Genomic DNA, 144,179 nt, shown 5'->3' on the forward strand with positions numbered 1-144,179 from the left:
GCTGACGTTCGAGGTTCGATTCCCGTAAGGGAGTGCAGTGAGTGTGTATGCCTGATGAGCCCACAATTACGGCGAAACACGTGTCGTGTACTATGCATCTTCAAAGCACGGTGTAAACCGAAAGTTTAAATTTAGTTTATAGAAACGCTCCCGCTGCCGTTTGCAATACCATATTCACGAGATACAAGTTTAATGAGAAGACACGAGGTATAAACGAGACTTTGGATGACTTTGTAACAGAGTTAAAATTGCTTGAGCGAGAAACTTTTAACTGCCGGGTCATGTCGCGTGTTCTCGGGTAGGTACACCAAAAAATGTATACATTTATGCATGTAATGGGCAAACAAAAAATGTACTATACCCAAAAGCACTGCAGTAGTACTCAATGTATCTTTACTTCTTAAATGTTAATGCTTTACTGTTTAATAATTTATACGCTTCTTATATGTTGTTCAAATTCTTTTATCAAAATACCAGTAACAGCGCACTGCACGATAACGTGGAGTGAATACACTTGACATGACCATTCATGTTATTTATCCTCTTTCTCTGTACGTTTACCATTCGTTTGCTCAGAGGTTGATGCGCTTGCTGCTTAATGAGCAGCTCTTCACCCTAGCGTCCCACTGCTTCTCTTCTTTCGTCGGCATCTTTTCCCATTAAAACTGATTAAGTTAGTTTTTGTGTTGCGATAACTTAGTATGTTTTCTTTAATTTTTCAGTTAAGCTGGCACTTAAGTCTTCAATCTGCCTCAAGAATGATTAGCGAAGGTGGTAGGGAATGAAAACGGCACCCGTACGCATCCGCCACAGCCGCACTGGTGTGTGCAGCTGTGAGTTGATTCTACAATAAAATAAAATAAAGATAAAAAGAGTAATAAAATTATCACCCTGAAAGCGAATAGTAGACGTGACGTAGTATATGTGTACCAAATTTCAAGTCAATAGGTGAAACGGTTTGCGAGCTACAGGTGATTTAAAATACTGGACAGACAAATGAATAGCCACGGTAGCGTATTATAGAAGAAGATTTTACTGTTTAATAATTTATATTTATATGCAATGTGCTTCTTATATATTACTTCATATTCTCATATGATAATGATGTTAATGTTGTTTATATTGATTTCTATGTTATTGTAAGTGCTCTTTATTTGTGAAAAAATAAATTTGGCAATTAACAAACTTATTTTATACATACTACATTTTATTTTTTTCTCTTGCACTCAGTGAGTGAATCCACTGGATAATCAGCTATATATATATATATATATATATGTAGATATGTATATATATATATGTGTATATATATGTAGATATCTAGATATGTATATATATACAGTGTATATATGTAGATATGTAAATATATATGTGTATATATGTGTCTGTGTATATATATGTGTGTATGTATGTATGTATGTATGTGTGTATATATATATGTATGTGTATGTATGTATGTGTATATGTATATATGTATATGTGTGTGTGTATGTATGTGTGCATATGTATGTGTATATATATGTTGATATGTGTATATATATATATGTGGATGTGTATATGTATATATATATATATATATATATACAGTGATCCCTCGCTATATCGCGCTTCGCCTTTCGCGGCTTCACTCCATCGCGGATTTTATATGTAAGCATATTTAAATATATATCGCGGATTTTTCGCTGCTTCGCGGGTTTCTGCGGACAATGGGTCTTTTAATTTCCGGTACTTGCTTCCTCAGTTGGTTTGCCCAGTTGATTTCATACAAGGGACGCTATTGGCAGATGGCTGAGAAGCTACCCAGCTTACTTTCTCTCTCTCTCTCTCTCTCTCTTGCTGACCTGGGGGGTGTGAGCAGGGGGGCTGTGTGCAGCTGCTTCCTGAAGGACATGCTGCACGGAGCTTCGCATACTTAAAAGCTCAAAGGGCACGTATTGATTTTTGACTTTATTTGTTTTTCTGTGGCTCTCTCTCTCTTCCTGCTCCTGATAGAGGGGGGTGTGAGCTGCCGCCTTCAACAGCTTTGTACCGGCGGTGCTTCGCATACTTAAAAGCCAAAAAGCCCTATTGATTTTTTTTTTGACTGCTTGCTTTGCACTCCTTTGAAAAGGAAGATATGTTTGCATTCTTTTAATTGTGAGACAGAACTGTCATCTCTGTCTTGTCATGGAGCACAGTTTAAACTTTTGAAAAAGAGACAAATGTTTGTTTGTAGTGTTTGAATAACGTTCCTGTCTCTCTACAACCTCCTGTGTTTCTGCGCAAATCTGTGACCCAAGCATGACATTCTAAAAATAACCATATAAACATATGGTTTCTACTTCGCGGATTTTCTTATTTCGCGGGTGGCTCTGGAACGCAACCCCCGCGATGGAGGAGGGATTACTGTATATATATATATATATATATATATATATATATATATATATATATATATATATATATATATATATATATATATGTAGATATGTAGATATGTGTATATGTAGATATGTATATATATGTTTATGTGTGTGTGTGTGTGTGTATATATATATATATATATATATATGAAAGCAACACTCATAGCAATGACAACACAATTACATTGACAATCATGTTACGTTATTTTTAAAGTGTTTCCTTTTCTTTTTAATAACCTCTTTAACACACTACTTCTCCGCTGCGATTAAAGTGTTTCCTTTTCTTTTTAATAACCTCTTTAACACACTACTTCTCCGCTGCGAAGCGCGGGTATTTTGCTATATATATATATATATATATATATATATATATATATATATATAGATAGATAGATAGATAGATAGATAGATAGATAGATAGATAGATAGATAGATAGATAGATAGATAGATGTGTATGTATTTAGATATATGTGTATATTTTATATATATATATGTATATATGTTTATATGTATATTTTATATATATGTGTATGTATTTAGATATGTAAATATGTATATGTATATACAGTGGCGTGAAAAACTATTTGCCCCCTTCCTGATTTCTTATTCTTTTGCATGTTTGTCACACAAAATGTTTCTGATCATCAAACACATTTAACCATTAGTCAAATATAACACAAGTAAACACAAAATGCAGTTTTTAAATGATGGTTTTTATTATTTAGGGAGAAAAAAAAATCCAAACCTACATGGCCCTGTGTGAAAAAGTAATTGCCCCCCTTGTTAAAAAATAACCTAACTGTGGTGTATCACACCTGAGTTCAATTTCCGTAGCCACCCCCAGGCCTGATTACTGCCACACCTGTTTCAATCAAGAAATCACTTAAATAGGAGCTGCCTGACACAGAGAAGTAGACCAAAAGCACCTCAAAAGCTAGACATCATGCCAAGATCCAAAGAAATTCAGGAACAAATGAGAACAGAAGTAATTGAGATCTATCAGTCTGGTAAAGGTTATAAAGCCATTTCTAAAGCTTTGGGACTCCAGTGAACCACAGTGAGAGCCATTATCCACAAATGGCAAAAACATGGAACAGTGGTGAACCTTCCCAGGAGTGGCCGGCCGACCAAAATTACCCCAAGAGCGCAGAGACGACTCATCTGAGAGGTCACAAAAGACCCCAGGACAACGTCTAAAGAACTGCACTCCTCACTTGCCTCAATTAAGGTCAGTGTTCATGACTCCACCATAAAAAAGAGACTGGGCAAAAACGGCCTGCATTGCAGATTTCCAAGACGCAAACCACTGTTAAGCAAAAAGAACATTAGGGCTCGTCTCAATTTTGCTAAGAAACATCTCAATGATTGCCAAGACTTTTGGGAAAATACCTTGTGGACTGATGAGACAAAAGTTGAACTTTTTGGAAGGCAAATGTCCCGTTACATCTGGCGTAAAAGGAACACAGCATTTCAGAAAAAGAACATCATACCAACAGTAAAATATGGTGGTGGTAGTGTGATGGTCTGGGGTTGTTTTGCTGCTTCAGGACCTGGAAGGCTTGCTGTGATAGATGGAACCATGAATTCTACTGTCTACCAAAAAATCCTGAAGGAGAATGTCCGGCCATCTGTTCGTCAACTCAAGCTGAAGCGATCTTGGGTGCTGCAACAGGACAATGACCCAAAACACACCAGCAAATCCACCTCTGAATGGCTGAAGAAAAACAAAATGAAGACTTTGGAGTGGCCTAGTCAAAGTCCTGACCTGAATCCAATTGAGATGCTATGGCATGACCTTAAAAAGGCGGTTCATGCTAGAAAACCCTCAAATAAAGCTGAATTACAACAATTTTGCAAAGATGAGTGGGCCAAAATTCCTCCAGAGCGCTGTAAAAGACTCATTGCAAGTTATCGCAAACGCTTGATTGCAGTTATTGCTGCTAAGGGTGGCCCAACCAGTTATTAGGTTCAGGGGGCAATTACTTTTTCACATAGGGCCATGTAGGTTTGGATTTTTTTTTCTCCCTAAATAATAAAAACCACCATTTACAAACTGCATTTTGTGTTTACTTGTGTTATATTTGACTAATGGTTAAATGTGTTTGATGATCAGAAACATTTTGTGTGGCAAACATGCAAAAGAATAAGAAATCAGGAAGGGGGCAAATAGTTTTTCACACCACTGTATATGTGTCTGTATATATATATATATATATATATATATATATATATGTATGTATGTATGTATGTGTGTATATATATATATATATATATATATATATATATATATATATATATATATATATATATATATGTATGTATGTGTGTATACGTATATATATATATATATATATATATATGTATGTATGTATGTATGTGTGTATATATATATATATATATATATATATATATATATATGTATGTATGTGTGTATACGTATATATATATATATATATATATATATATATATATGTATGTATGTGTGTGTATATATATATATATATATATGCATGTATGTATGTATGTATGTGTGTGTGTATATATATATATATGTATGTATGTATGTATGTATGTATGTGTGTATATATATATATATGTATGTGTGTGTCTATGTATGTGTGTATATATATATATGTTGATATGTGTATATATATATGTATATATATATATATGTATATGTAGATATGTGTATATGTAGATATGTATATATATGTATATATGTTTATGTATATATATGTTTACATAACCTCTTTAACACACTACTTCTCCACTGCGAAGTGCGGGTATTTTGCTAGTATAGACTAAATAGCAGGCTACACACTGAAGCAATTAACATTAAGTGTATTCTTTACTGTTATTACCAACATTGAACACAACTATTAACTGAGATATAATTAGTTCAGGAACATCAGAATGTGACTGACATGTCATTGAAATGCTCAATGAAATGAGCTTTTCTGTCCAGTTCTTTGTCCTGTCATCTGGACTCATTAAAATGTCAACACCAAAAACATCTGCATCAAACTTGCAGATGGTCAAAATTTGCCATACCATTAAGCCAATTTTAAGGACAAGTTTGTGTTTTATAAATTCTGTTTTTTCCCAAGAAATGGCTTATGCACATTTCTGAGTATAAACTTATGTTGTGCATGAGGCACTTGATCTAGGACCTAACTGCCAATATTCTGTTTGCAATCAGAAATGTTTGGCATGACATTTACTTTAGAAATCAAAAGCTGAATTTCCTAGTTTGTGATTATACTGTAATTATCTTTCTTGATAAATAACAGTTTGTTCTTAAAATGCTAAAATATCTGAACTGATTTTTAAAATTTTATTCATACGGCGTGTAGTAGAACATAAAAAATATAAAATAAGTGTACTAATTTTGGAGAGAATTTTACTTGGCATTTGTTATTTATTTATGCTTTAATTTATTAATCTTTGGTAAGCACAGTGGGTACCATTCCAGCACCCAGTTACTGTCTTTGTGAAGCTCACAATTCCATTTTTCCTGTGTCAGCAAGGGATTTTCTAAGATTTTTCTCTCATATCTAAAATATGTGTGTTAGCTAAACTGGCAATGTGAGGTAAGGATTCAGTGTTTGTGCAAGTAGGCCCTGTGTTCGTCTGGTGTTCCATCCAGGATTGGTAACTTACCTAGCGGCAAGTGCTGCCCTGAATTAGATATGTCCGGTTTGTGAATGCCATTTTATTTCATATCTGTTATTTTGTCTTTGTATTTCTGATTAAGAACGTTCTTCCACTTTTCCACACTGTTAGTAAATTATGCTTTTAAAAGCCTATAATTTAGCTTTCCTTTATTCATGCTCAGGTTTTTGCATTCCTGTTGTAATTTATGAACCCATGTTAGTGTTAGCCAGTGAGTTAAATTTTAAGTTTTTTTTTTATGTTTTTACTTTTATTTTGAGGAGAGCTATTTTATGTAAAGTTTGCTTATGAGACATGAGAAAGTCTTTTCCAAGACAAGGTATGGTATTTTTCAGGGGGCACTCTGTCCTTGAAAAAAGATTGTTTTATCTTACAGCCTGGCTTATTTGTCTAATCCTTTCACAGACAGCTCAAAATAAGCAAAAGAAGGACAACACATTTAAACATTCAACAAAATTAGTACTTAGCTTAAATTTGAATGTTTGTTCAGTTACTTGAAGCTAAGAACTGTTAAAGTACATCATCAGGTCAAGTGCCTTTGGTGTGGAGTCTGATGTTTATAGTACAAGCAAAATAGTTCACGTGAATATTGAAAAATAAATCCACTGTATGTTTAAAAAAACAGCAAAAATAAACCATACGACATCATCCTTCATAATCTGATTCTAATCTGTTCCCAAATACAGGTCAGAAAATGAAAAGTTCAATATTGAAAAGCTGATTTACTATTTGTTAAATGGGATAAATAATAATGCATCAAATCTAATCTGAAAACAATATGAACTCTAAAATATATACCCATTAACCACTGATTTCTCCATGACATAAAACAGTTAATTCAAGTCAATTATCTAATTCACATGTGTTGAACTCCAGTCCTGGAGGGCCGCAGTGGCTGCAGGTTTTCATTCTATCCTTCTTCTTCATTTGTGACATGTTTTTGCTGCTAATTAACTTCTTTTGCCTTAGTTTTAATTAACTTGACTCAGACTCCTTTGTTGTCTCTTTTTCCTTAATTAGCAGCCAAACAATAATGAGACACAAAACAAGCCGCCACATGACCAGCTCACCTGTGCCCAGCACATAATATCTGAAAATAACGAAAGGTGAAGGTCTCAGTAAGGATGATCGCTTAGGTCACCAAAACATTTTGACGATGTTCTTAGAAAAAACAGAAAATCAACAGTTTTGGAAATGTCTGCCATGGCAGAATGAGAGCAGCAACAAGCTGTGGAATTAAATAACGAGTTTAATTAACAGCAAGAATCAGCTTTTCATTAAGAGACTGGTTGGAGGGAAATTGGTTGGAGTTTAAAATCCCAGTTTGGCTGGTCATCTGTCGGCTTGTTTCACATCTCATTTCTGTTTGGCTCTCATTTAATGAAGAAAGGAATAAATTCAGAGGACTGAATCCTTACAAACAGGGCTATTAAAATGAAGGGAAAATGAGTTAATTAGCAATGAAAACTGGTCAATGATTAGGAAAAGGGTTAGAATGAAAATATGCAGCCACTGCCGCCATCCAGGCATTGGAGTTCGACACCCCTGATCTAATTAATAAACTTGTAACGAGGCCAACAATGTGATTTTTTTCTTCATATTAGCCTACCTTCAGGATACTAGAGAAATACCAATGCAGACCAGCACAGAAAAATGTACTTTATGAAAATTATGTTTAAAAGTAAAAAAGAAACTACACTGCCGATTAAACCATTTTCCACCTATTTTGGAGCTTTTTTCCATGATTACACAACTATTTAGAAATAAATGCAGCCTCTGTACAAGTGCACTTGAGCAAAGCAAATAAAGGCACAAGACTAGCTAGAGCACCCCAGCAAATGTAAGAGCAGGTGAGAGAGAGAGAAAGAGAGAGGAGAGGGAGAGGTGACGTGACCATATCAGTGGTGACGTGACCGTATAAGAAGGCTAAGCGGCCATAGTATGGCGTGACTTTCAAAAGTTACTCAGACGTACATAAGATAAAATGTTATTTATAGTGAAAAAATGGTCCAGGTATTGAATACTCCTAACTCAATAAGTTGTTGATGGTCTTTGTATCTTATATTTTGGTCTGTCCACTAATAAGGCAAACTACAAGGAGAAAAGGAGTACAAGATCACTGGTTTCAAGCAAAAAGTTATCTTGACCAACCAACCAAATGAAAAAACTCCTGAAGAAACAATGATGCCATAGCAGGTAAGTTACTTCATACTTCAAAGAGCCTGCAAGAAAAGCAACACCTCCCTCCACTGACCAGGTACTCTGTCTCTCCAAAACTGACGTGAAGACGACTCTGTCCAGAGTCAATCCACGCAAGGCTGCAGGACCTGACAACGTACCTGGTCGTGTGCTCAAAGAATGTGCCAGTCAACTGGCTGGTGTCCTCACAGACATCTTCAACACATTTCCGAGCCAGTCATCAGTCCCAGCATGCTTCAAGTCGACCACCATCATAAGAGTGCCGAAGAAGTCATCATTGACATGCTTGAATGACTACCGACCAGTTGCACTCATGCCAATCATCATGAAGTGCTTTGAAAGATTAGTCATGTCACAAATATAGACTAATTTCCCTGCCTCCCTTGACCCTCTTCAATTTGCATACCACTCAAACAGGTCAACTGAGGATGCCATATGCTCTGCCCTTCACCTCTCCCTGACACATCTGGATAACAAAGACACATATGTCAGGATGCTATTCATAGACTTTAGCTCTGCCTTCAACACAATCATCCTTCAAAAGCTGGTGGTAAAACTGAGCAGGTTGTGCCTGAACACCACCTTCTGCAATTGGATCCTGGACTTCTTGACAGAGAGACCCCAGTCAGTTTGGATGGGCTGCAACACTTCCAGCATCATCACACTGAGTACTGGAGTGGGCTGCATGCTTAGTCCACTGCTTTTCACCCTGCTGACTCACGACTGCACAGCCACGCACAACACCAACCACATCATCAAATTTACGGATGATACAAAGGTGCTGGGACTGATAAGCAGGGATGATGAAACAGCATACAGAGATGAGGTGGAACGGCTGTCTGCATGGTGTGAAGACAACAATCTTTCAATGTCAACAAGACAAAAGAGATAATTGTGGACTTCAGAAAATCACTTCCTGCCCACATCCCACTCAGCAGCAACGGTTTAGATGTGGAGACTGTTAGGAGTACCAAGTTCCTTGGTGTGCACATAACTGAGGAACTTACGTGGATGCATAACACCTAATCACTAATCAAGAAAGCCCAGCAGAGACTACACTTCCTGAGGCGACTGAAGCGAGCAAGTCTTCCCCCTTCCATCCTCACCATGTTCTACAGAGGCACCATTGAGAGTGTTCTGACCAGCTGCATCATTGTCTGGTATGGCAACTGCAACTTATCCAACCACAAGTGCCTGCAAAGGATAGTGAAGACAGCAGAGAACATTATTAGGGTGCCTCTCCATTCACTACAGGACATACTTTACAAACGCAGTGTCTGCAAGGCCTGCAGCATTGTACAGGACCACTTATACCCCTCACATGGACTTTTCACACTTTTGCCATTGAAGAGAAGATACTGCAGCATCAGAGCCAGATTTGCCAGTTTTTACCCCCAAGCTGTCAGACTCCTTAACACCATGCTGCCCCCTGGGATCTTCCACACTGCCTCAACCTTCTCTAAAAACAGATCTTTTATACATGCAAGTCACTTTCCTGCAAAGACGAGTGTGCATGTAAAAAAAGAACTGAAAATCTCATACTGACCTTTAAGTATTTTGACATTCTTGATATCCTTCTGCTGTGAAACATTCTGATCTGTCATTGTTTACACATGTCTTGAACAACTATTATCATACAACGATAATTTCTGTATTATCTATATCTATTATTTATTTATTTATTTATTTATTTATTATATTACATATCTATTGACTATATTTATGTATCTAGATTGCAAATATCATACATTGCATCAATGTTCATATTGCTTACTACACATCAATATTGCTGCTACTTCTTTGTCTTGTCTTTGCACAATGTCTTGTCTTGTTTGTGTTTTAATTTTAATTTTAAATTTAAATTTTAATTCTATTTTTAATTTATTATTTGCACTTCATGTTGTTACACTGTGGATCCTGAGCTTCGCAATTTCGTCTATCTGTATACTTGTATATGGTTGAGATGACAATAAAGTTCACTTTGACTTTTGACTTTGACTTATGCATGTGAATTGTAATCTTAAATTTACCTCCAACTTATTATAGATTAGATAATGACAACACAAGAATCAGCTGCTTCTCATCCAAACCACCTGAATTCTAATTAATTTTTCTTGGATGCTTTTTGATTTTTTAAATATTTAAGAAATAGTATATATTTAAATATTTTCTTTAATGTTTCTAAGGTGTAAGTGAAGATATAAGTGGCATAACTGTCATTTTATGTGTATCCATTTATTTTTAAAAGGTTAAAAATAGCGAGATGCCAATAAACTTGAACATAACAGTATATGAGTATAAAAATATAGTGAGAATGGTAAAGCAAGAGAGATTTTAAGTGTATCTGAATAACATTAACTTTTTGTTCATAGGTGTTAACTTAAAAACACATTTTTAGAGCACCACATACCAGTAGAGGTAGTAAAACAAAGACAGTAAATAAAAAGCCAACTTGCACCAGGCTTCTTTTTGGCAATAGTTCAGAGTGTCTCCATTCATCACAGATGCAGGATCATACATTAATTCACTGCTGTCTGTAGGACTATGGAAGTATCTGCAAATGTAAAGTGAAAACAAAATAATCAGCTGCAAAAAAAGTTATTCATATCTTAAACAATTTATATTAAAAGAAACAAACAATATTGCATTCATCCAGGGCTATTCAAATCTTTTTTCCTCCTTGTACAAATGTAACCATTTTAGCAGCAATGAGCACAAAGCAGACAATTTCCAGTATGTAATGCCAGTGTACCTGAGATAACGTTCATATCAAAACCATACATTCATCACAGAGCCCTGAACAATTGTAGCTAAAAATGATTGATGTGCTAATGTTTTGTTTCTAATGTTTTTCCAGAAAACACAAGTATCACATAGTGTTTCCTAGTATAAAGCCTGCATTCTTCACAACCATAAACAAGTTGAACAGAGCTTTAAAATTTTGTGATTAAAAAGTATACATGATACACACACACACACACACAAAGAAAGCAAACAATTAGCAATGAAGGGAAAAAAAAATCGCAATTTTAAACGTGATATTTTTTATAACTATCACCCAACTAGACATTTTGTCTGCACATCCTTTCACAACTTAGCATCAATTTTTATACTGGACAGACTTGGCTTGTGATGTTAAGTTCAAATGGCCATTATTGGATCACTCAATAAACAGGATATTTGTCCATTAATTTTATTTACTTTATTTCATTGAGGGAATGTGAAGCTATTTACTTCAGTTACAAAATGTGGCAAGCTTGCAAAATAGTTTAGGAAGTGGAACAGAACATAAAGATCAAAAGCATCTCTAAGGTCACTGTTATAAAATGCATTTCATAGCCATACCGATCTGTATGTATACCAGTATGTCTTTTCACAAGTGTTCAAAAACGCCTATCAAAGAAAAGCAACACAACACAACCTAAACTCATTTGCAATTTCAGTTCTCAAATCCACTATCTGTGAAAACCAAATAACCTTTATATCACACTCATAATCTTTCAAAAGGCCATTTTCAAAGACACTGTAACCTTTAATCCTTTTCATCTCACTTTGCTGGCTTTCTTTCCTTCTCTTTTCTATCTTCTCTGAACTTTATTTTGTCTATTAGTTTCTCTCTCTGAAATAACTGAAATAACTGTAGAAGTCGCAACCAAAACAATGTGATTCTAATACATTTTTTAAAATTTGGGTTAAATAAATAATGTTTACTTATTATTTTAAAATATACCAGAAGGTAATGTACTAAAATGGGGTATCACAAGTATTCTGATACAATAAACGCTACTGAAACTATTCAATACATATTCCATCCATCCATTTACCAACCCGCTGAATCCGAACACAGGGTCACGGGGGTCTGCTGGAGCCAATCCCAGCCAACACAGGGCACAAGGCAGGAAACAATCCTGGGCAGGGTGCCAACCCACCGCAGGACACACACAAACACACCCACACATCAAGCACACACTAGGGCCAATTTAGAATCGCCAATCCACCTAACCTGCATGTCTTTGGACTGTGGGTGGAAACCGGATCGCCCGGAGGAAACCCACGCAGACACGGGGAGAACATGCAAACTCCACGCAGGGAGGACCCGGGAATCGAACCCAGGTCCTCAGATCTCCCAACTGCGAGGCAGCAGCGCTACCCACTGCGCCACCGTGCCGCCCCTCAATACATATTAATAACTAATAATAAAATAAAAATGTAGATGAGAACAGGCTACCAAGCTGAACAAATCTTGCCTATTCCCATGGGCCTGTTTTTTTTTTTTTGACCATTTATTTGAAATATTTCAAACTTTTATGCAAAATTTGCTTCTAACCACCTGGCCAAAGAACAGATTGAAAATTAATATCCAGCATTCATTATTTTTTACTTATTTCTTCAACAATCAAAAATGTTTCATCATATGTCAAATGTTTTATTTATGTTGCAGTGAGAAAAGACAAGAAGCACCTTGAGCATGGGAAAGGTGCTATATAAATAAAATGTATTATTATTATTATTATTATTATTATTATTATTATTATTAATAAATAATAATAATAATAATAATAGACAAATCAGAAGACACAAGAGACTACTAATCTTCAGAAGTCAGGAAGTAGATATTGAAAAATTCATTATGTAGCACTTTTAGGGACATATTCAAGAAGCTCAAAACAGTTTTAAAAAGTGGTTGAGTTAAAAGAAGAAAGCCCTAAGTGCACTGTGACCCCATAATTACTGAGAAAGATGATGATAGAACTAAATACAGATTTACAATTGGAGAAGCATAGTGACACATTCTTTCTTAGGTTAACCAAGCCTCCAAATCAACCATTAGTGCACTCATGTCATGAGTTTACCAAACACTATTGTAACTTTGAGTGGAACTCAGTTCTGTTCTCAAAGAAGACTCAATTTGAATACTTTGGCCACCCTCAGTGTCAGTTGTTTAGGGTAAAAAAAAGAGAGATGCATACAATATAAAGAAAAGAAACACACCTACCAAGAAAAATGCAGGTGGATTGTTGAAGTTTTATCATTGTTTTTCTGCCATTTTCTGTTTAGTCTTTGTTAAGAATTTAAAATGACGTCTGAATCCTGAATGCTCTCTTTAAGGCCTCACATTCAACATGATGATGAACAACTGAATGAATAAGTTAAAACGTTTTCAAGTTGGACTACTTTTTCACATTTCTAGTGTGCTTTCCTTTGTTCCAGACTCTTGTTATTATAAGTAAAGTTACATTTATTAATTCAATTTATAAAGAAAAAAGTGCCTTCCTGAGAAGTATGCATTTGCAGATAATTGGGCACAAGGCCAAATGTCAAACAAAAACTTTAAAAAGTACTGAATAGTCACTTGAAAATGGTAAAGAATATGAAAACAAAGAGAAATTAGTGTATGTCTAATGTACATGCTTTTTGCATGCTATGCCACAGTTGTTGTGCACATTTGCCCAGAAAAGCAGGTTTATGACCATATTAACCAAGGGAAGATGTATGTACTACTGCCATTTCTACTACTATACAAATTCAATATTTCTGATGGTTATGCATTTTTTATTTCCTTATTTTTTAATTTTGTTAATTTTTATACATGTTTCACAGATATTTTACTTTGCATTTTTCTTGGCAGATGTAAAACTGCAATGTTGTCTTGATTGGCGCCGTTATGTTTTGTTGCAAGACATGTTACATAATCAAAAGTGGGTTGTATATTAAGTCTTGGGAACACTGTATTTTGTATTCATATACTTTACTTTCGTACATACATATTTCATTATAATTTAGTTGTCTGTTGTGTTTTATATGTATGCTGTGCCTTTTTAATAAGCTTCCTTATTATAGTGTGTTATTCCTTTATTATTAACTATGCAAAAATTTAATTAGATAGACTGATTTATGTCTCAAATTACTGTGCATTTGCTAGGTTCTGCTTACCTTTCTGTGTAATTGTACTCTTTATAAGCAGGTTATTATTACTTTTTTGCATTTTTTATGGTTCCTTTGGTTTATTTTGAAACAGAACTTGACAATACCTTACATTTTTAAACAAAGTGTGCAATGTGCCAAGTCATGCAAAGACATCATGAAAAATTATACTTTCACAAGACTGTGCATATGTAACAATCACACCCTCTACAAATCAATTTAGAAGTTTTTTTTTAATAACTAGGAGGAATTATTCTCATTATGAAAAATAAAGGTCAGTGACAAAGTTCAGTGAAATAGTCATTGAGGTAGCCTGGATGACACAGAGCTCTAATGGGTTGAGGAGAACACAACAGGTGGTTGCTCTGGTAAGGCTGAAGGAGGTGAGCAAACTTCCTCTAGGTAGTGCAGATCTCAGTTGGTTTCTGTATCAGCAATGATAGGTGGGGACATCTTGTGGAGGTGGTTTGCATGCCACTGAGACCCATCAGAAAGACAGAAAGTATCAGGCCCAAGTAGCTCAAGAACTTATCGTGGTTCCACCAGAAAAAGAAAAACTGTGACTTGTTATCACAAGGAAAAGGCAAACTCTCACAGATTGAAGGCACTTGAAATTTGGAACCTTTATCCTACATATCCGATGAAAATGTGATTTCTTTTGTGCTACTATATGGATACTAAAAATAATAATAATAATGCATAATAATTTACTTTCAACAAAAAAGATAACAGTGGTATGTCTTTCATTTCCTAGGAACATCTGAGTACTGGGGTGTTTTCCGAACAAAGATTTTTAGTGAAGCATTAGTTAGTTGTATGAAATTAAATCAAAAACTGGCTGTGCAAAAATGTGGGTCCCCTTATAATTTTGCTGCTTTGAATGCATGTAACTGCTCAATACTGATTACCTGCAACACCAAATTGGTTGGATTAGCTTGTTAAGCCTTGAACTTCATAGAGAGGTGTGTCCAATCATGAGAAAAGGTATTTAAGGTGGTCAATTGAAAGTTGTGCTTCCCTTTGACTCTCCTCTGAAGAGTGACAGCATGGGATCCTCAAAGCAACTCTCAAAAGATATGAAAACAAAGATTGTTCAGTATCATGGTTTAGGGGAAGGCTACAAAAAGCTATCTCAGAGGTTTAAACTATCACAGCTGTCCTCACAGGTGGCACAATGGTAGTGCTGCTGCTTTGCAGTAAGGAGACTGTGGAAGAGTGTGGGTTTGCTTCTCAGTTCCTCCCAGTGTAGATAGCACTTTGAGTACTGAGAAAAGTGCTATATAAATGTAATGAATTATTATTATCAGTTTCAACTGTAAGGAATGTAATCAGGAAATGGAAGGCCACAGGCACAGTTGCTGTTTAACCCACATCTGGCAGGCCAAGAAAAATACAGGAGCGGCATATGTGCAGGATTGTGAGAATGGTTACAGACAACCCACAGATCACCTCCAAAGACCTGCAAGAACATCTTGCTGCTGATGGTATATCTGTACATCGTTCTACAATTCAGCGCAATTTGCAGAAAGAACATCTGTATGGTAGAGTGATGAGAAAGAAGCCCTTTCTGCACTAACGCCACAAACAAAGGTAGTCCACCGTTGGCCGACTTTTTGTGCTTGCCGGCGGCTCTGTGTGAGCTGGAGGAGTGCCTTCAGCCCGCAGAGTCACTTTCACAGGCGATACGTGCCCTCCGTGAGGAATTGCAGAAGCTGGAGAGGAAGGCAGTCGCGTCCTTGAAGTCATTGCGTAAGTGGGTGGAACGACGAGATGCTGGATCCTTTGGCCGGAGCGGTACGGCGGGGAAGGTAAGTAGAACCGACCCCGTAAACAATAAGGGAGACCCCACCGAAAAGACCCGTGATGTGAATGATCAGAATCGAGTAGGGGGGGCTTCGATAATAGACGCAACGGTGAGAGCCGAGCGCGCGGTGAGGGAGGAGAGAGCAAGAGGGCAAGCAGGACACCGGCTGATGAGTGCCGTGGGTCTTAGCATCCTGGCAGCCTTTTCAGCAGCTCCATGTACGACTTCATTTTTCTACCTTTTATTTTTCTCTTTATTATTTTTTATTGATCACTCCTATCACTTTCTTTTATGTGTACTCTTTAATATTGTTTTTTTTGTATCAGTATGCTGCTGCTGGAGTATGTGAATTTCCCCTTGGGATTAATAAAGTATCTATCTATCTATCTATCTATCTATCTATCTATCTATCTATCTATCTATCTATCTATCTATCTATCTATCTATCTATCTATCTATCTATCTATCTATCTATCTATCTATCTATCTATCTATCTATCTATCTATCTATCTATCTATCTATCTATCTATCACAACAGAGAATATTTAGACATGTACAAAGCAACAGACACTCAAATAAGAAGAGCTACTGCCATACCCAGAGACAACCTTCTGGAATATAAAAACAAAGACAACAAGAACCGCATCCCCCTTGTTGTCACCTACAACCCACATCTTGAAACACTTTGAAAAATTATAAAAGAACTTCAGCCAATGCTAAACAATGACCAAACACTGAAAAATGTATTTCCTGAAACTCCCCTCCTGGCATACAGACAACCACCAAACCTTCAGCAACTAATTGTCCGAAGCTCCCTAAGTGAACCAACAGAAAATGGCACATCTCCATGCCTACAGAAAAGATGCAAAACGTGCCCACATTTATGATACAGACCGTATAGTTATACCACACTGCTGACTTGAACATCACATAAAGGGATAATTTTCCTGCAGATCATCTAATGTAGTCTACCTAATTCCCTGCATAAAATGTCCTGACACTGCACTCTATGTGGGAGAAACTGGACAAACACTCCACCAGAGAATGAAGTTACACAGGTTCCACATTAAACGTGGCAACACAGAAGTTCCTGTAGCGGCCCACTTCAACAGCCATGGACACTGTGAGAGGGACTTTAAAGTCACAGTGCTTATGGGCAACTTCAAAACACAGAAAGAGATAAAAGAATGGTGTATTATCGTAGTATTTCCCTCTACTTACCCTTTACCTGTTTTCTCAAGGGTAAATGTTCTCGTCAGGTTCGTTATCGGGTTGGTCTACTGTTGCACTTTAAAATGAACACACACACACACATAGATAAACACACACACACAGACCCTAACCACAACAGTGCCCCATGAATGACACACACACGCTGATTAACACTTAGCACTTTAAACCACACATCAGCCTGTCACTCAGCACCTCAAGAGACTTACTTATTATCGGTCCGAACAACATACGATGTTTTAGTGATATCTCAGACCTAAATATTACTTTTGGTCTACAAGAATACATTTAAACATACAAAGACTCAGCACTCTTGACTATAGGCCATTTATCAGCCAAGAATACCTTCTTCTTATCGTACTGTCCCTTCTTTTGAGTGGCGCCCTCACTCTCAGCCTTACAAACCTCGCAGCACAGAAATAATGGCAAAAAATCTGGCTGTCACCAGGTGCTCAAAGAAATCTAACTTATTAATTCAATCACTCTAGACATTAAGACAAAGCATAGAAAGTTAAAAGCAGCATGGTATTTATTACAAGAATAATAATAACACCACTGGAACAAAGAATAATAGAAAATAGATACTGATAGGAAAGTCTGAATACAGTAATCCCTCGCTATATCGCGCTTCGCCTTTCGCGGCTTCACTCCATCGCGGATTTTATATGTAAGCATATTTAAATATATATCACGGATTTTTTCGCTGCTTCGCGGATTTCTGCGGACAATGGGTCTTTTAATTTCTGGTACATGCTTCCTCAGTTGGTTTGCCCAGTTGATTTCATACAAGGGAAGCTATTGGCAGATGGCTGAGAAGCTACCCAACTTACTTTTCTTTCTCTCTCTCTTGCACTGACTATCTGTGATCCTGACGTAGGGGGTGTGAGCAGGGGGGCTGTTCGCACACCTAGACGATATGGACGCTCGTCTAAAAATGCTGAAAGATTATCTTCACGTTGCTACCTTCTGTGTGCAGCTTTTAAGTATGCTGCACGGTGCTTCGCATACTTAAAAGCTCAAAGGGCACGTATTGATTTTTTTATCTGTCTCTCTCTATCTCTCTCTAACTCTCTCTCTCTCTGCTCCTGACGGAGGGGGTGTGAGCTGCCGCCTTCAACAGCTTTGTGCCGCGGTGCTTCGCATACTTACAAGCCAAACAGCCCTATTGAATTGTTTGCTCCTTTGAAGAGGAAGATATGTTTGCATTCTTTTAATTGTGAGACTGAACTGTCATCTCTGTCTTGTCATGGAGCACAGTTTAAACTTTTGAAAAACAGACAAATGTTTGTTTGCAGTGTTTGAATAACGTTCCTGTCTCTCTACAACCTCCTGTGTTTCTGCGCAAATCTGTGACCCAAGCATGACAATATAAAAATAACCATATAAACATATGGTTTCTACTTCGCAGATTTTCTTATTTCGCGGGTGGCTCTGGAACGCAACCCCCATGATGGAGGAGGGATTACTGTATATATAGTCTTTAGGAAAAGCTTACGAAAAAGTTACAGATGACAAAGATGAATGTCCCAGGGAGGCGTTTGATTTAGCAATCAATGTTCATGATGCCTTTCTGACGACCAATGACGTCTTCGTCTGTTCCTCTTCTACTCCTCCTTCTCTTTGCTTCTTCTCCTTCTCCTCCTCTTCTCTCCTTCCTCTTTCAAACCAAGGCATATTTATTATGAAATGTCATGCTTTGGTTTCACAACACATGCACCTGATTGGCTGGCTGTCAATATGATTGATGAATTTTGCTCAAACTCATTCCCAGATAATAAAGTTCTTTGATATTGCCTCAGTTTCCCTTTTCCCAGGCTGTAAACCATATTCTTATCCCAAATGTCCATCCATAAAGTAATCAATAGCCTGGGGTGTCAGCACAACATCCTTTCCCAGGTTATAAAGTAATTGAACCACCAGAAATGTCTTCCTTTCAATGTTGGAAACAGCTGTTTTAAAAGTGAGGTGTAAGAAAACCTGCTTTGATTTGTCTTTAATGTAGTTCATCTGTTGTTTTATCTTGACCAAAAAATAATGGAAAATTAAACCAAAATGTACAGATTTTATACACCATAACAAATGGGAAGTTAAACTCATGCTAAAATTTAATACATTACAACATGGCTTGAATAAAGACAAGAGTTTTATGGCCAGATATGAGGATTGTTTACATCTCTCAGAATGACAGACAACCTGTCTACAGAACCACATTGTTTTGAAAAACTCATTACAAACTTCAAAAGACTTTGTTGGGCAGTTATCTTATCCAAAGATCTTGACCATATATCGATCTTCTCTCTCTTGTTAAATTAACCCTAGCCTGAATGAATCTATTATTTTTTTACATTTAAGATATCTCATTTAAAGATTTACCAATGTTTCTTCTTGTCCTAGAGTGTGTATATAAACACAGGCAACTTCAGTATCTGTATTACATCTTGCCTGAAGAAGGGGCCTGAGTTGCCTCGAAAGCTTGCATATTGTAATCTTTTTAGTTAGCCAATAAAAGGTGTCATTTTGCTTGGCTTTTCTCTACATTCATAATGGCTAACATGGTACAACACCCTAGTACTATAGACATGTACATTAAAACACATTTTCAAATTTCAAAAATCTGACAACTATTGTAAATATCTGCAATTTTTATGAACACCCTGAATTAAGGCATCTTATGCTAATATAAACATTTTTAAAGTAACCTCTGTAGAACTTTTTGAAAAAAAATTGTTTTTGAAATAATCTCTCATTAAGGAGAAGCTTGGAATGTCATGTAAAAACATTAACTGTGGATAATGTATTACTGTGCAAATGAAAATTTGACAAGAAGTTAAAATATATTGTAGATTTTTTGAAAACTTAAAAGGAAATTTTAAATTTTCATGTCTTTTTAATTGAACTTATAAAGTAAGATGAAGAAGTTTTAAAAATTGACAAGCAATTAAATATATTTAAACAATTTTCCATTTATTATTAGAATAAATATCATCCTTATATTTGCCAAATAATTTTAACGATTGTTTCAGAACAAATAATATTTTTATTATATAAGGAACGTTCAAAAAGTTTACGCACTTTTGTATTTTTGTTGGAAATGGTTAAGGTGGGAAGAGTAATAATTGGCCATTAAAAAGTTGGTACGATGCTGGGAAAATTGCATCACAAAGGATGGTGACTATGTAGAAAACTGATGGAATTTGTTTTTGAAACTCTTAATAAAAAGAGTTAAAAAAATGCGGAAACTTTTTGAACATCCCTTGTATTATGTGTAACCTTTTATTGTCCTTTTCATGAATATTCATTATTTTTCATAAAATTTTTGGACTGAAAAAAGACAGCATGAAACATGGCATTGTCACAAGGCTCTACAGACATAACATATTCAATAAAATAGTCACACAAACACTGGACTATATAAAATATTAATCTTACACTGTTTTACATCTCATTCACTAATTCTTTTCAGTTCAAACTAAATAATTACCCACTACCATTAGTCACATGATTCTCATTTATTTGATACAAAAACTGAATCAGCACCTGCATGTAAATCACACAATTCTTGTTCACTTACGATTCTCAAACATAGTCTTATTTAATTATGCATTTTCACTATGTTGTCATGCTTTGTGCTTTCAAAAAGTTACTTGTTAAGTATTATTTTAGAGTGCCTAATATATAACGCATGTTATTATGTGTTACTTATTTAATTATATATTTGTGCTTCAAGATGACCCAGGGGAATAGACATTTTGTAATTTTTTTTGTTTTACTTTAAAGTCTCTTTTTTGTTGTTTTTTCATTCCAGCACCTATTTCAAACGAATTGATAAACTATAACTGGTTAATTTGAAAGAATCAAATCAGTAAAGTAAATTGAAATGCCCATCAATCTTATTTCCTAAATAAGTTTCCTTTCACCACAGTGACTCCTCCTCTTTCCGTATTTGCCAACTCATTGGACCAAATAGGTCTAACTGACATTATTAATAATAAATGATATGTTCAGAGTGCTACTTATGAAAAGATAAAAAGTTGCTAATACTTTTACCTATTAATTTGAAAATGGGCTTTGTATAGGATGTTCATGTATTTTTTAAATACTTTCACTCTATTCAAAATGAAACCTCCAGTTTATGAAACATATATTGCTCCTAACTTCTCTCTCCATTCTCAGTAAAAAGTAACTCTTAGAGTTCCACTGAATATACTGTGTTCACACAAGGAAGATATTAATGTACAAAGAAATGAATAAAAAAATCTGACATATTCATAAGAATTATGCCCATTAAACCCTTTAAAACCCATCCTGGTGTTCCTTTGAGCTAAAGCCACAAAATCACTTTGGTGTTACGGGCAGCATTTGTGGGGTAAAGAAGTACCAGAGGAGAGCCCTTTCTACAGGCTTTATAGCTACCTAAATCCTCCTGTCCAGTTTAGCACTTCACTCAGTCATTCTTCCACCTACTTGACTTAAAAGGAGAACACAAACCCTTCCCTCTAATCAAGTACCCTGTGCTGCCACCTAACAGCCCCAAAGGCTTTATCCCACCTGTCGACAAGATATACTGTTTCCTAGTAGCCCCTGGCAAGCAGAAATATTCTGCTAGTGGCTTTGTTACTTTTTGTCTCTCAATGGCTTTTTATCTTTCTCAAGTAAGCAATCCATTGCTTTATAATATCTTGAAGGAGTCTTTCACACATAGAAACCATATTTCATTTGTGCACCTTGTTAAAAAACAAAAAGTACATAAATAGAGTAAAGTTGTCTTACCTCCAAAGGTTGTAGAATAGCAAGGGGACATTCAAACCAAGTGTTAGCCACTCTTGGGCACATACAAACATAATACAGAAAAGCCCATGGATGGAATACTCGGGTAGGACTAACTGTAACAAAAGAAAATTTTGAATAAGCTGACATGCAGAGTACATTTTTCACATGATATCTTGAAAATGAAAGTACTCTATTGCAATTCATGTTATCATTATTGTGTTCTCATATAAATATGTCACACACCTGAAATCTTGTGAAGCCAACCTTATTGCCATCCTGTATCTTGAATGATAAAGTATTTAATTCTGGTCTGTGAATGTGTATGCCTACACTAAAGTTTTTACTTGAAGTATCGTTAGTGAAACCCAAGCCATGCCAGAGTAATGCAATCTTTGCTTTGTGCTCTAAGATCCTAGCCAATGAATACATTTTTATCACTTTTTTTTTTGCTTTTTTTTTTTACTTTACTTTATAATTAAACCACTGGTTTTCTCAACATTCAGTCCACAGGGCACCCTGTTGCTACAGTTTTTTGTTCCAATGAGTTTCTCAATCAGTCAGTCACTCATTGTTACATTTAAATGATCTCATTGTTTAATAGATGATTGTTTAATTGTTTATTTAGCATTTTTTCTTTTATTTTGCATTTAGAAAAGTACAGTATTGTCAGGTTTACACTTAAAGCAAAATTTAAGACATCTTTGTATGTTTTTTGTATTTTTAAATGCTTACTTTTTTATTTGAGTTTTCTTAATTGTATCTGTATACATGTTATACCCTGTATACGTTGAGCAGATCAGACACCAGCACAAATGACTCCGAAAGGAGCAACTACAGTATATCAGTGTTACCCACTTGTGTGCTTATCAGTGTATAATTGTCTAAATAACCAGAACATTAAAACATAAAAAAATATTTAAAAGGAGAAATAAATACATTATTGCTTCATTAAGTACAAATATAGTATAACCAGTCCATAATTTCCAAATGGTTGTAAAAAAACATAGAAACTGTGAAATAACTGCTTGCTTAATTAAGGTTGAAGTCCAGTTAAGAGAAGAAGTGGGTTGGGAGAAAAACCGCCAGCCACAGTGGACTCTGAGGTCTGAACATTAAGAAGCACTGAGTTTCTCTACATGACATCAGACAATCGGCACAGCTGGCATTTACTTGTTAATAAAGTTAGGTATATACTGAACTTATTCATAGTCTGTTTCATTCTTTGTTACAAAATTTTTCCATAATTGTTTTCTAGGGCATCCTGTAAAATAAAGTTGCTATATGTCATAATATGATTTCTGTGAGCAATCTAAGAGGCATTCAGGTCAAATAATGCAATATGCATGTTTTGCTCTAAGCCAACATCCACAAAGCCATTTACTCAGGTATTAAGGATTCTTAGTTAAACTAACATCAAGATCATGTTAGGTGAAACCATTGATGCATATAAATAAGTGTCTAGAATGATATGCTGAAAAAAGATATAAAACAATAACTTAAAGGAACTTTTTCAGCCATGACATTTCTTCTAGTCCATCAGTCAATTAAGATTAATATTGGCTGTTTGTTCCACATGCAATGATACTGGTACCACTTTCATACATCCTATTTACTTCTCGGTCACTTTTTGTTTATGTTTTAATTACAATTACATGTGTATATGTATATACTGTATGTATGTGTACCTTTTTTTAACATCATACCCTTGGTTTATTGCATTAGGGCTTACTATATTTATCCAGGTCTACTGTTTAACATCATTCCTTGGGTTTACTCTCTCAAGAATTTTTAAGATTATATTTTATACTTATGCTTATAGTATTTGGACTGTATTGTTAATAGATATTTCTATTTTGCTCCTTATAAGCTGCTGCTGGGGGGGGGGGGGCTTGTTTTGGATGTGCTCTGTCTCTAGGTATGTCAGAGGACTGCTACTTTGTGAAGTCTGGTCTAGCCTCACGATGGGGGATATTAGGCTTCATGGCAATAACTCCTGAGAAAACTAGAAATTAAGGTCAAAGCTGTCTTATTTTAAGTTAAGACTGCAAGATGACAGTAAAAGCTCAGAAGCAAGACCTTCATGACCAAACAGTTAACCTTGTGAGATGGAATGTTAAAGGGCTGAATCATGAATTAAAGACAAAGAAAGTATTCTCTCACCTAACAGGTCTAAACTCCAAAATAGCATTTTTTACAGGAGACCCACTTATTAAGCAAGGTACAGGGACTGTACAATTTACAGGGACTTTAGGCTGCACAGGGACTGGACTGGCCAAATATTCTGTTCCAGCTTTACAAAGAAAACTAGAGGTGTGGAATTCTTATACATAGAACAATAACATTTGTAGTAACATATGTAGATATGTAGTATCTGATCCTGAAGGGACATACAGTATGTGATTGTCATAGGTAAATTATTTAACTGTAAAGTGATTTTGATAAATATCTACACAGTCTAGGGACTTTAATTGTGTTTTAAATCCATACCTAGATAAGTCTCCGGCTGCAGGGACAATGATGTCTAACACCGCAAAACCAATTACACAGTTTGTAACTGATCACAACTTATCAGACCCCTGAAGATTTTAAACCCAAACTCAAGAGCATATTCCTTCTACTCACCAGTGCATTACTACTACATAAGAATTGATTAATTTTTCAAACAATTTTTTATAGATAATAATTTCTTGCCTACGATTAAATCTTGTAAGTATGACGCTATTGTTATTTCTGACCATGCTCCTCTCATCATGGAGCTAAAATCACTATGCCCCACATACTGTACTTATCTTGCAGGTGGCATCTTAACCCACTCTTATTAGCAGAAGAGAACTGTACAGAATTTATAAGCAAATAGATTTTTTAAGAGACAAATACAACCTCGGAGGTTTCTGCAGGAATACTCTGGGAAACTGTGAAGGCTTTCTTAAGAGGACAAATTATCTGTTATCTTACCCAAAAAAATAAATTGGAAACCAAGAAGGTATCAGAGCTAATCAGTGAAATTTCTAGAATAGATCAAGAACATGCCAGGTGTCCAAATGAAGCATTTAACAGGAAAAGACATGCGCTGCATTCAGAACTCAACCTCTTGACAACTAAAGAAACAGAACAACTCATTTTTAAATCATGACATCATTACTATGAACATGGAGAGAATGCCAATAAGATGTTAGCTCAGCAAATCCACAAGCAGGAAGCTCGCAATGTAATCCCAGCAATTACCAACACAAATTGAGATAAAATCATTGATCATAAAAAAATCATGCACACATTTAGAGACTACTATAATTCCTTATATTCTACTGAGCTTAAAGAAGATAAGACACAACCTAATGCATCTCTGGATGCATTACAGATACCACAACTAGATACTCTCAGTGCAGAGGAACTGGATAAACCTCTGGCACTATCAGAATTACAAGATATATGCTATACACTCACTTCAGATTGGGAAAGCAGCAGGCCCTGATCGCTACCCTGCCAAATTTTATAAAAAATTCTCAATTAAGCTAGCTCCTCTTTTATTAGCAACATTTACAGAAGCTAGAGATAATAAAATTCTACCTCAAACTTTTCATCAAGCTCTAATTACCATCTTTCTTAGACAAAATAACGACTTATTACAATGTGCATCATACAGACCAATCTCACTTTTGAATAACGATGTAAAGATACTTTCCAAAGTCCTTGCGAGAAGGATTGAGAAAGTTCTTCCTTCGGTAATATCACAAGACCAAACTGGATTTATTGAAGACAGACACTTAGCTTCCAATCTTCGATGCCTGTTTAATGGTGATATATTCGCCCACAAAGTCAAACGCCCCAGAGATATTATTAGAATTGGATGCAGAAAAACCATTTGATATGGTTGAATGGAACTACCTTTTTACCATATTGGAGAAATATGGGCTTGGCCTGAACATCTGTGCATGGATCAAACTACTATATACTTGCCCAGAAGCTTCACTTTGTATTAACAACATTAATTCAAACTACTTTAAATTATAACGGTGTACTAGACAAGGATGTCCCTTGTCACCACTGGTGTTTGCAATCACCATTGAACCACTGGCTGCTCACTGTCAAAATGCTTATGAGATAAAGGGGATTATCAGAGAAAGAGTTGAACAGAAAACTTCTCTATATGCAGATGATATGGTACTGTATATATCTGAGCCACAAAATACTGTGCCTGCAGTGCTTATGGAATTTGAAAAGATTTCTGGTCTCAGAATTAATTTGAACAAAAGTGTGCTCTTTCCAGTGAATTCTCAAGCACACAAAATTAGATTGGACACTGTCCCTTTTATCATCGCAGATCAGTTTAAATACCTAGGGGTAAACATCACGAGTAGACATAAAGCTCTTTATCAACAAAATTTTGCTGTCTGCATGGAAAAAACTTAAGCAGGACTTGCATAGATGGTCTACCCTTCATCTCACTTTAGCTGGAAGAATTAACATTGTCAAGATGAATATCCTTCCTAAGCTTCTTTATCTATTTCAAAACATTCCAAAATATAAATTATTTTTAAAGAAATTAGAATCAACCATAACCTCATTTATTTGGAATTCAAAACGTCCAAATATCCAAAAGGCGACCCTACAAAGACCTAAGGAAAAAGGAGGCTTGGCTTTACGTAACTTTCTATTTTATTACTGGGCGGCTAATATACAAACTATAAAAACCTGGACATTGACACAAATAGGTGAGCAGACACAGGCTTGGTCCGCAATAGAAATTAAAATCCTGCAGTACTTCTTTATATTCCTTGTTTTGTACACCAATAAGTACAAGTCATCACCAATATACTAACAACCCAATAGTGCTTCACTCACACAGAATATGGAAAGAATGTAGGAAGTATTTTAAGATAGAGAAGCTTTTATCTGTGGCACCTCTGCATGATAACTACCATCTCATATGTACACAGTTTTTGTCCTTGGGTGTGTGGGAACTATTAACATTTGAATTTGATGATCGTATATAGCACGGAACTGACCTCTCTGTACTGTTCTGTCCTCTGCATCTCCTGGAGTACTAAAGAAACACCACCCTGCACCAAAATGTGGAGACTGGGCAAGATCGGGAAAAAAAAAAAACGCAGTCAATAGCTACAACCCCATGAAGGTATGTGAATGAATATAATGTTGCATTAGTGCAACAATGTTTTCCGTAATGTACTATACAGGTCATAAAATGAATTATTCCAAATGTCATATATACCTATGTCTCTCTTTTTTGTCAGTGCGGCTTTGACATCATAGACCAGAAGGTGCATACTAATTCAGCGTGAGCAGGAACATCTCAAGAATAAAACTGAATAAAAAAAAAAATTCACATCCACAATCATTCTCAGTCATGCACACCACTCACACACACGTCCACAGTTTTTCCAGTCCCAGTCTCGTTCACACACAAGATCTGACACTGTTTTCAAATAAAGAGGTGGGATAACAAAACAAGTTTGTTTGTTATTCCACGTCTTTATTTGAAAATGGCTCCAGATTGGGGTGTGGTCGGTTGTGGGAGCGTGAACGTGAGTGAGAGAATAAAACTGAAAAACACTAACTTTGACAAATACTATAAATTTGCATCAGCTGTTAAGACGCAAATCAAATGAATGTTTTTATTGTATATTATTAACAATAAGAGCTGTGCACTGCTCAAAGTGGTAAATTTGTGAAGGAGCTGATATCGAACCCACGACCTCCCCGTTGTTGCGGATTCTTTAGCTAAAACTCCCTAAACTGTTTCCCATTCATTCTCTATGGTAGTGCTATACCCATAACTGATGTGATCTATTTTCCACCACTTCCATTTTGGGGGGCACTGTTCTGAGCTTTTCGCCGCTCTGCCTGTCTGCCTGCCTGCCTGCAGCATCTGCCTTCATAGATGTGCTGGGCCGTTTTTCTTTTTTTTTTCTTAAGTAAATTACTTCTGTTGATTAATTCATGCTTTCATTAATTATAGCTAATACTGTGGTCTAGTGACTTCTCTGTCTGCCTATTATGTACTGCCTTCCCTATCTATCTATGGATCTATATAGTGCCTTTCACATCTATCTCCATGCTCACTGCCTGCTTGCCTGCGTGCAGCGTCTCTCAATTGATTTATGATTTATTTCTTTTTTACATAAATCATGAAATAAAACTACTATGTAGCTAATACTGTTATCTGTCTAATGCCATCTCTGTCAGTCATATACCGCCTTCCCTGTTTTTTCTGACAGTTTCATCTATCTATAGTGCCTTCCCGATGTATATGTCTATGTAGCGCCTTTTAAATCTATCTCTGCTCTCACTGACTACTTGAACATGGTCTAATTGAGGAAAACATTGCACGTGTTTTTGGGTGCAAGACACATCACAATATATTTTTTTGGTGGGGACCCCAGGAATGCACCCAGCCTTTGCCCGACTTTGCCACACTCACAAAGACACAGTTGAACGCAGATTAAATCAAAAATAATGTGGTAAATTAAATAAAATAAGAAAACAAACAACAGTTAAATGGTAAACCCTCCCTACACCTCTATGGCAATGACCAATAGTAGTACAATAACAAACACCTAACAATAAACATTCACGACAACGTCCAAAACACAGTCCAAAAGTAGCGGCAACATATGATGATGGATGGTGATGTGAAAATCCTGTGAAGATTCACTGTAAGCAATGTAAAACTTGTATTCTTGGTCTCCTGCTGCGACATGGGATAAGGTGATCAGGAGCACTTCCTCTGATGAAGACGTGTTCAATCTATATTCATACCAGGTGTACGAATATTTATTTCACTCACTGAAGATACAAATGCAAAGTACAGAAATGTAAAAACAACATGGTATTAATTAAAGCATAATAATACCAACAGAAGAAAATATAATAGAAAATAAGACAGCAAAAGTCTAGATATAGTGTTTGGAAATCTTGCTGAAAACTGTCAATGTCAAGGGTGAATGTTGTCTGAGGCTATTTAATTTAGCAATTGGCATGATGTTCAAATTATATGGTCTCTTTATCTCTCTTTTTTTAACTTATTTTGGTCTCTGATGTCGGTTCCTATGTCATCACTATGCTGTCCTGTCCATTATTTATGTTTAAATTCTATGTTGGACTCTGAGACGTGATGTTACATGCATTTGATTGGCTAGCTGTCCTTGTGATGGATAATTCTGCACATAGTCTTTGATCATGTGCATGAATTGCACTGCTTTACATTCTCAAGTTACAAACTGACTGAAACAACTTTGATCCTGTGGCATCCACACTTTTTTCTTCTCCCTCTACCATTAAGTTTGTAACGGTCGTCTGGAATATGTACAGGTAAGTGTGCCACTGTGAGTGTGCACCTTTCCTCACTGCTGTTATTGGTGCAATGGCTTAATTTGTAAGGCAGGCGAATGGTACATGGGGAGGGGAGCACCTGGCTTGGAGGGCCCAACAAACTGTAAGGGAATGAGGAGCCAACAGTATGTAGATGGGTGGCGGGAAAAAAGGAGAGAAGAAGCGCAGAGCCAAGAGAGAAGCGGACACCATAAAAGGAAAAGGCAAGAGGGAAAGAGATTGACACTGCATGGAAAACGTCAGGTGAACCGGCGTTCATTTTAGGACAAATTATTTTTCCTTTCTTCTGAAGGTATTTGGGAGTGGACCTGACGGCCAGCACAAGGGATTGTTGATCTGTACATTTTCCGAAACTGGAGGTATGGTTCGGCGCATCATTCCCCACCGCAGACTGAGATAGTCATCCCTTACAGAGTAATATTTAAAGGACTACGAATACATTATTTTTTTCTTTTTCTCTTTCTCAAATTTATGTATTAGTGGTGTATGTGTTTAAGTGTTTTGTGCCTTGATTTGTGTTGGGTGGGAAGTGCTGCAGCACGTCAATATGTATATAGGGGTTTTTGTTGCAGTAAGTGTGTGAAATTTCTTCCAATAATCATTTTTACCTTAACTCTGCATTCACTGGTATGTTTCTGTCTTTGGGGTGGTGTACTAGGAAAGTAGTGTTGGTCACTCGCACCCTGGATTATTATTTTTTTTTCTTTCTTTGCTGCCGCTCTAGGAGGGTAACGCATATTGTAATCATGCCGGCTCTAGGAGCGATACAAGTTATGAACTGACTAAAACATGCATTAAAGATAAAAAACACTGGTACAATATTGGAAGAATATATAACAGAGAATGCTTGCATGTACATTGCCATAGGGCTGTAAATTAGTTTATCATGGTTCATTTGAGAAAAATAAAAATCTAATATAAGAAGTCTGCATTTTCAAAATAGATGATTTTATACTCCAGGACAGTTGATAAGAAAACCATTCTACTTTAAAAAAAAATGATTAAGGTGTTTAAAATAGTTTTAACTAACTAATAACTATAAAACTAGGGCAAACATACATAAGATGATAAAAAAGTTTTCAAAAGATATTGTCTTAAACATTAAGAGTTCAAATGTGTGCTTAATAGAAACCAACACTAATAGTAAGTGACCAATACCAAAAAAAATCTCTACTTTTCATTATGAAAAGACCATAAGATAGCAGAAAAATGAACTGGAAATCTGGAGAAAAGTGACAGAGTTGTAGGGAGACAAAAAGACAAAAGTGTTGAATATACCAATAGAGGAGTTAAACAGAGACACAGGTATGGATCACTCAGTTTAAACATTTATTTAGAGTAAGACAAGGATTGTGTTTATGGGGTTCTACTTATCTGTAGAATGATGTGTGAAAATTATATGATTTTTCCTGATGCCTTGTTCATTTGCAAGTTACTGGATATTGCTTATTTTAAGATACATAAACTAAACTACATATCATGTGTAACTTTTGCTTCTATGAAGCTGGCACTGAAGCTCAGTTCTGTAAGGAAATATCAATTACTTCAATATTTGCTGTTACCCAAGAGAATCTGAAGTTATTTATTTTAAAGATTAAAAATGAAATTTGAATGTGTTACTAAAAGGAGTTTGTCTCTGATACAGAGATTTTTGTTGCTGAATCTTTGTAATCTGCATTTACAATTCTCAGTGGAGAAAAATATTGAATAGTTGCTGTACTTAAGTTACCTCAATCAAAAGAAAGTAGGTAAGCTATCTTTTTATTTTTTGCAGCCATTTTGTTTACAGTTTCCAGGGCTGTTGTCAATCATGTGACATGATGTTTTGTTTAGTTCCCTGCAATAAGAGACCAGATTCAGTATCCCAGCTTTTGAATAAATACTTAAAAAGTTTTGCTGAAATTTCTCATGATTTGTCATTTTTCTTTTGATTATAGAAATTCCTCCAACTGGGTCCTGACTTTTTTCCATCAGTTTGTGTTCCTTTTAACTTCTGATTTACCTCAATTTTTTGGTTCAGCTTGCTTGCTGCTTAAGGTGGGTTTTGCCTTTTCCTTTAACCCTTTATTTAACTGGTCATTTTCCACTCAGTAAATAAGTGTGAACCACACTAAGGCAAGTATAAAGTGCAGCTATCCGAAGCCAATACTTGCTATAGGATTATCATTGCCTTCAAAATATAATGATACTGTTGCTGTGGACCTAAACTTGATCTAAAAGCATTGGTTTTGCTCATAAAAAATTATAACTTCATGATGGCAAAGAAACTTACAGAAATTATGAAGCAGTTCATTTGATCATAACTCAAGGGTTGCCAAAGATATTTTATAGAAGTAATGGAGGGACATTTAACAATGAATAAAATACAGATGATTGAAAATGACAACATTGAAACAAAAACAACAGTACCAAACACTGTATGTAGTAATGGACTCCTACAAATTCACAATCAAACAGGGATGGAAATTCTATTGAAAGTAAAGAAAAGCACTGTAAGTGATCAGCAAGCCATCCTACACATTACATATTTATAGCTCATGGCAGCTTGTTTGGACAAAATCTAAACCTAAATTCTGTTTTGGTTGACAAGCCCCCAGTACTTAATTGGTACCACAGTCAGAGCCTGGGTTAGACATACTGTGCGGCCAATTCCATCTGATTATCAGAAAAGCATATAATAAACAACTACGAGTGCTATATCACAAGTTGCCTGCAACATTCATCCTTGACATCTTTACTTTCACATAAGCTTTTTCTAAAGACTATATATATCCAGACTTTGCTATCCATATTTTCTTTTATGCTTTTCTCTACTGTTATTATTATTATTCATGTAATAAATACCACACTTCTTTTAACTTTCTATACTTTGTCTTCATATTTAGAGTAATTGAAGTAATAAGGTAAATTTCTTTGAGCACCTGAAGCAGTGCGTAAGTGCCATATGATCCAAGCTGCAAGGTTTATCGAGCTGCGGACGAAGAGCTCTGTCCAGTAATGAACAGTGCGTTAAAGTAAAACATTCACTGGTTGATAAATGGCCTATAGCCAGGGTTGTTGAGTCTTTGTATGCTTGACTATATTCTTGGAGACCAAAGGTAATATTTAGGTCTGACATATATCTAAGACAATGCACGTTGTTCAAGCCTATGATAAGTAAGTCTCTTGAGTACTAGGGAAAGAGGACTATGCATGTATTATTCATATGGTACTTGTGTGGGTTAAAGTGCCTGGGAATAATGTGCATGTGTATAAGTCTTACGTACGGTACTTGTATGGTTAAGGTCTCTGTGTATGCATATATCTATGTATGTGTTTGTTAATCTTAAAGTGCAACAGTTGACCAACCCGGTAACGAATTTGATGAGTACACTTACCCTTAATGAAAATAGGTAAAGGGTAAGTAGAGGGAATTACCATGATAACACACCTATCAATCTCTTAGCAAAAGAAATCAATGCAAAGCCTAAAATAATGGAGGACAAATGCCCAACATAGGGATATAAATATAAAATTGCTCTTACAAACTCAGAAAGTTGCAAGAATAACAGGACTTGTGTTAGCATGCATTTTTTGAAGGATATGAAGTCTGAAATTTAAATGTATGTTATTATTTTTGTGAGAAATTGTGAGAACTTTTAAGAAATTACAGAAGTTATAAATTTTTATTTCTTTAATTTTCTAGCCCAGTTATGAATTCAGCGATAAATGACATGGTCGAAGCTTTCGATATGCATGGACTAAGAAATATGGCATTATTGACAGAAACAGCAAATCATTGTGCCTATTGTGTCAAGCATGAAATGTAACAAGACATTTTGAAATAAAATTTCAGTGACTTTTGGAGCAGCTACACCGCAATGAGTGTCAATCAAATAACTTCCTTAAATTTTTAAGAGGCCCTACAAATTTAAAATCAGCAAGTTTCAGCATTGCTCAGTCCATACTTCAACATAGAAAGGCCCTCAGTGAAGGAAAGGTTATTAAAAAACTCTTCTAAAATATACACAATTTTAATTTCAAAATATGTAAAATAAAGATGCTATTATTAAACGTATTTCTGATTTACTGCTCAGACAGAGTGATAACAATGGTCTCCAACGTATAAAATCAATTAAAAGGAAAACTTAAATAACTGTAAATATTTTTTGATTTGTCTTGATGAAACTACTGGTTTCACCTCATCAGCTCAGTTGACCATCATTGCTATATTTTTTCCAATGGTAACACAATGAGACAAGAGCTGTTAATGCTAGAAACAGTGCCAATAAGTACATCAGGGAACCAAACATGCAACATTGTTCTAAAAATGTCCTGTGACTTAAGCATTAATAAGTCTAAAGTTGTAACTGTGTTGACAGATGGGGCACACAATATGGTGGGAAAAAAGGTCGGATTTGTGAAACTGTTTATGGAAGCTATTGGATATCCACTTGTGCCCTTTCAATGCATTATCCACCAGGGGGTGTTGTGTGCCAAGGTAGGATTTGGAGAACTACATGATGTAATGACAGCTTTTAAGCCATTGCCTAAAACAACTAGCTTGTATCCAATGATTTTAAATAACTATTGACCAATTTCCAATCTTTCTTTTATGTCTAAATTACTTGAAAGGGCTGTCGCTGATCAACTAAATGCCTACTTGTGTAACAATAATCATTTTGACAAATTTCAATCCAGCTTTCGGTCCCTTCATTCTACAGAAACAGCTTTGACCAGAATAATCAATGATGTGCTGATCACTGTTGATTCATATCTGATGTCAGTGTTGCTGCTACTTGACTTAAGTGCTGCTTTTGACACCGTAGACCATGGCATACTTTTAAGCCGTTTGGAGAACTATATCGGCATCTAGAGGATGGTACTTTCATGGCTTCATTCTTATTTATCAAACAGAATTCAATATATAAGTGACAACAATGAAATTTCTGAATTTTCTGAAGTAAAGTTTGGTGTACCCCAGGGATCAGTTCTTGGCCCCATGCTTTTTCCATCTATATGCTTCCCCTTGGTGACATCATTTGTAAATATGCTGTTAATTTTCATTGTTACTCTAACGATACACAACTATATATGCCTGTAAAGCCAAATGACATTTCCTAACTGCTGAATTTAGAGGCATGTCTGTCAGAAATTAAAAAATGGATGAATATGCTCTTAAATGCTGATAAAACAGAATTATTGGTTGTTAGACAAGCCAAGTATGGACATCTGTGCGAGAACTTGAGTATTAATATTGATGGCTGCTCTATCTGTGAAAGTTCAGAATCTGATCCATTCTATCTCTGCTTGATGCTGAAACATTGATAGATGCATTTGTTTTATAGATGCGTTTGTTTTTTTCTAGACTTGATTCTTGTGTCTTCAGCTTGTTCAGAATTCTGAAGCTAGAATCTTGACAAAAACCAAACAATTTGAGCACATAGCACCTGTTCTAGCTTCCCTTCACTGGTTATCAGTTCAAGCAAGAGCTGATTTTAAAGTTTTTCTCTGGTATGTCCTCTTTGGTCTCTTAATGCTGGTCTATTGGTCATTCCCTCAGTTAAGAAAAAATCAGTTGGTTAAAGAGCACACTCTAGATTTCAGTCAGGTCTATCATCCTTGAAAGGTCCCTTATTATATTATTCCTTTGTTAAATACCATAACTTTTAATGTTATGTTATTTTATTCCAATTTTATTAGTCATTATTCATTTAACATTGATGCTGTTTTATTTTAATTTCTGTTTTATTTGCTTATTTTATATCATGTTTCATGTGTTCTTCTAACTTGTACAGTGTATTGGGACCATGCTGCATGGTGATTTTGCACTTTAAATAAAACTGATTGATTGATTGAGTTGTAACAAAAATAGCGAATGTAATACTGCTTGACCCCTTCACAAGCAAGAATTTTCTGTACTATTGTAGGAAGTTGAATTAACTTATAGTGGACTGTAGATTCACAGCAATGTGAGTTGGTTGAGCCGATGAAAAGTCTTTGAAAGATTTGTTATATGTTGAGAATAAAAATTTGGAATAGTTTTCCTCAGCTCGGTGATTGTACATGGGTCAACACACTGATGTTTTCTACAGATCACTTGATTCGTATGAATGAACTGAACTTAAAGTTACAAGAATTTGGCAAAACTATTGTCATTATATTTGAATACTTAAAAGGCTTTGAAGCTAAACTTCAAATTTTTAAATGAGATGTATTTTCCTTAACAAAAAAAAAATTTCGAGGAGATCAGCTGGGATGTGTAAAATCAAATGGAGTTCTTGCATATAAAGTAGCAGCACATTTTAAACTCAATAACTGATCAGTTTGGTAGAAGATTTAATCAGTTCAGAAGTTTTGCACAAGCAGCAAGAACCCTTCTATCCCATCTCCCACAAACGCAGCTCAAGTTGCAGAGAAGATTCTCAGAGCTAAAGTCTGTTTATCTGGGTGTGAGGTGCCTGGAATTGTAGAGGGTGTGACAGATAGAGGCACTGTCGACCTCTTGAACCCTCAGACCAGACTTCAGACATCGGATAAAAGTCCAAATAATGATTATTTATTATAATAATAGTGTGCACCAAGCACCACCACTCCACAATACTCCAATATAAATTGATAATCACAAATAAACAATCAATCCTCCACTCCCAGACGCTTAGCCACCCTGCCTCCCAACTCAGCTCGCCATCTGGGATCTCCCATCGTCCTTTTATAATCCCTGACCTGGAAGTGTTCTCAATCCTTCAGTCCATGTGACCTTGTATCAGTTCCGGGTCAGATAAAAAGTCCTTTTCTTCATCCCAGAAGCACGTCATTTCCTTTGTCGCCTTGCCTACGACGTACTTCTGGGTTATAGGGCACAAACAACTCTCTGGGCCTCCCTGCAGCATCATCTGTTGGCCCCTGTGGTATCCAGCAGGGCTGTAAAGGAAAACTCCATCGTCCATGATTCCCTGCTGGTATTTGGGGCACTTCCATGCCGCAGGGAGAGCTCCATCTGGCAGCCTGGGGGTGTTGGCTGGGGTGACAGGCCGGCCATATCCCTCAAGGGTAAATAATATATTGTCATTTGGAATGCATACATTTCATGTGTGTTACTTGTCTACAATGATCTATGTACGTAAATGTAGGATGGCAGGAATTATTGAACACATGACTAAAAATGAAGTGTTTTTCATATTTTAGTAATAGTTGATAAAATGTAGACATGAAGTGTATAATGTGTGAATACTTAATTTCAAATATCAAATAAACACTCTCACAAAAGGTACAAGTATAACAAAACAAGTGAGCTTTTATTCAAAAATACAACCAGAGAAAAAGAAATCAGGGTAGGGTACAATACCAACATGACCGCTTGGGTGGTACAGTGGTAAGAACTGCTGACTTATAATCAAGAGGTTCCTGGTTCGATTCCAGAAGCATCTGTTTTTTTGAGTAGTGAGCTGCTCTTATTATTACCATTATAGAATAAAAACATACATTTGATTTGAGTCTGAAACAGCCGGTATAAATTTATGGTACTTGCAAAAGTTAGCTTTTTTTTGTAATTCAATTTTATTTTCTCAGTCACGTTCATGCTCCCCCCCAACCTGACACTGCTAGTTTTCAAATAAAGATGTGCTATAAGATAGGTGAACTCAGATGAGGATGAGGATTCTACTTTGGAGAAAGAGAACAGAAGCCCTCCCCGTAAGAAATGTCCACTCACATATAAGAACAACGCAGCTCCACCAGGCGTAAAAGTGAAAGATTACACCATTTGGATGCAGCAACAGATTGGCAGTCATCCAGCCAGATGCATGTCCTTAAGTGAAACAGCAGGTCATACTGAGCTCGCCAAGGTATCGTGATTATGCTTTGTGATGGTCGTTTTATATAAAAAAAAATATATATATATTTTACTTATATAAAAGCCACATCAAATGTTATATACCTATTTACCTTGATTTATTTACGTATCTTCCTACAGTGTAAAGTCACAAGTAGACTGCAGAGTTTCCTATGTTTGATCGACACGGGCATGCTGACAAACTACATGTGCAATTCCACTCCTTATTTGGAAAAAATCCCTGTTGTCCCATGGGAGAAAGACTTTCTAAGACCGTGGTCATAAAGCATATGGAGCCGTTTCTGGACAATGGCAGAACTGTAACAACAGTTGTGTAAAGTGCGACAGGAGCTTCCATCTGCAACTAAAATCATTTCAGTACACATGTATGTTGTGTTTGTTAACCTGAAATCTAAACTTTAGGATCCAGAAAGAAATCGCCTGCAGAATGAAGAGTGCCACTACGAACAAGAAATTTTGAATGCTTGGAACCGAAATACTGGAAACATTTAGCATCCTTAAAAATCTAGCAATGGCTTTACTCGAAATTTCTTCATCTACACTTTTGCAAGACCTTATTCTCAGTGTTAAACGACTTTAAAATGGACAAAACAAACCGAATGAAAGATGAAGTTAGTGCTGATTGCTTGGGCTTGAAGCACACAAAGTTCCTACATTCAATTTGCCTATTAAAACTCAGCAATAAAAAAGTTTTTAATTAAGCCCAATTATCAGTGCACCTATCATTTTCTGTATTGCAAGTCTCTGATTTTTCTTTTACTTTAATAATACATAGCACCACACAAGACTGAGCTGTTGTTCCCTGAAAAAGCCCTATTTGAAATATTCTGATATTTCAATTTAAATTTAAACCCCTGCTTTCTTTTTCACTATTTTAGGTCATTCATTGCATTTGTACTGATTAAATTTGAAGAAAAACTGGAAAAACTCAGGTGCTCTAAAACTTTTCACAGGTAGTGTATGTACTCATTAACCTCCTTAAGAACTTGAGGGTAAATATTACCTGGTCCTGGCAATTTGTTTATTTGCTGGGATGTAATCTACTTCCTCACATATGAAAACCTCAGAAAAATGCAAGTTTAGAGCATCTGCTATTTCACTGGCTGTATTTTTAATTCCCCTTTACTATTCATGATGCACTTGTCCTCCTCCTTGAATGTTCTTTTACTACAATAAAACTGAAAGAATCTCTTTGGTTCATCTTTCACCTTATCTGCTATATTCATTTCTAACTGCCTTTTAGCTTCTGTAATATCCTTCTTAATCATTGCCCTCATGTTCTTATGATTCACATTGGAGTTATTAGTCTTTTACATTGCACACAGTTTTTTTTTCATCACTTTATTAACCCACAGTTTTTTTTAATTTCCTACTTAATCCAAATTTAGGTATGTACTTGTCCTGCATTTAATGTAAAACGCTTTTTAACCTGTTTCAGTGCTCCTTGACTGCCTCCACACTTAAAAGCTTATCCCTGTCTATTCTTCTTAGACTTTGCCACATCTGCTCAAAATTTGCCCTACCAAAGTTAAACATTGCATTTGAACTCTTCCAAAACACTGAGAACTGTATTATACTGTATTATGGTCACTTGATCTTAGAAGTTCAATAGCCTCTACACCCTCAATTCTATCTGGATAGTCACTAAATACTAAATCCAGGCAGGCTTCCACTTGGGTTAGTGCTTTAACATACTGTGTTAAAAAACAGTCACTGATTATTTCTGCTCTTGTGCATCGCTGTTTGCAAGGTTATCCCAGTTAATATCTGGGTAGTTAAAGTCCCCCATTACTATAATATACCCTGTAAACTTACCTTTTTAATAATTCTAAAAAGCTTTGAAATTATTGTCTGCATTGGACTGTCTATAACACACTCCTAAAATAAGGTTCTTACAACCCCCACAAGTTGAATTGAATTGGTATATTCTATTTCTAGCCTCTCTGACTATAGATTAGCCTCAGTTAGTGACCTGCCTTGCACTTGCACATGCTTTTAAACCGTGCCTTAACTGCCGTAACATGTACCTAACAGTATGAAATGCAACATGCTCTATTGAACCTGCAGTGCTGTACGTTTAGAGCATACTGAACGTGAAGTAAAGCATCTTAGAAACAACTAAAGTTTGACAACAAAAGCTAAGTTTAGAGAAGAGACATTTTTCCAGTTTTTTGCCTTTTAATCTATGTGTGTAACTAACTTTTATCTTTATTCTTATGTGGACTATTTGCTTTGAATTTTCACTAAATCTTTCAAAACAAACTTTTGGACTGAGAGATTTCTTTCGGCACACGTTTGACCCATGTTTGATCCTGTGTTACACACCACCAGCTACACTATTTTAAATGTGTTATTGATTTTATTTTTGCACTTAAATGTTTAGTTAGAATTTACAATATTGTTGAACTACTGTTCATACAACTCAAAATTTAGACTTTAAGATCTTTGAAATGTTCCATCATTAAAATTAGGATGTAATGGGTGGCAGGGTAGCAATGAATATATATGAATATATATATCATTATATATACAGCATATATATATTATCTACTCCAGGCATGTCAAACACGCGGCCCCCAGGCCGCATGCAGCCCACAACAGAAATCTGTGCGGCCCGCATGACAGGTCCTAGTTAGCACTGAACTTGTACAAAATGATTACTATCGTTTGTGATTGAATCATTCTGCATCTTCGGTGTTACTTATTGACTTTTCTTACTTCTGCCTTCTGACAAAAGCGCGTTTTCCCATGGCATTACGGTACCGGAAACGTCATCTGCTTGTATAGCGACGAGCCTTGACCAAAGTTAATGAGCCGCAGCGTCACAACTGAAGTGCTAGGTTGCAGCAGGGGTGGCCTTAGGCATGTGCAAACTGTGCACCTGCACAGTGCCGCCAAATCCCAGGGGCCGCCACGCCAATATATATTGAATATAAAACAGAAAGAGAAAATAACGACACAGCTGACGGCAATGTGGCCGAAAAACATTGTGTTTCTTGTTAATTAGTACACTGTATTTACTAATGTCGCTAGAGTTGGAGCAGTAAGCTATATGTAGTATTATAATGTTTTGCCGTAATGAGAATATCATGGGCCGCCACTTGGTTTTCAAGTTACTAACACGCGTATATAGAAGCGTGTCATGAGCACGAGGTGGCTATGCAGTGTCCGCAACGGATGTGGCCATCTGCCGTGCATAACATACCGTATTGACATTGCCAGTCGAAGGGGCCACCGATTCATTCTCTGCCCAGGGCCGCCACGAGCCTAGAGCCGCCCCTGCTAAGGCTACACTACTGACTGGGCTGCTGAGACTGGCCACTGGGCAGAACTGACCATCACGAGTAGTAATAACCCGCATATTGTCACGTTTTTTTGCTCTAGTTTCATGTAATTTTGTTCTAGTATTGTAACGAACAGTTAGTGCAGACTACAGCTGAAGATCTGAACTGGACGCGAGAAGTTGGTGAGTTGTTTATTAACATATTTTTGTGATTTTGAGTTTGTAAAATTATTGTAGGTCAGGTGGCTTTTTGCATATCGGCTTATTTTACAATATAAACTTTGAAGTAAACTTAGTAAAGTAAAATTAGATTTTTGGAAGATTGGTTTTCCAACTTGAATTACTGAGCAATGAATTCAGTGAGCATTTTTGTGATTTCAGTTCACACAAACGGCATTGCGCTGTTCTCTTACAACGTTGAGAATGCGCCTGGGAATATCCAAATGGAATTGATTGAAGTGCAGTCAGATTCTGTTCTGAAGGCAAAATACAACGAAGTTGGTGTGCCAGGCTTGCTTACCTGCCACCCTCGTATGTGCAGATCTGTAAGTTGGCATCGAGAGTACTGTCAATGTTCAGAAGCACTTACCTTTGTGAGCAATTGTTTTTGTTAATAAAAGCTACCAAAACCCCACATCACTCAAGACTTGCCATCGAGCACCTTTCATCCCTCATAAAAGTTGCAGCTGCACAAGATTTCAAGCCTGATATTGACAAACTGGTTACTAACAAGAGATACCAAGTGTCGGGACAAAAGAAATAAATCTCACAGTGTAAGGCTCCTATATAAGCAATGAATATAATATAATGAATATCAATCATCAAGACACTATATAAAAGCGGTCGGGATTGTCCTTCCGTCCTGTGAGTGCAAAGCGTAGCGGTATTCTGCTTATCACAGACTTACTACTTGCGGCTTGCGGTACGAAGCGATGTGAGCAGAGTTCTGGTGCTCCCATCATTCCCTTGCTTTTGTGCGCGATGCGCTGGAAAAATAGACAAAATTATGTCTCAGGAAATAATGTTGATGGAGTACAAATGCCTCACCGCGTAGTAAATATTAGGGGAGATGGTGCTTGCTTATTCTCAACTATAGCTTATTTAGTGCATGAAACTCCATCTTTAGCGGTACAGATTCGGGCTGACATTGCACAACATGTTTTAATTAATTGGTCAAGGTTTCAGCCATTTACAATGATGCCGTCAGGAATCTCTTATATAAATGAGCTTCAGTATCTCACTGAAATGTCAAAGTCTCAAACTTATGGTACCATTTCTGAGCTAATGGCAGCGGGAGAGTTGTTCCTCAATGAGTTTCAAGTATATTATTATGGAGTCCTACACTCCAAGTTTGGACAGGCACTCGAGGGGATAAAAAAACTTAGGTTTTCGGGAGATGTTATGAATGGGCACTTTGATGTTCTCATTCCCTACACTTACATGCCTGATGTACACATGGAGCGCACACAAATTGAGGATAAAAGTCAATCGCCTTAAAAGGAGGGTGAGCCTAGTAATATAATAAGGACCTAGCTAAGAGGTTAAGACTCTAATTCTACACTGTTGTATGGAGATTGCATGGAAATAAATTGCTTTTCTTTAAACTTTAAGTGTTACATTTTTTAAAGTTTTCAGTATTGGAAAGAAAGCTACAGTAACTTTGTATAATAGTATAATAGTATTTGTTACAGTACGGCCCGCTGACACACGTATAACAGTCAAAGCGGCCCACCAATGGTAGTGAGTTTGACATGCCTGATCTACTCTATATATATAAAATCCTAAACCTAAAAGTGCAACAATTTTATGTGATGTTTTTATGTCACTTTTTTGTCACGCTTTAAATCTGGCTTATTTTAAAACCTTCATATATATGTTTGGTATAATTCTTTTCAGAATTTATCGAGCTTTAATGTGATGTTGTTAGATTTTCAGATTATTATTCCATTTTTAAATTATAAACTAAAAAATATCAAGAACTCACGTCCTGCAAGACGAGACTTTGTGCCAAAAGAAAACAGGAAAAAAAAACTAAACACCTACTGTATACACAAAGAACAGTATGTCTATCCACTACTCAATTAAATAAATCAGTAACACAGATCTACATTACAGCTTGAAGACCTAGGGCCTCATGTATAAATGGGTGCGTACGTACATAAATGTTGCGTACTCCCGTTTCCACGCTCAAATCGCAATGTATAAAACCTAAACTTGGCATAAAGCCACGCACATTTTCACGCTAGCTCAAACCCTGGCGTACACAAGTTCTCCATTCGGTTTTGCAAACTGGTGGCACCCAACGTCAAAGCAATGCTTTTGCTCCAGTGTGGTTTCCTTTTCTTTTTAGAGCCACATCCCTGACGCGGCTTTATCATATGCACAGAAATTAACCGCATATTGTTAATTAGATTAAGGCATCTGATTGTAATTAACCTGTAACAATATAATGGTCCACGGAATGGCCAAACTATTCCAAATACCATAGCTGCTTTAGCGTTGTTACTCTCACTGCACCTTCTTCTTCTACTTTCAGCTGCTCCTGTTAGGGGTTGCCATAGCAGATCATCTTTTTCCATATTACTCTCACTGCACCACTCGGAGCAGCTGATCGGAAAGAGATTCAAGCACACGCTGCCTCAGCCATGCGCACAGTCTGTTGAACTACTCTCATCCGACAAACGCTTCAGAGCCTTTCCTGTATGGACCTCACAGTTCAGAAACAGTTTCATCCCTTGAACTATAAACGCACTCATTCAGTCCATCAAGTGTTCCTTGTAGAACTGTTTGTACTTATAAGTACGATTACCTCACTGTAAACTTGCGATACAGTTATAATATTGCACAATCTGAGCCATTTTATAAAGCGCATATTTACATATGATGACGATATCATTTTTAAGATGAAATGCAGCAAAATATGTTTATTACATTATGCAGATAAAATAATAATCTATACTGTTAATAATTAAACTTGTGTGGACACGGTGTCGCAGTGGTAGCGACGAGCTGGCGCCCCTATTATTCCTGCCTCGCACTGTATGCTTGCTGGGACTGGCGCGACACTGGAAGGATAGATGAACAGAATAATTAAACATGTACTACGAAGATATTTCAATGTTCCTTAAAAGTTTTGAAGAATCAGTGTTCTAAGCTTACAGATGGCTTAACATCTATTACAGAGCTGATTGTGTGGCGATTGGTTACTTGGAGAAAGAAAAGGAATCACAGGAATTTGGGGTTAGTACATTTGAAACAGACAGTACTGCTGCAATAAATTATTTCATCAAAGGTCGTGCACGGCGCAGCATGCATCTTGCGGGAAGCTGGAACAATCTGTGGATGAGGCGCCAGCTTGTCACTATCACTGCGCCACCGTGTTCCCATGTTTAATAACATGCTTTACTTCCTATCATCATGAAAATGATATCAAGTACAGTCGACTCTTGATATACGACCGGCCTAACATGAGAACAACTTGATTTCCGACCAAAATTTTTATTTTGATTTACGACCAACATCTTGCGTTACGACCTGAATGCGGTCACATGTATCTGCTTGCGCGATTGTAAACAAACAGCCGAGAGCATTCGTAAGCGTCAGTCGGAGCCCAGATACATGTGTTTGTGGACGTAATTTCGGTCAGTGCAGTGATTTATATAATTTATTTCGATAATTGCTAAGGAAGGAAGAGAAGGTAACGAAGGTAAAGAAAGCAATCACAATCGAAACGAAGAAGGAAATTGTGAGGAAATATAAGAGTGGTGTTCGTGTGACCGATCTCGCTAATATGTACAGCATGTCGAAATCCACCATCTCGACAATTTTACAAAGAAAAGATTTGTATAAGGAGGCTCCTTCCAAACAATAACCACCTTCCATTTCATTCTCCTCCTCCTCCCTTCCTGCAGCCCAAAGATGTCAAATTAAATGGTGAGTACAGTATGAAATTGTTGTTTCTGGTAGGCTAGGCACTTTTTATAACTTTTTGGTTAGTACACTAGAAAAGTTATTGGTGTTTTGGTAAATTATGCACATTATACAACCCTTTTTTATTATGAAAAGGTTAAGTGAGTGTTGCTGTGGGAGGTTCGGAACGCATTATGGGTATTTCCATTATTTCTTATGGGAAAAATAGTCTTGACTTACAACCAACTTGAGTTACAACCAGCCGTCGCGAACGAATTGAGTTCGTAAGTCAAGGGTCCACTGTATACATCTCAGTATTTAAATTATTCAGAGAGCTGTAATATCACGAATGTAAAGGATTCTGTGTCCTGTTGGAGGAAGAAAAAGCCGTTTAAGAAGCACGTAGTGATTCACACACATAGAGCACATAGAAGAACACATACAAAACAAAGCATTTAAGGTACTACTTTAGTTACGATGGTATTTGAGAAACTACTGAATTAAACGATTTAAAGATGAAGTTTATGATGTTCTACTTTAATGACAAGATAAACTATGCAATTAAAGTGGAAATTTCGAGATTAAAGTTGGCATTTCAAGCTTTTTTCTCACTGTGTCCCTATTTTTTTTTTCTTTTCTCTGTACCCTAATAAGCTTTCATATGACACTCAGACAGTGGGCTACGACTCGCCTTTTCATGGTGATTTTGATATCTGACCGCTTTTTTTATTTTGGGCACTGTGCGACTTTGTGAGCTTCAACTTTCGAGTTTCTCCGACACTCTATGTCACTCGATCAACTTCCTTTTGTTGTTTATACCACTGTTTAAACCAACAAATAGTACGTTTTCCTTGCCTTCACTTGGTATTCGCTGAAATTCTTCTATTTTCCCCCGTGCTTTTGCCATTATCTTTTCACAGAAGGCTGAGCTTAAGGGCTATTTATATTGATTTGCATATTCAAAGAGGCGTAATTCTGGGAGGAGTTGGGGCAGGACAGCAGGCTCGTGCACGTGCGTTACTTTTCACGCTGACCGGGATTTATATTGTGGAAGAACATGGAAGTTGGCGTTCACACAGATTTATGCATCTGGATTTTTTTGTGCGTACGAACATTTCCGCTTTTGTCCTTATGCCATGTTATAGTGTGAATTCTATAATCATTTATAGGGCTGGAGCACCAAATACCACCTCGCAATGTGAGCATTGGAATGCCTCATTCATTGTATCCATTGAAGAGCTCTGTGTTCACTCTCTACAAAGAAAGCATTTCCTAACAGATAGTATTTTAGACTATCAACAGGCACCAACAGATCAACTTATGGAGCATCTGTTTAAGTGTGGCATTGAATCTCTTCACCAGTCCATCAGTCTGCAGGTGATAAGGTGTGGTCCTCAGCCCCTGAATACCTAGAAGCCATACACTTGTTTTAATAAAGTGGATGCAAGGTTGGAACCCTAATCTGTTAGGATTTGCTTAGGGATTCCTACCCCTGAGAACAACTGTATTAAAGGTCTGCTATGCTTGTTGCATTTGTCTTCTTCAGGGGAAAGGCTTCTGGGAATCTAGTTGCATAATCACACAGGACTAGAATGTACCTATACTCATTCCTGATTCATTCAAGTGGCCCTACAATGTCCATAGCAATGCATGAAAATGGTTTCACTACCATGGACAAAGGCATTAGAGGTACTCTGTCCCCTAGTTTAATAGATCCTACTTTCTGACATTCTGCACAGCCTTTAATATAGCAAGCCACATCTTTAGTCCATCCTGGCCAATAGAAGTGCTTAGCCAGCCTGTCTGATGTCTTTGCCTAGCCCAGATGACCTGACCAGGGTATACTATGGCTTAATCACCTGAGATTTCCAACTCTGCTAAGGGCACATTGTCATTCTGGGGAACACCCCAGGGCTTCTCCTGCCTTCTCAGCCTGTGGGACTTATGGTTTGTGTCTAGGCTCTCAGCAAAAGGAAATGGCAAGGAGTCCCAACCAGCTTGGGCACTTGCAGACTGCTTTGCCGCCTGTGCTCTTGTAACCACCAGAACCTCTGCCTCCAGAGCATCCTGTAACAGGTCTGCTATGCCTGGCACGTCCAGCCCTAAGAGTACTGGGTAAGGCATACTTTCAAAAATACCCACCGGCAACTCATACCCCTGGCCTTTAATTTCCAGGTTAACCCTGACCATGGGATAGGTGACGTTATCACCGTGTACACATCTCAGTAAACGTCCTGCCCTGATTCAGCATCTAGAGTATTCAGACAATCCCTGCATACCAAGGACTGAGTGCTCCCTGTGTCAATGAGGGCCTTGTACTGCTTCCCTGCAATTGTCACCCTAATCACCTTATCCCTGTTATTACAGACAGTCTTCTTCTCAGGTAAGGGACAAGGAACAAAACAAAGCTTGGCCTCTCTAGGCTTGGTGGAACAATATCTAGCTATAAGTCCTCTTTGATTACACTTGTAACATATAACAGCTTCCCTACTTTTACCTCACTCAGGAAGACTGTCTACCCCACTGGAACCACGACCCATATCGACCCAAGACATACCTCTGGACGTACCTGTTGGCCTGGGTTTCACATTGACTTGTTCTTTCTTTTTCAGATCCCTATGGCAATTGTTCTTCTACCCAGATTCTGAGCCAACTGTCAAAAACCTGAAAAAGTTGTTCTAAAATAATAAAATCAATAACCGGTTCTACTGTGTGTTTTTTTGGTTTTAGCCACTTGAAGCAAAGGTCTGAAAGTTGTGCTAATAGTTCTTTTGGAGACTGGTTTTCACCCCATTCCACAGAACGGAAATGAATCTGGTATGTCTCTGTGCTAATGGCGAATATTTCCAATATGGCACCCTTTAAACTGTCATACTGTAATGATTCTTCTGCTGGCATGGCTAAAAATGCTGCTGTTGCCCTTCCAGTCAGCAATGGAACTAGTCGAAATGCCCACTCCGTCTTAGGCCACTCGCATACTGCCTCCAACCTCTCGAAAGTAGTCAGGTAATGTTCAATACCTTCTGTCTCCTAATATGGCAATAAACGAGGAAAATCCTTGTAATGGACCGGTGAATGCCTGCTTCTCTCCATAGGAATGTCAGGGGTTGGGGATAGGGACTGCTGTTGCACTCTATTCACATCTCCCTGCAGCTGGGTGAACTGATTCTGCAAGCTCCAGATGTGCTGATCCATACGCTGCTCATTCGCCTCTTTGGCAGAAATAAATTGTCTGAGAAGCACTTCTAGGATACATACATTCCCTTTACTGGTGGTGTCCTTGCCAACTGGAACTGTACCTGTGTCTACTCCCTGGGAATGGTTTAGAGCAGGGGTCCCCAACCCCCGGTCCGCGGCCCACTACCGGGCCGCAGCCGTCTGACAGCCGGGCCGCGAGAGAACTGCCGGCAACGTAGACTCACTCAGACTTTTCAGAACGCTTGGCGGGCGGGGTTTTGCAGCAGCGCAGAGAGAGGAGAGAGACCGAGGTGAGAGAGTATTACAACAAAGTTATTTTTATGGTCCTGACAGTTTCCCCATATGACACGAGTCTATAGAAATCGCGTTACTATGAAGTACATTCAGCAGATGCTTTCATTACAACGAAGTGACCTTGAAATGCTTGAATGAATCATCCACAGAGCAGTTAGATCTGTGGTCACAGTTCAGTTGTGCACGTTTGCACAACGATCCCCAAACAGAAACATTTGTAGAAGGGAACAGCCCGGACACAGACAGGCAGACACGTTGCAGTCCATCACCACACGTTTATTTACACTCTTATTATTTACAAGTCACTAAGTGCACCGCCACCAACAAACCCCAACAGTCTCCCAAAGTTCAAGCTCCTCTGTAGCCACTTCTCTATCTCTTCACACAATACTCAGGGCCTCTCCTTGCCGCCTCCTCTGACCTCGTCCACCTCCTCACCCGACTCCAGCCTTGATTGCAGGGCGGCGGCTCGTTATATAGGCGGCTGATTAAGGGCCGCACCCGGCCACCTGCCACACATTGTAAAAAAAATCTGTTTCTTTGAACTTTCCTCGTACTGTTTTTTTTTTTTGCTGTTTTTGTTTTCTGTGGTTTTCAGTGATACCTTTTGCTTATTGCTTGTCAACATTTGAAAAACATCCATTGGAATTTAACTCATTGTCACTCTCCTATAGAAACGGCAGACACGAAAGAAAGATAGCAGTGTTAATGTCTATGATGTGCAATCTGTTGAAATGACAAATGCAAAGCATATGTCTTTGTTATATGCAAAAAAAAAAAAGAAAAATCTTGGGTTGCAAACGTATGCGAACTGCTTAATAACTTAATAATAATAGAAATGTTATGTAAATTGTGTAGAAAACTGCCCCCCCCCCACCGACCGGTCCGTGGAAAAATTTGCATCTAATAAAGTGGTCCTTGCTGTCAAGAAGGTTGGGGACCACTGGTCTAGAGATCCAGCTACAGCCATAATGTACACACAAAAAAATCTTTGCCTGAGCTCAAAATCTGTCTGTCTCTCTCTCTCTCTCCCCCACCTCCGGCTTTAGATCCCACTGCTGCCACCAAACTGTGAAACCCCAGGTAAGGACCCAGTTGTACAACTCCCAACTTGGGGTCTCAGTAGACGAGACCAAGCAACCAAGGGATGGAGTAATAGAGACTCAGATGACAAAAAAACTATTCAAAAATCAGAAATCTATTTTATTCCAGTAATGTCCATACAATTTTACAAAGAAATGTCTTGCAAAAAAATATTTACAAAGTCCAATGCAAAGACACTTCCCAAAAGAAAAATCAGTGCAGGTGTTATATTTACAGTGGCTCCCAAATCAAAAGTGAAGAAAAGACCAAAACAGAAAAAAAAAAAAACTTTCACCTCCTTCGTCCAACTACAAAACAGATCACGAAGGACAGGCTAAAAAAAAAAATAACCAAAACAAAATGAATCAACTAAGCACATACTATATACACATAGAACAATATGTCTCTCCACTACTCAATTAAATAAACCTGTAGCACAGATATACACTACAGCTTGAAGCCCAGGTAAAAATACGACCTCTGGCGTTCGGACCCTGGTTTTATATTGAGAGCCCTTTTGACCTTCCAACCCACCTTTACGTTCCTGCAGATTCAGCGGTTATGGAAGTGCGCCGCCGCACTTGGCCGTCAGAAACCATGAGCACGCTCGAAAAAAACGGCCTCGGACGCGTGCCTCGGCGTCGGCAAGGTTGATCCCCAAGGCTTGCTCTCGGAGCACCAGTAGGCCTCCTGGCAGCCCTTTGAACATCCCGGCACACAAACTGCCGCTAAAGCTTTGAACCGCTGCAGTGTTAATCAGTGTAGGGGCGCTAAAACAGGTAAATGAAAACTATTTCTTTTACATTTTTCTTTCAAAATGTCCGTGATGAGCCAATCAGCTGCCTCTTTATTTGCATTATTTACGGTCTCTGAACTTGGCTTATGATAATCCTTTTTTTTTCCAAAGAGAAAATAACATTTCTACAAATTCAAATGTTTTATGGGTTCAGAAAAAGGAGTCCATAAATTGGGAGGTGTATAATTTACTCTGAGGAACTTTCCACCAAATTATAATTCATGTGTAATCAACATACAGTACATTTATGTGCAGTTTTCCATGCATAGGATGTGAAGACGTACAGGTTGCTCTCCATCCATTCTTGGGGGAATTTGTGGGGGAAGAGAGGAAATTTATTTTACAGCACTTGGTGGCCACATTTGTGAAAGTATCTTTCAAGTAGTGAGAGGTAATATTGATCTTCACACATTGTTTGGATTTGTCAAGTCATGAAGAGGGAGGAATTGCTGTCACTTTTGCCTCAAATATATGGAAGATTTTCAGACTGTGTTCTCCAAAGATGATTTAGAAGTAATTTTGCAAACCGAAATGATGCATAAAGAGCACGGTCAGTCCATAAACTTTAAATCTGCACATCTAATTCTGCACTGCACATCATTAGACTGTACACAATTGAAACACAATTGTCTCCTAAATACAGTGTTTCCACACAGTTGATAATTTTGTAGTAGATGTTAGGCATGATGTCTTGGAAGGAGTAGTGCCATTTGAAGTAAGGATTGTTTTGAATGTATATGCAAGAAAATGTTATTAGTTACCAAACAATTAATGATAGAATACATACTTCTAACTGTGGATATTTTGAAAGGAGGAACTGTCCTACTGCAGTGACATTGGATGATAGGTGAAAAGATTTGGGACAGAACTGATGTTTTTTTGTGATCTAATTCAAAAAAATAAATAATACTGGTATATTTTGCCCCTGTTGCTACAGATTATAAATGTCTTTCTTTACTCCAGTTTTGACAAAACATTAAAGTCCTTTTAAAACATTTGATAGCTGAGCATCATTGTTTTTGTAAGCATTTGTTTCTTGATAAGACTCTATTATTAAAACACCATTTTATGGTCCACTACCCCCATGTTGTAAGAAAGATTGGGCCAAATGTTCATATGTGGTGTATGCATTTTGAATCTAAGCATAACTTTTTCAAATAACAACAGCAATGTTTCAAGAATATCATATTTACCAGAATTACATGGCAGTAAACAGGGAAAATTTTAGCCAACAAAGGATTGTGTTTGGTGCTGGGAAAACAACAGCTTTATGTAACCTGCTTGTGGGTGAAAACCTAACTCATAAATTGAATCTTTCAGTATCTACCAGTGTTTTATCAGTAAAATGGGTTGATTGTCATGGGAATGAATATTGCACTGATTTGATTGTATCGAGTTATAGTGATAGATGAACATTGATTCCTAATTGTTACAGCTGTTGAGACTGAATGTTTTAATGGCCATTTGCAAACATTTCATGTTGAAATACCCAAAACAAATATTTATACAATTGTTAATGTTGAACAACTTTTGTTCCACAGATGTTTTGATTTGCAAGTGACATATCAGACAGATGAGTATAGCTGGTTTGCTGCGCCATATTGTCATTTGTTTTAAAGCGGCCAAGGTTTGTTTAAAAAGTTAGATTTACCATGTTGCCAGTAGCTGCTATCATGTGTGAAGGGGAACATATGGTTTCAAGACTGATTTCTTCACGAGTAAAAAGGGAAAAGCCAAGCAAAATGACAACTTTTACTGGCTAACTAAAAAGATTAAAATATGCATGCTTTCGAGGCAACTCGGGCCCCTTCTTGAGGCAAGATGTAATACAGAAAATGGAGTTCCCTGTGTTTATATACGCTCTAGGACACAGGTATCAAACTGCAGGCCTGGAGGGCCGCAGTGGCTGCAGGTTTTCAATCTAACCCTTTTCCTAATCAGTGACCAGTTTTCACTGCTAATTCACTTTTTTCCCCTTTATTTTAACAGCCATGTTAGAAGGATTCAGTCCTCTGAATTGATTTGTTTCCTCATTAAATGACGGCCAAACAGAAGTGAGATGTGAAACAAGCCAACAGATGACCAGCTTAAACTTGGGCTTCAAACTCCAACCAGATTCTTAATGAGAAGCCGATGCTTGCTGTGAATTAAACTCGTTATTTAATTCCATGGCTTGTTGCTTCTCTCGTTCTGCAACAGCAGACATTTCCAAAACTGTTGATTTTTTGTTTTTATAAGAACATCGTCAAAGTGTTTTGGTGAGTTGAGAGATCAACCTTACTGAGACCATCACCTTTCTTTATTTTCAGATATTGTGTGATGTGGCGGCTTGCTTTGTGTCTCATTATTGTTTGGCTGCTAATTAAGGAAAAAGAAACAACTAAAGGGCCTGAGTCAAGTTAATTAAAAGAAGTAATTAGCAGAAAAAAATGGTCACTAATTAAGAAGATGGTTAGAATGAAAACCTGCAGCCACTGCGGCCCTCCAGGACTGGAGTTCAACACCTCTGCTCTAGGATAAGAAACAACATTGGTAAATCTTTAAATGAAAAATTTTAAATGTAAAAAATTAATAGATTCATTCAGGCTAGGGTTAATTTAACAAGAGTAAAAGAAACACCAGTGTTACACAAGACAGAGAATGAGTCAAGTAAGGACAGTAGAGATTATATCTCAATTTGGCAATGACAAGCTACCTTACAATTCTGTTTTGGACAGTCTTTGGGGAGTTATGGTCCTGAATGTTAGTACATGCCCAGAAATAAATTGTCTCCATGCTACATTGTAAACCGAAGTCATGGCTGGCTGGCAGGAAGTTAGTGAAACTGACACGTGCTGGCAGGTGACAGTAATTGGCTTCCTTGAGAAAATGGTAACGGTAGCCTAGAAACTGCTACCAAGAACATGGCACCCATTTTATCCCTATAACAGGGTACCACAAAGAAGATGCCTATTACCAGCAGTTGGTCAGAAGGTTTTTTTCTATTCACCTGCCTACCTTTCATGACCTCCTTTTCCGAAGTACACAAATATCATTTCTGGGGCACCTAACAAAAATATAGGGCATTCAGCCCCTTGGAAATCCACATGTGTTTGCATGAAAATGTTGAACTGTCTCTGGTTTACATCTTCACAAACTAAAGAATGATTTTATTCCAGCTGGTGTTTTTTTTTTTTTTTTTTAAATTGGAACCAAGCTCAAAATTATCATATTTTTGTTGTTGGTGAAAGGGTATGACATTCTTTATGATGAGCCTACATTTATACAAAGATGCTTTGCTATTGAGCTCCTGATTTTTTTTAATTGAAATGTATTCTGTTGTATATAACATGAAGAACAGTAAGGTTTTTTTTTTTTTTTTTTTTTTTTTTGAGATTGTGTGTTTCATTTTAAATGAATGGATATGAATGTATATGTACATCTCAAGCAAAATTTCAATGTAATAGTGCAAAACTGTTGTCAGTCTTTTCTGTTCGATTGTTTTACTGCTTGTGAAATGGAAGGTGGAATTCCTATTATATTTTAGCACCATAGAAACAAAAGCTCTCTGTAATGTGTCAACAGCATTGTTTCACATGCTACACTGCCAGAAATAGTGTGATAGATAGCAGGCGACTTATCAGTCAATACAGAATTTGCACTTGGACAGACTTTGTAAACTTTACCACACATTTATATGTCAATCTAATAGACATGTTCTTGAGTCATGGTTCAAAAAACACTACCTTAAACAAAAGAGGCTGACTGCATAATGCATTGCTTTTAGCACTCCTATGGAGCTCTACTGAACCAATTCATTCATGCTCATGATCAGTCCCTATGATTCACTAAAGAGAGTTGTTCAAAAAGAACAAATCATTTATGTGAATGTATTATCTATGTAGAAATGTAGTAGAATACAAAGTTCAGATATTTGCTGTAAAATGTAGTGGAGTAAAAGTCAAAAGTATCCACAGCTAAATCTACTTAAGTACAGGTATGATAAAAATGTACTTAAGTACCTTAACAATACTTTCCACCACTGATCAGGTCCTGATGATTTGTTAGATTTCAGAAATCATGTTTCTATGTGTTGTGTGATGTCTCTCATTTCTTCTGCTTTGTGGGTGTTGCCCCAAGAGCCAGGACCATCCTGATATCACTATTTCTGAAACTCCCCTCTGGCTATTTAGTGGCTCATTGATGTCTTCTGGAATCGTTGTGAGTGTCATTTTTCTTTTTGGATTTACTGGTTTTGAGCTTTATTTTGCTTTGTGTCTTAGTACTCTAATTTGGGTTACATTCTGCTCTTAGATTACCTTTTAGGTAACTCCTTTTCATTCCTTGTGAGCCTTTTGTTATATATTTTTTGTTGTTAATAAATATTTTCATTTATAAAGATTATTTGTTGAACTGTTTTCTCAAGCCAAAGGTTTTCTATGGGCTTTCCTATCCTATGGTAGGCACTTTGATGTTTTGGGACATTTAAAGTACTTTTGAAGTTAAAATTTGCTTAGCCAAAGCAGGCCAGTTTTCTGTTACGACTCGTCTATGTTCTTAGTTTTCCTTTCAGTTTTCCTTTTTATGTGTTTTTTGTTTAAATTGAAGTACTTTTCATATGTTTATTATGGAGACTTTAGCACCCAGTGCTGTAGCCAGGTTTCCACAGGCTCCTGAGTGACTTGATGAACAGAGCTCCTTAACTCTTTGAGGGCTGAATATTTCTTCCAAAAAACATAGTTTCTGAAAAGCAATGGTTTCACATAATATAAATCATAATAATCATAAAACGTCTGTTGCTGCATGCAGTGGTTGCCAGTTTGCCAAGAATGTGCAGCAGGCTTGCTGCCAGGCTGTCTTTGCGTGGCTGGGGCAGTAGCAGCACCAGTAATGGTCGCTGTGCTTTGCAATCTGGTTTCTACCTCTTATCATTGTTAAGTGGCAGTCCTCCTGGCGAACATTGCCATAGGCGTGTCAGCTACATGAACCTGTTCATCACCACGATTAGCTGGGGACCAGTCAACTGAAGCTGGAACCTCACATTCGTTTTCGATTACTTGTATCAAAATTGGAGTGCGACAAGTCATAGTCCAGTTCAGAGATAATAGGCAAAACTTCGTCCACAGAGTATTTTGTTTTTACGCATTCGCTTTAATCTCTCACCACTATGCCAGTGCCATTTTTGCTCTTGTTTGCGCCTTGCTACTCACACGAGCGCATGAAATCTCGGTCAAATCAATGAAGCTAACTTTCCTTCTAGCAATGAGAGTCCAACTAAAACATAACGGTTCGTTTTGTCACAGTTTACAGTTGATTACCATTGTCAACTCCTCCTTTTGACAAAAGTCAACATCAGCCCTGAAAGAGTTAACAGACAGTTGATCAAACACCTTGCTGTTTAATGTAGAGAGGCAATTCCTACCATTATTGGTGCACAAACACACTTGTTTCATTGAGTTTCCCCCTTTGTGATTTCAGCCAGCGAAAACTGTACAAAAATTTTATAGACAGTCATTTGGGTGTCACCTGCCATGGTCCACTCCTCCTGTAACCCCCTAGTGTTAATGAAAACACCATCTTTGCTATAAAAGGGCACTTGAATCATAACAGCCAATAGAGCTGAGGTTAGGCTATTAGGGTTTATTGAAATATACCAGCATTAATAAAATATATGTTAAGTTGTTACTACACTTATAATTGGTTGTAATACAGGGCATTCAGCTTGAAGAGTCAATATTATTTCATCCCAGGAAGTTTGCAATTTCAGTACATGTTGTTTCATGCCACAGAATAAAGAAGAATATAGTTAAATCAATGTTAAATATTTATCATCAGCTTTGTGTGAGAGCATACTTAAAAGGAAATGAACATGACATGTTCTAGAAGATATGGGACTATTAGAAATAATGTTTTTTCTTTGTAACTGTAATGGTGTAGCTAAGTGTTGTAGGAGAGAGTGTTATTTTTGGATTGTGTTTGTTTTGAGCAAGATTACAACATAATTGACCTAACCTCTAATCATTGTTGTTGGTTGGTGTGATAGTGCCATAAGGGTTCAGTACAGTTAATCTGTAAAGTAACCTAAAAACTCTTTATTTTAAGAAATAAAATAATACAACTTATTAACGCAAGATCATACAGGATTCCAAAAGATGGAACTAATACAGCAAATAGACAAATCCTATGTTCTCTTGTTGAAATGCCATCTATGGATAATGTAAAATCTGAATTAAAAACAACTCATGCCTGATATTTTCTATAATAAGAGCTTGTAATAATGTTAAAAAGAAAAATACATCAGTCGTTTGTGGGGAAAATCACTAAAAATAAAAGGAAATGTGATTAGAAGGTACTGCAAAAATCTCAGATCTTACCAGGGTATACATTTTGTTACTAGGGGAAAAACCTGACAATATTACTTACATCAATGTTTTATATTAATATATTTTAAAAGTTTGAAAACTTCATGTACAAATTCTAGAATAAGTTGGTCATTTGGTGTTAATTTGAGTCATGCTCACCTTTCTCAGGAGAAAGCAGATTCTCTCGATATTTCTCAGTCTCTCCCTCTGTAAGTAATAAAAGAAACTGTAATTTGACATTGAGTAGTAATCAGTTGATGTCCTCTCAGAACAAGTCTTGTAAAACAATACTGTTCCAATTTGATGCCTTTAGAACTTAATACAGTATATTTATATGCAAACAACATTAAAAAAATGCAAGAGAGATACAGCTTGAACTGTAATGCTATGAATGAACTGTGTTTACCATTTGTCCATTACACAAACCCATTCCTTCTGAATATAGGGGCGCAAGATGCTGCATTAGATGCAACACTGGAAACCACTCCGGATGAAATGCAAATTGTATTTTCATTGACATACTGATTTAATTTAACCTATGCATAAGATAATTTTTTTAAAGAAGTTCTCTATATTTGTTTTAAGAGAACAAAGCCTTCATAGTTTACAGCCATTGCCTGAATTAAAATTGCTAAACCCTCAAAACCATTCAGATGCTGTCACAGGACATTAGGAGAACTGTACATAAATGAATGCTGTCAACCATCATTAAACTGAAACAGTATTGTATGAAGGAGTGAACTATAAACCTTCCACTCTGAAACACTCTGAAAACATTGTTACTAAGGTATAGCTGTTAAAGGTAGTTCTACAACTTACTATATGTGTATAATGATTTTTTTCACATAAGGCATGCATAATTGTCCATTATACTGTATGTTGTTTATCACCTAAGGTTAGATTAATCTAAATTTACAATTTTATGAGAGTTATATAATTGTTACTTCTGTCTTTTTCACACTGTTTGAGAGAAATTTAGATGTAATAAGTGTGATATTGACATGACCATTATTTTCTAAATAAATCTTTTCTGCTTACCTGCAAAACAAAGGTGGACAGGTGAGGTCAATACCATATTCTGTAGCAGCAGTGGAAAGACCGTGACAGTGCAGTGTAGCATGATTAAGCAACAGAGCTGTAGCACTTGGTGGGCAGTGTAACAGCAAAGAAAACAGGAAGTGATAAAGAATGGTACAGGGCTACAGCAAGTTGAGACCTGAATGTTTTAACCACACACATAAGAACACACAAAATTTGACAAATGAGGAGTCTATTCAGTCCAGCAAGCTTGTTTGTTTAGTTAATATCTTATCTAGATACTTCTTGAAGGTTGTCAGGGTTTTTGCTTCAACTACACGTCTTGGTAGTTTGTGATTCCTGACTTCAGTCTTAAATGCACTTCCCCTTAATTCCCACTGATGTCCTTGAGTGCAAGATTCATCATTAAGTCGAAAGAATTCTGCTTGATCTACTTTGTCAATGTCTTTAAGGATTTTGAAGACTTGGAATCAGGTTCCATGCATAGTCTTCTCTTCTCAAGACTGAACAAGTTTAATTCTCTGAGTTTGTTAGAGTATGACATGTCCTTAAGTTCTGGGATGCACTTGGTTGCTCTGCTCTGCACAGCTTCAACTGATATGTATTTTTTGTAGCATGGTGACCAAAACTGCATATTGTCACACTAGTGCATTATATACAGTAGTCCCTCAATTTATAGTCAAAACATTTTATGATATAATTTAGACATTTTATTTGTCTTTGAAATAGCTTCTGCACCTTGTTTGTATATTCTGTACATTGTGTCAACATAAACCCTTAAATCCTTTCCAGACGTTGCTTCCTGTAGGGCAGTGTCTCCCATCTTGTATTTATAATTGATGTCCCTATTGCCCACCTGTTACACTGCATTTTTTCAAGTGTTCGTCTAATTCTGAAGGTTGTCCAGGTCTTTATGAATTCCATTTGTTGAATCCTCAGTGTCTGCCATTTTTTCTATTTTAGTGTCATCTGCCAATTTCATAAATTTACTAACTGTACCAGAATCAATTTCATTAATATAAGTTAGAATAAGTACAGCCCAAGGACAGAACCCAGAGGGACTGCAGAAATGACCTCACTCCACATGGAACATTCTCTGCTTATTCTTTGTTGCATGTCGTCAAAGGTTTGCTGTGAACTAGCTGAACTAGGCACATCCAATAATGCCCAGTTTGACACCGTCAAAATCCCAGGCTAGACATAAAAAGGGCTTTGAAGAATCTTTATAGAATAAAAGCTTATTTTCACAAAATGCTCATGAACAAATGAAAGCACCATGGGGCACAATAGGCAAAATGGAATTGCTTAAAAACACAGGACAATCCAGGAGGAGAGGTATCCCAAAGCGCAATCCAGAAACGAAGTAAAAAAACAGAGCAAGGTTCAAACAGATTCAAAAAATACAAAAATCATAATAAGGGTGTAAGGACTGCAAATATGCAGGGTGGGGAGCAGTTCCTGGTGGTGATTGACAGGTGATTCTACCTCTTGGGGGAACCACCCACAAAACACATGACACATAGCTGAGTCAGAATATATACAATATTACATACAAAGAACAATACTCATTAAAACCAACATTAACATAAATAAATGGCATAAAATGAACAAAAAAAAAATGAAACAGGACTTTTGAATGCCAGTCAGGGGAGGAACCAGACAAGATCTGTGTTTTGGTATACATTTGTATGTTTTCAAAAATCAAAAATTTTACAATGTTGTGATTACTGTTACTTCAATTATCAAGAACTTCTGTTTTTATTACTGTTTTTATACTTTAAAATGATGAGATTTAGACAAGTTTTACCACATGTTGGAATTGAAACAAACTGGGTGAGAAACGGTCATTTAGCACCATTTCAATTTTCTCTTTTGTATTTCTGATAGGGGCTGTCACACATGGGCACCTATGGAAAACCATTATTGCTCAACTAAGGTATATAATACCTCTAGGATGTGAGGGGGCTGTTGTCACTGTTTCATCTCTTCCCTCTGCAGCTCCTAGAAGACGCCCAATGACCCAACTGCAGCTTCCAGAGAAAGACACCGCCACTTCTGGTCAGAACGTATAAGAACAGACATCCCCGAAAGGTGGTGTTGCATTTTGACCAGGTCTTCTAATCTGTCCTACTCAGAGAAAGCAATCTGTAAAGCAGCTGACTGAAGCTTTTTGAGATGGCCATTGAGGGGTTGTTTGTTTTGTTTCTTGTTGTACCATTGTGCACTTTTTTGTGTGCATTTAAATTTAAACTGGATGGTCTAGTTGGATCCTGAACTATTCCTCTGGACTCCTAAGACTTACTCAGTGATTGCATTGGCATATTCAGCTGGATTGTGCCAGTACAAGAAGAATGAGTAACCCAGCAGTCCTAGATAGATAGATACTTTATTAATCCCCAAGGGGAAATTCACATACTCCAGCAGCTGTGTGCTGATAAAGAGAATATTAATTAAAGAGCAATAGAAACGCAGTGCAAGTTAAAAAAAAAAAAAAGCACAAGATGGAGTGTGCAAGGCAGGTATAATAGACAATAATCTTGTATAGTGTTAACGTTTACCCCCCAGGGGTGGAATTGAAGAGTCGCATAGTGTGGGGGAGGAACAATCTCCTCAATCTGTCAGTGGAGCAGGACATTGACAGCAGTCTGTCGCTGAAGCTGCTCCTCTGTCTGGAGATGGTACTGTTCAGTGGATGCAGTGGATTCTCCATGATTGACAGGAGCCTGCTCAGCGCCTGTCATTGTTCCACAGATGTCAAACTGTCCAGCTGCGTGCCTACAATAGAGCCTGCCTTCTTCACCAATTTGTCCAGGCATGAAGTGTCCCTCTTCTTTATACTGCCTCCCCAGCACACCACCACGTAGAAGAGGGTGCTCGCCACAACCATCTGAATTTTCTGAATTTCCCATCGGGATTAATAAAGTATCTATCTATCTATCTATCTATCTATCTATCTATCTATCTATCTATCTATCTATCTATCTATCTATCTATCTATCTATCTATCTATCTATCTATCTATCTATCTATCTATCTATCTATCTATCTATCTATCTATCTATCTATCTATCTATCTATCTATCTATCTATCTATCTATCTATCTATCTATCTATCTATCTATCTATCTATCTATCTATCTATCTATCTATCCTCTCACTGTTCCTTTTCGAGACACAGCCCAGTTGAATGGACAACCCATGGATGTTGCAGCCTGTTATATCCAGTCACAACAATATGTCAGAAATCAGTTAAGCCATTATCATGATGAGCCAAGAAGCCAGATCCTTGTCCCAAGGCCCTACTGCTGCAAGATCTGCAACCTGGCTCATGTCGATCTTCATGGAGCCAATCTGAGAATGGAGAAAACCTTAGAAGGAATCACTGCATGGTTTTATTGGCCAGGCGTATACAAAGAATTGTGTTGCTTTTGTAGGTGTTGTCTGGAATGTCAGTTAGTGAAAATACCCTGGCACATCCCCACACTTCTCATCCTGATGCCAATCATTAACTTCTTGTTTGAGCAGATTAGCATTGATATTATCTGCCTGCTCAAACCCTCAGCATGGGGCCACAAATATATACTCGTCCTCCTGAACTATGCCAACTGCTATCCAGAGACCTTTCCCCTACATGTGGCTAATTCTGAAAACCATTGCCCAGGAACTAGTAGGGGCCTGTGCTCAGGTTGGCATCGCCAAAGAGGTCCAAATAGACCAGGGGATGTCTTTCATGTCTGAAAGATTCAGGAAAGTCACCAAGCTGCTGTTCATCATACACCTTGAAAAGTCCATTTACCACCCTGAAAGGGAGGGTCAGGTTAAGCATTTTAATTAGACACTTAAGCAGATGTTGAGGAAAGTAGTTCAGGTAGACGGGAGAGAGTTCAGGCAGACGGGAGAAACTGAAACCAGTTCTTGCTCCAAGTCTTGTTTGCTTTCCAAGAAGTCCTGTAGGCTTCGATGGGCTTCTCCCATTTGAACTGCTTTCTGGGAGGCAACGCCGCAGGCTGCTCCATCTTGTCTGAGTGTTGGGAGGAGAAAGCAACACAGAGTGATGATGCTTCACTCCTCTCACTCAAATCTCCTAGCACATTGCCAGGGACCATGCAAGGTCTAGGAGCAGAAAAGGCTGTTGGACTACCAGCCCAATTGGCATCTGTGCAACAACATCTATGATGTCGGCCTCCTTAAACCCTGGTGCAACCATGAGGCAAGCAACCCCCAGTACCATAGCTGGCGTCCGCACTTTTCGTGAATGCAGATGACCTTAACTTCAACAAAAGCCCTCAGGAGGCAAGAGCGAAGAGCTACTATCACCTCCACTACTGCTGTTGTAGACACCAAACCAGGTTAGACAAATGGTGATCACCCACAACATTGTTACCCATCAGGAATGCTTGTATTGGCTTCCAGAGGCCAAGAAAATGAATGTAGAGTTGGAAATAAAGCACATGCTGGACTTGGGCATCATGGAGGAGAGCCACAGCCCATGGTCCAGCACTATTGTTTTTGTCCCCAAACCTGGAGGAAGTTGGTGGTTTTGTAACGACTTCCATTGGCTCAATCAGGTCTCCCGTTTCAACACCTGACCCATGCTGAAGATGGATGACCTCTTGGAGCACCAAGGTAGTGCCTGATTTTTGTCAACAATCACCATGATGAGTGCTATTGGCAGATTCCCCTAACTTTACCAAAATAAAAGACCTATTTAGCACCCCTACTGGCCAATGGCAGTACTGTGTTCTACCCATTGGACTACATGGGGCTGGATAGAGTGCTCTGTGTCATGTTTCAGCCTGCATTTTCCCCCTAGTTAGGGTTCACAGTTATGTTTTATATCTGTATTGTTTAATTTTGTATTTATTTGTATTAATATTTCGTTTGTTTATAATGTACCTTTTCTTGAGTGTGGGTTGGGATAGGGCTGTGGCATAGGTAATGTCCCAAGGGCGGGGCCACCTGCCAATCATTGCCAGGTATGGCCCTGCACCCTATTTTAGGGAGGGCCTTCCATAGTTCCTGACAGTTCATTTGACACTCTTGGAGTGGAGTGTTATTGTGCTTTTGCTATTGTTTTGTGATTTCCTGTATTTTTGAACCTGTGCTTTGTTTTTGACTTCACCTTTGGATTTTGTATTGTGCCTGTTTTTTGACATTTTTTATCCTTTGCTCTGTTTTCAATCACAATTTTGGTTTCTGTATGGGACTTTGTTTACTGTGTATCATCTTTTCTTTTCAGGCAGCTCCTTTGTGCTCTTCAGAGTTTTTGGGCTTGCACAGCCATTTTTCTAAAAGAAATATTATTTTATAAGGATTTGTCTTGGCCTTTTGGGTTCCTAGTTGGGGTTATTGATGGTGTTTCCTACTCCACTAGTGGGCAACTTTTGAAAGTTTTTTGGTACCTCTGCTTTCGGGGCACCCCAGTTCATGACACTCTGGCACCCTCAATGCCTACAGTGAAGCCTATATAGATGTCGTAGTCATCTCCTCCAGCACCAGGGAGGAGAATGGCTGGCATGTTTTGTCCATTCTTCGCTCCATTCACCATGCTGGCATGTGAATCAACACCAAAAAATGTTATTTTAGATTGACTGAGGCTAAGTATTTGGGCTATGTAATGGGAGGAGGAAGGGTCAAACATTGGTCGTCCAAAGTTGCAGCCATTCATAACTGGCCCCGGCTGCAAACAAAGTTGCAGGTGCAAGTCTTCCTTGAAAACCAAGAGGGCAGTGCCTTTAACTAATCTTTTACTCAAAATTGGGCAGGTTCATGATCCAACACAGGTGGGGGACACTCCAAACCCACACTGACACTCTCTCCTGGATAAGTGATGTTATGGTGAGCTCTTGTTGCCCCCTGGATGGCTCAGCTAAGGTATGTGATACTACTTAAGGATGAAAGAGGGCACTGTCACTGAGCCCATGGCTCCCAGAGAAGGCCCTGCCCCTTCTAATCAGAACCTTATAAGAATAAATGTCCTCAGAAGGAGGCTTTGCATTTGGACCAGTGCCTTCTATAGGGTGAAGCTCCCAACCTAACTGGCTCAGGGAGAGCAACCTTTAAAGCAACCTACTGAGGCTTTTTGAGATGGCTGTTAAAAACCTGTTTGTTTTGTTTCTTGTTGCACCATTGGGCACTTGTTTTTGGTACCTTAAAATTAAACAGTGTAGCCCAAAGGGCTTCTTAACTATTTCTCTGGACTTCTCTGACTTACTCAATGTTTGTAAAGTTAAAATTCTCTGACTCTCCATTACGTTGTTCTAGCAGTTATTGAACCTCTAAGTGGTGCAGTAGTTACCTCCAGAGATCTGGGTTTAAATATCAGTCAGTTAACTCACTGTGTAGAATCTGTACATCCTTGCAACATATGTGTGCATTTTCCAAAATGTACTTTAGTTTCCTTCCACCTGCTTGAAAGATGCAGGTTAGGTTGACTTTAAATTGGCTTGACATGACTTAATGTGGATGTGTATTTCAGTGTGGCCTCACTATAGACTTATGTTCCTTTCAGAATGGTTCCTACCTTGTCCCAAATTTGGCATAAAAAGGCTCCAGTCCCAACTGCAAGACTTGTGCTGTTTATTTGGCATTAACAAAATTGAGTAATATGTATAGTTTCAAAACTGACATTTAAATTTAATTCTTATGTCACAACCCACCTGCAGGAGCAGGCAAGTGCTGCTAGTAGTTAGTAACCGCAATCACTGATGACCACAGAAAGCACACAGAGATGTCAAGGTGTTGTAAAAAGATTTTATTTATAGCAGTCCTTGGTAGATCTTCCATAAAACAGCAAAGGCTACCCTTCTTGTAGACCCAAGGATACTGACTGCCTTGAAAAATAAAAATTTACAAGAATCAAACACAGTCCAGGTTCTAGTATAGTCTTATTTCTAGTAGGGGTAAATTGGCTTCCTATACGCCAGTGTAGGCTCCTGTTTTGTGGTAAACATTGAGAAGGTAGTTCTGCCGTGTCTCTAGTTTTACCTTCCCGAACTTGAAGAAGCCATTGAACAAATTGAGTTTCACTTTGGAGAGCTCTCATATTTTTTGTGAGTTTTAGGACTTTCATGTCGTTCCACAGCCTGTGTTTGTTGATGGAAGAGGCAACGGTGAGGGCTTGAGAACCATGGAAGATAACAGGCAGTATTTGGCGGAAATTAGGGATACTGTCGTTCATTTTATAACAAAGTCTTAGGAAACAACCGTCGCAGTATAACAAAAATAGGAAGGAGCAAAACGAATGGCAAGGAGCAAAACCAATGCCAATGGTCGACAGAGTACCTTCCTGTAGCAGGCTATGGAAAAGACTCCCACTCTGCTTTGTACAAAAGTTAAGGCTCAGTTAAATGGTGAGTGGACATGCTGTGCACAGCTACAGTATCTTTGTTGGAGTGCACAGATTTTTTTATGGGACTGAAGTCCAGACTCTGTCTGGGCTATTCCAGGAGATTGATTTCCGTCTTTTAAGCCTTTGTTTGCTTGTATTATCTGTGTGCTTTGGATGATTGTAATGTTGATAGGTGAAATGTCTCTTTAACTAGAACCTTCTGGCATAGGGACATATGTTTTGTGCTAAAATAGGCTGGTATTTGTCATCATTTATATTTCACAAATATCCTGATTAGTGTCAGTGTCCTTATCAAAGATTAGCAGCACTATACACTAAAGGATGTTTCTATCAAAATGCTTGACAGTAGGTACTGTGATAGTATTTTTTGGAATTAAATTGTAGTACTAGGGTGTTGTACTGTGTTAGCCATTATGAATGTATTAAGGGGCCTGAGTTGCCTCGAAAGCTTGCATATTGTAATCTTTTTAGTTAGCCAATAAAAGATGTCTTGGAATTAAATTATAACTCTCTTCAGACAATGACACGTGAAAATTGTCCACATGGTTTTGGAATACTGAATGTGTCTCCATAAAAAACGAATATGTACTTTGATGTAGCTTTTTGTTAAGCAGTAGTTCAAGTCTTCCCACCATACCCCACAGCTAAGAGCTGTAGAAAATGCAGGAAATAATTTTATTATATAGGGAGTGGCCAGTTAATGACATGAATTCCTGCAGTTGGATCCGCATAGCCTCCATACTATGTTTTCTCCATAACCAGTTATCAGTTTTGGAAAGACATTGTGATAATCACAATATTCTTGTAGTGCAATTTTTTTCTATGCTTCTTACTGATGGCTTTCACAGTGTAAAATGATGTACATATTTATCCAATCAATTCATTGGAAGATTTTTTTAAATTACTTTTTCTAGAAGAGAAATACTTGTTTTTTCATTAAACAAAGAAAAGGTGGAGTTACCCATCATATTCACTATGTAACTACATGTATCATGATTAACTGACATCTGTACAAGACAAAATAAATGAATAAAGTAAATTAAATAAAGAATATATATTACAAACCGCATGAACTGGATTGGCCTGATCAACTGGATTCTTGAAATCTGTTCGGAGTTCATCAAAAGCAATTATCTGAAAGACAATTTGCACAGAGTAACTAACTTGGTAACCTACTTAACTGCTTTATTAAATTATTTTGTACACATTAGATCAGTGACATGGATTATGTTAATTTTACAATAATTTAGCACATTTAAGATTTTTCTATTCAATATACTTTGATATAGTGCAGTACAAAAAGTGACAGTATGACCATTTTGACTATGTTTCTTAGTAATTGTAATGCTGCTTGTCTATGTTTACATGGTTGTATTAATAATTATACAGCTAAATATCATTTGAATCACAATTAGAAATCATCAGGGTCGTACATGCAGCTTGCACAAAGCAAATCTAGTAATTGTTACATTTTAAAAGTTGCATACTGTACATTCTCTAATGTATTACATTTCATTTAGATTGTTTCTACACCATAAGGGATAGTGTATAGAAAACAATACAATACTGTCACAATATTAAGAGAAGACTTGCAAGTGCAGTTGTAACAGGAGGCAACTGTTAAATTATTTACAGTGAATCAGCCTAAGTTTATTTAAAATTCTGTTAGTTCTCGGGAATTTTTTTTAATAAATAGTATTACATAAAAGAGTATCTCATCTATTCTTACAAGAGGAATAAAAATGATTAATGTGATTATGCCATTTGCTTGAACTCTACGAAAATGCAATAACAGAAATGAATATATCAGTATTTTTAATTCTTCACTCGCAGATAAACTATGTAAGTGCAAATGAAAGAAATAAAAATCAGGAAAATACAATTTTAAATTGTAAATTAGACTCATATTTCATAAAGATATTTTAGAAATAACTCATTGTTAATGTGCAATTGGACATTAAATTGTTTAATTATTACTTTACGCAGAAAGCTTTGCATTTCAATATCACATGGTGCTTTTGTTAGTGCTTACATTTCAAGAAGTCTGGAACTGAATTTCTGTCCAGTCACTGCATATGTGTAATGTGTATGTTCCATCTACGACGGTATACTTTAACATTCTACTCACATCCCTCATGAATTCACGCCCATACATTGTATGGGCACATTTACCCATAATTGCAAATGATTTTTTCTGCATAATTCTGTATTCCACTCAAATTTAACAGATGTACATATTGGGTAAACATGTGAGTCAAAATTTATTAGGATGGTTGTGCATATGCAAAGGGAGCTAGCAGTTAACTAAACCTTCTTTTTCTCCATTTACCAATTCATCAAAAACATAAAACAGGTAAACTCGATACTTATCTGTCATCATACCATTTTTTTTAATGTAATTTTATTAATGATGAAAAATTACAAAGGCTGATTGTGGAAAAGATGTGTAAAAAAAATATTCCCAAATATGTCAGTATTGCATAGAGTGTCTATAGTAACATGATACTGAAATGATTACAACCTACAATAAATGACATTGCAGTTGAATGTCAAATTTTGTCTTAAAATATTTTTTTACTTTCAAATACAGCAAAGTATAAATGTTTTAAAAAACAATGCAATTTTTAAATTCTCTGTAAAGTTTTGTCTTGTGTCAAAACAGGCAAATGTGTGCTTGTGTGTATTAATCCCTTTTCTTATGACCTATGGAGGTTAAAGAAAGAATCTTTCACATAGACTTTTTAATTACTTTAATGTAAATAATATGAATAATAATTGAATGTGAAGAATTTAATGAAAATAAAGTTACTTTCAACTCTTGCTCACCCTTTGTGAAAATTGCAGTTGCTTATGGCGGTGCTAAGAAAAATCACCTGAAATGAGCAAGCAAACACAAGCTGAACTTATTTGCATTTCTTCTTCTATGGCAGTTAATGCAAGTTAAAGATAAACAGTTGGAAATGTTGGAATATTTTCATATAACCTAAACCATGACAACATGTCAGATTCAGTACTTGTTAATTTGAAAAAGTAAGAGTTTGTTATAAAAATTTTTTTTAGCATAGCAAGGTAAAGAAACAGGGCCAGCTCTACCATATAGGTATACTAGTCAATTGGCAAGATTGGCAAAGTTTTTTGGGGGGTGGCATTTTGTCAGCCATAATAGACATAACCTTTGGTATCAGGAGGGAGTGGGTTTGGGTGATCATTGGTGCCCAGCTCCTGATTGTAGTGCCCCCCCCCCCCCCCAAAACACACTTCAGTTTACATGCAAGTATGAATCATGTGAATCTACAAAGCTAACCCACTTCTTGGCTCTTTGATGTACAGTAATATGTATAGCAAGGCATTTAGCCTTCTGTGGTTTTGGTGGAAAATTTTCACTTTTGCCTAGGGCAACAAAAAAGCTAGAGCCAGCACTGAAAAGAACATACAGTAGATCTATGAATTACAGGTGGAGGTGAATATTTAATTTTGCCCACATTTAGGCACACCACATTCTGCAAGCTGTAGCGAGGACCTTCTCAAAGTGAGGGGGAAAAGAGAGAGAGAGTGAGACATAAATGTGATCTGGGACTTAAAGAGCAGTGCTTTCAACTCTTATGACATCTGCACTATTGCTGAAATCCGTTGTACTGCATATCTGGCTAGTTTTAATCGACTCACAGAGTCAAAGGAAGAGAATACGGCTGGTGTTTCCCAGCTGAGTGGTGTGAGATGGAGTCAGAAGTGTAAATATGCCGGTTTAATGTACAAGGTAGAGAAAAGGTCATTGGAGATGAAAGGTTGGAGCACTGTTGGAGAGTGGCTGATTACACATATCCATCCATCCATCCATTTTCCAACCCGCTGAATCCGAACACAGGGTCACGGGGGTCTGCTGGAGCCAATCCCAGCCAACACAGGGCACAAGGCAGGGAACCAATTCTGGGCAGGGTGCCAACCCACTGCAGTGATTACACATATAGCTTTCAGTAAACATCATATGAGGGTATAGAGCTTAAACACTAAATTTCAAATTTTTATTTAATCATTAGTATGAGTTATGATATAAGCTGAAAATGCCATTACAAATAACACAAAATGAAGATCTGTGAACATATTATTTTGTTATACTTTACAACCACCAAAGGATAGTATTAAATTATTTCAACATATTCCGGTATTAAATAATCAACACTGAAAGCAGAAAGGCAATTGATTCGGTAAACAGGGCACATTACAGTCAACATTCAACACACTCACTAAATCCAATAATGCAGAATTTAATTCTTCAAGCCAATGTGGTCTCAAATAATGAATTTTCCACTTTTTTTTTTGTTTAATGGGCAAAGTTCTAAAATAATTTGTATTTAAATAACATGATTCATAATAATGTTAATGATGATTATTCCAGTGCAGCAAGATGAATACGTTCAAGCAGCCTTTAGATTGTGCCACAGAAAATTCAAACAATGGCCACTTTAGGCTTTAGAGCAGAACTGGAAGACTGTACATGTGGACATGCACAAAATTATGCCAAAACACTATAGTATAGGGTCGAAGGATCTGCCCCAGGAACTCAGAGACAGTTTACCAGTTCCAGTCTCAAAGAAAATTTATCAATCAACAACAATAACATTTATTTATATAGCACATTTTCATACAAATGATGTAGCTCAAAGTGCTTTACAAGAGGAAGAAAGAAAAGTTTATAAAAAATAAAAAATATATAAATAAGATTAGGCAAAGAATAAAATAAAGTCTGATGGCCGGGAAAACAGAAAAAATAAAAAAAAACAAAATCTGGTGGGGTTCTGAGGCCACGAGACTGCCCACCCCCTACTGGGAAAAAAAATCGGAAAAAATCAACAAAACAAATGTTTTTGTAGATAAGAAATTGCATTGAGCATATTATGGAAATTGTAAAAAAATATGATCACAAATAAGATGAGTTTGCTGATAAATATTTAAATGATACGTTAAATTATTGAAACAAATCTACTTATTTAATTTTGGCTAAACAGAACCATCTGCTGGGTATGGGGGTAGTGCCGCACTTGCCCTAGTGTGTACTGTATATACACCACTGTACACGTGAATGCTGTTTTATTTGATGTCTTGCAGTTCTTAATAACTGTACTTTTCATTATTGTATGTAATACTTTTCGTACATATTTTTATTGACACTATATTGTATTTTGTCTTGACCTTGCTTAAGTTGCAGATGTTGTAGGCAAATAACTAGATGGAGTTGTTGATCTCTAATTTCCAATGTGTCATGTGGAAAATTTCATTAATGCATGATATCACATTAATGAAAATTTCCATATGATATATTGGAAATTACAGGTCAACAACTCTGTCTTGATGATTAAGTAAAATGTTAAACATATTGGTGTGTGCTTTCCTCTACTCAGGTTTACATGAGCAGCCTTATGTACTCTGAGGTTTTGTTCAACCTAAGACTTACTTATGCAAGGAAATAATTAGCATGAAACTGAAAGAAAACAAACATAACAGTCTAAATCAAATAAAATAGGTTGTACTTTTTATTTGATTTTTCAGTATTTGCTTCCAAATTTCAAAATCAGATGAGGCAAAGGGAACAAGATCATGTGCATAAAGCAGCATGCTAACCCTAAACTCTCCAAATGGACACTTTCACAGCCTCGAGTGCACCATGATATCCTTTCAATAAAAACCACAAACAGGAGTGATGACAAGACACAGTTACCCCATATTCCAGCAGCTCTTCCCACATGCATGACCTCTTCTTGGTCATGCTTTTACCAAATCTGCAAAACACATGTTGACTGGGTTATCATATTCTCATGCACCCTCCAGCAGCTGTACTAGGGAGAACAGCTGGTCTGCTGTTCCCCCTCCAGATGAAATCCATATTGTTTTTACTGTATCTTTTGCTTGCATTGGATGGAGTCTCCCCTTAAGCACCCTGGTATAAGCCTTAATTGGAAGGCTGTGGAGTGTGATCCTTCTGTAGTTGGAAACACCCTCTGGTCACCTTACTTAATTATGCTTTATGAGCTGTTGTTGTCCTGTCTGTTATATTTCAGCTAGGGCCCACCCTTCATTCAGGTGTCACAATTATGTCTAGTTTTTTATGTTGACAGTGCTGATTATTTAGTTCTTATATGAAAATGTTTATACTGAGATTTTCTGTATATTTTGTGGGTGGTCCTCCAAGAAACATACCCACCTTTCCATTACTGCAAGAAATTGCCATCGGGGGAGCGTTCTGCTTCGCTGCTGGAGTACACCAAGAAACTTGAGTTTTCAAAGGACTAGAACTGTACTATGATGAGATGAGTGTTCTCTGGAGTTACTGTCAGTGTTCCCAGGAGGGAGCGCTCTGCCAAGTTGCTACTTGTGCTTCAAGGAGGGTGATGAGTTGCATCCAGTCCAATATCTGGCAGCCTTGTAACCTTAGTCAGGTCAAAGTCTATTCGTCTTCCAGCTCAGCTGGGCCAAAGCCTTTCCTTCTTGAAATCCAGCTATGCATGAAGCAGCTGGCATGAGGATTAGTACTTCCAAATCTGAGGTCATGGTGCTCGTTTGGAAAAGAGTGAATTGGGTTAGTCTCATCTGTTGGTGGTGTCTATTTATTTTTGAATTTGTTTAATTTCTAGATATCCAGTATGTTAATAATTTACTTAAAATATAAAGATGAAACAAAAGAGAAACACTCCCCAAAAGTCTTAGTTGCAAATTGAGTCTAAGGAGATAGATGAAGGCCACAATCTCCGGGATCTCCCGGTGAAACATCCATTTCAGCTCCCAGTGAATATGAGAGTGAGGCTAGCAGTGAAACCAGGTTCAAATGAATGGCAAATCCAAACTGGGAGCTTTGCCTCAATCAGCATCCATTACAAACAGATGTGTTGATTTCTGTGTGAGACCATTGCTTTGTGTGTAATTTAATAACTAACTACTTTGATAGACAAAATAAGCACCTCTAAGGAAGCACTTGTTCTGTAACTGGAAAGGAATTGGATTCAATCTCCAGAGGTTACACCTTCCTTTAAAACATGCTGCATTTATCTCTGAACTCTCTGCTTACACTCCCTGAAACTGCTCTCTGAAACCTAAAAGCTTTTTGGGAGCTGAAAGCTGAGATCCTGTCCACCAAGCCAAACCCAGAGCCAGTGACTGAGCCCAGTCCAAGAAGACTGCAGCTATTACTTCAAGGAAACTTCAGCATCTTTAACTCTTGTGCCAAAAAGAGTAACGTTATTTCCCTACAAAGTCTCAAAGGACACAGCAAAAAGCCTAACTGAGGAAGCACTGCACACCACAAACAAAGAACAATATTGCAAAGAGAAAGAGGACACTCCAACACAACAAGAATCCTCCACTTGAACCCAAAGCTTGAACAGCTACAATTCCACACAACATTAGGCATCATCCTTAAAGACTTGGCATTGTAAAACTGTTTATCTGTGCCAAGATAAATTAGAATTCTAAATAAATAGCAAATAAACAGCCAGCCTTCAGTGTTTTATTTTTGTTTGTCTTGTTTGTCTTCTTTGTTGATATATATCATATTTTTATAATACTTGCATTTATCATTATTATTATTCTGTTTCTTAAAATGAGTTTGCTTCAGTTAGCTTGATATAAGTCTAATGGCCGTAGACCAGGGGTGGGCAAAGTCATTCCTGTAGGGCTGCAGTGGCTGCAGGTTTTTGCTCCAACCCAATTGCTTAATAAGAAGCACTTATTGCTCTAGAAACACTTCTGCTTCATTTTAGTTATCTCCCTCATTAAGATTTTGAACCCTTATTGCTTATTTAAGTCTTAAACAGATGCATTCTCAGTTTTTAATTGCTCCTTATTAGCAATTAGATGTAAATGACAAAAGCAACCAGCAGTTGTCCATTTTGCTTGTTACCCTTTACACCTGTGTGTATTTATTGTGCACTATTTGGTTTAATTAAATACTTGGAAGGAAAGAGAAGAGAAAAAAGTGAAAGATTGAGAATTACCCATCCATTTTAAACTTCAAAGTATTTGCATGATATCCTTAGAATGGAAAAAAAAATCTAGGATATGAGAATGACTTGACATAGCAGAGTTAAAGCACTAACAAGCCATGAAATGTAATTATTGACAAGGATTGTTTTCTAATTAAGCAACTGGGTGGAACAAAAACCTGCAGCCACTGCGGCCCTCCAGGAATCACTTTGCCGACCCCTGCCGTAGACAACAGAGAAAAGTAAGGAAAATAATATAGTAGCCTTATCAAATTATTTATTTAATTAATTTCCTATGGGAAAACTGATAATTAATTAATTAAAGTTAAAATGCGTACCTTTGCTTTTTCCTACATTTTTTATGGTCTTGCTGGGTGGGCAATGTAAAATCATTCATTTCCCTACATGGCTAATCCTATATCTTCATCTCTTCAAAGGAAGTGGAACAAGAGCTAAAAAAATGATTTCAAAAACTTTTAAACATTAAATGAGCACTCTAAAGACACTAGGTAAATTGTTTATGTGGAATGCAAGGAAGAATGCCAGCAACATGTGAAGGCATGATTAGGCATTTTTGTTTGCAACTTATACCATTTTCAATATAACACATATTTGCTCTCTATCACAAGGCTTGGGAAAGGCACTGTATAAATAAAATGTAATATTTTATAATTATTATTATTACATATTGTACTTTATTGTATTGTAAAACAAAATAATGAGAAAACATTTCTAATTTATACTGTATATTACACAGTATATTTTATTAAGTATACATGTAGTAATTACTTAATAGCAAGTGACAACATACTGTATATTAGTAATACACATAAATGTATATGCATGTTTGTAGGTTTGTATACACATGCATATATACAGTATCTGCAGTACATTACTTTCATTTTGTCTGATCTTTGATAACACTATAAAAGAGTATAATGAGCAAAAATACAGTATATGAACACTATTACATACAGGTAGTATTCTGCATAAATATACGGTATAATTTATTTCAATAAGTGGATGTCTTTTGAAATATCTTTCTCAATTATCTAAATACACCTATTTTTTCTCTTAAGAGGTGACTGTTTTATTCCAAATTAGCTACTAGGTAAACAAATGAACTTGATGAATTGAATGGTCTCCTCTCATTAGTCAAATTTCTTATATTTCAGTTTACGCTTTAGTTCACCACTTCTGGTGGAATTCTTCATGTTTTGGGCATGCCCAATCTCTTGGTATGTCAGAGGACTGGGACTCTGAGATGTTTGGTCTCAGGATTTTGTTCTTGTGATGGAATAAGGGAACATGAGATCTGCAAATGGATTGGAGTGGCAGCAGCAGTTCTGTATGGCACTTTACCGGTCCATAGTGGCAAAGCAGGAGATAAGTCTAAGGGCAAGATTCTTGATTTATCAGTCAATATACATTCTGATCCTTATCTGTGGTCATGAGTTGTGGGCCATGACTGAAGTAGTATTAAAGTCACCAAAAAAATGCAGAATGAACAAAGAAAAATTACTTGAAGCAATAAGGTGAGATGTGCAAAAGGAAAAGTTGTACTTTTTCCTAAAATGTATCACCAATTTGAAACCATAAGGGTAAAAAATTAAACCAATCAATGAGCTACCATGGACATCTCTATCTATACTAATAAAAAGCAAAGCCCTAACTCACTGACTCACTCATCACTAATTCTCCAACTTCCTGTGTAGGTAGAAGGCTGAAATTTGGCAGGCTCATTCCTTACAGCTTACTTACAAAAGTTAAGCAGGTTTCATTTCGGAATTCTACGTGTAACGGTCATAACTGAATCCTACTTACGTACATATAGAAATCCATAGCCTGCAGCTCGGTCGCCGTGTGAGACGGGGTTCCGTCCTGCGCCCTGTGTCCCCCGGCCTCCCACGTAGTTGGCTGCCTGCCTATATTGCGTCCCCCATCCCCACGCCTCCCACGTAGTTGGCTGCCTACCTATTTTACATGTTTGGAGAACCGCCAATGCCTCTTAAACATCTTAGATTCACAGGTGACGATTTGAGTAGTGGACACTTTGATGTTTATGAATGTTACAACTCTCAAAAGCTGGATACAAAGTTATCGATGAAACCGGTTGTATGTTTACAATGCTTGACAGATGCCGAATGTCACTTCAACACAACAAGTCCTGCAAATACTAACGTAATTGAAACAAACCATGAAACTCAAACCGATTATGACAGCAGCAATCCAAACTGTGAGAAAGCAGTAAAAAGGAGGCGTGTCAGACGTCGTGGTACATTTTCTGATGCAGCTAGACGGAAACAACTTTGTGACGCTGTGGCCAAATACTCACAGAAAAATCCACAAGTTAATAGACACGCTGTCACTAAATATTCGCACTCAAATCCACAAGTTAATAGAGCTTCTGTTTCTAGGTACGATCCCAATAATAAAAAACGGCTCATACGAAAACAACAGGTTTGGCTCAAAAAAGCCGATTGTGGATTTGCGTAAAGCCACCGAAACTTTGTAACGGCATGGGACTTCAGGTCACGTGTATGCAAAAGAACCTAATTGAGGCAACTATTTTTACTGGCAGTGGCTCAGGGGAGAGAGTTTTTATTCCTCGCATCCCCGTTTTACCCTCTGATCTCCCATTTCAATTCACACGCCTCCAATTTCCAGTAAGGCTCTTCTTCGCAATGACAATAAGTCTCAGGGACAGACCCTACAAAAGGCTGGCATTGATATGAGGCAAGATTGCTTTTCACATGGCCAACTGTACGTTGCATGCTCAAGAGTAAGCTCAGCGCACAGCTTGGTCATATTACAACCGGAGGGCCGAACTGACAACGTGGTATGCAAAGAGATCCTTAACAAATAATTATTTGTATATTTTCCCTCAGTTTAAAAATGTTTACTTTTCTTCTTAATAACAGTTTTAAGGCAGTACTTTGCCGCCGCGAAGCGCGGGTATTTTGCTAGTCTTACATGAATATTACAATTGAACTAAGCTATACAATACAAAACAGCCTTTCATGACAGAGGTAATATGAAAATCAAAACTTTTCCAAGGTTTCAAAAGACAGCTCAGAGTCTTGCATTATGCATCATCATTGCAATACCTTACACATTTAGCCATAGCAAAAGATGGTAAAAGTTGGAGGATTGGGATTCTTCTTTTTTCTTAAAATATGTGTTGGATGATTTTTAGGTGATAGACAAGAGACAGGGGCTCTCATATGTTAAAAAATGTTCTGCTATGGATGTGCAGGTATGTAAAATTTACCTCAAGCTTAAAATTCAGTATTGGTTTAGAATCAATGTTGGACTAAATGGCCTTTGCCATCCCATTCTGTTAACTAGGTGCTTGATATTATTATAAAATGCCACTAGCTCCTGAGTCACAAAGTAGGCAACAATCCCCAGCTTCAGGGCTTTGCATTTTCTAATAATACCTTTTAGCATAACTATCCTACCAAAATGAAACAATACTATACTCCTTAGCATCAAGTATCTGTAAAAATACAACATTAGGGTGAACTCAAAACAAAACCCAATCCACCACCTAAGAGTCATTCCTTGCAAAGGATATATATTCAGTGCAAAGGGTAAACTCTTGCTCTTGCTCTTACATAAATTTTCTTTTAGCTTGAAATAGTCAGACAAAGATTTTGCCAATTATAAATTATATATATACTGTATATATATAAGTGTGACAGTAGTTGCAAGCATTATTCGAAAGAGACAACATCTACTTCCAGATACTTAAAATCAGAAACAGCCAAAAATCTGCTGGGGATGGTGGATGGAATGCAATGTAGTATATAAATAACTACTGTAACAAAACATTTTTGACCAGTTAGTAGTGAATCTCAATAACTTTCAATAAATGTTTGAAAATGTTTAAATAGATCTATAACTTATAAGAAGGTAGAGGAACCATCTTTAAAATATACAAGGGTGTTGTACATATAAACATATACATATAGCGGCTGAACGCATGCTAAGGAGATACTGTCGGATCATCTGCTGTCTCTCTGCTGCTGTTGCTGCTGTCACACTGCCCGTCGATCATTTCAAAGCCTGTACAACAGCTGTCCTTTTTCCACTTTGTGCCTGTGCCGCTCGCGTCGGAAGGGGGGTTAAGGTGGCTGAACGCACGCAATCTGCTGGATTTCTGCTGCTGGTGAGCTACATGTTTTGCTTGTCGCTTGTTGTTGTTTTAAGAGCTGGGAGCAAGTTAAAGTGTCTCTCGCGGTACTTCAAATTGTCTTCCGAGAAGATCACGTCTCGTCTCCCTAGTCTCCCTCCCAAAGATTTTTTAATAATAGAGAGACATTTTCACCAGAACAGTTCCATTTCATTCTATTGATTGTTTTCTTTAAATTGCTTGGAAAATTAGGCAAATTGTCAAAAATTTTAAGAGGCCAATACATGTTGCCCAGTTCATGAAGACCAGAAATGTGAACTTTCTGGTGTAGCTAAAGAAATTACTTGAATCTAAACAGTGTGATACGAGTTCAACATTTGAAACAACTGTTTCAAACTATAAGGGCATCTTTAATATAGTGATTAAAGTGCCTTCTTTACATTTTACTTATAACATAAAATATAAAAATTTAAATATCATAAGTTTACCTTTTCTAAAAAATTTGACTCTAGACAGTCTAACCTTGTAATATACAAGAAGTAATGGTTGTTTTGAATACCATACACACATTAAGGTGTTCTGATGAAAGTGAGAGAGAGAAAAAAATCAGGGAATAAAATTAGCAGAGGTAGGGAGATGAAATCAAATCCGGTGGTAGACTCATGAGAAAGTTAGATTGAAATGGTTGTCAATACCAAAAACACCAAACCAGAAGCAAAAGTCAGAAATGCATCACTAAGATCCTAATGCTAACCTGTTGTAATTGCCACTAGCTATCTCTAAACTAATTAGTTTTTATTAAAACATTACATTCCAGAAGCTGCCTACCGAACCCATATATGCATGGAATAATGACACATTCATTATGTGACTACCAAGAGAAACAGCAAAGGTAAACAATATGATCGTTAACAGTACAAGCATTTTCAGATAATTGAGATGTCATCCAAAAAAAGAATATAAAATGTCATCACAAAAAAAAGAGAAATAGAAACAACAACAAAGCAAGTGTAAATGATCCAAAATTGTAACAGACTGCACCCCAGGGGAACAAAGACTAGGTTAATGACAGCTATTTATTATGTTAACTTTCTTACAATAACATTAAAAATGATTGCTTCTTCAAAGAACCATATTGTACATTTAATCATTCTGCACCCTGATTTACACCAAAGCGCATCCATCAGATTCACATCAAACTCATATCACAGTTAAAATGGGTTAAAGGTCAAAACAGAGTTAAAGTCTGTGTCTCCTAAAGACAGTGAATGAATCACATTAAACTTAATAGGAAAACAAAAACACCTAATACAATATTTCAAATATACTGTACAACAAAAGAGACATCTAAAATTATAATGGAATACAAAAAACAATTTTCCTAAAATATTTCCTTTTACTGTGTTATCTAATGAGACAAGCTCTCTATAAACCTCTCATTAAACTTAAATATCCATCTTTCTTAAAGTACTAGGGTGTTGTACCGTGTTAGCCATTATGAATGTAGAGAAAAGCCAAGCAAAATGACACCTTTTATTGGCTAACTAAAAAGATTACAATATGCAAGCTTTCGAGGCAACTCAGGCCCCTTCTTCAGGCATACATTCCAAAAATGAAGATAGTCTTTCTTCTTTATCCCAAGTGCACCAATGACAAAAGAAAAACTATCCCTACACCAAATAAGTATATATACGTCCACCAAAATTATCACTCAGAGATGTCAAACTCGGTTATAGTGAGTTTGATGGGACCGACACTATTTGCTCATTATAAGTGGAATTCGCTATAACCGGGAAAAGTGAATTTGACAAAAACTAACTCGGTCTATTAAAGCAATGGTGATTTATTGAAAAAAATATACATTTAGCCCATAATGAAAACATACAATATACTTTTTTGTTTTAAACTTTGTAATCTAGTCACGCTGTTTGCCTCTTAAAACAATGCATCCAACGCTTGCTTTTTCACATCAGTCCCTTGAAAAATGCCATCAATTTATTGCAGGTATTTTAGGCATCAAACAATGTTGGTAAACTGCTTTCTGGTAAATCCAATATGCCAGTGGCGTCTTCCTCCTTGTCATCTTCATCATCATCTTCTTTTTGAAGCAACACGTTTATGATTTCGTTTTCAGTAGGAATTACGCTAGTAAACAATTCGTCATCCACGTGTTGATGGTCTTAATAATTTACATTATGAATTTGAATATTGTTTTGGCGAACCCATGTAGATAACGGCAATTCATCTTCTTCTTCAAAAATAGCAGATGTTGATTTCCTGAAGCAATTCTGTATGGTAACAGTCGTCACATTGTTCCAGGCATCGGATAAGAAATTTATTGCATATTGAAATTTATTCTGCCAGTGGCTCACAAAAGTCCAGGATGTGGTCAAGTGTTGTTCATAATAACTGAGATTTCGCTTGTTATTACAGGGCAAATTTACATGAGAATAGCTGGTATATCTTTTAAAAATAATTTTTTTCATTATAACCTGGTAGGGCCACCCAAGGCAAACTGGTCCTAGGTGAGGGATGAGACAAAGAGCGGTTAAACAAACCTCCTATGATGAAAAACAATTTTGGACGGCGTTTTCCCTTGCCTGGATGCGCGTCACCGGGGCCCCACTCTGGAGCCAGGCCTGGAGGTGGGGCTCGATCGCGAGCACCTGGTGGCCGGGCCTGCACCCATGGGGCTCGGCCGGGCACAGCCCGAAGAGGCAACGTGGGTCCCCCTTCCCATGGGCTCACCACCTATGGGAGTGGCCAAGGAGGTCGGGTGCAGTGTGAGTTGGGTGGTGGCCGAAGGCGGGGACCTTGGCGGTCCAATCCTCGGCTACAGAAGCTGGCTCTTGGGACGTGGAATGTCACCTCTCTGAAGGGGAAGGAGCCTGAGCTAGTGCGCGAAGTTGAGAGGTTCCGGCTAGATATAGTCGGACTCACCTCAACGCACAGCTTGGACTCTGGAACCAATCTCCTTGAGAGGGGCTGGACTCTGTACCACTCTGGAGTTGCCCCCGGTGAGAGGCGCCGAGTGGGTGTGGGTATACTTATTGCCCCCTAACTTGGAGCCTGTACATTGGGGTTTACCCCGGTGGACGAGAGGGTAGCTTCCCTTCGCCTTCGGGTGGGGGGACAGGTCCTAACTGTTGTTTGTGCATATGCACCGAACAGCAGTTCGGAGTACCCACCCTTTTTGGAGTCCCTGGAGGGGGTGCTAGAGGGCATACCTTCTGGGGACGCCCTCGTTCTGCTGGGAGACTTCAATGCTCACATGGGCAATGACAGTGAGACCTGGAAGGGCGTGATTGGGAGGAATGGCCCCCCCGATCTGAACCCGAGCGGTGTTTTGTTATTGGACTTCTGTGCTCGTCACGGATTGTCCAAAACGAACACCATGTTCAAGCATAGGGGTGTTCATATGTGCACTTGGCACCAGGACACCCTAGGCCTTAGTTCGATGATCGACTTTGTGGTCGTGTCGTCGGACTTGCGGCCATATGTCTTGGACACTCGGGTGAAGAGAGGGGCGGAGCTATCAACTGATCACCACCTGGTGGTGAGTTGGCTTCGATGGTGGGGGAGGATGCTGGTCAGGCGTGGTAGGCCCAAACGTCTTGTGAGGGTCTGCTGGGAACGTCTGGCAGAGCCCCCTGTCAGAAGTAGCTTCAACTCCCACCTCCGGCAGAACTTCGACCACATCCCGAGGGAGGTGGGGGACATTGAGTCCGAATGGGCCATGTTCCGTGCCTCTATTGTCCTTTTGTCCTGTGGGACCCTGGAGGCAGCTGATAGGTACCGGCAGGCCAAGCGGAATGCGGCTTTGGTGGTTGCTGAGGCAAAAACCCGGGTGTGGGAGGAGTTTGGGGAGGCCATGGAGAACGACTTTCAGACAGCTTCGAGGAGATTCTGGTCCACCATCCAGCGTCTCAGGAAAGGGAAGCAGTGCAGTGTCAACACTGTATATGGTGGGGATGGTGCGCTGCTGACCTCGACTCGGGACGTTGTGGGTCGGTGGGGGGAGTACTTCGAAGACCTCCTCAATCCCATTAACATGCCTTCCAATGAGGAAGCAGAGCCTGGGGACTCAGAGGTGGGCTCCCCCATCTCTGGGACTGAGGTCAACGAGGTGGTCAAAAAACTCCTTGGTGGCAGGGCCCCGGGGGTGGATGAGATACGCCCGGAGTTCCTCAAGGCTCTGGATGTTGTAGGACTGTCTTGGCTGACACGCCTCTGCAACATCGCATGGACATCAGGGACAGTACCTCTGGATTGGCAGACCGGGGTGGTGGTCCCCCTCTTTAAGAAGGGGGATCGGAGGGTGTGTTCCAACTACAGAGGGATCACACTCCTCAGCCTCCCTGGAAAAGTCTATTCAGGGGTCCTGGAGAGGAGGGTCCTTCGGATAGTCGAGCCTCGGATTCAGGAGGAACAGTGTGGTTTTCGTCCTGGTCGTGGAACAGTGGACCAGCTCTATACCCTTAGCTGGGTCCTGGAGGGTGCATGGGAGTTTGCCCAACCAGTGTACATGTGTTTTGTGGACTTGGAAAAGGCATTCGACCGTGTCCCTCGGGGAATCCTGTGGGGGGTACTCCGAGAGTATGTGGTACCGGCCCCCCTGATAAGGGCTGTTCGGTCCCTGTACGATCGGTGTCAGAGCTTGGTCCGCATTGCCGGCAGTAAGTCGAACCCGTTTCCAGTGAGAATTGGACTCCGCCAGGGCTGCCCTTTGTCACCGATTCTGTTCATAACTTTTATGGACAGAATTTCTAGACGCAGCCAGGGCGTTGAGGGGGTCCGGTTTGGTGGGCTCAGGATTGGGTCACTGCTTTTTGCAGATGATATTGTCCTGTTTGCTTCATCAGGCCGTGATCTTCAGCTCTCTCTGGATCGGTTCGCAGCCGAGTGTGAAGCGGCTGGGATGAGAATCAGCACCTCCAAATCCGAGACCATGGTCCTCAGCCGGAAAAGGGTGGAGTGCCCTCTCAGGGTTGGTAGCGAGATCCTGCCCCAAGTGGAGGAGTTCAAGTAACTCGGGGTCTTGTTGGGAAGAATGGAGCGTGAGATTGAAAGGCGGATCGGTGCGGCATCTGCAGTAATGCGGGCGCTGCATCGGTCTGTCATGGTGAAAAAGGAGCTGAGCCGCAAGGCGAAGATCGACTGGTAAATTGAGAGCTATGTTCCTACCCTCACCTATGGTCATGAGCTATGGGTAGTGACCGAAAGAACGAGATCGCGAATACAAGCGGCTGAAATGAGTTTCCTCCGCAGGGTGTCTGGGCTCTCCCTTAAAGAGAGGGTGAGAAGCTCAGTCATCCGGGAGGGGCTCAGAGTAGAGCCGCTGCTCCTCCGCATCGAGAGGAGTCAGATGAGGTGGCTCGGGCATCTGATCAGGATGCCTCCTGGACGCCTCCCTGGTGAGGTGTTCCGGGCACGTCTAACTGGGAGGAGGCCCCGGGGAAGACCCAGGACACGCTGGAGGGACTATGTCTCTCGACTGGCCTGGGAACGCCTTGGGATTCTTCCGGAAGAGCTAGAAGAAGTGGCCGGGGAGAGGGAAGTCTGGGCATCTCTGCTCAAGCTGCTGCCCCCGCGACCCGACCTCGGATAAGCGGGAGACAATGGATGGATGGATGGATTATAACCGAGAAATCGTTATAACCAAGCTCGATAAAACCGAGTTTGACTGTAAGTACAAAAACAAATATTTATAAAGCCATCAAGTAACACAACTGCTCCTTCAATAGCTCAGCAGTGCTTAACCCTACCTTGTCACTGACAACCCCTGTTGGCCGGCAACTCCTTAAATATGACTGGCAAGATTATCCAGCCAGTTTGCAAACCCCATCTACCCCATGCACCTAGGTAGACACAGCCCTAGCAACATTCTATTTAAAATCAAAATCCTGCTGGTCACGAACGCATAAGCCACCCTGGACAGCCAACAGGAATGCTGAGCTCAAGAACACCAGTTGTCGACTCACCAGCAAATAAATGTCATTTATTTAGCATACGGAATCCCATTCTCTGACTCAAGTTCAGTTACAGGCTGCAAGGACACCAGCGTGTGAGACTGAACGCCTATGGAGGAGCTCATACCAGCTCTACATGTGCCCAGATCTGCCTTGCCTCACAGCATGCACCTGTTGAGACGGCCCAGTGTTTCCCCGGCAGCTTACTTTTGCTCTTATAAATAGTGATATTCGGTTTAATGCTTTTTTTAATATTGTTAACATTTTAAATTTTGCATTACCACAGTGACACATAATGCTCTGGGCACCCTTCGAAAACCAATCTCTTGGTTACATTTTCCGCCATAGCAATGTCCATTCTGGCCCCTAATTATCCCCAGTCAGTAACTGGCTAAATATCTCTCTCACCCCTTCATCACCTAAAAGCTAATGTGTGGTGAGCATACTGGCACAAGAATAGCTGCTGTTACATCATCCAGATGGATGCATCATTTTGGTGCTATTTAAAGTTTCTCTCCACAATCTGTGTAAAACACGCCAGAGTAGGTTAGAATGTGGTATATGAATGTTATTTTAAAAAGTAATTTCACGTGGCTAAGCCAGTGTTGTAAAAGGACAAACAGCCACTCTTTTTAAAATCAATTTGATATTGTAAAATTAGAATTGAAACACATCCTTATAGGGGTGCCAGGTCTGGCAATATTGGAAGGAACCTCAGAAGTGGCTATTCTGGGGATAACCAAATAATGTAGGAAAACTGGGGACAGCCAATAGTAATCATGCAGTTGTCTTCCAAGTTGATTTATTGTGGCAGGGAGGTTATTATGTCGTTATTACTTGGCCACTGTTCCCTGGTTGATTAGCAGGGGCATCTGTCCACTAGAACCACTAGAATTAATAAAGTACCTTTCTTTCGCACTTCTGAGCCCTTTAGGTAATTTTTGGTTTTAGAGTCTGCTGTGCATGTATTAAAAAACATTTGATAGGATCTACTTAAGGAATTAAAAGTAATTACTTAATTTCCACTTTCTAAAATTTATTCCTGTTTTTAAAATAGTGTGTCCTGGACATGACATTAAACTGTATCCAGCCCTGCAAGCAGTCCCCCATCTTGCATGGAAATCAAGGGGGCTGGTGTCAGGATTGGCACTCCAGCCACCATAAAAAACAGTTCTGAGATGACAGATAGGATTCCTCTCTGCGGGAGTAGCTCTGCTGCAGCTGCCCATAGGAAGGCTGTTCGCATTATGAAGGGTCTGAGGGAAATCCCTCTGTTTGTGAAGAGAGATTCACTGATCTTGACTTTGACGATGAGGTTGTGATCTTCACAGAATCAATGGAGGCTCTGATCAGGGCTCTCGAGAGACTGAGCGAGGATTCTGAGTGTCTGGGCTTGCAAGTGTCCTGGATAAAAAACAAGATCCAGGCCTTTAATGACCTTCAGCCTTCAGCAGTGTATCTATCAGTGGACAGAGTGTCAACCGTGTCGAGAGGTTTACTTACCTCAGCAGCAAAATTCATGTCTCTGGTGACTCTTCCTATGAAGTCAGTACACGGATTGGGATTGCATGGGGGGGGTCATGATGTCGCTGGAAAGGGGTGTGTGACACTACTGATATCTTTGCAAAAGGACAAAGGTCCATCTCTTTAGAGTCCTGGTGCTTCCTGTTTTGCTATATGGTTGTAAGACATACATGCTATCCAGTGACCTTAGACAAAGACTGGACTCTTTTGGCACTGTGTCTCTTCAGAGAATCCTTGTCGAATGAGCAGTTGCTCATGGAGTCCCAAATGAGGCACATTACCTGCATTGTGAGGAAGCGTCAGTTATGGTACTACGGCCATGTAGCACAATTCCCTGAGGGTGATTTGGCTGTCAGGATCCTAACTGTCGAGGACCCGAGCAGCTGGCCTGGCCAAGCGAACGCCCACGTAACACCTGGCTGTGGCAGATAGAGGGTCATTTCCGGAGGGTGAGACTGGATCCATTTCCACATGTCTTTCTGGGGGGCTGCCAACCAGGATCCCAAGCTGTTTTTCTTCGTGCGGAGGGTGCGGCAACGTGCTGTACCAGTGCATGATCCCAAATCTGACATGACGTGACCTTAAAATAGTCGGTTGGGTCAAATAATAAGGCCTTCTTAAGAGGACAGATTATCTCATATCTTTCCCACAGAAATAAATTGGAAACCAAGAAGGTATCAGAGCTAACCAGCGAAATTGCTAGAATAGATCAAGAACATGCCAGGTGTCCAAGTAAGGCTCTTTCATAGGAAAAGGCAGACTCTGCATTCAGAGCTCAACCTCTTAACAACTAAAGAACAACTCATTTTTAAATCCAGACATCATTACTATGAACATGGAGAAAAAGCTAATAAGCTCTTAGCTCAACAAATCCACAAGCAAGAAGTTCACAATGCAATCCCAGCAATCACCAACACAAACAGAGACAAAATCATTGACCATAAAAATATAATGCACACATTTAGAGACTACTACAAAGTCCTTATATTCTACTGAGTTTAAAGAAAACAAGACACAAACTAATGCATTTCTGGATGCATTAAAGATACCACAAATGGATACTCTCAGTGCAGAGGCACTATCAGAGTTAGTAGATGCTATAAAGTGGGAAACTTCAGAGTGGGAAAGCAGCAGGCCCTGATTGCTACCCTGTCGATTTTTTTATAAGAAATTTGCCACTCAACTAGCTCCCCTTTTATTAGCAAAATTCACAGAAGGTAGAGACAATAAAATTCTTCCTCAAACTTTTCGCCAAGCATTAATCACCATTTTCCCTTAACAAAATAAGGACTTATTACAATGTGCATCACACAGATAATTTCACTTCTGAAAAATGATGTTAAGATATTCTTCAAAGTCCTAGCTAGAAGGATGGAGAAAGTTCTGCTTTCGGTAATATCACAAGATCAAACTGACTGACGCCTGTTTAATGTAATATATTCACCCACAAAGTCAAACACCCCAGAGATATTATTATTGTTGGATGCAGAAAAAGCATTTGATATGATTGAATGGAACAACCTTTTCACTACATTGGAGAAATTTGGGTTTAGCCCGAACATTTGTGCATGGATTAAACTACTGTATACCAACCCAGAAGCTTCAGTTTGTATTAACAACATTAATTCACACTACTTTAAACTAGAATGTGGTACAAGACAAGGATGCCCCTTGTCACCACTACTTTTCGCAATCGCCATTGAGCCATTGGCAGTTCACTGTCGAAATGCTTATGAGATAAAGGGGATTATCAGAGAAGGACTTGAATAGAAACTTTCTCTATATACAGATGATATGGTACTGTATATATCATACCCACAAAATACTGTGCCTGCAGTCCTAACAGCACTAACATCCATCCATCCATCCATTATCCAACATTCTATATCCTAACACAGGGTCATGGGGGTCTGTTGGAGCCAATCCACTAACAGAATTTCAAAAGATTTCTGGTCTCAGAATTAATTTGAATAAAAGTGTGCTCTTTCCAGTGAATTCTCAAACACAAAATATTATATTGGACACCTTCTCTTTTATCATTGCAGATCAGTTTAAATATCTAGAGGTAAAAATCAGAAGTAAACATAAAGCTCTTTATCAACAAAATATTGCTGTCTGTATGGAAAAAATTAAGCAAGACTTGTATAGACGGTCAACCCTACAAAGACCCAAGGAAGAAGGTGGCATGGCTCTACCTAACTTTCAATTTTATTACTGGGCAGCAAACATACAAACTATAAAAACCTGGACATGGACACAAATAGATGAACATACACAGGCTTGGTCCGCAATAGAAATAAAATCCTGCAGTACTTCTTTATATTCCTTGCTTTGTGCCCCAATAAATGCAAGTTATTGCCAATATACTAACAAACCAATTGTGCTTCACTCAGTCAGAATATGGAATCAATGTAGGAAGTATTTTAAGATAGAGAAGCTTTTATCTGTGGCACCTTTGCACGAGAACCACCTTTTTCAACCCTCACAAACATATGCCGTTTTTAATATCTGGAAGACATTTGGGATTAAATAACTTAGAAATCTGTACATAGACAATGTCTTTGCATCCTACAAACAATTACATTCCAAATTTAACTTTCCAGCAAAACATTTCTTTCACTATCTTCAAATTAGAAACTTCAAATTGTTAAACAGAACCTGCCCAATTTTCCTCACCTCCTACCTCCCTCTATGCTGGAAAAATTATTGCTCAGTCTTGAGGACTCAGACAGCATTTCTGCGATATATAAAACTAGTTTACAGTCCCTCCCATTCAAAGATCTAAGAGGACAGTGGGAAAAGGATCTCTCACTCAATATCTCAGGAAAGAAGTGGAAGGTAGCAATGCAGAGAAATCACTTGAGCTCCATATGCGCAGAGCATACAATTATTCAACTCAAAATTATATATCAAGCACATCTGTCTCGTTTAAAATTGTCCAAAATGTTTCCAGGGCAAGATCCAACCTGTGAATGCTGCAATCAAGTTCCAGCCTCACTGGGTCATATGTTTTGGGCCTGCACCAAATTAACATCATTCTGGACCAAACTTTTTAAATGCCTTTCAGACAACCTTGGTGTCAAAATCCCTCCTAACCCACTAACAGCTGTGTTTGGTGTACTTCCAGATGGGCATAAAGTGGAGAAGGACAAACAAACTGTAATTGCCTTTACTACACTATTGGTACGTAGACTTATCTTGCTCAACTGGAAGAATTCTAACTGTTCTCTTTTAAGTCTATGAATAAATGATGTTATATGCTATTTGAAATTGGAACAAATCAAATTCTTACTTAGAGGATCTGTGCAGAACTGTTTTAAAACCTGGCAGGATCTAATCAATAACATTTTAGAATAAGTTTTTAAAGTACCAAGGAAGCAGATTCTCTCCCCATTTCTTTTTCTTCTCCATTTATCTTTATTCACTTATTAATTCATCTATTTACTTATTTTTACTTCTTTAAGTTTTACTCTGCTGGCCATGCTCTCTTTCTCAGGGGTGGGGGTTGATTTGTTTTTGATCCTATTTTTGTAAAAATATATAATTTGTATATAATGTTGTGTGATTACAATAAAATCAATAAATAAAAAAAAACACAAACCAATGGGAGGTCGTAGTACAGAATGGCCTCCAATTCACACTTTAGGGCAATAGAATTTAGGTACAACTTATCCCCCAGTTGCTTTGTTTAGTTAGTTTATGGCCTTATAAGTGAAATGCTTATAAGCTCGAAGTCCAAACACAGTCACCCTTGCCAAGATAGTGTGATACATGCTCCATCCCCTTGCCATAAATTCCTAGTCTTGAGTCAGTCCTAAAGAATTGGATTTGGATAGGTAAACATCAAAGCACTGCTGTTCTCATCAATGAAATAAAACATGCCTCCTGAAACACTATCTAATATTACTTTGCCTTGTCTAGTTTACAAATAAAAACATACAAAATATTTTTTAACTTAAATACTATAAATCAGTCCACCACAACCACATTGCAGTAGTCAATCATACTAGAAATAAATGCATGAATTAATATCTCAATATCCTGCATATTTAGAAAACAACATTTTTAAGATGGAAAAGCATGTTTTGGACAGCTTGGTAATGTGCGTGTTAAATAACATGCTAGTGTCTAAGATTCATTGACACTAATGGTGATTCCAAAAGAGTTAAATAATGACAAAATATTGTTGAGATCAGTATCAGCTACTCTATTAATTAAAATTTAATTTTGATCTGTGTTCAAACAAAATAGTTCTCATACATACACTCCTTTAAGTCACTAATACATTTAATTAAGGACAACATCGAGGAAACATCATTTGGTCTAAAAAAATAGTATAACTGGGTGTCATCTGCACATGAGTGAAAATTAGCATTATGTTTGCTAATGATAGTTCCCAGTGGAAGCATGTAAAATGAAAACAGTAAAGGTTCCAGTACTGAGCTCTGCAGGATGCCATATTTAACTTCTGGATGGAGTACTGTCTGCACATCACTCTACATACTGGAATTCAAATCATAAATAAGAACTAAACCAGTCAAGGACAGTGCAGGTGAGTCCAATGTAATTTTTTTCAGCCTGTGTAGTAAAACAGAATTGTCAATGGTGTGAAGTGGACTTAAATTTAACAACATAATTACAGTGGAATTTCCTTAATCAGAGGATGTTGTTTACAATATGTGTTAGTGCTGTTTCTGTACTATGACTGGTGCAGAATCCAGACTGGAATTTTGCAAATAAATTGTGATGTGTAAGATGAGACTGAAGTTGATTGGCAACTACTTTTTCAAGTAGTTTAGAAAGAAAGGCTAAATTTGAAATGTATGTATAATTATTAAGTATATGTGGGTCCATGTCTAACTTTTTAAGTAATGATTTGATAACTTGCACCTTATGTACATCAGGAACTGCTTCATTCAGTATTGACATATTAATAATGATATGAATGTGTGCTGCTAGAACATCCATTGGGCTTTTCAGAACTTTTTTTGCCACTGTGTCTAAGGAAAAAGTAGTAGGTTTCATTTTAGAAGTTAAGGCTAAAACTTCCTTATCTATTATAAGATAAAAATTTCTAAAGTGGCATATGCAAGGCAAGACAGGGCTTGCCAAGCTTGTACAGTATTAGGTTTGAAATGTGATGCTGTGATTCGCAATCTTATATTTTCAATTTTCTCATTAAAGAATTTCATAAAATATATACTGCTAATCTCTGTTGCTATTTTGTACTGTAGTTCTGAATTCCTATTTGTTTGTTTAGCCACTGTTTCAAACAGTTCACAAGGATTATTATTGTTCTCTTTTAATCCAGAATAGAATCCAGAAAAGCCAACTTTTTTACATTTTTAACCCTTATCCGCCCAAGGTATTTTCCTAACGTAGACGGCCAAGGTGGGTCCGACGGACCCATGATTGTTAAATCATGATTTCTGACCATGTTGCAGGCATCAAACAGCATCATATGTCATAGGAATGGAATTTTATATTAACAGTTACAATCATTTAGTTAATTGTGCCCAAAATAAACCAATTCAAACAAAAATATCGACATTTATATATCGTCAGTGATAAATTCACATAATTTTTTTCCCAAAAAAACATTAAGCAATGAGCTCATTTCCCATCTCAACATGGATTAGATTTTAACAATAGCAGTTATTATTTTCTGACTTTGACAAACCATCAGTTCAACAAGTTTTGTAAGAAAATATAAATGGCAATGTCATTGATAACAGTTACTATTACTGCTTATTGCATTTATTGCACAACCGACGTGAAACACTATGCTCGTTGCAAACATGCTTGCTACACTCATCACAGCACTGACGCTGCTTCCTGTCCTTGACACAGAGGTAGCAGCGACTCTTCTTCTGACGCTTTGGTGCAGGCTGATCATCAGGCTCAGGTGGTGATGAATGAACAGCAATAACACTAAGTGTTGATCTGTGCAAGCCAATTGTTGATCTGCATGTGATATGAGCATGAACCAATGCTTCACTGATATCAGTTAGGAACATTCGGCATCTGGGGTGACATCGTTTGTTCCAGTCTGGATAAGTTAAAGTCCATATGATGAAAGATGCAATGCCACATACATCAAGGCAGAAGAATGCAAAGGGCCATCGGTTTGTGCTCCTTTTGCACTTGTACTGATGAGCTTCCTGATCAAGTGTGTCCACTACCCCCTTTGTTGAGTTGTAGTACGTGATAATTCTTGCTTTGTTAGCTTTGGTTTCATTGACTGAACTGTCATGGTGCATAGTGGAAAGTAATATAACAGCCTTACGTGGTTTTGGCACATATGACACTAGTGTCATTGTTTTGGTGAAACCAAATACAGATGACTGGGTTGGCCTGTCTGCATGTGCATTAAATCCTGGTTGTATGAATGCTTTGTTTTTTCTTACTGTGCCAACAATTGTCAGCCCTTTAGACAACAGTGACAAAGCTAACTCATTATCAGTGAAGTAATTGTCGCATGTTACATTTCGATTGCTCCCTTCATAAGGTTCAACAAGTTTCTCAACTACTTGTCTCCCCAGACCTGTGGCTCTGACTGTTTCCTTGATTATGTATGGTATGCCATTGAGTGAGTGAATGCTCCCGAGTCACATGCCCACCATATCCTCATCCCATATCTATCCGGTTTAGATGGGAGATACTGTCTGAACAGGCAACGTCCTCGAAAAGGCACCAGTTGTTTGTCGACTGTTATGTTATCACCTGGTATGTAATGCTTGCGTAAGTTGTTGACCACTTGTTCCCATATTTCATGGATTGGTGCTAACTTGTCCTTTGATCGGCGAACACTCCTAGTCGACCTGTCATCAAAACGGATGTATCTGAGGAGGGATTTAAATCGGTTACGTCCCATTGTAGCTCGAAATATCAGGGTACCGTACATGCTATCCCATAAAACTTCATAGGTCTTAGGTGACCAGCAGTAAGTAGGAGACCAAAAAAGGCCAGAATTTCCACTGCATCTATATGTTTCCATGGCTTCAATCTTTTTTCGTTGGTAACTCTTGAGCCCCCCTTGTTTGTGACATCAACGATGGCATTCACCATTTGGTCAGTAACGAATAAACTATACGCATCAACGGGTTCTTCAAGTATTTTACCTGGTGGAAGAACAACTTTATTTTGACGAGTTGTCAATACGTTGTGGGCTCTGGCTTTACCTGTCGGTTGGAAAACCGAGTTCCATTCCTGTCCATTCTTTGCCTTGAAAACCTCGGTGTTGTTATTTGGTAGGTCACTGTTGTCATCTCCATCAGTACTCTGTGTGTCGTTTTAATCTGAGGCAATGCTCTCATGCTCGTTTTCACTTTCTGACTGAGAATCGAAACAGGCTTGACCTTCGTCTTCATCACTTTCAGGCCCTCTGTCAACTATGTCCTGAATTGCCTTCATAAATTGATCTTGCGTTAATGGTCTTGATGATGCCATTTTACTGTATTCCTATAAAAAACAGTAAGTGCCGCTACTTTATTTATTCACTTATTTTATTTTATCTCTACAGAACACATTGCTGTGAGCTACTTTTCTGCTAGTGTGTCGACCCATTGTACACAGTTTCATATTATTGGTCATCGAGCGTTGTTTTTATTCTGCTAAGCAATTAGATACTATGGCTACAGCTGGACAATCAACTTGTCAACTATTGCGCCAACATGGGTATGTAATATTCAGATTTTTAAACCTACTGAGAGTCGTATAAGTGATCAACTTAGTTCATAATAATAATTACTCAGAAAAACAATACTTACCAGGCACGTTATAAAGAGTGGTATTTGATTTTTTTGAAATATTCACAGAAATGTAAAACATCAAACACAACAGTTATGTAGGATGCTAAAAACAGAAAATATGTGTTCCCACATGAAACTAATGTTTTCTATCAGTTCTAATCTATTTGCATTTTGCAGATTTTCAGCAGAAAGGGTTGTTGCTGCAATAAACGCTTAAAATAATTACAAAATGTATGTGAACTCTGCGTATATAAAACATCTACATATAATGACGTAAATCCTGACATGAACAACACGCTAACACTGAAACTTAGAGTAGGCCAAAATAAATAAGTAAGAAAATGAATCACATAAATACCATCAGTAAATGTTGTATATGTTTCATTGTGCAGACTAAAAGATGACGGTCTGAAGCACGTCTTGTTACACTACGGCACTCAGAGGTCAGACGTTGCACTTATTTGACAGCATTTTCCTCATCCTGAAAGTGGAAAATGAGACGCTGAGTTCGCTAAAGCAGCAGGACCTGGAGTCTATCATGTGACCTGGACTGATATCGCCAGCATGAAGTGGCCATCACCACCAAAGTCATGCAACGAATGCAAAACATCATGCAGTCGGCCTTACTAAACAGACTGTTGGATTCATAGCAAACTGTTTGCTCACCTGTCAAGTGTTGCTAATTATAAATGACTAAAAATATGATGTCATCTATGTATAAATGTGGAGATGCTGCTTTGGGTCCAATGGACCCAGGTTGGCCGTCTACGTCGGTACGATAAAAAAAAAAATTTTTACATCGTTAACAACGTGACAGCATTTTTTTGCTAGTATTATCTATAATAATAAAAGGCAAAGCCCTCACTGACTGACTCACTCACTGACTCACTCATCACTAATTCTCCAACTTCCCGTGTAGGTGGAAGGCTGAAATTTGGCAGGCTCATTCCTTACAGCTTACTTACAAAAGTTAGGCAGGTTTCATTTCGAAATTCAAAGCGTAATGGTCATAACTGGAACATATTTTTTGTCCATACACTGTAATGGAGGAGGCGGAGTCACGTATCGCGTCATCACGCCTCCTACGTAATCACGTGAACTAAAAACAAGGAAGACATTTACAGCATGAGTCACACGCGGGAACGAAGGTAAATTACGTTAATTTTTGACTGTCTTTTAATACTGTGTGAGCATACATATTAACACATGTGCAATTAAACGTGTGCATTTACGGGGTGATTTCTCAGGCTTAAAAGCTCACCTTTTATCAAACGCGGGAAGAAAGGTAACTGACGTTGTTCACTGTCTTTTAATACTGTGTAACCATACATATTAACACATGTCCAATTAAACGTGTGCATTTACGGGGTGATTTCTCAGGCTTAAAAGCTCGCCTTTTACTAAAAAGGTAAATGCAAAACTATTTTCAATCAGTTTATTGAAACGCTCCCGTTAAGGATTGCAATAACATATTCGCGAGATAAAAGAACGAAGTAGGGGGAAATGGAGGAACAGCCGCAAACAGCGAACAGCAAAAAATTAATTAAACAATTGAGAACGGAGCGAGTTAAGCATACAAGCATGTTCATAAGGGAAACAAAGCACGGTGTAAAACGTAACTTTAAATTAAGTTAATAGAAACGCTCCCGCTGCGGATTGCAATAACATATTCGCGAGATAAAAGTTTCATGAGAAGACACGAGGTATAAACGAAGCACATGCCGTGGCGCAACGTTAGGGGCAACAGTTTCAACCATTCTATGATCTGCTTCTCGCAACTGAAAGACGGCACATGGCGGATGTTAGCCGACTTGCTGACCGCAACGTTAGGGGCTTCAACTATGCCGCTGACGCAACATGTCAGTGCCAACACTTTGCAGACTGTACTTAAAAGACACGCCCTCCTCACTGGACAGTTTCAAACACCAATCAAACTAACGATGACATCAAGTATTACCCAATCAAAAGTAGGAAAGGAGGCATCTTCATAAAATGCGTGTGGGATAATTTGCATGAGACGCTGCTTTAAAAAAAAAATGATAAAAAAAATACGGGATAAATCCCGTCCAGTATTGATTCAAAACGGGACGCGCAATTTCATTCTCAAACGCGGCACGATTCCGTATTTTAAAGGACGGGTGGCAACCCTACAGTGCCAGGTAACCACCCATACAATCAGATTGTGATTCAGACTAGGAATGCAATGAATGTAATTACCCCGATCTACATACAAGGCGAAAGTCTTGCAACATTCAAAGATGATGGTTTGGGATAATTAGTACTTATTAAGTACAACATTGAACATAAAACAGCTTATGAAGCCTTGAACCGAAAAAAGCAAGATCTCAGAGATCGTAAAAAAAAAAAAGGAGGTAATGTCGTTTTACTCGCTGTACATTTTACTCAAACATTACCAGTTATTCCACGAGGGAGACCAGCAGATGAACTCAACGCATGTTTAAAATCCATGCTTCTCCCACGGTCGGTTATATGTCGCGTGTTCTCGGGTAGGTACACCAAAAAATTTATACATTTAAGCATGTAATGGGCAAAGAAAAAATGAGGTATACCCGAAGGCACTGCAGTAGTACTCAATGTAACTTTACTTCTTAAATGTTAATGTTTTACTGTTTAATAATTTATACGCTTCTTATATATTGTTCAAATTCTTTTATGAAAATACCAGTGACAGCGCAATGCATGATAACATGGAGTGAATACACCATACGCATCTGCCCACGGCCGCCCTGGTGCGCGCAGATAGGAGTTGATTCTAAAATAAAATAAACATAAAAAGAGTAATACATTCATCACCCATAAAGCGGATAGCAGACGTGACGTATTATATGTGTACCACATTTCAAGTCAATACGTGAAACGGTTTGCAAGCTACATGTGATTTAAAATCCTGGACAGGCCAACGAAAAGCCACGGTAGCAAATTATTGAAGAAGATTTTACTGTTTAATAATTTATATTTATATGAAATGTGCTTCTTATATATTACTTCATATTCTCATATGATAATGATGTTAATGTTGTTTATATTGATTTCTATGTTATTGTAAGTGCATCTATGTGTGTATATGTATGTATGTATGTGTATGTATATATATATATATATATATATATATATATATATATATATATATATATATATATATATATATATATATATATATATATATTAAAAATATATATATAAAAAATATATGTGTATATGTATATATAATATATCTGTATATGTGTGTATATGTGTGTGTATATGTGTATATGTATATATATATGACAGCAACACTCATAACAATGACAACACAATTACATTGACAATCATGTTACGTTATTTTTAAAATGTTTCCTTTACTTTTTCATTACCTCTTTAACACACTACTTCTCCGCTGCGAAGCGCGGGTATTTTGCTAGTGTGAAATATATGGTTACCGACGAATTATAATATTTTCTTAATTTTTTGGGTATGGGTTTGGCTAGGACCTCTGGCCAAACGCACGAATGGGTCCGCTGGACCCACCTTGGCCGGATAAACCATGCAATTCAAAAGACCTGCAGGTTTGTTTCTCTCCATCTACCCTCCAGTTTTTGACAGTCTAATTTAAGAGATTGAGTGCTCTAATTAATCCCAGGTGAGTTTCTGTGTGCTTTGCTCACTTTTGTTTCAGGGGGAGCAACAGTATTTAGCATTTCTCTCAAGGTCACATTATAATTTGATGTTAGCTGGTCTATATTATTTTCCATGATTACACTTGACTTACTCAAAATATTTGGAAATTTTGAAGCAGAGTTACAATCTAGATGTCTCACTGTCTTTGTTTTTAATCATTGAATGGATTGATAAGGGCAGAACCAAATCAAACATAATTTAAGTAGTGATCAGAAATAATTTAATGGATACGTACATTTTTAATTTCAATTATGTAAGTTATAATTACATTGAATGTATGGTTATGATTATGAGTTGGACCTTTGACAATCTGACAAAATCCTACTAAAACATTTGCTAAAAGTGTCAGTTCCAATATATATTTTCAATTTTAATTTGAATTAAATTAGATGGGCATCCCTTGGGCTCCCCAAAGTGTTATTACAGCTGCTCCCAAAATAGCTGCACATATATCTATGGGTTTTGTCACAGATGCACCATCTTCCAAAGGCCTCAATACTATTCTTGTAGTAGTGAACAGATTTTCAAAATATGCTCACTTTATCCCTATGAAAAGGTTATCTTCAACAAGAGCTCTTTGTGGATATATTCCTAGAAAGAATAGTAATTTTATATCAAATTTCAACATGCATAATTTTAGATTGTGGACCCTTATTTATTTCCCGTTTCTGGAAGGTATTATGTCAGAAATTGGTATTCTTTGAGAACCTAAATTCAGAATATCATCTAGAGGCTAAAAGACAGACCGTAAGGGTTAAACATGATCTTGAATAATAACTTCAATGTGCAATCAATTTAGATCAAGACAATTTTGAAAATGTTCTACCCTTGGCAGAGTGTTCTAGGAATGTCTGGATGCATTCTGATTTGAAAATGTCATCATTTGAATACCTACTATGTAGTTTTCACACTAGACTGCTAGATCCACCTTCATCTACATCCTAAGTGCCTAACGTTACCAATTATTTCAAGCAACTCCATACAGCTTAGAAGGATATAAAACAGACTAGTTTATTAGCTAGACTTTATTCTAACATGAAACCTATTATTGCTCCCATCCTTAAAGCATTTCACAAAGTGTAGGAGGGAGTGATGGCTCTGAGGCTAAGGATCTGTGCTAGTATGCAGAAGGTTGCCAGTTCAAATCCCCGTTACTGCCAAAAGAGATCCTACTCCTTAACCTGTAATTGCTCCAGGGGTGCTGTACAATGGCTGACCCTGCGCTCTGTCCCCAAAGGGTATGCAAAAACTAACAAATTCCTAATACAAGAAATTGTATAAGGCAAAATAAAGAACAAACAAAAAAAAGTGTAGTGACTCATATGTGTCATTCATTTACGGATTCCATCCTCTAGTCCCTAGATTCATTGATCCCAATGTTATTAGGAAACAGATTCTGGATTTCCCACAGCTGGCTTCTCCTTGCACACAGACATGGAAAGTCATAAACCAAGACAGACTAGGGCGAATGAGGACTCACAACAAGTTCATGCAAAACACTGCAAAGTGCATTTATTCAATCAAGACAGTGTCCAAGCGATAAATAAAGTGTAGTGTCTTTTTAATTAAACAAATGATCCATTTAAAACAAGTGTGTCTTCTTAGTGGGAATAAAAACCAGTTCATAAATATTTAACACATAATCCAAGGGATAAAAAGTGGAATTAAAACCAAAATAAAATCAGGGCTTGTCTCTCTCTTCTGAGTTTTGGTACCTCTCTAAAATATCTCAATCCCAGCTTACCCAACAGGTATCTGAGAAACCAGAAAGCATGGTCAACCATTTTATGGCTCTTGTCACGACCACCATCCATTGGTGTCCATTGGGATCAAAACTGAGCCCAGCTCCGTCTTCCTTTCACCATTTTCAGCATCTGCAGGATCCGTAGGAGCCCTCTGGTTCTCCTGCTCCCCAGATGCTCACAGTGGGGCCAACATCCAAATTTCAAGCCTCCTGTCCATCTCACCATGTCGCATGCCAGATTTTCTTAAAACTTTCTCTCTATCTTTTGTCAACCAAAACACTCCATTTGTTTTTGTTTTTTTTTTTCCTTTTACATTTGATTTCTTCCTTTTTCCTCTCTCCTCTTCACTGCTGTACACACACTCTTCCACCAGAAATTAGCTAAATTGTTTTTATTTTAAAAACAAACACATACTGCCATGGACCCATTACTCGATTCTCCACAGGAATGGGTAAGTCCAGTTTCTTACTGTTTAGCTTACCTATCCACTTTAAGATTCACTCTACATTTCATGTTTCATGAGTAAATTACAGCCCTTATTACTCTTCTTTTTCTTCCTCTCTACACAAGCCAATAGACAGTTCTGAGGAATAATAGGTACAGTCTATCTTGGAATCTAGACAAAGGGGTGCATTAGTGAAATACCTGATGCATTGGATGGACCTAGTATGATTCACGTCACACACTCAATCTTTTTTCTTGTTTTCATGCCAGATTTCCTTAGAAGCTAGATGGGCACTGTTATGCACTGATATGCACTGTTGACAGTTATGTCATGAATTGATTTGTTTAAAACTTTTTATACATGTTATTTTATTAAATGATAATAATTCTTTAAATTTATATAGCACTTTTCTCACTACTCAAAGCGTTCTCCACACAGGAACCGATTCCACAATCTCTTTACTAAAAAGCAGCAGCACTGTGGCATATTCATACAGTCCTTTTAGGGGTTTTTCAAGGTAAGGAATCTAATTTTGTGGTCAGTTCATTGAAACATGGTTTATCTTTTGTGTTGTTAACTATTTTGCACTGTCTTTACTGCCATTTTGTTTTTTTTAAAGGCATTGCTGTTAATTTATCAAATCTTTAGTGTTGTTAGAGGCAATTTCTTGAGGGTTGTGACCTCCTAATTAAAAGCTACAGGTTAAAATGTTGTCCTTTTGAACATTGAATTTGTGGGGAAAAAACCCTTTTGGTCAAATGAATTTCTTCTCAAAAGTAACTTCTCAATAGTCTTTTTGGTGATGAACCTTTGGTTGTTTGGATGACTTTTTTGCTTCTTACTTCAAATCTGATGCATGACATTTTGATTTCTCAATTTCCACCAATTTTTGCCTTCTGAATACATCTTATCTGCTGCTTCTACTTAAAAACTTGCTAGTCCTCACTAGCATAACACTCACCAAGAAGAAACTGTATTTTAACTGTTGTGACATAGAGCACAAACATAGCAAAATGGGTGTGAGACCTATAATAAACGAAGACCATGACGGTAATGCCACAACCTAACCAGCATGCCCAAAAAGGCTCACTTTAAATTCAGCTAATTTCACTACACTTACCTGAGTGCCTCCAGTCCAACAGGCCCCAACCAAGAAGAGCTAGCAACCTAGTAAAGTCACAAAATATACAGTAGCAAAAAGCCCCACGAGAGAGGATGATGGGCACACAAAGAATCTTTATAATTTGAGGATTTATTACAGTAAGATTTATTACCAAAATTTAGGAAATTATAAGAAAATGCTCAAAAATAGACACAAACATTGCTTAAAAGGCAATTCTACAGCAAACAAATTCAAAGCCGTAATCGAAAACAAAAAACCAAGTCAAGCTATTTATTTATACTGTATAGCACATTTAAAAACAACAGGAGCTGACCAAAAAAAATGAATACCGAATACTATGTACACAGTAAAATATATGAATTAAATAACATAAATAATATAGCAGAATATAAAATATATAAATAGCATGAAAACATGCATACAATAAGTAAGGAAATTAAAGTTATAGTAAATGTAATACAATGAACTACATAATAAGAAGAAGTGGGTAGGAGTTATTAAAATGAGATTAAAAGTAACATATTAGTGGATTTGACAAAAACTCTAGCAGTACCTCAAGCTGAAATGAAAGCAAGAGAAAAAAAGAAGTTTTTTAATTTAGATTTAAACTCATCAATTGTATGGCAAGACTTAATGTTGAATGGGAGACTATTCCAAAGCCTAGGGGCAGCTACTGAGAAAGCCCAGTCACCTTTTGTTTTGAGACGTGAGTGAGGAATAGAGGGGTGCTGTTGGGAGGATGACCTAAGAGACCAGGGACCTGAATAAGGAAATAGCAGATCCAAAATGTATTGAGGGGCTAATTCTTTAAGTGCTGTAAAAGTAAATAGCAAAATTTTTAAATAACTCTCTATTTCACAGGTAACGAGTGCAAATGTGCTAGAACAGGAGTGATATGCTGTCTTTTCTTTGTTCCAGTTAAAAGTCTATCAGCTTCATTTTGAATCATTTAAAGTCTAGAAACTGTGGAATGGGACAGCCCCGTTTACAGTACATTACAGTAGTCAAGCCAGGAGGTAATAAAAGCATGCATAACTATTTCCAGGTCCTTATGAGATAAAATCAGTTTAACTTGGCTATAGTTGTAATATGATAAAAGCTGAACTTTACAATACTTGTGACTTGTTTAATAAAATTCAATGAAGCATCCAAAAACACAGGTTTTTAACTTCATTATGCAAATTTATGGACAGTGGACCAAGTGCTCTACTAAGGCTAGTGACAGAGTTTGGGGGTTGGGTTTGGTCAAATAAAATTATTTCAGTTTTGTTTTCATTTAGTTGAAGGAAGTTCCTTGCTATCCAGCATTTAATATCATATCTAAGCAATTGAACAGGTTTTTCAAAGAGCAGGCACTATCAGCTGTAACCGGAAGGTAAAACTATGTGTCATTTGCATAACAAAGATATGAAAAAAAATATTATTTGAAGACAGAGCAAAGGGGTAGCATGTACAGTGAAAATAAAAGAGGCTCTAAAATCGAACCTTGGGGAATGCCACATTTAATGGGAGTGGAATCAGGAACAGTTATCTATTCTGACTGAGAAGCTTCTTTCTCTCAGGTAGGTAAAAAAACATTTTAACACTGAGCCTTGCAAACCAACTTCTGTCTCCAAGCATTTTAAAAGAATGACATGGGCGATTGTTTCAAAAGCTGTGCTAAGATCAAGAAGAACTAAAACTGCACAAGAACCAAAATTGCAAGTGAGAATAATGTCATTCTGTACCTTCAGCAGGACAAATTCTGTGTTTACAATACTCTTAAAGCCATAGTGAAATTTGTCAAAGATGTTAAACGTGTTCAAGTAAGAGGAGATCTGGGAGAATACAATTTTTTCCAATATCTTCGAAATAAATGGTAGCATAAAGATTGGCCTGTAATCACTGGGGTCTAGGCTAGGTTTCTTGAATAGAGGTTGAACAATTGCACATTTAAAACAGGAAGTTACGACACCACTAGTTAATGAACTATTAATTATAGCTAAAATAAAGGGAAGATTGTAATAAAAAACCTCCTTAAAAGACATGTATAATGTCTAATGGGCAGCAAGTGGTAGCTTGAAGATTGGCCTGTAATCACTGGTGTCTAGGCTAGGTTTCTTGAATAGAGGTTGAACAATTGCACATTTAAAACTGGAAGTTACGACACCACTAGTTAATGAACTATTAATTATAGCTAAAATAAAGGGAAGATTGTAATAAAAAACCTCCTTAAAAGACATGTATAATGTCTAATAGGCAGCAAGTGGTATTCATTTGTGAGACCAACTCGGACTGCTGAGCAGGCGACACTGGCTGAAAGTGCTGCAAGTAACTGATTGGATGATGTGTCTCTAAGGAATCCACGTCTGGGGGTGAAATGTTAAATCTCATTTTGTTAACTTTGTCAATGAAGAAATTTAAAATCGTCTTACAGGTTTCAGCAGTAGAAACAAAAGGATCACCAGGAGGATTTAAGATGGAATTAATTGCACTGAATAATAATTTCGATCTGTGAGCATTTTTATTGATTAATTCAGTGTAATATTGTGCATTAGCTGTTTAACAGAACTTTGGTAAAGCTTTAAACAATCTCTTAAAATTTCATATGAGACCTGAAGTTTGTCTCTTTTCCACTTATGCCCTGTCCTTTTTGCAATCTCATCAAAGAGCATGGGTGAAGTCATTCAGCCAGTGGGTGCCAACATTGTTTTCCTTGGGTCTTTTTAGTTTTAAAGGATCTATACAATCCAAAGTGTGAGTAAGATGAATTGAAAAGAGAGACTAATTTCTCAGTATCACTGCATGAGAGTAGGGTATCTGAGACATGAGGTAAGTGAGTTAGCATAAATGTATTAGTAAAATGAGTGGCTGCAGTGGAATTTATTGAATGGATGGGGGCATTGGCATGGGGCAGGGAGAAGGTGGGAAGGGGACACAATAACGTTGATTCAAGCACAACCATAAAATGATCAGAGACACCGGAATCAATAACTTTGAGTTTAAAGACAGAGAAACCAGATGATAACACAAGATCTAGTGTATGACCCTTCTGATGTGTTAGCTGACTGGATAAGATTAAAAGAATCCACAATGCATAAAAACTCATTCACCATAGGCTTTGGTGGACAGCAGATATGGATGTTAAAATCCCCTACAATCAACAGTCTATCAGAGCGAGAAGCTGTAAAAGACGGAAAATGAGAAAACTCTTGAATGAAACTATCTAGGTGGTCTATACACCAATGCACAAAGGACAGGTGTAGTAACATTAATCATCATGAGTTGCTCCTCAAAAGACAAACATCGACCAGCAAAAATCTAAATTTAAAATAGTTTTTAAAAATGGTGGCTAAGCCGCCTCCATGACCAGTAATCTTAGGGGAATTTAATAAGCTGCAACATTGAAGACTGAGATCATCAAGTGAAGTAAGGCCAGCAACATTAAGCTAAGTCTCAGTTACAAATCAAAAATCCATCTGATGAGATGTAAAATGGTCATTGAAAATAAAAGTCTTGTGAGCATTTATTAGAATAAATCTGACTGGTGGGGACTCCGGTATATTCTGTGCAATCTGTTCTTATATTCTGTGCAATCTGTTCTGACAACGTTATAGCAGAAAATTTTAACATACAGAGATCTGTAGCATTTGCTGGACCACATAAAACAAAAGATAATTTGAGAAGTCTTTTACTGATGAAAACAGGGATGGAATAATGCAGTGGGATGGACCTGTTAATTGTAGGTAGTCACTCATATGAACAATTCCTAGTGGCATACAGAATATTATTGAACAAGCCTAATCTACTAGGATGAATCTCATCATTTAAAAAAAAAGTGCTGCATTCCCAAAACATTAAAATTGCTGATAAAACAAAAATTCATCATTTTACTTTGTGTCAGGAGCCATTCATTCAAACTAAAAAGGCTACTTAAACGACCATACCCACGGCGCAGAGTAATATTAGGATGTGAAATAAAAATGTTTTTATCAGTCATTTTCAAAAACTCAAAAAGTGAGGTAAAATCATCTTTTATGATTTCTGATTGTTTCCAATCAGTGTCATTTGATCCTATATGAACAACAACCTTCATGACAAAAGTATATTTGTTTAGCAGGCTTGGGATTTCAGATATTATGTTATATATTTTGTCCCAGGGAAAACTGACAGTTATAATCCACTTTGATTTAATTTCCCTGCTTATGGAGTGGCCGATTAACAGTGTTGTTGGAAGTCTATAAGAAGACTGGGGGGACCGTGTGTGGCATTACAACCTGGCCTGTAGCCCAAGAGGTATGGAGGTACCTGCTTGCTGTCTCCAGTGGCCTGTAGATCCTGATTGTATGGCTGGCTTCATTCTTCATGATTGAGTCTGAGCCAGCACCGAAAGAGGAAGATGAGAAAAGCCAATGAGCAGAGGATATTCTTGTTCACTCAGGACACTGAGTGTAATTCCAGTGTAATTTCTGATGGTGGTGAAGCATTATAACGCTTATGCTGTCAACCTCTGACCTCAGAGTAGAGCTGGCTGATACCTTGGGCTTAGCTCCTAGTTTGGCCCAGGGATCCATCGATTTAACTGTGACTGCCTCAAAGTATGGGGCAGCCTCAGGGTGAGGAGCGGTGGTGTTTGGGCAAAACAAGACAACAGTGGAGTCAAGCTCACTATCAGCATCTGCAGTGGTGGTACCTGTTGCAACTATGGAGTCAAGAAATTGCTTATCATCCCTGTTCTGATGGAGAAAAGATATTCAGAATCGAAATCAATTTTATTTGCCAGTGCTTAATGTACAGGAATTTGTTTTGGTCAATTTGGAGGTGCTTATAACAGAATACAACATCACATACAAATAACATAAATAGTATCTCTCTGTTATAAAAAAAAATCCTGGAAAGAAAAAGCAGGGCAACGATGCATGATCTTCTCTGAAGTTCTCAGAAGACATTTAAAAGACCCGTGAGACAAAAAGACTGGCCACGGAGCGTCTCGCGGGGACCATAAACATGAGACTTGGTGCCAAGAGATTGTCCCAGGGCCGTCTCGCGGGGTCGTGGAACATAAGATTCTTGCAAGACACGCCCTTCTTATCAAATAAGAGCACGACCAGCAAAACACTCAGTCATTAAAAGGCATGTAGCACACACAGATCCTGTGCTCTCAGCACATATATAGCATATTAGGACAATACATTCTAGATGAAGCGTCAACAACTAAAAGCAAAGAAAAAAAGAGCAGCGCGGAGAAAAGAGACCCAAAAGCGTTGAAGAGAAAAAAAGGCAGATAAGAGATTATGAAAGCAGTGGAATTCGAAAGGCTGAAACAAACGATGGCGCAATACACATACAGAGAAAGGTACAGAATATGAAAGCAGTAAAATTTGAAAGTATTGTAGCGTCCCAGCCAAGATGAAGTCTTTTTTGTTTTAAGTGACTGTTAGGTCCGATTGAGGGAGGGCGGAGTACAGCACGGAAGACTAATAGCGGGGTATTGACTGATGCGGTAAGGGGGGGGGGGGGGCAAGACCCAGGGGGGGGGGGGTTGGAGAGGGAGTTAGAAAGTTGTGTTTGGGGTTACGAAATCGGCAATTGTTCATGTAGAACTTTTGCGACACTTTATTATGTCAGTCGCTACAGTATAAAAAAAAAAAGATAGTAAAGATCACATTAGCGCAAACAGAAGGAAATTAATCATCAGAACCAGGTGTAAATGAAAAAATAGCAGGACAAGTCGAAGTCATAAATAAAAAGCAAAGAGTTGAAAACAAAGTCTTTTCTTTCGCCTTCGCAACTTCATAAACACATTCACAAATGTTGGCGCTAAACATATGCAGAGTAGTATAGAGATTATGAAAACAGTGGAATTTGAAAGGTTCAAAAAAAAAAAAGTATGCACGATACAAATGTGGAGAAAGTTAAAGACTATGAAAGTAGGAAAATTAGAAAGTATTAAAAAAAGAAAGTAAAGATCGCAGTAGTGCAAACAAACAGAAATTATTACTCAAAAAAGGGAAAATAATCACCACAGACCAGGTGTCATTGAAAAAAAAGCAGGACAAAGCAAGATCAGAAATAAAAGACAGAGTAGAAAACAAAGTAAAACGTCATAAAGAGGTTAAAAAAGGGGGCCAAACACATGCAGAGCAGGTTAGAGGTAATCCATCCATCCATTTTCCAACCCGCTGAATCTGAACACAGGGTCACAGGGGTCTGCTGGAGCCAATCCCAGGCAACACTGGGCACAAGGCAGGAACCAATCCCGGGCAGGGTGCCAACCCACCGCAGGACACACAAACACACCCACACCCACAGGCCAATTTAGAATCACCAATCCACCTAACCAGCATGTCTCTGGACTGTGGGAGGAAACTGGAGCACCCGGAGGAAACCCATGCAGACACGGGGAGAACATGCAAACTCCACGCAGGGAGGACCCGGGAAGCGAACCCAGGTCCCCCAACTGCGAGGCAGGTAATGAAAACTGGAATTCAAAAGACAAAAAAAAAAAAACATAGGCGCAAAACACATGTAGAGCAAGATACAGAATATAAAAGCATAAAAAAACGATAGTGTCAAAAAAAGAGAGTAAACATCGCATTAGCACAAAAAAAGAGAAATTATTATTCGGAGAAATAACTAAAAGACAAATAGAGATCGAATATATGGACACAGGTGATATGTCAGAAGTATGTAAATATTGTAAGGCTTTGAAGTTTAAGTCAGAGAATTTCAAAAACGGTGTTTACCTCACATGCATTTATTGGTTACTTTGCAAAAAAAATTATTAACTGCTGATGATGTAGATCGCTTTGTCTGTGCTGAAATTCCAAACAGAGAAACCTATCCTGAATTATGGTACAAAGTCATTAAACACATGTCTCACGGACCTCATTTAAAACATTCAGCATATTGGGACTCGAAAGATGCCAAATATTGCTTTTACATAAGTTCTGAAATAAAAGTGAAACTAATGAAATAGCAACAATTCAAAGAAAAAAAAAATCTTAAAAGTGTGTATCCGGAAAACCAAACACGGGGGTTGGTGAGCGAAGCGAGCAGGGGGAAAAAACCCTAGTAATTTAAAAAGAAAACCTTCATACAAGTTTGCAGAATAGTACAATTATAAAGGAGATGTGCAAATAATGATGTGCAAGTGAAAGTGTGAGTGTGTAGTGTGTATGTACATGTACACGCATACATGTACATATACTGCATGCACACACACATTCTTTCGCCCAGTTCAACAATACTCCAGTCATGACCAAGGTAAAACTCACAGATTGGATGGTGAGAGGTGGCATGTTATATGCACAGAATAATAGTAAATGTTTACGCTGGTCACAGCCAAGAATCAGTATGATGAAAAATAGCAAAATCTAAGAAATCCAAATACAGCAAAAATCACAAAATCCAGAGAATATATCAGAATCACAATGCCAAAGTGTCAACATATGAACGTACCCTCAATGGGCATAGAACAAATTTTTCTGAAATTGTTAAGTCAACTCATGTTTATAGGGCTATCTGAGGTCAACTTATTTTGTTTTGTCTTAAATATCTTAATCTAATGTCTTAATGTTCTTAAATATCTTGCATCGTTAAAGAGACACTCTACCCAAAACTACAAACTCTGGGTATACTTACCAGAAAAAAACACAAAATAAATCAAGAAAATACAATTAAAATTGCACTATTAACAAACTTCTTCACAAACTGAATAATCTTCAACTCCTGACCCTTTCATGCTCTGGCTTAAATAGCCTGAGGGAAGGTTTTGGTTCGGTGATGTGAGAGTGGCCCCCATCTTGTAGTGCTCCACCCACAGGGAACAAGAAACATTGGCAAATTTAAAGAGACAGTTCTTATGTTTTGGATTTTGTTTTTAAAGAAGTTCATAAAGTTTGTACTGCTGATGTATGTATGTATTTTACACTGTAGTTCTGAATTCCCAAATTCTGAATATTTGAAGCAGAGTACAATTTAGATGGAGTGGTGCAGTGGTAGCGCTGCTGCCTCACAGTAAGGAGACCTGGGTTCACTTCCCGGGTCCTCCCTGCATAGAGTTTGCACGTTCTCCCCGTGTCTGCGTGGGTTTCCTCCGGGTGATCCAGTTTCCTCCCACAGTCCAAAGACATGCAGGTTAGGTGCATTGGTGATTCTAATTGTGCTTGGTGTGTGTGTGTCCTGCAATGGGCTGGCACCCTGCCCGGGGTTTGTTCCTGCCTTGCGCCCTGTGTTAGCTGGGTTTGGCTCCAGCCGACACCCGAGACCCTGTGTTAGGATGTAGCGGGTTGGAAAATGACTGACTGACAATTTAGATGTTGCACTGTCTTTGTTTTAATCTGTGAATGTATGGTAAGGGCAGACCCAGATCAAATGTAATTAAGTAGTGATCAGAAATAGCTTAATTTAATGGAGTAATATTTAAATTTTGAATTTCAACTGCGTGAGTAATAATTAAATCCAATGTTTGGTTATGATTATGAGTTGGACCAATCTGACAAAATCCTACTAAACATTCCAAATGTGTCAGTTTCTACATCAGTGTGTACTTTAAAGTCCCCCATCAGCACTTATAATTTATAGCCAACTCAGATAAAAGGTTACCAAATTCAGTCATGAGCAATGAATATTGCCCTGGTGATCTGTAGACTAGCATTATATTTGTGTAGGAATCTGTTTTCATATTTAAAGTGTCTCAGCAGGTGTGAATTTGCCTAAACTTTTAGAAGCACTTCACATTTTGTCACAATGAATTATTCCAAGGCCACCTCCACCATTATGTCTAGATTTATGACGGAATCTGGAATCCATCTGTTGATGCCACAGTTAGGGGAACAGTGTAAGATTTACTAAGCCAGGATTCAGTGAGAGGACCAGAATCAGATTTTGTACTTAATATTATATCATTTAACACAGCAGCTTTACTTCCAAGAGAATGAGTGTTTAATAAAGAACATTTAAAAATGCATGATGTGTCTGAACTGGTGATATATATATATTTTATTTGAATTATTACAGGTGCCTCTGAGGATCTGATTTTATCTCTTAGCCTAATTATGTACCTTCTTTTTTATTTACTGTAAATAAAAATTTACATTTTTATTTATTGACTATAAGAGTACCACATTCATCTGGTAGGCCTATTCATAATGGACTAGCTGTATTAAAGTTTGCCTTTCACTTCTGTTATTCCCTAATATTTGTAATAGCTGAGTAGCTTTGAAGTCTCATTTCATTAAAATGCTCAAGTACAGAAGGAATGAATTAAATATATGGGTACATTTTCAAACTTTTTTTTTTTTTTTGCATGTTAAACTGGCTATAGTTAAACCTTTACTCCAGCACGAATGGCATATCACAATCTCCTTTGGTGTGTAATGTTATTCGCAGAATATATACTTTACCTTTCGTTTTGTCTGTTAAAATTTGCATCGCTTCTCCGTGATCATCAATATACACCTGATTGAATTGTGTATTCTTTGAAATTCAACTTGTCGTTGCTTTAACTGATCCGAGACCACAGATTCTCATAGCGTATGGTCCATTATTGTGTAAATCCACGTTTTGTGCATTGAATGATGCGAATGCGAAAAGACTTTGTTGTCTACTCTTTGCCTTTTATTTCTGACCTCGATTTGTCCTGCTATTTTTTCAATTACACCTGGTTCTGATGATTAATCACCTTTTGTTTGCGGTAATGCTATCTTTTCTATATTCTTTGATACTGTAGCGACTGACATGATAAAGTGTCACAAAAGTTTTACTTGAACAATCGCCGATTTCCTAACCCCAAACACAACTTTCAAGCACCCTCTCCAACCCCTCCTCCCCCGGGTCTCGACCCCCCTATCAATACCCCGCTATCAGTCTTCTGTGCTGTACTCCGCCCTCCCTCAATCGGACCTAACAGTCACTTAAAACCAAAAAGCCCTCAGCCTGGCTGGGACGCTACAATACTTTTGAATTTTACTGCTTTCATATTCTGTAACTTTCTCTGCATATGTATCGTACCATTGTTTGTTTGAGCCTTTCGAATTCCACTGCTTTCATAATCTCTTATCTGCCTTTTTCTCTCTCCAACGCCTTTGGGTCTCTATTCTCCTTATTGTCCTTATACGCTTTATATGTGCTGAGAGCACAGGATATGTGTGTACTATGTGCTTTTACACTATTGAGTGTTTTTTGATGGGTGTGCTCTTATATGATATTTTTTGTAAGTAGGGCGTGTCTTGCAAGAATCTCAAATTCCACATCCCCGTGAGACAGCTCTGGGACAATCTCTTGGCACCAAGTCTCATGTTTACGGTCCCTACGAGACGCTCCGTGGCAAGTCTCTTTGTCTCACGGGTCTTTTAAATGTCTTCCAAGAACTTCCTAGAAGATCACGTATCGTCGCCTTGCTTTTGCTTTCCAGGATTTTTTTTTATAATAGTGTGATATACTTTATTTAACAACCTAGACAAACATGAATGGAGGAGCTACAAGAAAATATCAAATAATATAAATCCTCCTAGTTAAATTAACCAAAAACATATATCTTGTCTTATTTATTTGTTGGACATTGTCTGCTTGTTCCATATGTGCCACCATTTGGTATTGGTATGTATTGAAAGGTATTTCAGTAAAAAACAATTATCTTAAATGTTGTTGGTAAAATTTATTAGCTCGATTTTAACTTCAGAAATATGCTAGATTCAAAAGTCAGATTCATTTTTACATTATTTTTATTTATGTCAACCATATAGATAATACCTCATTGCAATCAAATTAGCAATTACATTAAAATAACTGCTGCCCAACTATCGTACAAATGCATTGAGGTTTAGATGGCTATACTGTATATTAATATGCTGAAATCCAATACTTGTGGTAAATTCACCTTTGAGATTAACAACTGCTTTTTAAGCTTTTATAATCTAGCAGTTATTTAGAATAATGGGCAAGTTTGAAGGGCATAGCTTAAAAATCTCAGATGAAAATAATGAAAACAGGAGATACTAGAGAAAAAATGTAAAACCTTAAAATACAAATATAATGCCATGCACTTGTAGCATATATAACCATTTGAGACTTGCTGCCTTTGGTATACTTGTGTTTTGAACTGTGCCTAATTTTGACCATGCTGGCCTTAATATATAAAGAACAGTAAAATGTTATTTTTATTTTTAGCCTCTGTAAAATTTTATATATATATATATATATATATATATATATATATATATATATATATATATATATATATATATATATATATATAAAATTCCAGATCATTCTTTTATAAATTTATATATTAAAAACACACCTCTTTAAAAACTGTAGTTTAAATGTAATTTTAGCATCAGGTTCTGGAAAACACATATGTGAGCTTACCACGTTTTTTTTTTCTGGGAAATATTCTTGATCACTCTTTTCAAATTTTGCTTCCAAATTACCATTCATATGTGCTCATTACCTTTCATGAAAGACAATTACTTATAGCAACCACTGACAGAAGGGATTAAGATAGATACATATAATGAAAAGTTATATTCCTGAATGGGTCATTCCTAAAGTAGGTTTGTTTAGGCTTTGACTGTTTAAGCACTGGCTGTGTTGTTTAATGTTTTTTGTTGGTGTCACTTGTATTAGTACTCTAAGTCTGCTTATAAACTTGTGACATTGTTGTAAATTTATTGGACTGGTTTTGTATTACGGGAAATGTAGGCATGTTGTTCGGAATAACGATTATAGTTAATGATGTGTTTTTGTTTTTTTTTTTTGGAAATGACGCGCATAGTTTAAAAGGTGTTAATTAATAATAATCTCTCAATAGCGTCCAGCTCGGTTAGGCTAAGACTTAGCTTTGGTCGCTTGCTTACTGTGGACATCGCCTCCAGAATACATACTTGGTCGGCCCAGCGGCAACACCGAAAGCTAACGACGCTCCCTGCTAATCCATTTCCTGAACTCTAGTTCAAGGGTCGCGGTGGCAGGGAAGAGTTTCTTTTAAAAACAGCAAGTAAAACATAAGAACCCGCATGTGGCCAAAGTTATTTACCTAAACTCCCTTTATTCACTGTTTTACGTTTCTTTTAATGTTAAGGATTATGTCTTTTCTCACCTTAATTGCCTTTCCAGATGAAAAAAGACAATAAAGAAAGGTGCAGATAGAGTATCAGATGGTCTGTATTATCAGATACAGGAAAAAAGAAAATTTCGCAAAATGCTAAGGAAACCAATACGTCCATCTGAACAAAACACAAGCCTATTCTAAATTCCATACAAAAGTCAAATATAACGATTCCTGGTTTGCTACAATACGTGTCGAAACAACAAAGTAACATTTTCTTTAATTAATCAAGACCTCATGGACAAGAAAACGCTTCCGTCCAATCTATTGATTTTAATGAAAGTCAAAAATACAAGGAGACATCAGAAACGGGTTTGGTAATGGTTATTTTAAGAATTTCAACACAGAGTTTCCTTATAATGCGTTAAAAAAAACAGTTCATGACAAAATAGTAATAGATCCGCTAAATCAATAATAGTCCGTTAAAAAAGATATACAGAAGCTTTTTAAGAAGTTAAGTGACTGTAATTATCAAACCTACTTAACAGAAACAACAATGGTCGTGGGGGTCTGAAGTTCAGCATCGGATACAAGGAAGAACCAGAGCACGAACCTTCTCCAGAAACTCAACAAAAATTAAAAATGTTTGTTACGATTGTAGTTGAATTAGTATTTATTCTAGTAAAATGCTTCTGAGCAGACCGATCGGGACTCAGATCTGCTAAATGAACTGCTGGTTTGTTCGTCAATCCATCAATTTCTCAAATAGTTAAAGTATTAGGATGTAGAGACAATTAAAGTAGAAGATGCAAAATCCCGCTGCTAGACGTTATTAAAGTTAATTTTACTGTTGTAATTTTTAAATCCAAGATATGTAATGTGTTTAGAGGATAATATAAAAGTAATTACTGACTTCTCCGATTCGATCAATCAAAGAGTCACACTTTACTTTTACTTACGTGCCAAACTGCAAAAAAGATGAGAGCTGCGCAGAGAACCAATGTTAGCATGTAGCAAAAAGCCGCAAAAGTAAAAGCCATAGTTCGCCGGTGTCAAAATGACAGCGATCCCGGTAAAATCTACTGCTTCTTGAGGAAGAAGGAATGGCAATTTACAGTAATCCACCCGTTACATCCAGTGGGACCAGCATTCGCTTGATACTAGCTTTGAGGGGTTGAAAAGATGCGTTTGACACACTCTATGCTATACCTCATGAAGAAAAGGTCACATTTTTGGCTCTTCAAACCCGGAGTGCAATAGCCTTCATGTATGTAAAAAGAGGTAATCTTGTTTTTAAAAGTCATTTACAGCAAAGCTCCGGATAATTTTAAAATGTCTCATTCCGATTGCGAAGTTATTCCAGAAATTTATAAAATGAATCATGCTGAGAAAAAGATGCACATGTAAAAAGCTAGATATTGTGTTATCATTAAACCTTCTGAACTGACTGAACGATGCAGTCTGTAGTTTAAATTATGGGATTATGAACGCAGTTAGGAGCCTTGCTGCATCCAATATCATCTAAAGCCAGCCCCTCCAATTTTTAACCCTTAAATTACCACGACCACGCAATGGAAATCTGGGATGATATTTTATAAATTCTCTTCATGTTAAAGATTAGAGTTTATTTGATGTGTTTTATAGGTAGCAATACTAACATTGGAAGAAATTCAGTGTATATGAATTACACACATTTCAGAACCACCATCCTGGAAGTTTGAGGTACTACTTAATTAAAATTATGTTATATTTATTGGTAATAGTTCAATTTGGTATATACTGTATCAAATATAGGGATTCAAATAACAGCATTAAAAACTGTGTAATTTATTATTGCCTTTCACATTATTTTAGCCTCCATGAGTATTAACTAGGTTGATAGTTTATTGAGTTAATCTGTGCTCATGACAATAATTGACCAATAAACCTATAACATAAAAATCTCTTTCAATTTGGAATTGTTTAAAAAATGGCAGGGGGAGGAGTGGGTCAGTGGAATATGACTAATTTGCATTATTGTCACTTTGTATTATACTGTAACTGACACGACCTCCCTCACTACAGACTCCTTTTGGGAATTTCATTATTTCTTGCGGTATTGATAATTTCATATCAAATTCTGCCATATATTCTTTGAGTAGAATAATAGCTATGGTAATTTGGGGTTTGTCTAATTGACATATCAACATACAAAGGGCAAATAAATTAAAGTGATCATTTAGAAGGGGTGTGTTCCATCAGATTATTTCCAAAAAATGTAATATTATAGGATGACACTGTATTGAAATGTCAAAAAAGTATAGTAATCAAACCTGTTCAACAACAACAACATTTATTTATATAGCATGATTTCATACAAATGAAACTTCTTTACAAAATAAAGAAAGCAAAAATAAAAATAATAATAATAAAATTAGGCAATACTAATTAACAATGAATAAAATCAGGTCTGAAGGCCAGGGAGGACAGAAGAGTTTGAGTTGTGGACAAAGCGAACTTGGACAAAAAAATACCCAAGTAAGACTGGAGCATCCAAGTCTGGCATAGATTTTACAAGGTCTGAGCTTCTTTAGGTGATATCTATATAATTAATATGATTCAGTCCTTTTTATAATGCCATCAGCTGCTCTCATTATCATAAAAGATGTTCAGTCATGAGTGGTCACTGTAAGAAAGGCAGAGCCAATCAAATTTGCATAAAGTGGAAGCAGCTCTGGTGTGTGAATGTGTGTTCAGAAAGTGGCTAGTGTGCAGCAGGAGGCATGAAGCAGTACAGTAAGGCCAAGAGTAGTTATACAGATAGTTATTGTCACATGGATGATTGATGACTTTAAGCCCCACCCCAAATATGATGGACGACTTTAAGCCCCGCCCCAAAATATAAAAATATGATTTATGAAAATGGAAAAATTGAAAAATATGAAAATATGATTTATAAAAATATGATTTATGAAAATATGAAGGGTGGGTCTTTCGTAAACTGAACCCTTATCACGCCCCATTAACAATACTCACACCCCCAAGGTACGCCTTTGTCTCTCTAACCGCCTATAGGGTTAGGGGTGAGGCATGTTGCTCACCCCCGACTGTGGGAGGAGACAAAAAAGTTCTTGTATAAAATTCTAGTCATTTAATCAAAACGCCACGGCACACAAAAGTGAACAGAATGGACAGTCTTGTGAACGCTCCTAAGAAACTGAAAGCAAATAGGGTGTCCAGAAGGACTGAGTTATGGGACCCACGCTTCAGCTCTGCCTGGTACAATTCTAACTGTGCTTTGAGCCGGGTAGAGGTAAAAAGAAATGCTGAGGGACATCTCATGGTGGCGGTTTCCAAGAAGGAGCCTATCCTTCCCGAATATAAAGAGGCCGGTCACGAAGAGGGGGAGGAAGATCAAGAAATGAGATAAAGGAATGAGTGAGTGAAATTAATTCTTCTATAAAAGACTGGACTTTTTTTAAAGCTCTTATTCCAAATATTGATGAGGCTATTTATCAAGGAAAACTGTCTGACCAAATGAAAAGAATTAAAAGAAAATTGGAGTAGGAATTTAGCCTGTTGAATAATTCATGCTCGGAGGAGGAAGAAGAAAATTGGCAGACAACCACCCCTAAGTGAGTGGAGATAAATTCAGAGGTCTTTTTCATAGACTACATTAACCTAAAACACTATCGAGATGTCTTCAACTAACTACCCTACCGTAGCTGGTGCTAGCTGGGCCGGTCGTCTCCCTGTTCTCTCGGCCTCTGAGGTGGCAGAAGTCCTCAACACTTTGATGCGCTCCAAAGAACTGACTACCTGTTTTGACCGGCTAACCCTCAAGCCAATACCGCCTACTCTACTCCAGACGAGATGATGATGATGATGGACACTAACCTACAACCCCGCTACTCTGCTGCAGACCAGATGCTGACAACCAACGATGTGTTTTGGTTGGGTAACAATCAGCACCCCGCCGGCTATGCTCCTGATCAGGCATGTTGGTCTATGGAACAGACGGCACCCACCAATTGCCTGTTTTGGCCCGACGACATCATACCTAACTCCGGGTACTCTGCTCCTAACAACTCTCCTTCAGACCCGCCGTCTTGGCCGGATCTTCTGATGCCCTCAACTAACCAGATCTATTGGCCTGAGCCTCAGTTACCTGCCCCTGATGATATGTATTGGTCGGACAGTCTCCTGGAGAACCGTACAGTACCTGACCTTTTTGTCCCTGCTGAGGATGCTCTGGGGAGTCTAACGGATGCTGAGAAGATAGCTATGCAGGCCATGCGGCAAGAAGAGGCCATGGACGAACTGGTAGAGGCTGTGTCCACTTGGAAGACATCGTCCCAGGATGCTGATTATGAGGGCATGGACCTTGAACAAACTGACGGGCTCCTGAGTGAAACACTTCGAAAGACTCTGAAACTGATCAAGAGTTTGATTGCAGCTCTGCTGGACATAATAGTCGATTGGGACCTAAAAAGCACCTGTCAAGGTTGTTTGATAGATCACCCTAGCCAGACGCAGCATACGTGTCTGTTTGAGCCTGACTCTATTTATCGGGTTTGGCCGCTTTCAAGAGGTTCTGACTGTTTTCCGCAAACCGTGGCTCAGGAGCCTGATCATAAAGACTTTGGGTTGCTTCAACATCTTTCCGCCTTTTCACAAGGTTCATTCATTTGTTCAAAATGCTGTCGACGATCTGGAAAATGAACATTCTATTAATGAGGCTATTGTACAAGCCTTTCACAACATGGACGATCCCTCTTACTCAAAAATACGTGAAATAGCCGATGCTTTCTCTAAAAGGCATTTTTCTGTACCTGATACGACCGATGCACCTTTGGGGTTTTATGGGGAAATATGACATAGAAAAATCAGATGAAGTGTCTGAACTCAATGTACCTGTGCTATAAAATGTTTTAATCATGCTGTTTTGAAAATTACAAATAAAGCATCATTTGATTTTTAAACCATTGACATTTTTCTTTCACTGTCAATGATGGAGGGTTACATGAAAAAAGTTTATTATAACCCGGCAAATCCTGGCAGCTTTGGGGGAAAAGACTCTTTGAAAACAGCTCTTGAGGTTTCGGATCAGAAAAGTAATGACCAACGTTGGATTGGTTATCTGGTCAATATGCTTATACAATTCACAAACCCGCTAGAAGGCATTTTAGGAGAAATAAGGTTTATGTATCCGATATAGACTCGCAATGGCAGATGGATTTAGCGGACATGACAAATGTGGCCGAGCATAACCAGGGTTATAAATATTTGTTGACCTGTATCGATGTACTTTCTAAGTACGCTTGGGTACAGCCCCTGAAGAACAAAACAGATAAGGAAGTGACAAGAGCCTTCCAAGACATTCTGAGCGCTGGTCGAACTCCAAAGAAGCTCCAGACCGATAAGGGGAAAGAGTTTTTCAACCGAGATTTTCAAAAGCTGTTAAAGAAGATCGGAATAAAACACTTCACCACAGGAAACGAATTAAAGGCCTCCATCATGGAGAGATTTAACCGCACACAAAAATCTAAAATGTAGAAATATTTCAGCGAGTATAATACAAGAACATACATTGATAAATTGCCGGATCTAGTATACTCTTACAACAAAAGTTATCATTGAAGCATAAAAATGGCTCCTTCCGATGTAAACATGTTAAATTCCTGGAAAGTTTTCAAAAACTTATATGGCGTAGCCAACCCCCCGGGTCCGCCGTTGTTTAAGTTCAAAGTAGGAGATACAGTTAGGGTGTCTAAAACCAGACATCCCTTTGAGAAAGGTTATGAACAAACATTTTCAGATGAAATCTTTACCGTATCTGAACTTGTACCTAGGGCACCAGCGGTGTACAAACTGAAAGACCTGAAAGAGATCGTAGGATCCTTTTATGACCCTGAATTACAGAAAATTAAAGTCGAAACCACAGACATTTACAGGATCGAAAAAATACTGGCTAGGAAAGTTAAGAATAAAAAACGACTCATTTTAGCAACTGGCTCGGCTGGCCAGAAAAATTTAACAGCTGGATACCGAAGAGCCAAGCCCAAGATGTTCAATAAAATCCAGAACGCTCCTAATCGACTCATCATTCTCTAGTGGTATACGATGGAGCGCAAAAGTTTTTTTGTGACTCTACCGAGCAACGCTTCCTCAGACATTTTCCCTAACAACACAATTTCCAGTTTCACTACGAAGCTTGCTAAACCCATAGAATTAGAAGGTTCTTGGGAAGTTGGTCTAGCAAAAATTCAGTACCCACATACGTGGAATATCATAGACAAACCGGATAACAAATTCTACGTTTCAGCTCCGGGGGTAAAAAAATATTACTACATTCCATGCGGATATTACGAAGGTATTCACGACCTACTGTCTTTTATGAATTCGACAACCTTAAGCCTACCCACTTTGACAGTTGTAATGCTGTGGAAAGAAGAGTCTACGTGGTACCAGGTGAAAAGGATGAAACTATACACTTAAAAGGACAGCTGGGTCGATTATTAGGAGCGCATCCTGATCAGACTCGGGGGTTAACTTACAAGGCTCCTTTCCCTGCCGACATCAGGGCTGGCTTTTACACGTTGTACGTGTACAGGGATATGGTATCTCATCAGAGAGTCGGAGACAGCTACGTACCCCTTTTGAGGTGCATTCATATAGAGGATCAGGCGAATAAAATTACAACCATCACATACGACAAACCACATTATGCCCCAGCCAGCAAGAATCATTTTGACACAGATTGACTATTGAAATAAAGATGGACCTGAACAAAAATGTGCCATTTCAGTTTGGTAAGGTGATAGTGAAGTTGCATTTCAGATCCGTCAGGCATTGTATGTACGACTGAAACAATGAGGTCTTACCAGGACCCGACACCTTACTGTACATTCAATATTATGAGACCCAAGCGGGTAACGGATTACCGGGATTCTCTGGATCCCCTGTAATGTATGGTGGGGGGATTGGAGGTATATTTCAAGGATTGTTTAGAACATCCAATATTATCAGACCCAAGCGGGTAATGGATTACCGGGATTCTCTGGATCCCCTGTAATGTATGGTGGGGGGATTGGAGGTATATTTCAAGGATTGATTAGAAGAGCTTTACCTCTCCTGAAAAAAGGCTTTGACATCGCAAAACTACATATCAAATCCGCAGCTAAAAATATTGTAAAAGATGTGATCACAGGGGCTATATCCAGTGCCACAGGTGGAGTCCTAGAAAAGCAGCAGGGAGCGGGCTTGATGGTAATGAGAAAGACAAAACACAAGAGACCACCGGGGTTGCATGAGGCCCCGCCAGCTAAAAAGGCAAGGTGCACTATTTTTACAGCATTTTCTAAACGTCGTCAGAAGAGGAACAAGACTAAAGCAAGCAAAAAGAAGAAGAGAGACATTTTTTAAGAGAAGATGGCTTTTGTACACAGAATGTCCGAAGAGTGTGTCAAATCTGAACTGGACCTGTTTACTGTGTCTTTCACTCAAACGAGAGTAGATAAAAGTATATACGTTGAAGTCCCACCTGTCTCAGCCCTCTCTGAAGTAGCTCCGCTAGAATTTCTCATAGCTGGAAATGGGGAAGATTACCTTGACTTGAATAACACTCTTCTACACCTAAGGGGAAAGATAGTGAACGCTGACGGGACTAACATACCTGCCGGTGAAAAGGTCGGATTTGTCAACTACCCTATAGCCAGTTTGTTTTCGCAAGTTGATGTTACCCTGGGGGACCGCCTAATTTCACAGATTTCAAATTGTTATCCTTACAGAGCTGTCTTAGAAGGCCTGTTAAATTACAGCCAAGAGACTCTTCATTCTCAGTTTGCTACAGGACTTTTTTACAAAGATACACTTAACAAATTGGAAGAGACAGATCCCAACGGAGAAAACATCGGTTTTAATAACAGAAGTGCCTATATGGCCGGTAGCAGGACTGTTGAACTTCTGGGGCACATATATACAGATCTCTTTTTCCAGGAAAAACTACTATTGAACGGCATAGACGTGAAGATTAAAATGGTTCGGAACAAAGATGAATTCTGCTTAATGTATGGTGATGCCGAACGTTACAAAGTAATCATAACATCAGCCTCCCTGTTTGTAAAAAGAGTAAAAGTTTCACCGGCCGTGAAATTAGGGCACGCTCATGCCCTTACATCAGCCAATGCTAAATACCCTGTGGAAAGGGTGAATATGAAAGTATTCAGTATGCCCGCGGGAATCTGAGTATGCAATCAAGAAAACCTGTTTCTGGGTCAACTACCAAAGTATGTGGTGATTGGCATGGTGGATAATGAGGCCTTTTCAGGGTCTTATACACGGAACCTGTTCAATTTCAAACACAATGATGTAGAGTTCCTGGCTCTGTACATGGACGGTGAACAGATTCCGGCCAAACCTTTTCAACCAGACTTTGTAAGCGGCAACAGTGCCAGAGAATATTATAACCTGGTATTGGCCACTGGTAAACATTTGAAGGATCAAGCTCTGTCTATCAGCCGTTCAGAGTTCTTGCAAGGATATACTCTTTTCGCTTTTGATCTAACCCCCGATCAAGAATGCGGTAATCATTTTTCATTAGTTAAAACTGGAAACATGAGATTTGAATTACACTTCCGCGTCCCTCTCCCTCGGACCGTCAATCTAATAGTATATGCAGTCTTTGACAATATCATCGAAATCAACCAGAGACGTAATGTTCTGTATGACTACTAATAAACACCATAAATACAAAACAATTAACAGAACTACTGTCCCAAGATCCCTACACCGAAAGATATTTTCGCCGTGTGCTGGCGTGTGACCAACTACCGGAAAAAAATAACGGCGTGCTGGCCATGTTTGTAGTGAATACTCACCGTCAAACCCAACCCGGAGAACATTGGCTGGGGATTTACCTCACAGAAGATGGAAATGGGGAGTTTTTTGATTCCTATGGAAATCCTCCGGACTTTATCTACTTCCTGAATGACATTTACCATTTCTTAAGCAAAAACTGTAGACAAATCATTTACAATAACTGGCACCTTCAAAGTTGGTTCTCGGATAAATGCGGTCAACACTGCCTCTTCTATCTGCATTAGAGAGGAAAAGGTCTCCCGTACACCTCTGTAATAAAAAAGTATTCTAAGGACGTGAACAATAATGACGCTATGGTCTCTAAATTTGTTCGTATCTGGCTTCCTTCACTCTGTTTTTATCAGTACCCTTGCATGCAAAGATCAGAGACCTATAAATATTTCAATAGACGGTTAAAGGATGACGACACTCTGTAATGAGATAAAATTGCATTTAATAAACAAATAATTATACAAATTAATAAGCAAACCATTCCAGTCTTTTTTTTCTCAGTTTCCGTCGGTAGGGGCTAACTTCTATTTGATGAACAGGGAGGGGGGCGGCGGGTGGCTTAAAACTTTCAAGGAGTTCTCTCGTTTCATCATTAGGTACGACAGAAAATGGAATGTTCAAACCGGCCATGGCGTTTACAAATTCCTTCCAACCACGCGGTCCCTTATGCTCAGGTATTGTATGAGAAGCGGTCAGATTATGTACCAAATCCACCATGTTGGAGCCGACGAAAGGTTTACCTTCTAACAACAGCTCTCCTATTCCAAAACGCGTGATTGGGATTAATGGACATTTTATGTAAAACAAATTCAACATTTTTCTTTGCTTTTACAGGTGCGCTTCTCAAAAATCTCTTGCCAAACCTTGTCCTCGGACACCTTGACTGTTCTAACGTCCCCCTCGACATTTTCTTCTTTTGGTAATACGAGCGTCAAACTGCTAGTTTCTTTATCGGCCTTTTTAACTAGCGTCAGATATCTCTGCAAGATAGAAGTGTAAAGCTTCACCTTCTCGTCAGCCCCTATATCACAGTGTTGCAGGACGTTTCTCATTTCCTTGTCCAGTTCAGTTTCCATAGCGCTCAAGAGATCGTTCGGGTTAGCACTCTTTTGCTGAAAAAGAGACATTTGTTGCTGCGGTACCAAATACATTTTTTGAGCGTATTCCATGTTTATGCTCTAGAAGCTAATAAACTGGATATGAATGGCATGGTGACACTTAAAAGAGCTCCCAAAATGCCTCCTTTCTGGTTCAAAATAGCTTTCTTCTTTTTTAAGGTTAGTTTTCTGTCACTTATTTTTCTGACAGATGTTTTATGCTTCTTGAGTTTTCTTAAACTGTTTGGGCGAAAGAGGTATATTACCCTTTAAAGTATTACAGGCTATTTCGGACAAAGCATTAATTAAATCGTCAGAAGAGGCCTTTATAAGAATTTTATGGCTGCGACAAGAGCAACAGAGTAAGAGAGGCTGTAGGTTTCTGCTTATTCTGGCCGACATGCTGACAGAATATGTAACTTTGACTCAGAACAGCTTCTTTTATCTTTTCACGGTGTACACGACCGGCCAATCAGAAACAGACCTGTTCTTAATCGCAGTTCATTGAGGGTCTGTGCCTTTAAATCCACTAAGAGATAGCCGTATGGTAATTTTGTAGCATCTTTGAAAGCTTCCAAAAAGAACTTAACATGCCCCGGATACATTTGGCGGGGCCAAGGTAGTAATCTGCAATTTGTCCCTGGGGTTTTTAAAAAGAATAATATAATTGGCGTTAAGATTAATCGTTCGGCTTTTCTTTCCTTGAAAGAATAAATTTTGAACCAAGTAAATGATAGACAGATTCCGATGATGAGTATATTTTGTGAAAGGTTTTTCTATTTCCTGGCTTTCACTAGCCGATTCCATCAGATCATCTATAATGACCAAATTTATTTTCTCAGGAGGGAGAAGTTCATCATCGCATAAAGACTTTGGGAGCCCCTCAATAAATTTTAATTGCTGAAATTTAGCCGATAGCTTGTCGTACATTTTCTGTCAGCAACTATAAAACCAAATTATATTTTGAAAAGGTTGAGACACAATGTGATTCGAATGTTCCAATAATATTTTCACATAATAGGATTTACCGGAACAAGAGGGCCCCAAGATAATTTTAGCAAAGGGGTGTTGAAGGCGTGTGTCAAAATCTCTTTTAGTAGCCATAAGGTCTTGTGTTGTAATCTTTTAGGAGAACCCTCTTGCTATACACCACTCTGAATTTCTCCCTGAGTGGTCTGTTTTCTAAAGTGAAATGTTTTCTATTTCAATGGATCTGCTTACCGTGAACCAGCAACTCTTGAGGGTCTTCATGAGATGTCACAAAATTCTGAACTAGATTGGTTAGTGACTTGAGGTTTACAATTTTACCGGTTTCATGATTGATGGTGATACCTTTTACCTTCATACATGTTTTGACTTGTGCCGTTTTATAACCGTATGTCTTTGGACTGCCTGATGCAAATTCTGTAATATAATCACCAGGATTTAACTCACTGGTGAGCTCGCCTAAATAGTAACCCAGAGGCGGATTGTACTGATCTCATTTTCTTTCTAACTATTTCATGATTGAGTAGAGCGGACGCCTTGCGAGCACCACTAGCACCCCGGCTAGGTGACCGAACAATCTGTATGACAAGCATCAGAGACTCATCCCCTAATACACTTGCGTGACTCTGAAGAAGATTCTCTATCTGTTGAAGAAAATCGTCTACATTAATATTAGAGCCAGTCATCTGTATAAAAACGCCAATAGGTAAGGAGTCAGCACGCAAGTCTAACATTACAACATTTTGTGGATTTAAAGTACCCAAAAAACTATCCAGAATTCTTTGCAGCGTCTCATGAATACTGTTAAACACCTCCTCATAAGACTCTAGTTCATAGGCATCGGCGAAATTTAAGGGATGTCTTATTTCCGTATGATTAAATGCTGGTCTGTCGATCTGCTGAAAAATGCACCGATTGTCAGCACTAGAGACATCAGAGGGGACACTCATAACTGTTACGCCCAAAGTAGACGCGGTTGAGGGTTTAGATACCACAGAACCTCCGGACATAACTGACGCGACTGAAGAGGTTGAAGGGGCAGCCACAAATGGCTGTGCAATAGGGGGTGAGGGCATAGCTACAGCAGAGAGGCCCAATGGGCATACTGAAGCAGAGGGCTTAGCAACCGATGGCAAGACTGAAGCAGAGGGCTTAGCAACCGATGGCAGGACTGAAGCAGAGGTCAAGACTGAAACAGAGGCGTTGGCTAATGGGGCTGAAGCAGAGGACCCAGAAGGGATAGAATCTGGGGGCAAGACTGATGCAGAGGCGTTAGCTACTAGGACTAAAACAGAGGGCCCAGCCATGCCTGCTATGCCTAAAGTAGAAGCGGATGAGGGTTTAGATACCACAGAGCCACCGGACATAACTGGTGCGACTGAAGGGGCAGCCACAAATGGCTGTGCAATAGGGGGTGAGGGCATAGCTACAGCAGAGAGGCCCAATGGGCATACTGAAGCAGAGGGCTTAGCAACAGCTGGCAGGACTGAAGCAGAGGGCAAGACTGAAGCAGAGGGGGTAGAGGGGCATGCTGAAGCAGAGGACCCAGAAGTGGCAGCTACAGGGTGTGAGACTGAAGCAGAGGGGGCAGAGGGGGATACTGAAGCAGACAGCTTGGCAACAGATGGCAGGACTAAAGCAGAGGGCAAGACTGAAACAGAGGTGTTAGCTAATGGGGTAGCTGAGACTGATGTAACCATACTGTGAGAGGGGGCAGCGTTCTGGGTGGGTGGCCCAAAAGGCTGAGCATTTGCCGAACCCACGGTGTTTGTTAAACCATGACCCGTCTGAGCATTCACATTTTCCAACAAGTTATTTAATGTCTGCATTTCATCGGGGGTTTCTAAAAGGCAGTCAAGCTGGTCAAAGTCAATGGGAGTGGTAACAGGTGAAGGAACTTGCATGGTAGCTATTATATTATTCATTTGGATCATGTTTTGATTTTGCCAATTAATATATTCCATTTCATTAAAATATCGGGGTGGTGGAGTAGGAATTTTTGGGGGCCGAATAGAGTAACTATGTTCATTTACCATGTCATGCAATAACCCAGCATTTTGAGAACCGCTCCCAGCGTCCAAGTCCTCCCTTGCACGCCTTTTCCTGCTTTGACCATTGCCACTCATATTGCATGACATTATTTGGGGAACAAGTTTTCTAAAATAGCGTACAATAAAATAACCTTTTCACGTAAATATGGAGAAAGGGATTAAGAGTTTTGAAAATCCAACAGCACTCGTTCGATTTCAGCCTTCAGCTCAGCAGCCTTAGCCCCAGGGTCAATTCTTTCGGATTCGACTATTTGGGTGAGAAGGCTGGGTGAATCCCCAAGTATTGGAGTCAGTAATCCTGGCGAGGCGGGTTCTGAAAAAAACCAAACAATACTAAGTTTTCTTTAAAAAATAAACATTTGCGACGCACTCGCACAATTAGTTCAATTTACCGGGCTGCGTGAAAGAGATGTTCAATAATAGCCTGTCCGAGGGCCTTTGCTCCAATTCTAGAGGCTGACTGGAACCTTCGGAAGAATAACCACTCTTTGGGAGCATTGAGTTTTCTGTTAAAAAAGTACATATTTAACCCCCAACACCTTATTTTCTTCCACACACCCGAACCCTCAGTTGAAAGTAGTACTTATGGGTTTCTGGGGACTCTTTGTCTGAGGCAGGATTTTAGTCTCAAAAAGACAATCTATGGTAGCTATTAATTATACCAATTGCGTGCTCGACAGATGTAAAGAAGCATACAGGTCGGCCTCCGATTCTTCTACAATTAAAATATAAAAGACTAAGTTTCTACGTACTCAAAGACAATTCCATTAAAAAGTAATCAGCCTAAACAGACTTATAAAGTAATATGTTTTTGCATTTCCATTAAAAGTAATCAGTCTGAACGTACTTTTAAAGTAATAATTTGTACATTACCGTTAAAAAAGTAATGTCTGTACATACTTAAAGACATTAAAAGTATTAAATCGGCGCGGTCTTATAAACAACATTTCGATTTAACAGTACAGCCGAAAGAAGAACTGACTCACTTTTTGAGCAGCCAACCGGCCAGAAACTACAGCCTTCTGAAATAAGAAAAATACTACATTTATAAACTCTGAGCGTTACAACTAGGTACAGTTTTTTCATTTAAAAATCAGAAAACCCCCCTCCTCGCTGGAACTATCTGATTTGAAAGCAGATTTATAAAAGAATATCATTTCAGCAGTTTGAAGCGAGACGATCGTTAACGGAACATATTTTGATAGTCTACACTTACCAACAATCACAAAAGTGTTTTTTCCCTTGTTTACCATTGCGGAAGAAAAAACGAAAACGCCTACCTTATGGAAAGCTCTACGAGGCACTTGTAAGCTGAAAAAAGATTGCGTGGTGGTAGAGGGCTAAGCAGAACACTTTATGCAGCACCTCGGGCTCTGTACCGCCTTGGAAGTGTGGAGCGAAACACCCGGGACATTTGGGAGAAAGCTCATAGGTGCCGAGTTGTTGATGTTCCTCCTCTAAGGGGCGGTGACCCTTTCTAGCGGCAAAGAAGCCTCATTCAAACGCTCACCATTGTAAGATTAACATCTATGCTAAACGCAGACGTTTTATATGTGAAGCCATTTCTTAGATCACCACGTGTATTTTTAAGTTGATATACTGTAAATGTGAAACGAAGTCTATTTTGACATTTACCCGATTAACAAGACTAAAATACAGTATCGGAAAGAACTAAGTTTGTACTCGGAATATAAACAACTTTTTTTATCAAGTACCATAGACAGCGAGACCCGTTTTAATAACTTTTCTTGCGAGCTTTTAAAGATCATTGTGTATATAAGAGAGAGAGTTGTTAGTGGAAAATATTTCATCTAATAATATTGTTCACAGATTAGCCGAATGTAAAAAAGTCTTTGATATTTAACCGCTTATCGCTTAATTTAAAATGGAACACGGGGACAGAATCTTAGTCTAATGAGCTTTCAAACCTCTGAATAGCGTGGGCTGCTTTAATAAAATATCTTCTTTAATAATCGTATGATTTTCCGATTTCATTTAACACTATAGTGTCTTTTCCCACGGTTTAAAATTGGTGACTATTTGCTAGCAAGGGGCTGCTTGGCGGGGGGCTTCCTTTTAAAATTGGTGGCCCTATGTTAAAGACACTTGTGGCTTGTCCCAGCAAAGTGCCGCATGGCGGGGGGCTTCCTTTTAACACTACAGTATCTTTTCCCACCATTTGCTAGCAAGGGCTGCTTGGCGGGGTGCTTCCTTTTTAGCACTAAAGGGTCTTATCCCACCATTTTAAATCGGTGGACAAATGGTGAAGATACATATGTTTGCATGGCAGGGCTTCCTGGGTCTCGATTTAGGCCTACCTATCGACTGTTTCAACAGCTGCAAATTTAACACTAAAGGTCCTATTAACAATAGTTTATTTGCTATGTTTTTTAAAAAGAGTCACACTCGGCAGCCTTGTCTTACGATTAGGATAAGTGTATATTTCATTTTTAGAAAGGCACGTCCATGCATGGCTATGCAAGCAAGATCTGTGTATATTTCTTAATATGAAGCCACGTTTTAGAAAGTGCCGGCAAGATAGGTGTTTATTTCTTAATATTAGTTTTGAATCTAGTGTTTATAAAATAAAGCCACGTGTCATGAGCTTATAACTTAGAGCGGGGGAGTCAATATTTTATATCGTTTTTAGAAAGGGACCGGCTATGAATGGCTATGCCGGCAAGTTAAGTGTTTATTTCTTAATATTAGTTTTGAATGCTAGTCCAGGGGTCAGCAACTTGTGGCTCTGGAGCCATATGCGGCTCTTCAGCCTCCTTGTAGTGGCTCCCTTTGGCCTTGACAAAAAAAAAACATGAAAATGAATAACGGCAATTTCTTAATTTAATTTGTATTTATATATATATGTTTATTTACTACTACTACTACTACTACTACTGTTATACACTTTAACATCTCATTTTTATTTTTATTTATTTATTTATAATTTGTCAACTAAAATATGCGTCACATCTACGTCTATAGCCCTCGCCTTTACCTGCAGGCGGCTTCTGGAGTGTGCGACCCCTGCACTAACCATGAATAAATCCCAAAAAAGAAAAATCTCAGAAGAAAATAGAGAGTTTAATTCTGCGTGGACAGAAGCATTTGCCTTCACCACCAACGACGCTGGCTTACCGGTGTGCTTAATATGTGGCGATAAATTATCGAACAACAAAAAATGTAAGTTGAAAGACATTTTCGAAACAAGCACTCAGCATTCACTGAAAAATACCCAAGTGAAGATGAGTGAAAGAGAGCAATTTCGGAACTGCAGCGGAAAGCTGAACAGAGCAAACATACTTTCAAAAAGTGGATCACTTCTCCACAGTCAACTACAGCTGCTAGTTTTGTGGCAGCTCAAGAGATCATAAGGAGGGGTAAGGAGAATACATGAAAGAATTGTTCATAAAAATATCAGAGCATCTATGCTCCGACTTTAAAAACAAACAGGAAATTGTTCAGAAAATTAGAGAAATGCCTCTCTCTGCAAAGACCGTCAAGGACAGGACCATTAAAATGGCAACAAACATCACCAGTAAGCAAATTGATGACATCAATTCAGCTCAAGCATTTTCAATTGCCTGTGATGAGTCAAGTGATGTAAATGATATTGAGCAGACAGCACTGTTATGTAGATATGTGAACTCTGATGGGCCGCAAGAAGAACTGATTGAACTCATACTGCTAAAGGGCCAAACGCGGGGACAGGACATTTGTGAGGCTGTTGTGAGTTGTCTAAAAGCCAAAGGAATAAACACCACTCACCTGGTGTCAGTGTCTACTGATGGGGCTCCCAGCATGAGAGGAGCACAGAAGGGCTTTGTGAATTTACTTCAAAAGTCACTGGATCGAGAGCTGATGACGCTTCACTGCATCCTCCACCAAGAAACACTGTGTGCTCAAACATTCCCCCCTGAATGTGTGGAAGTGATGAACCTCATTATCAAGATAGTGAACAAAATAATTGCAAACTGGTTAAACCACCAACAGTTCTGTTCACTGTTAGAAGAAGTCGACAGCGCATATTCGGATCTCCTGCTGCACAACAGAGTCCAGGGGATACGTGCTGAAATGCTTCGCTACCTGTCTGGAGCATGTGAGAACCTTCTTGGAAAGCAAAGGCCTCAGCAATCCTGAACTGGGAGACCTCGACTGGCTGGTAAAGTTGCACTTCATGGTGGATATGACAAGTCACTTAAACACGCTGAATAAAAATCTCCAAGGAAAGGGAAGCACGGCCCTGCAGATGCTGGGGATGTTTTGGCGTTTGAGCGCAAGATGACAGTGTTTGCCAGAGATGTACAGAAAGGTACGCTCTCTCACTTCCCCTCCCTGAAAGAGTTCAAAGAAGTGAACAATCACATAAATTGTGATTATTTCCACCGTACAATTATTGTAATGCAAGCTGCATTTAGAGAAAGATTCAGTGAGGTCAGAAAGGAAAAAAACACTCTCTCATTCCCTGTCACACCCCTGGACATAGACCCATCCCTGCTGAACACATCCGCATTCACAGGAGTAAGTAAGCCCGATCTAGAAATTGAACTGGCCGACATAGCGGATAAAGATTTATGGGTGTTGAGAACGCAGAAAAACATTATTAACTGTAATGTTTATAAGTATCCATCTATCCATTCATTTTCCAACCTGCTGTGTCCTGGCTGCAGGGTTGCGGGGGTCTGCTGGAGCCAATCTCATCAGCACAGGGCACAAGGCAGGAGGCAGACACCGGGCGGAGAGCCAGCCCGCCACAGATGATTATAAGTATTTAACTCACAAAATACCAATAACTGAATTTGTATTAATCATGCTGCAGAGAACTATATGATTTTATCTGCATTTAGATAGGAAATGAATTATGTTTATGCACAGAATATGAGACTGATTATGCCTTTCCACATCCTACCTCTTCACTCGTCTGATTCAGTTCGTCCAGATAAAACTCGGAACCGTCGGGCTACCCTTGAAATGTTCGATTCTACTGTATATATAGATGGTATCGGAGTCCCCAGAGGTGTTCCAAACCAATATAAAGCACGTGATCACGTGGCCGCTGGATTCGAATCAATTATATTCTGGTGGTCAACAATAAACAAAAATGTAGATTGGATTAATTATCTTTATTACAATCAACAGTGGTTTCTAAATTTTACTCGTGAAGCCGTTGAGGGCATCCATGAACAACTTGATAAAACTTCTCTCATGACCTGGCAAAACCGGATAGCACTTGATATGCTTTTAGCTGAGAAAGGTGGTGTATGTGCCATGTTCGGGGATAATTGCTGTACCTTCATCCCTAATAACACCGCTCCTGATGGCTCAGTAACTCGTGCACTTGCTGGTCTTACTGCCCTTTCTGTAGAACTTGCAGAAAATTCTGGTATTTCCAATCCCCTTGATGAACTATTTGAAAGGTGGTTCAGAGTTTGGGCCGGATGGTGTAAGACTATTTTCACCACTGTCCTAATTTCCCTTGCAATTATGGTTATTTGTGGGTGCTGCCTCATCCCCTGTATTCGCGGCCTCCTTCAGAGGCTAATTGACACCTCTCTCACAAAAGCCTATTTTCTCCATGCCCACAATTTCCAGGACCCTGATTACAACCATTTACTTCCGGAATCCTCACCTCCTTTAGAATATGAGGATACTGTACCCGATGATTGGGTCTGATCATTTTTATGTGCACATTTTATGTGCAAAGGGGGGAACTGAGAACGCAGAAAAACATTATTAACTGTAATGTTTATAAGTATCCATCTATCCATTCATTTTCCAACCTGCTGTGTCCTGGCTGCAGGGTTGCGGGGGTCTGTTGGAGCCAATCTCATCAGCACAGGGCACAAGGCAGGAGGCAGACACCGGGCGGAGAGCCAGCCCGCCACAGATGATTATAAGTATTTAACTCACAAAATACCAATAACTGAATTTGTATTAATCATGCTGCAGAGAACTATATGATTTTATCTGCATTTAGATAGGAAATGAATTATGTTTATGCACAGAATATGAGACTGATTTAATTTTTATATCTGTAAGTGCTAACCTTCTGATATTAACAGAACACCCTGTGATATTATAATTCAATGTGATCTTTCTTTATTATTGTTTAATATTATAAGAAAACAAGTTACTTATGAATTAATAAATAAGAATTATTAATCTAATCAAACAAATATAATCTAATGAAGATATACAAATTAAAAGAATGTAATCTCTTTATAATTAATGCAATGAACTTTGAGAAAACTGCTTAAAATGGGTTGTAACTGAGACGGGCACATTCTTTAGATAATGTAGGTGCCTGGTACTGCTGTTGTTTTTCTGTACTCCTATGTCATAAATTTAAGATGTCCCCTAATCTATGGAGACCTCAAAATGAACTCTTATGTTTTTTTTTCTGTTCTCTCTTTAGCTAAATGAACAAGCTAGGTGATAAAAGGGGGAACTGTTGTTTTTTCTTTGGAGTCTGCCCACATTCTCCAACAGGGCAGTCTCACAGTTTTTTATTCACCAAGAATAAAGAACAAAGAATAAAGAAATTGTTTTTTATTAAAAATTGGTTTTAGACTCCCGTTGTTGATTTCGACTTCAGCGCTCACAGTTTTGGTGCCCCGTGTGAGGACAGAGACGGCCAAGCGACTCCTTGAGCGAGATCGTCCAGAGGACCAGTAAAAGGACCGACACCGGCCGGGTCGGTAGGACCAGATCCGGAAAAAGTTAGGACTGGCCTGCCTCGGGCGAATCCTGCGTAGGGAGCTCTTGACCTCCTCTGATTCTTCCTGAAAGTCGAGTGAACTGGGAACTACCAGACGGGAGGAAAATTCTTGGTGAGTACCTGGGGTTTTCTTGACTGGGAAGATAGTCTTAGCCGATTAAGGCGCCTCCGGACGGAAATAAAGGTGCCAGAATAGTTAGTGAGTACGCCCCTAAGAATTGAAAGAAATAATAAAGAAAGAAGGGGTTGGAAGAACAGAAAGTAGAAAAGGAGCACTTTTGATCTGGGCGCTGAATAAGTGAGGTGTTGTGAATGCTTAGTTAGTACGCTCCCTGGAATGGGACGGAGTCTTTTACTGGCTCGGAAAAATAAATAAAATAAGGCGGGGAGTGGGAAGAATAGATAAGTGGGAAAACACCTCACGGGCGGGACATCAAAGCACTGTTGCGGGAGGGCGAGACTCTTGCCTCCACGGTCTGGTCATATTCCTGCTCCAACGGGTTAATCTGCTGTGGACACCATAAGCGGTAACCAGCTGTTAGACGACTGAAGAAGGGGTCGGCTCTGACAAGTCAAAGCCCCAGACTCAGTAGTCAGCAAGACTGTTAGTCCGCTACAGCCACGAAGCAGCAGATATTGATCCGGGTAACGGAAGGGACCGGAGGCAGAAAACCGCAGGGGGTGTAACAGTATCCAGTAATGGGAAAAACAAATAGTAAACCGGTCAAGATCCCTTTAGGAAATCAAAGGTCTCTGTTGGAAGGATTATTTTCGGAGGGCTTACCAGCCCCCAGTAAGGGTCCAAAAGGAGGTTCACCCAGAAAATTAGTGGAAAAGAAAACAGGGTTAGATTTTAAGAAAGCGTGTTAAAAGTGGAATAAACAAAGCGGTGGTAGATGGCCAATTCAGGGAACTGTAGATATTTTAGAAATCCAAGAAATTAGAAAAATTCTATGCAGGAATACCCAAAGCTGTTGGCAAAGGGGTCCCTATAGGATGGATATGTTTGATAGATGGGAACTCGTAATTAAAGATCGGGCAATTGAGGCAATGCAGAAGCGCAATGAGACGCTTTCTGCTGAAGTTAAGACCCGAAAAGAAAAAGAAGAGATGTTGCTAGCATTACAAAAGACCAAGATAGAGCTAGATTCAGACAATAGGCGAAAGAAATCGGATAAAAAGAATCCCCTTTATCCAATGATTCACTCCCCACCTCCTTATCAACTCCCACCTCCTCCTCCTGTTCCAAATGCCCCACCGGCTCCTCTAGTAGCCGATGATCCACCCGGAGCAGATTCAGTGTTTCTCTATGACTCGTCTTCTCATTCAGACCCGGATGACGAAGACCGAGGGGCCCGGTCTGTAGGCAATACTAAATCCCAGCCACATACTTCACTTCAATCTCCGATATCTAGTCATACAAGAAGCCAAACATCACAAGCCCGCAGAGGCTCCCAATCGGGATTCAGCTTTATGTCCCCAATGCATCAGAATCCCGGAGCTGAGCTTTCTTGTCCTTTAATACAAGTCCCCAATCCCAGGCACAACCCCAATCAGCCCGCAGGGGCTAATAATCCCACCACTGTTATGATACATCGAAATTGGGACATCCAAGAATTAAAAGATGTGGTGTCTGAACTGCCAGATCCCAAGGGAGTCGGCGGCTTAAAGTTTGTGGAATCACTTCAGCAGTTGGACGACATGTATAAGCCAAATGCTGCAGAGTGGATGCAAATGCTGTGCCGAAAGTTTGGCACCACCTGGGCAACAGTAAATCATGGGACCAGAGGGGATGGTAATGCATGGAGATGGGATGAATCCTTGAATCGCGACGATCAGGAGCCCCAATTTTTCGAACAATGGGATTTATTAAAAACCGCGATTGCAGGAAAATACAAAAAGGGAACAGACTGGTCACTGATATCGGCTGCCAAGCAGTGGAAAGATGAGACGGTCGAGGAATGGGCTCACAGAATTCAAGACCTGATGGCTAATCATTCTGGTCTGCAAGACAGCGAAGATCGAAACCGCACTGCCGTTCCCCCTTTCGTTTCGGGATTAAGAAGCGACATACAGAACAAGGTCCGAACGTCTTGTATAGGCTGGGAAAGTGCTACTTTTGAGGAAGTGAAACGCCATGCAGAGCATGCTGAGAGACAATGTAAACAAAAAGAATCGGATACGCAAACTAAACTGATAGCGGCACAGCTTCAGTATTACACCGGGGGAACGAGCAGGGGCAGAGGATTCCAAGGCCGTAACCGTGGCAACTCCTTCAGAGGGAGAGGGCGTGGAAGGGGAAATGGGCTCCAGCCCTCCGCGTCCACCAACCCGTTCACCCAGATGCCTAACTCATCAGAACAGTCTCACACGCCTTACACCTGCTACAACTGCGGTCAGCATGGCCATTTCAGATGCAACTGCCCAAACAAGCGTCCACCCCCACCACCTCCACTCCCGGAACCCAGTGATATTCCCTGGTCCTAGCAATTACCAGGGACCCCCAGCTATTTTTTCCAGTTTCCCTTGCTCACCCGTCATGCTGATGCAGACCCTTTACTGACTTTGATAGTGAATGGTAAGGAAACTGTCTTCCTTGTGGACACTGGCGCTACTCGCTCAACTTTATCTTTGTTGGAGGTCCCTGCCTCAAAAGACACTGTGAAGGTCCTCACTGCCTCAGGACAACCTCATACTCTATCAGTATCCAAGCCTCTTCAAGTTCAACTTTCCACTGATAGTTCACCTTTGACACATCGATTCCTGTTAAATCATCTGTGTCCAGTTAACTTATTAGGAAGAGATCTCATGACTAAATTGTCTTTTTCAATCTCTGTATCTGAACAAGGATTCTATTGCTCCATTCCTAAGCTCCTGTGCCAAACTCTCCAACCCTCTTGCCCTTATTTTGCTGCCTGGACCCTAAACATTTCCCCACACACCCTCCTCCTTAAAGCCCTCCATACATTCCCTTCCTGCATTTTTCCCCACCTCCAAGTCCCCGACACTCTCCACTGTACTGCCCAGTATTTTCCCACTGAAGTTGACATTCCTTGGTTAGAATCTTTTCTCTCCTCAGTTACTTGCCCAGAGAGTCTTTACATCCCTTGCATTTTCCTCTCACCCACTAAAGCTGCTGCTTCAGTACACCTCACACACTTACAGAACAATTTCTATCTAGGAGGTGCAGTCCCCCATGTTTCCCTGGCTAAGTCTAACACCGCTCGCTGGGTTGAAATTGGGGACTGGGTTGAACAATGTCAAAATAGGACTGATTGGAACTTCGTCGCTCCAGGAATTTTTGACACCCCTGATCACCTGGTTACTAAGGTGTCAATCCAAATCGACCTGCCAGTCGTTCGTTCCCTCTGTCACTCATCTCCTTCTCTGTATTCCTTACAAACAGACTCTTTTTCTTGGCTGTCTACAATTCCTGACATTCTGTGGTCTCAGGGAAAAAATGATTTTGGCAGGATCGCAAATTGTGAACCCTTAGTGGTTTTCCCAAAGTCATCCTTTCGTCCTCATCGTGCACAATATCCTCTTTCTTCCGAGGCTGAACTCGGAATTGCTGCTGTACACAAGGACTTAGTTGAACGGGGAGCTATTATTCCAATTAAGTATTCCCCTGTTAACTCTCCTATTCTGCCAGTCAAGAAAGCGGATGGATCTTGGCGCTACGTACAAGATCTCAGACAAGTCAATTCTGCTATCTTTCCTAGAGCTCCGATTGTACCTAATCCTTCCACTATCTTGTCTACAATCCCTCCATCTGCATGTTATTTCTCAGTTATTGACCTTGCAAATGCTTTCTTTTCTATTCCTGTACACCCTGATTCACAATTCTGGTTTGCTTTTACTTTTCAAAATCGCCGCTGGACCTGGACCGTTATGCCACAAGGTTATACACAGGCTCCTTGTGTATACGGACAGTCGCTTGCTCAAAACCTGGAAGGCTTCTGGCCTAACAGGGGAAGTGCATTAATACAGTATGTCGACGACTTATTGCTCTGTAGCGATACAGAGGAAGCATGCACGCAAGATACGGAATTATTATTAAGATATCTTGCGGAAAATGGCCACAAAGTCTCTAAGACAAAGCTGCAGCTAATTCAAACCACTGTCAAGTACTTGGGGCATGACATCACCTGTGGTACCAGAGCTCTGTCAAAAGACCGCATAACCACCATCCAAAATCTTCCAAGACCGGTCACAAAACAACAAGTTATGTCTATACTAGGCATTCTTGGTTATTGTCGACAATGGATCCTAAATTTTTCTGAAAGAGCACAGCCCTTACAAAATCTAGCTAACACTGCCGACCTTCCTCTTTCTGGCCGCATACAGTGGAATGAGCAGGCTGACAAGGCTCTATGTGATTTAAAAAGTGCACTTCTTTCTGCGCCTGCTTTAGGACTACCCGACTATTCTCGTCCATTCACTCTCTTCGTGTACGAAAAGGAGGGATATATGAATGCAGTACTAACACAGCTCCATGGAGAAAAACAGAGGCCAGTAGCGTATTTTTCAAAAAAACTGGATCCAGTGGCTACAGGACTTCCGACTTGTCTTAGAGCAGTAGCAGCCACAACGGAGGCTGTGCTGGCAAGCACGGATATTGTACTGATGAGTCCCATGACAGTAAAAGTGCCTCACGCTGTTCACTCCATTTTAGTTCAGGCCAAAACCTCACACCTCACTACTGCAAGGGCAATACACTATCAAAATGTACTCTGTACTTTGTCAAATGTCACTATTGAAAGATGTTCAACCCTGAATCCGGCTACCCTACTTCCCACTGAGGAAGAGGGTGAACCACATACCTGCCATGATGAGATAACAAAGGTCCTGAAACCCAGACCAGACCTCCAGGAAACTCCACTAGAAACAGGAGAAGTACTTTATGTGGACGGTTGTTCCCTGCGGTTGGACGACGGGACACTCTCCACTAGTTATGCAGTGGTCAAAGGAGACCACTTACTTGAAGCAAATCGAATCTCTTCTAGTTTTAGCGCACAAGCAGCTGAGCTAATAGCTCTCACCCGAACTTGCCAGTTGTCCGAAGGGAAGGTCATAACCATTTACACAGATTCCAGATATGCCTTTGGAGTCTGCCATGACCATGGGGCTTTATGGAAATTAACCCTTTAACCGCCAACTCCCTAAATATTCCCCACGCCAGGCGAAATCTGAACAATTTTCGTTTTTTTACTTTTTTACATTTTTTACATTTATTCAAGCAGTATTGACCACTAAATGTTGTGCAAGTTGCCAGTGTATACACGAAATCTATAAATGTAACCTGAATTCTCAGCTAAGCAAAACATCTTGTTACCAAACCGTGCCCTTTTCAATGGTAGATACTGTCGAAACTGTAAGCGGCCCTTCCACGACAATAAACTTTCATCAACTGCAACTGACGGTCCTGGCATGTAGGGCAACTGAAATGCTTCAAATAAATGATCAATCAAAGGACGTAGCTTGAACAAGTGGTCGCGGTTTGGATCTTTCTTATCTGGCTCGTTTCTGTTGTCATTCAAATGAAAGAATTTCAGCAGCAAAGAGAATCGGTTACGTGTCATGACAGCTGCAAAAATAGGTGTTGCATACATAGGATCTGTAGACCAGTACATCTCAATATCTGGTTTTCTGATTATTCCCATCAACATCAAAATCCCAATGAATTTTTTCATTTCGTTTTCATCAGTGTCAAACCAAGCACGAACACGGGAATGTGGAGGTAAATTGGGATTTTTCTCAATAAACTGTGCTGCATACAGATTTGTCTGATGAACAAAATGTCTGATCAAATCAGGTGACACAAACAGCTCATAAAACTGCTCAGCAGTGTAATTGTTTACATCAACAATAAAGCCACACGTTCCCTCAAACGAATGCAGAAAAGGTAGTTCACCACGGGCAGCAGCCCAGCTGAGATGCTGGGGATACACCCACTCAGCGCCGTCATCCGATGCCTCTTCATTCACAGTATCATGCAGCGCACGTTGCTGCTCATCACTGTCACTAAAATCTTCTTCAGAACTGCTACAATCATGATCAGAACTGTCCAAAATCGCCTGCAAAGCCTCACTTGAAGTCAGTTTACGTTTCGCCATATTCACAGCTGTTACATGCGAATCACGTCACATGACCGGCCAAAACAACCACAGACTTGTCGAAATACAACGTAGTAATAATACCCACGCCAAACCGTCAGTTATACTACTTGCCAGGCATTCATATAACCACAGGCAAATGTGCCGGATAATTCCGGCAGTATGGCGTTAGCAATAAAACAACGATGCCGGATATATCCGGCAGAGGGCGGCTAAGGGGTTAAGGGGATTTAAAACCAGTACTGGTAAGCCCATACAACATCAGAAATTAGTGGAATCCCTTCTCGAAGCTATAACAAAACCATTACACCTGGCAATAGTTAAATGCCAAGCCCATACTGGGAAACAAGACCCAGTCAGTCTAGGAAACAAACTGGCTGATCACTTTGCTAAACAGGCTGCCTATAATAACACACCAGTCTTTTTATTCCAACAGAAGGATGACAAAGACCCTGATAATCAAATTATTTCTTTACAGAGCGCTGCCACTGACCGAGAAAAGATAAAGTGGTCCAGAGAAGGATCCCTCTCTGCTGGGGTTTGGACCCATAAGCAAACTAACAAACCTTTCCTTCCAAAAGCTTCTTTTCCAGGAATGGCAAAAATTGCACATGGCCTGGATCATGCAGGAAAAGACGCTATGACTCAGGATGTCGAGCGACATTGGGAAACCACAGGGTTCTCTGCATATGCTGAACAATTCTGTCGACAGTGTGCCCTATGTCAAAGGTACAATATAGGCAAAGGTACTCAGGTAAGTCCAGCCGTTACCCCGAAACCAGTGGGTCCGTTTGAGCATCTCCAAATGGACTTCATTGAACTAACGCCGTCCAAAGGATATCGATATTGTCTTGTGATTGTTGATGTGTTCTCCCGGTGGGTAGAGGCTTTCCCCTCTAAACATGCTGATGCAAAAACTGTGGCTAAAGCTTTAATAAAAGAAATTATTCCAAGATGGGGAATACCACAGAAACTGCAGACTGATAACGGTACCCATTTTGTGAATTCCGTAATAAATGAGCTGACTACTTGGCTCCAGATAGATGTACATCATTACTGCAAATACCACCCCCAGAGTGGAGGTATTGTAGAAAGGTGCAATGGCACTCTAAAGTCAAAATTGGCAAAAATTTGTGAGCAGACAAACTTAACCTGGCCAGACGCTCTACCCCTGGCCTTGATGGGGTTGAGAGGAAGGACACATCGGCAGTTGGGACTGTCGCCATTTGAAATTTTAACTGGACGTCCCATGCCCGTTGGCATGGTTATCGGAAATGTCACTTTGCATACTGTGGATAATGATCTTCTCTCCATTCTTACAGGTCTCCGAGCATCCCTGAAGGAAGTCCACGAACAGGTTAACAAGGCTTGGCGGACCAGTCCCCCACCGACGGAGTTCCAGATCCCCCTTGGAACCTGGATATTGGTCAGAGACACCCGAAGGAAACATTGGCATCAACCTCGCTGGAGGGGACCATTCCAGGTGCTGTTATCTACACCTCACGCCGTTAAAGTCGAAGGACTTCCTGCTTGGATCCACATCTCACATTGCAAAAAATGGCAGTCTTAGTCCTGTTATTAATAACTTTTTCTGTCCCCTCAAATATGGGACAACAAACTCATGGGGACCTTCCCACACTAACTTTCCAAGTAGGGAAGACCACCTCATTCCAGATTGACTTTTGTGCCATCGCTCCTTGTGGAACCGGCAGACATGACCAATGGACTAAGCCCGAAAAATATGTGTGTGTGACTGCTGTCTCCACTCATTATGGCAGTAATTGCGAAAAATGGCAGTGGGTATTTGCAAATACAGGTACCTATGACTGGGGTTATCGGCCCTGGAAGGCTCAGCAACATGATCTCAGAACAAGGTTCTCTATTATTAAGGGACATACTAGCGGAACGTGCTCACATGATAATTGTAACCCGTTAATTATTACTTTAAAAAATCCATCACTCTATGATGGGGGTGTTTACATATTAGGGGCAGAAGTCTCTGGAAGAGATCCTCTTGGGAAATTCATTATTCGAGTCACAGCATCAAAGTCCGATTCTGTCACTCCTACCTCCTTGACCTCCCCTACTACTGTCCTTCCAGATGACTCCCCATCACACCCTGTGTAGTACTTAAATATTACTTCCTTGTCATTCACCTTTGCAGTTGAAACAGGTTATGGGGACCAGAACCGATGGCTCCAATGGGTATTTTACTCTGCTAAACAGGTGAACCAGTCAAATTGCTATGCCTGTGCCACGGCCAGACCACACCTGGCCACAACCCCTTTCCCCTTAACTGACCCATTACACCCTGCAGGTCTCTCTTGTGTGTTGCAGCTGTTCTCCTCTCCGACTCCCCCTAAGGACCCCTTATGCACATCCCTACACCACCTCTTCCCTCCCTTTCCCCCCATGACCCCGCCGATGTACCGCTCATATAGGGCCAACTATACTTGTTTTTTGCGAGAAGGCCCAGACTCATCGAACTTCATTGGTAGACTACCACCTGAATGGTGTCAACAAACCTATGATGTCACCCCTGGCACAAGCACCCAAAACAATCTTTCTCATTCCTGGTTTTCCTCCCATAGTTCCCCACGTGCCGATATATGGTGGATGTGTAAAAAGAACATGTTACTCTCAATCCTTCCCTCTGACTGGAGTGGCTGTTGCGCCCTAATCCAATTACTTATGCCTTTCCACATCCTACCTCTTCACTCGTCTGATTCAGTTCGTCCAGATAAAACTCGGAACCGTCGGGCTACCCTTGAAATGTTCGATTCTACTGTATATATAGATGGTATCGGAGTCCCCAGAGGTGTTCCAAACCAATATAAAGCACGTGATCAAGTGGCCGCTGGATTCGAATCAATTATATTCTGGTGGTCAACAATAAACAAAAATGTAGATTGGATTAATTATCTTTATTACAATCAACAGTGGTTTCTAAATTTTACTCGTGAAGCCATTGAGGGCATCCATGAACAACTTGATAAAACTTCTCTCATGACCTGGCAAAACCGGATAGCACTTGATATGCTTTTAGCTGAGAAAGGTGGTGTATGTGCCATGTTCGGGGATAATTGCTGTACCTTCATCCCTAATAACACCGCTCCTGATGGCTCAGTAACTCGTGCACTTGCTGGTCTTACTGCCCTTTCTGTAGAACTTGCAGAAAATTCTGGTATTTCCAATCCCCTTGATGAACTATTTGAAAGGTGGTTCAGAGTTTGGGCCGGATGGTGTAAGACTATTTTCACCACTGTCCTAATTTCCCTTGCAATTATGGTTATTTGTGGGTGCTGCCTCATCCCCTGTATTCGCGGCCTCCTTCAGAGGCTAATTGACACCTCTCTCACAAAAGCCTATTTTCTCCATGCCCACAATTTCCAGGACCCTGATTACAACCATTTACTTCCGGAATCCTCACCTCCTTTAGAATATGAGGATACTGTACCCGATGATTGGGTCTGATCATTTTTATGTGCACATTTTATGTGCAAAGGGGGGAACTGAGAACGCAGAAAAACATTATTAACTGTAATGTTTATAAGTATCCATCTATCCATTCATTTTCCAACCTGCTGTGTCCTGGCTGCAGGGTTGCGGGGGTCTGTTGGAGCCAATCTCATCAGCACAGGGCACAAGGCAGGAAGCAGACACCGGGCGGAGAGCCAGCCCGCCACAGATGATTATAAGTATTTAACTCACAAAATACCAATAACTGAATTTGTATTAATCATGCTGCAGAGAACTATATGATTTTATCTGCATTTAGATAGGAAATGAATTATGTTTATGCACAGAATATGAGACTGATTTAATTTTTATATCTGTAAGTGCTAACCTTCTGATATTAACAGAACACCCTGTGATATTATAATTCAATGTGATCTTTCTTTATTATTGTTTAATATTATAAGAAAACAAGTTACTTATGAATTAATAAATAAGAATTATTAATCTAATCAAACAAATATAATCTAATGAAGATATAAAAATTAAAAGAATGTAATCTCTTTATAATTAATGCAATGAACTTTGAGAAAACTGCTTAAAATGGGTTGTAACTGAGACGGGCACATTCTTTAGATAATGTAGGTGCCTGGTACTGCTGTTGTTTTTCTGTACTCCTATGTCATAAATTTAAGATGTCCCCTAATCTATGGAGACCTCAAAATGAACTCTTATGTTTTTTTTTCTGTTCTCTCTTTAGCTAAATGAACAAGCTAGGTGATAAAAGGGGGAACTGTTGTTTTTTCTTTGGAGTCTGCCCACATTCTCCAACAGGGCAGTCTCACAGTTTTTTATTCACCAAGAATAAAGAACAAAGAATAAAGAAATTGTTTTTTATTAAAAATTGGTTTTAGACTCCCGTTGTTGATTTCGACTTCAGCGCTCACAGTGTCCAAGTTCAAATGCCTGACAGCGGATCTTGAAGAAGTCGCCCGTCAGAAGGCTACTCTCACTAAAGAGCACAAATGGAGTGATATTGAAAAACTCCCCAAACCGGACAATCTTGTTTTCGACACATGGAGTGCCATTCCCAAAATATATATGAACATGAAAAAATATGCATTTGGAGTCCTGTCCATCTTTGGCTCAACATACTTATGTGAGCAAGTTTTCTCAAGCATGAACTTCATAAAGTCCAAATATCGTTCCCGCCTCACACATGAGAGCCTGCAGTCCTGTATGAAGGTCAAAGTCACATCGTACAGCCCCGACATAGAGATGATCTGCAGCGAACTTCAGAAACAGAAGTCACATTAAACAGGTGAGAACAATAGCATTTAATAGGCTATTATTTTTCAGAAAAAAAAAAAAACACATTCATTTCAGACCCGGAGCTGATGTAGGTTTTTTTGTATGTTCAGGTGCTTCAGTTAATTGCTGGCTGAGAGGGAAACCTGAAGAGGATGAGAGCACACTGAAATGGAATTTTATGTTTACTTTTTTAAAGCTACTAAGCTACAGCTAAATGTTTTATTTATATTAAAGTGGGCTAGTTTTTATTTTAATTTTACACAGGTATAGGAAGGACTCAAATAGGCCTTCATAGTTCAATTTACAGTAATCCCTCACCTATCGCGGGGGTTACGTTCCAGAGCCCCCTGCGATAGGTGAAAATCCGCGAAGTAGCAACCTATATTTATTTTATTATTTATACATATTTTAAGGCTTTATAAACCCTTCCCACACTCTTATAAACCTTTCTCACTCTCTTGTTAACCTTTCCCACGCTCTTATAAGCACTTCCTATGCTCTTAAACACTTTCTGCATTCTTAAACAACGCAGACCAACACTGCACACTGCACGCAGTGATCAGACGTCAATGTGTCTGCACTCGCTTTGTGAAGGGGGGCAGCTGAACTCTGAGCAGAGCAGAAATGGACTTTGTGCTGCTTCTGCCAAAATGCCTGCTTGTCGCTCTGTGCGTTCGGAAGGAGGAGGAGGAGTGTGTGTGTGGGGGGGTGTGAGGGCTGAACGCACGTTCGCTCAAACCCCCCTCCCCGGAGGCGCAGTAGCTCCTGCCACTTCGCATTGTCAAGGGGGTGGGGAGCTGAATGAACGCTAAGGAGAAGTGGACTTTGTGCTGGCTTTGTGCTGCTTGTCGCTCTGCGTGTCAATAATTTAAAAGCCTGTACATCACCAATTTTCCTGTCTCACTGTCTTGTCTTGCGTGAAGTTAAAATGTTTTATAATAGTGAGATGTTACTCATATCCTTAGCCCGACATCCACATATCATATGTGTTAACAAAGTGTGTTTTATAAGTTTACATGTGTTTAAAGCATGTGGGATGGGTATTTTAAGGCTTAAACTATAAAAATGTTTATTTATATGGTCTTTCTATATCGTGGATTTTCTCCTGTTGCTGATGGGTCTGGAACATAACTTCCGCGATAGGTGGGCAATCACTTGTATTTAAAAACCCACGAAGTCGTGAATCCGCGAAAAGTGAACCGCGAAGTAGCGAGGGATTACTGTATTTCAAAGTAGGCCTACACATGCACACTGCACTTCTGTTTGTTGTATACCGTGGTTGTAACATGTAAAATCTAAAAAAAGATTAAAACTTTTAAAAGTTTATAAGCTGTGTTATGTTTTGCGGCTCCAGACTATTTTTCTTTGGAGGAAGAGGGGGCAAAATGGCTCTTTTGATAGTGAAGGTTGCAGACCCCTGATCTAGTCTTTATAAAATAAAGCCATGTGTCGTGAGCTTATAGCTTATAAATCATATTAACGTAAAATATTTTTTAATAATTGCATAAATTATAGTTTCATATTTTTATATTTTCATATTTTCATAAATCATATTTTCATATTTTGGGGCGGGACTTAAAGTCATCCATCATATTTGGGGGCGGGGCTTAAAGTCATCAATCATTCCCTGTGACAATAACTATCTGTATAACTAGTAAAATATTTTTTAATAATTGCATAAATTATAGTTTCATATTGTTATATTTTCATATTTTCATAAATTATATTTTCATATTTTGGGGCGGGACTTAAAGTCATCCATCATATTTGGGGGCGGGGCTTAAAGTCATCAATCATTCCCTGTGACAATAACTATCTATATAACTACTTAAAGTCATCCATCATATTTGGGGGCGGGGCTTAAAGTCATCAATCATTCCCTGTGACAATAACTATCTGTATAACTACTGCCAAGTTACGTGCGGTATAAAAAATACAAGTTAATGTTTAGTTTTACAATTCATAATTACATTTAAAGAACAAGTGAAATGTAGCATTATTTCATTTAACTCTGAGTTATAAATGCTGCAGCTTTACTTGTATAACTAAATTGGTAAGACGGTGAGACACCGACTTCTACATTGTTGAATTCATTATATCTGAACACAGCACAAGCCTTCAATAAAGAATAAAGAAGATACACACTTAGTCTTCACCCCTTTTAGGACAGCACAAAGGAAGCCTTCCTAAAACATCTTTGTGTTTCTACCAACACCCTGTCAAGAACAGAGCAGCCTGAGTCAGCATCCTAAGTAGAGTGAGTTTCCTCCCCCACACTGTATTGTCCTTCGAGTAGCCATTTTGAAAAATGTAAGATGTTTCAGTTTGAGAGTGGACACCGTCAATGATTAACTAGTCTATCTGCCTTTTTAAAGGACTATGAAGTTTGTTTCTCAGTTGAGGAGCAATACATTCAGTAACCACCACAGAACCGTGATTACACACACTGGAGGAAGAACAGTTATGGAGTTAGACAGCACAGTCTCACAGCAGCCTGCCTTTATGACCCTGCAGTTTCACCTTCCATTACCCAGGACAGTCTTGATGAAGAAGTGAAGCAATGAGATACTTCAATTGACTTGAGGGCAGAGCATTATGAAGACATGTATCTAACAGGATGAGGAAGGTATCCCTATTATTCACATTATAAGCTAACTATTCACAACACACAGATATAAAATCATTAGCTTCATCAGCCTAGCTTATTCATGAAAGGGCAAATCAAACACATGTGAGCTGCT

At 38.6% G+C, this 144,179-nt stretch overlaps 1 protein-coding gene across 1 annotated transcript; it reads right to left on the reverse strand.

Moving 5' to 3' along the window:
* Nucleotides 1–10,668: 10,668 nt before the first annotated feature.
* On the reverse strand, nt 10,669–112,288 carry LOC114649338 (protein cornichon homolog 3). Its single transcript, XM_051924701.1, has 6 exons — nt 111,815–112,288; nt 65,547–65,615; nt 56,252–56,299; nt 22,005–22,117; nt 21,695–21,697; nt 10,669–10,828 (listed from the first exon to the last, which is right to left on the reverse strand). The coding sequence occupies exons 1-6, from the start codon at nt 111,893–111,895 to the stop codon at nt 10,669–10,671; spliced, it is 474 nt and encodes a 157-aa protein (XP_051780661.1). The 5' UTR covers nt 111,896–112,288.
* Nucleotides 112,289–144,179: the final 31,891 nt, after the last annotated feature.

Source organism: Erpetoichthys calabaricus, chromosome 3, assembly GCF_900747795.2.
Source record: "Erpetoichthys calabaricus chromosome 3, fErpCal1.3, whole genome shotgun sequence".
NCBI classification, from domain to species: Eukaryota; Metazoa; Chordata; class Cladistia; order Polypteriformes; family Polypteridae; genus Erpetoichthys; species Erpetoichthys calabaricus.

What these genes read in the sequence shown, in the direction of transcription:
- LOC114649338 (XM_051924701.1), bottom strand. Translation starts at nt 111,895, where the DNA reads ATGGCTTTTACTTTTGCGGCTTTTTGCTACATGCTAACATTGGTTCTC. An exon ending in AGGCCAATCCAGTTCATGCG is followed by an intron (nt 56,300 to 65,546) that starts GTTTGTAATATA and finishes TATTACTTACAG; the next exon opens with AGGGAGAGACTGAGAAATAT. An exon ending in TCTGCTTTCTCCTGAGAAAG is followed by an intron (nt 22,118 to 56,251) that starts GTGAGCATGACT and finishes CTTTTGTTACAG; the next exon opens with TTAGTCCTACCCGAGTATTC.